The 133,717-nt window shown below is 38.9% G+C and overlaps 3 protein-coding genes and 1 non-coding gene across 5 annotated transcripts; all 4 read right to left on the reverse strand.

Annotated features, from left to right (window-relative positions):
- Positions 1-7,724: 7,724 nt before the first annotated feature.
- LOC110928997 lies at positions 7,725-10,984 on the reverse strand. Its single transcript, XM_022172086.2, has 3 exons — positions 10,683-10,984; positions 8,922-9,135; positions 7,725-8,204 (listed from the first exon to the last, which is right to left on the reverse strand). Exons 1-3 carry the CDS (start codon positions 10,791-10,793, stop codon positions 7,828-7,830), a joined length of 702 nt encoding a protein of 233 aa, XP_022027778.1. The 5' UTR covers positions 10,794-10,984; the 3' UTR covers positions 7,725-7,827.
- An 11,476-nt stretch (positions 10,985-22,460) lies between these two features.
- Positions 22,461-28,894, reverse strand: LOC110928995. Of its 2 annotated transcripts, XM_022172084.2 has the most exons (10): positions 28,374-28,889; positions 27,720-27,811; positions 27,260-27,362; positions 26,053-26,303; positions 24,679-24,810; positions 24,465-24,590; positions 23,641-23,769; positions 23,375-23,544; positions 23,028-23,181; positions 22,461-22,952 (listed from the first exon to the last, which is right to left on the reverse strand). In XM_022172084.2, the coding sequence occupies exons 1-10, from the start codon at positions 28,588-28,590 to the stop codon at positions 22,734-22,736; spliced, it is 1,593 nt and encodes a 530-aa protein (XP_022027776.1). In that variant the 5' UTR covers positions 28,591-28,889; the 3' UTR covers positions 22,461-22,733. The 2 variants fall into 2 exon arrangements, with proteins under 2 accessions (XP_022027776.1, XP_022027777.1); XM_022172085.2 differs by lacking the exon at positions 23,641-23,769 and having other exon boundaries at positions 28,374-28,894.
- A 4,480-nt stretch (positions 28,895-33,374) lies between these two features.
- On the reverse strand, positions 33,375-59,912 carry LOC110931471. Its single transcript, XM_022174864.1, has 3 exons — positions 58,790-59,912; positions 58,203-58,663; positions 33,375-33,437 (listed from the first exon to the last, which is right to left on the reverse strand). Exons 1-3 carry the CDS (start codon positions 59,910-59,912, stop codon positions 33,375-33,377), a joined length of 1,647 nt encoding a protein of 548 aa, XP_022030556.1.
- Positions 59,913-102,332: 42,420 nt separating this feature from the next.
- On the reverse strand, positions 102,333-102,439 carry LOC118490972. The gene has a single exon (XR_004890197.1). It is a non-coding gene; the product is annotated as a small nucleolar RNA R71 (small nucleolar RNA).
- Between the last annotated feature and the right edge of the window lie 31,278 nt (positions 102,440-133,717).

A 133,717-nucleotide genomic window follows, 5' to 3' on the forward strand; every position in this document is an offset into this window, starting at 1 on the left:
TAGGTTGGTTCGGGTTGGGGTTGTTCGGGTTGGGGTTGTTTGGGTTGAATGGATTCATGATTGTATAAAAAAGATGGAGAGTTTTTTATAAAAGTGGATGAGAATGGGAGAAGTATTGAGAAAATGGTATAAAAATGGATGAGATGAGGGGTATTTATTTAAAGTTAAAAAGTTTTTTTTTTATTAAATAAGATAGCCGTTACAACGTCGAGTGGGAGCCAAAAGGGACAAGCCGGGCCGAGGGGGCGGTGTGGGGGACCGGCGCCGGGCCAGGCCAGGCCTAAGCCGGCCCCCATACCGTCTGGTCTAAATAACATCTACTTAAGATAACTAAAATGCAAATGTCTTATTCAACTGCATGATTAATCTCAAGTGTTAATCTTTGGTTAAGTTAGCTTTCTTTATATAAAGCGGGACTCCAACCTCAATGCACTTAAAGGTAAAATAACACATGTAGGCACCCAAGCATACCAAAAGGAGCTTCTTTTCACTTGGAGTTGGCTAGCCTTTCTTGAAGTATTTTTCGAGCCTTTAACACCATTTAAGCAATTCTAGCCATGAGGAACATAGAAACCAGAACAAGAAATCTTACAAAATAATCAAAGATTGTTCAGATATCGGTTGTAGTTTTGAAGATCAGACGGTTGAGTCACATCATATTAAGATACTAATGATCTTATCAGAATTTCTTTGCTATAAGTTATGGTGATTCCGTACCCGACGATCCACATGCCTAGCGCAACAAGAGATATATAAGCAAACTGGCTCATTGGATTTCTTCATTTTCCTCATTTGGTTTAATACGTGCACAATGTACACCAAAAGAAGAAAAACCCTGAAATACCCTTGAAAGATTTTATGCAAGACTACATCTTTGTCATCACGTCTGTCATGAATAACTTTGAAACATGATGGTAGGATTCTTCATAGACTTTATTTGGCTTTTCGATCAAGAAAAGATTTATTGACATATTAACGACATCACGGTCATAATCATCATCGAAATGGCAATCATATGTTCTAAATAGAGATCCTACTGACAGAACCTCTACCCTAACAAAAGTCTCCGAGCTTGTAAACGTCTCAATCTGTAAATCCTGATGGTTGGGATACTGAATAAATGATTTCCAAATATAAGTCATATACTTAGGTTCTTGAATTCTTTCTATAAATTCATTGGCTAAATCATATGACAGTTCTTTCGATGTCACACAGTTCATGTCAAACAGTTCTTGTTTGATGTGCAGGATTGTAGTATGCACAATTCATGATATCTATAATTAAAGTTTGTATTATTAGGTGGTAGTGCAGGATTGTAGTATACACAAACATGGTTGCAAAAGTCGCTAGGCGCTGCCTAGTCGGTCGACCGGGGAGTTGAGAGTACTCGGCCTAGGCGGAGTGTTCTCGGGGAGTACTCGGACATGTTAAATTATAAAGAAATTGGTTTTTGGAAATTATATATATGTTGAATAACATAAATTTACTAATATCTAGAACAAAATACGTGAAATAATTTTTTAATATGATAGGCATAGAAATTATGTTTTATTATTCTTTTAAGTCAAACTCGGCCCGAGTTGACCTACTAGATACGATTTTGGCCGATGTTGACTGTGTTTGACCGATTTCGAGTAATTAGGCGGAATCAAAGAAAGTCGTCTCGACAGCCTACCTTGTACTGACTACTCGAGGAGTACTCAGCCTTGGAAACCTTGTTTTACAACCATGTACACAATTGATAAGGATTGTGTTCAGTTTTGGTAAGTCCACAGTGGTAGTGCAGGTTTAAGATCCCTTGATTTTGAGTAGTGCAGGTTTAGAATCACTTGTTCATGGTGGTGGTCATGGCACAATCTGTTTGACATATTAAACTCAAAGCAGGTTTAGGCACAATCGGTTTGTTCATGATGGTGGTCACGGCACGATCGGTTTGACATAGGTTTGTTCATGTTGGAGGTGGAGACACCATCGGTTTGACATATTAAAGAAAAAAATTGAAATTATGTTAAGTTTGTTGACTAATTAAAGTCAAACTGGGTGTTTTTAATTTCCATTTTGGAGGGAGTTGCATATAGTGATAGTGTAGAAACCACTCGGTGGCGTATTACAATTTGTCTTTTCACATAGGTTTTAGATAGCTAACAATAGTGTTGTGGCAGGGTGTGATGGATTAGCCACCTCAGGGTTTCATCTAACAAAAAGTGAAAGATAAGGTTTCGTCAAGCAGAGCCAAACCATAGGGTGGGGCAACTTGCACTTTACTCTTTAAAAAATTAATATAGTTTTAGTCGTAACTTAAAAATAGTTGGGTATCTTATGTTAAAATTTATAAATCGTAAGATAAAGCGACATCTTCTTTATAATTTAAACATAATTGTTTTATATACTTTGTTAAATTTTTATAAATTTGTAATTTTAGGGTTATTTTGCAGAAGTATAAAAAGCAAGTTAAACAGGCCGTGTACATGTTAACTCACGAATACTCGAGTACAGGTTTCAAATGTTTGAAACGATTTTCCAGTACATGTTCATTTTTTGAGTTCGTCCGGCCTACCTACGAACACAACTCGCCTCTAATTCATATATGAGGCGTGCTTTGACAGATGTATAAGAGATCACTGTATTACATGAATATGTAAGAAATTTTTACTTCAATGGTTTGTCCATCGTCTTGATTCGTTACCCTTCCAATCTTAGACCGTGTGGTATGGGGCGTGGGTTGGGGGAAAACGTCCAAGTAGAGGGGGCAATCTTGACCCAAAGCCTTTCAAATGGGTCAGTTTGGGTTGCTTTTAAAATTTTATGGGTTGGTTTGGGTAAGATATTTTAACTAAATGGGTCACAATGGGTCACTTGAAATTCCATCTTGTAGTTTTCGGGTCAAAACGGGTCGACAACATTAAAGAATTGGGTCAATGTGGGTTAGTGTCTTAAAGAAACGCGGTAGGTTTAGGGTCGGAATGGGTTTCGAGCCGGCACAAGTATCTGCACGAGACGGGTTACGGCACGAAACGGATTATGGATCGGAACGGGTTCAGTTAAAATTGAGTTTCGGGCCAAGACGGGTTTCGGCATGACACAGGTTTTAGATCAGAACGGGGCCGGTTCGGGTCGGTTTCGGGCCGACACGGGTCTCTGCATGGGACGGGTTTCGGATCGCAACGAGTTTTGGGCCGACACGAGTTTTCGCACGGGTTTCGACGCGAACTGTTTCGACGCATACCGTTTCGACGCGTACCGTTTCGACGCTTACCGTTTCGACGCGTACCGTTTCGACCCGTACCGTTTCGACCCTTACCGTTTCGACGCGAACCGTTTCGACCCGTACCGTTTCGACCCGTACCGTTTCGACCCGAACCGTTTCGACGCGTACCTTTTCGACCCGAACCGTTTCGACTTTCGACGCGTACCGTTTCGACCCGTACCGTTTCGACCCCTACCGTTTCGACGCGTACCGTTTCGACGCGTACCGTTTCGACCCGTACCGTTTCGACCCGTACCGTTTCGACCCGTACCGTTTCGACGCGTACCGTTTCGACGCGTACCGTTTCGACCCGTACCGTTTCGACCCCAACCGTTTCGACGCGTACCGTTTCGACGCGAACCGTTTCGACGCGAACCGTTTCGACGCGAACCGTTTCGACGCGTACCGTTTCGACGCGTACCCTTTCGACGCGTACTGTTTCGACGCGTACCGTTTCGACGCGTACCGTTTCGACGCGTACCGTTTCGACGCGTACCGTTTCGACCCGAACCGTTTCGACGCGTATCGTTTCGACCCGTACTGTTACGGATCAGTTTTGTTCGAATTGTTTTGAGTCTGCACAGTTGGATGAATCAGTTCAACGAGCCTGCACAGATCTGATACAGAATTTGCATAAGTTTGAATTAAATCTGATTGCGGATTCGCATGGTTTGACAAGTCACATTATTCCAAGATCTACATAGACATGATTCGCACTGATTGTTTTTGAAACGAAGGCACGGATAAATCGTTGATAGTCTGCGCAAATATGTGACATTTCACACGAATCAGAAACATCAGCTGCTGAACAGAACCTTCATTCGCCGAAATTTGTCGTTTTGCGCAGAATCCAGTCATTTACACTGCATTTTCACTTGCAGAATCAACAGTTTTCCGCAGAATCTGTTCGACGGATCCGTTTCGCTGATTATTTGTTCAAGGTTTGTTTGATCGAAAACAGCGATAAGGGATTGAAACTGGTTGTTTGTTTGATCGAAATCAGCCGCTGCAGAAATCGTTGACTGCAGATCTGTTGTTGTTGTTCAGTCCATACGCTATTATTTGAAATCAGTCCGTAGTGCACAGATCTGAGTTTCGCGTATTATGCATCAAGTGATAAAACAGGTTGTTTGCGGCTAATTATTTGCTGAAACAAGTGTGAAAACATTTCTAAAAAAAAGACCCGACCCGACCCGAAACCCGTTCTGACCCGACCCGACCCGACCCGAAACCCGTTCTGACCCGGGCCCGTTCTGACCCGGACCCGTTTCGACCCGAACCAAATCAACCCTTTTTTATAATTGACCCGTTTTGACCCGAACCCGTTTTGACCCGAACCCGTTTTGACCCATGACCCGACCCGTTTGCCAGGTCTACGTCCAAGGCACCACCCCGGGTGGGCTTGGGTTGGGGCATGGCCCCTTGGGGCTTGGGTTTCAAGCCGGACGTGGGGCGGGGGACCAAGGTGACATGGCGGTTTGTGAATGGCCAAAAGAAAAGATCCGTTGGGCTAGCCGTTGGCCAACGGCTATATTTAAAAAAAAATTATTTTTTCTTCCATTTTTTCACTATAAAACTCACATTTTAGTTCCATTTTTTACCACATTCAACCACATCTTCTATACATCTTCAATTCTCCTACTACAAAACGAAAAAATGCATCCTTACAACCGTCCTTTTGACCCGAGCAACCCGTATGGATTCCAAGAAAATAATACTAGCCCACCACCCACTCGTCCAATAGCTCGTTCATTTTTCATACACTCTCCTATGCCCGATATTGCGGGTTATGCATCGTATATCGGGAATCGTTTATTTACTAACTTCCCAAACACCGAAGATTCAATACCTACCCCGTTTTCCCAATCGCCCATCAACCTTTCACCAACCTCCATCGACCTTTCACAAAACGAATCCGTTCCCGAAACTCAACCACCCAAAGAGGGTCCTTCCGCATCGAAACCCATCAAAAAAAGAAGTCATAAGAAAAAAACCGAGGAGGATAAAGTAGTTGAAACCGCCAAACGAAAACAACAAAAATGGGTCTATGCTGAAGAAGTTGCATTGGCGAGGGCTTGGTGTGAACAATCTCAACATTCAACTTTAGGTATTCTTAACCTTACTTTATATTAATGGAATGATTATTTTTTATATGAGTTTGTAATATATTAATATTTTTTTATTAAAATAGGAAATTCGCAACATCGAACCGCCCTGTGGGAATCGGTTAGTAGGAAATTCCATGAAGAAATGGGTAAGGAGACTTATCGTGAAAACGATAGCTTATCCTCAAAGTGGAGCGAGATAAGCTCCCAACTTACAAAATTTAGTGAGTTTTTAAATAAAGCAAAGCAAAATCCTAAAAGCGGTGAAACCGAAGCCGATGTTTTGACAAATGCAGTGGTCGCATTCAAATCAAATATGAAGACCGACTTCCGTTTCATGCATTGTTGGGAGATTTGTAAATTTCATCCAAAGTGGGCGAATATCCCCATTGGTAGCGAAACTAACTCGTCTTCCAAAAGGTCAAGGGCCTCGTCCCAAGCCCAATCTGATGCACGAGATCAAGAGTTTGAGGACCTTTTGGATGATTCGCCAAGCCCAAACCGGCCCGAGCATGGAAGAAATGCCTCAAGAAGGCGTGCTCAAAAACAAACGGCATCGCCTTTAGCTGGGAGTTCTGGCTCGCGTAGGGGAATATACAGCGACCAGTTGGATGACATTTCATGCAAGTTGGATACATTTAACGTATTCCAACAACAAAGGGCCGAAATACGAAGGAACAAAGAAGCTAGAGATGCCCTGAAACAAAGACGGGATGATTTGAAAATTCTATCCCAGCCGGTTGATCACCTAGAGGGTGACGAGTTAGAAATAGTCTTGGCGTTGAGAGAAGAGATAAAAAGCAAATATAAAAGTTAGGATTTTTTTTTGTAATTTTCTTTATTTAAAAATATTTAAAAAATTAAATTTGTGTTTTAAATAATATTGGGTCTGCCCGCCCAGCGGGTCAGCCCAGCCGGCCAGCCCACAAGCCCACCAAACCCACGTCCCAAACCCCCGCCCCGGTCATACCGTGTTCAATGTGGGTTTGACCATGTCTGCCACCCCATTCCACGTGTCAACCAATGCCCAACCCAAGCCCCACCATACCCACGGCCTTAAAAGAAAACTTAAACAAAGTCTATAAAAAAAAGATGCACTTTTACGGCAACTTATGATATTTTAATTAGTTCATTCATACAAATTTATAGGTTCCTCTTTTATCTCTCATATGTACATGGAGGCAACTTCAGTACACCCACCATTTTCAAGTAAACCACCATAATGATTTTGTGGAAAAAGAAAGTGGGATAGAGGGTTTGTGAAGTAGAAGATACTTAATTCAATTGATTATATAAAGTCTATAAGAGCATGTGTAATGGGCTGCATGCCGCGCCCTTTTCTCCAATAACTCCCTCATAGCGCCCGGAACACCATTACGCGCGGGGGGGGGGGGGGGGGGTTATGGGGTATATTTTTTGTCCTCGTGCGATGATTATAACGGCATGATGATCCCTTCCCCACTCAACACACATATACATACATATATATAAAGCCCTATACATGTATAACCCCACTACACACTCAAATTATATAAAGCCCCTCTCTTACGCGTTTCGCCACTTGTCGCATAACACCCACCCAGGGGCGTAATGACTACGGATGGCCTAATGAACAACCAAATCCATCATGGGGTTATGTTTGTGTTTGTTTGTAAAAACAGTTGTTTATGGGGTATATTTTTTGTCCTCGTGCGATGATTATAACGGCGTGATGATCCCTTCCCCACTCAACACACATATACATACATATATATAAAGCCCTATACATGTATAACCCCACTACACACTCAAGTTATATAAAGCCCCTCTCTTACGCGTTTCGCCACTTGTCGCATAACGCCCACCCAGGGGCGTAATGACTACGGATGGCCTAAGGCCATCCGTAGTCATAAAGCCCCTTGTGGGGCGTTATGCGACACGTGTCGTGCCACGTCACACGGGGGCTTTATGGGGCGTTATATCACTAGAGCCCGTAGTCATAAAGCCCCTACCCATCATTACCTATTTAATAATTTTCAATTTTATTAATTAATATAAAAAAGCATGCTTGTTTGTGATTGGTCCATTTTTCAAAATCATCCCCCCATCAAGCGCTATACATATCGCGCCAGCCACCATTTTCAAACTCATAAAGCCCCTCTGTAATGGTGTTTGGGCGTTATAGGGGCTTTATAGGGGCTTTATGGCGTTATATGGAGCCCCATTACACACACTCTAATGAATAACCAAATCCATCATGGGGTTATTGTTTTGACTTTACATTTTAGCCCCAAATCATGCAAGATTTCAGTTCCTAATAATTTGTAACCAGTTTTAACCACATGCTTGCAGAATCTAGAGTTCATTCTTAATGAATAACACGAGACCCGAAATCAAGCAATTGAGAAGATGATTTTGCTTCTTGAAACCAAGAATGTTCACAATTTCTTCAAATGTTATATAATATGTACAATCTAAACTCTAGAACAAAACAATCTAAACACCAGTACCTGACCAAGCAACTGGTGCTGACAAACTATGAGCGGCCTGTGGAATCATGCAATGTTGTTGCCACTGGTTCGCCCCTTCAACACCGCTCACTGAACCAAGCCCGTTGATGTGAATTCGTTGCGAGTTATTAACATCTTCAACATCCATGGCCATGGCTTCCATGTCATCAGCATCCATCATCTCTGATACTTCTTCTGTACGAGGAATCTCCGCCTCTGCCATTGATTGGTGTTGTGAATGCATAGGCACCCATGGTACAACAGCTAGACTTCCATTGTTTTGATCATCACTGTTCTCCTGTTTTTCTTTTATGGCATTCAAGTACTCAAGTGGGTGCGATCGATTCGACCAGAAGACTGGATCTGTACACAGTTAAAGAAGATAAAATCATCATTCATCACTCGAATGTAAGAGGCATTTAAGGTGCAGGATGAGAGCTTAACGCGCACAAGGCGTTGCTATCAGTACAACCAAAAGCTGCGTGCCGGATCTCTATTACATATCAGCAATTTTATCAAGTAAACTATTCATAGTTTTTTCATCGAGTAAAATGCCATTTTCGTCCTTGAAGTTTGGTCAGTTTTGCGACTTTTGTCCAAAAGTTTGTTTTTCCACATCTGGATCCAAAAGATTTGAAATCTTGCCATTTTCATCCGGCTCGTTAACTCCATCTTTTTTCTCCGCTAAGTCAGGGGTATTTTCGTCCTTTTTGTTAACTTAAAGGGCAATTCAGTTTTATTCACTTCATGTAAAAAGACCGAATACTCCTGAAAGGACCGAATTTTCCTTTAAGTTAACAAAAAGACGGAAATAGCCCTGACTTAACAGAGAAAAAATGGAAGGAGTTAATGAGCCTGATGAAAATGGCAAGATTTCAACCTTTTGGATCCAGATGCAAAAAAACAAACCTCTGGATGAAAGTCGCAAAACTGGCCAAACCTCCGGGACGAAAATGGCATTTTCTAGCGACCCTAACTTTGACCAAATTTGACCCAGATGCATTGGCCTCAAGGCACCAAGGCGTTTTCCTGATTGTGCTTTTTTAATACCAAGTGTAAGATATGGAGTTATGAACTTACTTTTAAACCCAGAAAGGAAGTCTGAATTAACCGAAATGGTGAATGGGGATCGCGTTTGCAATAACGGGGCGGGATCATAGAGAACAATTGCCCTCTCTTCATTCACAGGGAGAATACCACTCAGATCATCGATTGTTTGAGAGGGTTCTGGTTGTCCAAATGCAACTGGATTTGCCATCTCTTCTTCCTCGATTATTTGGGGTAACTCAGCATCCTAACAACATGTTTGGATTCTGTTTATTTTAGTTACAAATTTGGAGCTAGAAAGAGTTTGAAGATGAAAATTTTCCGTTAAAATAAATATCTAATTGACGTATCAATCCTTAGTTTAAAAAAGCGCGCTTTAAGCTCGCTTAAAGCGTTAAGCGCTGAAGCGTTTGGCAAAACACTTTATTTGGCCTGAAGCGTCAAAACACGTGAAGCGTTTTGAGGCGAGCTTTAAGGGCGAAGCGGCCATGGTTTGAGGCGACGCTTCAGCGTAGGTTTTAGGTTTAAATGTTGTTTCAACATTTAAAAAAAAAACAGTTTTAGGTTTAAACGATGTTTCAACATTTAAAAAAAACGAACAGGCAAAAAACAGCCTCCCGCGGGCCCGGGTTTTCGGAGTTGCATTCGTGTCCGCAGGACGCGCGGGCACGAGTTCAGCCAAATTCCAGTTCACACACCCAAAACTTCCAACATATAAGTCCTAAACTTTTGCACTATTAGCTACATGATCTTATTGAGTGATGTTGATGGAGATGAATACGTACTTGATTATGATGATTATTGACTAAAGACTGTTTTTATGTTTATGTTTTAAGTGTGTTTCGACTTTAATTTATGTTTTAACTATGTTTTTTTATGTCTTAAGTGTGTTTTTAATCATGTTTTTTTGTTTATTATTGATTAACAAGTAGAATATGTCATATTGATGTGTATAATATTTTCTTTATTTTTTTTTATTTTGAGCGCTTCGAATACGTGAAGCTCTCGCTTCGCACTTGGAGCTTCGCTTAAAGCTTTTGGAACCAAAACGCTTCGGAGCGCCTCGCGCTTTTTTAAACCAAGTATCAATCAAAGATAAACAGTCAAAGCAAACAAAGTCTGTAACAGGATTGAACTAATTATTCGGGAGATGCGTATTGTTGTGGATAATCGTCTCATCTTCAGGCTGTTCGTCTAGTGAAAGGAACATTTTTTTTTTCTGATTAAATCATGCAACATGAACTAATTTGACGAATTGTTGAACAAAACAATCGAGAAATCACTACAAAAACTCCCAATCTAAAATTCTAGGTTTCGCACACACAATCCAAGATCTATGAGAAATTTAACATTAAATTAAAGATCTAGCAATCGAGCTTTAAATTATACAAAATAATGCTGATTAAAGTTACATATGAATAGCTTTTCGCATCCCCCGACAATCACAATCACAATCACAATCTCACACACACATATGCTAAACAGGATATGATTATTATTGTAGAAGGTTGATCATCTTCAGGCTGTTCGTGTGATGATCAGAGACATTTTTTTAATTAAAGTCATGTTACATGAACAGAACATCTCAGAAATCACTCATAAAAACTTCCAATCGAAAATTCTAGGTTTAACTTAGACAATCAATTTTCATTCAAAATTCAACATTAAATTAAAGATCTACCAATGGAGCTTTAGATTATCCTAAACGTTACAAATAATGCTGAAGATCGAACAATCGAGCCTTCTAAAACCGAAAATATGCAAAATAAGACACATATACAAGTGCGTACGTACCAGACGGCGCATTTTAGTGGGCGGAGAAGAGAGCGAGAAGTCAGAGAAATCATGGTTAACTTCTTCCAGATCTTTCCGCTTTAAATTCGCGGGAAAATAGCATTCTTCCATGGTGGATGAATTTAACGGCAATCGTGATCTGAATTCGCAAGGAATCGAATTTGCGATGACACGAACGCAATCTGTGTAGTGTTTGATTCGAAGATTTATTGGTGGAAGTAATTAGGGTTTGCGAGTGTGGTAGGAGACTGTGGATCACTCTAGATGACTCCGGAAGCCGGGTACTACTGTTATCATTGGCACTGATGTATTTGTTAGATTAGTCGCACACGTCCCTTGCTATTCACACACGCGGAGCGTTTTGGTGTAAAGTCAACAGACAACGACGGAGCCTTTATCTTTTTCTGTTGGCCAAAGTGAGGCGTTTAGGTCTGACTGTTTGTTTTTGGAGGAAAAAGTAGGGCTGTAAACGAGCCGAGTCGAGCTGAGAACTCGATTCGAGCTGGCTTGGCTCGAGCTCGAATTTTAAATCGAGCTGAGATTTGAGGCTCGAGCTCGACTCGATTAGAATTCGAGCTAGCTCGGCTCGATTCGATCTAGCTCGAACTAACAAAGAACCGCAAAATGTACTACTTAAAAAACTCTTAAAAATGAATTTTTTTCATAAACTAAAGATCATAGTTGCCATTTAATTTAACCATTTGGCTAAATATGCAAGTATAAATAATTAATTCACTTTGTGCATTGTCTTTACCTTCTTTTATAGGGGAGATATTCCCTTAGTTTTTGTTTTCTAAACGATGTGAGACAAAAAAATGAAGGATGTTACCTTATCGAGTCGGCTCACGAGCCGAGTCAGGCCAATTCTGAGCCGAGCTTTCTTCGAGCTTTTTTCAAGAGAGTTTCGAGCGAGCTGCGAGCCACGAGTTTTTTAAACAACCCTAGGAAAAAGTGAGGTTTTGGTGGAAAAATGGGGTGTTGGTTTGTTGTTTGGTTGTGTTTTTTGTTGAAAAGTTATATATTTTTGTTTTATTTTATAAAACATATATAATTTAAAGTTGATTTATAACGGTCGTTTAACGTGAATGTATCAGTTATAGTTAATTTGTAACTGTGACAACCCTCACAATTACAGGTATCCGTACAATTGATTAATATTAAATTGGTGCTTAATGACTGTGCTTGATTACAGTGCTTGATTACAACTGACAAATTAAACTACTTTATGATTCTTGCATCATACATACATGTGCATCACCTTTCCTACGGTCACTCCATTTATTACATACAACCTTTAGTGACAAACTTGATGCACAAAGCACAGTTAGCACAGTGAGCGGGTAATTCAGAAACATGCTGACAATGCCAGCACATAGACAGACAATGTTTTTGAGGCCAATATGAGCCAGAGACAGGATACTACACTAGTATGGAGTGTAGGGAAGTAAGGATCATATAAGTGCGACACTAGGTGATAGTTTAGGTGTCGGACAGTGCCTAAAACCTACTTAAAATGCAAAATTCTACATCTATCAACAAAATTCAGCATTCTAATATGCTAGCCACTTGCAGAAGTATGGCAAAATGGTCCTGTATGCTTTCCTAAGTGTCGGGAATTAAAAGGGTCACTAAAAGTTACATAAAGGACACTTTACGACATTACTTAGCGCTTTAACGGAACGGTATCAAACCGAACAACCGGACATTACCCGGAACACAAAAATATTGTTAAAAACATTGTTACACTTTTTCTGAGCTAGTCATGGTCCCCGAATACTTAAACACACTACTTATTACATGACACACACTAAACATTAGAGTTTACATCAACCACCCTACTATTAACCATCATACCCCCTAAATATTACACAACCCCCCCCCCCTCCCCATGAAAATGACGGCACACATGGCCCCCTCTCAAACTTACGGCTCCCCATGTGGCCACCTCAAAGAATTCATTAAGTCCCCATGCAATTTAACCTTGGGATTGTGTGAAGATCATGCATGTACTTACACTCACTAACTCTTACACTTAACAACCCTATCTAATCACTTTTTTACCATTCAAATATTACATTTAACCCCCTTTTTGGCTGAATTTTCGGCTCAAGCATGGCCCACAACAAGATTACTTCAATTTTTTTTCAAATCTATCCATAATCTATCTTTGGAATTGATGTGATCTTGCTTGTACTTGGGAAGACAAGGAAACCATTGGATATTAGATCAAAGTTGGTTATAAGAAACTCACCTCCTACACATCACCACAACCAAACATCTCTCTCTCCCTCCAAACAAAGCTTCGGCCGAACACCCTTGTCACCACCATCAATTTTCGATTTTTGTTCAAAGTGTTCCAAGCTCACTACAAGGTGCACAAAGGTGAATCACGGAGTGTGGAGCTCACGGATCATCAAGGACCTCCCTCGTGTGCTTTTATCCACCCGTTTTCTCTAGTGTTTCTTCCCTATCTTAAAAGCTAGTAGTAAGCTTCTTGATCCTCATTTACTTCATATTTATGGTGGTTAATAGTTATGTTATGATGAAAATACAAGAACACTAAAAGATCATAAAACCTAAGTCTTACATAAAGCTAACATAATGTTGAAACAAGATGAACTCTTGATAAAATAAAGTCGTTTTGATGTTGTTGTTGTTTATTTGATGATTGCTAATAATAGGATGTTTAACATCATGGTTGAACTTGTTAAAGTAAGATTAAAAACTTAAGTTAACAAGTTCGGAGGTGATTAGTGATCTACATAAAAGAATCACCTCCATGTTTCAACATAAACTTGGTAACAAAGTGAGTTCTTGAAAAATAAATGAACTAAGTGAGTAGATGGCCGTATGGACCCGAGGTCTACAAATGATTTTTCTAGACAAACCAAGTTAAAAGACGGGTTTTTGAAAAGTCATGATTTTTACACTATTTTTGGAAGAAATAAGTATATGAATACTAGTAAGACATGAAAACGTTGTAGATTGATATTTTTGTAAAATAAGTTCACAAGTTTTGAACATCTAAAATCCCGAGAGCGAGATTTTAACAAAAATAAACACACTTTGGAGGGTAATTAAACTCACTAAACACCCCACTAAGTTACTACGCGTTTTTATGAAAAACCAAGTTTATGTTGTTATGTAAAGTGCATTGTTTTTGCACTTGACTAGTATAATGTTGTTTGGTAACTTGTTGTTTATTGATTGAATGATTTCCGAAAAGAAAATGATATGCTAATAAGCATGGACATCTCCATTTACAAAGGAAACTCTGGCGAAATTTTCTAAAATTTCAACACTTAGAAAATATTTTCTAAACAAGTGTTACAAATATATTTTTAACCTTGTTTTTTTTTTCGAAATAAACTTCGCCATAGGATTTGTTACAAAAATACGTCGTATCGGAGGTTGATTTTATAAATAAAAATGGATAAATACATATTTAGAATATATATTTTCTACTAAGACACTTGTGTGAATATTTGTATATTTTGTGAACTAGTTATATTATTTTAGGGTAAAATAATATAACTTAACAAATACCATGGAAATTACAACTCCAAAATAATACCAAAAATATCAAGGAATAAAATATTATTTCGGAAACCAAAGAAGTAAAAATATATTATTTTTGGAAAAAAAATACATATATTTTGGGAATAAGTTATTTTGGACAAATAATTAAATATATTTTTCCTAAATGGGACTTAAAGCATATTTTTCGAAACTACAAATATACATGTATAAATACCCCCATCCTTGGGAAGGAAAATACGGAAGTTAAAATACTTGAGAAGTATGGATACAAAATAGTTGCCTAACTATTATTCCTAAAAACAAAATTTAAGTTAAAATAATTATTATTATTTTAACAAGAAGTTACAACTTGGAATAATATCAAAGTAACGTAACTCAAACCCGTAAATACAAAAGCAAGGCACAGCCCGTTCGTCTAATAGACAATAGTACGTTGTAGGTTGTCGCGTAGCGGACCAAGTTTGAGTTGACGATACGATTCAGGAGACGCACTACTGTGAGTTCATGTCCCCCTTTTCTCTTAACTGTTTTCAGTTTTATACTTCGGGGGTGAAATACATGTTACAATTATTACAGACATTTTTATACATGGTATGGTTAGCTTAAGGAGGGTTTTACTACGCGATCATGTGAGTGGTGGGCATGACACTTAAGGCCATTAATCCTCATTGTAGGACCAAGGGACATGAGTGATAGATCTATTTGGGTGTAGCGAGCCCACATCCGTGAGGCCGGGGCGGCCCATAGTGGTGACTATGTCTTCATACCGGAGACAAATTTGCTAGGTTTGAGTCTTCCTGCACCAATTTCACACATACCATTGGCTTTGCAACCCATTGGTGATCAGTTTTTCCTTAATTGCTACATACCAGGGATTTTCATACATACAGACATACTTTGAAGGTTTATACATACTCACATACATATGAACTCGCTCAACTTTTTGTTGATTTTTCAAACTACATGTATTTCAGGGAACTGATCGGATCTGGCAAGTGTCTGCATATGTGTCAAGCTGCGTACTACATAAAGATGTCATCCAGGGTAGTAGGTTTAGGAGGTGTAACCCTTGCCTGGACGGGTTACATGTCTTTAAACCACGTTTTTATTTTAAGTCTTTTGCTGAGTCTTATGAACTCTTTTCAAACAAGTATGTTATGGTCTGTAACTCTATTTGGTATCGATGTTTTAAAACAATGATGTTGTAGTATTTTTAACTTAATGAATGGATGAACATCTAGTGTTTTTATCATATAGCATTGTTATGATTGTTGCTATGGTATTAAGAAGTCACACCAAATAAACCCACGCTTCCGCAAAAGCCAGGGTGTGACAGTATCAGTCGTTTATAAGATACGTTTCATTATGTCATTGTTTTTATAAATGTTAACCGATTTTATTTTGTTATATTACACGAACATGTTTTAATCAAAACAACGTACAATAAGTTGCGAAGTATGAAATAAACGCAAACAATCGAAACAAAAATCGTGTAAATAAAAGATCTACCACATAAATATATATAAAATCAGTTTGTATATACAAAACATAAGTGCAACTAAATATCTAATACAAAATAAAAACTAAAGCTACTTATCCTCTGGCGGTGGGGACGGTGACAGTGGATGGGGCGGCAATCCCAAATGATCCACGATCTACATGAGCGTTTGTATGATCCACGTCTGTTGTCGGTCAGCACTTCGGAGGCGCCGATCGAAGTCCCGAGTCACCGCCTGCGCAGCATGAGGCAGGTCTGCAATGACGTGTTGTGGGTACTGCGGCAGGTGCGGAGGTGACGGTGGTGGTGGGATCTCGTCATTAACGACGTGATCAGCCGGAGGCTCTCAACCCGTCTTCCTTACGTCGTAGCTCGAAAGCACATGGCAAACCACAACTTGTAAAAAGCAGGCAACTGACGTGATGTCGTGGTCACAGTCAAATTTAATCCAATTACTACTAATAGCTAGTGGTAAGTGGGTATCGAACACAGGGGGTTTGTGGAATATGTGTTATTTACAAGTTTCTCATAAGTTAACTAAAATTAAACTAATTGCAATGAAAGTAAATTCAAGAGTTGGATTGGTTGATTGAGTTTTAAAACTAACACTAATAATCTAATTGCAAAATGAGAATTTGGTTTGTAAACAATTTAGAGACAAATGACCATCTTCAATTTCCGGTTTGCTTTGACATTTATGCTATCATTCACTAGAAAGAACTACATAGACATAGTTCATGTGCGATTACTTGTTGTGATAAAAAGGAACTAAGTACTCAGATTCCTAGAATGTGAGGTTGTTACCCAATGACCAATCAATCATTACCCAATCCTAATTCTACCCATGATATCTCGATTGCCGACGGCACCAAGAACGTATGGTTTCAAATTAGATTAACATAATCATCAACAATTTACAAGCAAATAAACACACACCATAATAAACAAAACATAGATTAAGTTTATCATTCTAGAAATACGAAATCAAAGCATAAAGTCTAATATAAACCTTCAACCAAAGATAGTCATCAAGAGTTTAGCCACTCATGGCTTGAATAAACATCATCAACAAAGTCTTAATGTTCAAAAGCAAATTCAACATAAAACCAATGATTAAGATTTCAAATTAGATTAACATAATCATCAACAATTTACAAGCAAATAAACACACACCATAATAAACAAAACATAGATTAAGTTTATCATTCTAGAAATACGAAATCAAAGCATAAAGTCTAATACAAACCTTCAACCAAAGATAGTCATCAAGAGTTTAGCCACTCATGGCTTGAATAAACATCATCAACAAAGTCTTAATGTTCAAAAGCAAATTCAACATAAAACCAATGATTAACCAAATGTCTTCAAGCACCAAAGTTCACCAAAATTCGTCTCCAAGTGATAGATAACCGAAAATGCATGATTAGAGAACATAAAAACCCCCATCAAAGCTCCAATAAATGCATGAGTTACACAAGTGCTTCATTCGGCGCCGTAAGCTACGCCACCTGCCGTAGCTTACGGCGGTCAGTGGTCAAATGACGGTCAACATGGCGTCGTAGCCTACGGCTGGCACCGTAGGTTACAGTGGCCATTATTTCATTACGACACGGAGGAACTGGGCTACGGTGGGCTAAGTTGGCCAAAATTATGGCCATAACCTACGGTAAGGACCGTAGGCTACGACGCCTGCTAGAATAATCTCTCTTGTTTTCTTGTTCAATCTCTCATGGTCCAAACTTGTTTTCACCTCTTGTAACTTCCATCCAAGCTTCATAAAACCCGCTTTTTATGATCTCTATCACCTGCAAGACTAAACAACTAGTAGTTACCAAGTTCAAACAATTAACCGTGTAAAGCGTGAGATACGTGTATATTTAGACCGTTTAAGGGTTGTCCTACGGACCACCCGTCAGCAATCAGAACTGGTAAAAAGATGGTAACCACAAGTTGCACCATAGGCTCTCAACCCGGCTTCCTTACGTCGTAGCTCAAAATTCATAAGCTCAATAGCATATATTGAAACCTTTCGAAGTACATTTGCAAGCATAGGGTGCACCTTGTGGTGGTTCATTACTTTTCTAAGGCTTGTTTCAAAACCTCTTTTAATCTCCGTATATTGTTTATCAACAGTATGATCAACAAACCCCACAAGTTTAACCAACGTGTTGCGATGACTTGGAAGGTGACTTTTTAGCAATGTGTGCATGCCCTGAACACTTTTTGGTTGTAGTCTGGTGAAAGTTAAGTGTCTTGTAAGTCCATGCAGCTACAAACTTTTTATGGTACGGATCCAACCATGATTTCTTCGTATACTCAAAAACCTCTAAAAATATAACCATAACTTGTTATGTATGTATGTGTGCGTGCGTGCGTGCGTGCGTATGTATGTATGTATGTATGTATGTATGTATGTATGTATGTATGTATGTATGTATGTATGTATGTATGTATGTATGTATGTATGTATGTATGTATGTATGTATGTATGTATGTATGTATGTATGTATGTATGTATGTATGTATGTATGTATGTATGTATGTATGTATGTATGTATGTATGTATGTATGTATGTATGTATGTATGTATGTATGTATGTATGTATGTATGTATGTATGTATGTATGTATGTATGTATGTATGTATGTATGTATGTATGTATGTATGTATGTATGTATGTATGTATGTATGTATGTATGTATGTATGTATGTATGTATGTATGTATGTATGTATGTATGTATGTATGTATGTATGTATGTATGTATGTATGTAAAAAAGTATTTAAATAATTATGTAAGAAATACTCACGTCCACAACCAACTTCTTTCAGTTGTGCTTCAATGTTTTCCAAATTATACCTGTATATTTCCTCTGTGTAAGACTCACACAATGTCGAAAATGAACGAAGAAATTCTTTCCACTCCTTCTCAGTGAGTTTCTCCTTGCTGTTCTTATTGATATTTTGATGAATATGGAACCGACAAAGATACTTGTTCACTTTTAGAAAAACTTGTTCACAAGCGTTCATTAGCGCCAAGTCCCTGGTTGTTAGGATGAGACACGGCTCCATACAGTCCACCAACATAGACTTGATCCTCTTCAACACCCATATGTAGTTTTCTGGCTTCTCTGCAGAAATTAACGCATGAGCAACCGAAAATGAATGGTTTGTCGAAGTCATACCTACGACCTGCACAAACGGAAGATTGTACAAGTATGTTTTATAGGTGGCGTCAATCTTGAGCACATGCGAGAACGCACACCACATAGTAAATGAAAGTTTGTGGACAAAGAAGATATCTTCAACTGCGTTTGTGGTCTCATTTTCGCGCATGTAATAGATGAAATCTTTTTCAACAAGAAGGTTTTCGAGTTGTTGCATTGGAGATTCTCCGACCCTCTTTCCGACATTGATCTTCTGAACATCATTGTGTACATCTTTCGGAATAATTTTTTTATCCGGGTTCTTTTTCGTCAACGTACGCCAGATGCTACGGTTTGGAATATCTTGCTCTGCCAGCTACTCAATCAGTCTTTTATCCTCCGAAGAAAGCTATCCCGCATATGCGTGACCCTCCAAGTTTTCAATAGGAGTGGTTGTGCCTCGCGTTCGTCACCTTTATCTTCTAAAACTTCCCTTTGCTTCCGTAAACCCTATCAACTCAAACAGGCAACCTATTTTCTTGCTACATGTTTTCCCGTCTTCTGTACATAATCCACCAACTCATAACGTGAAGAAAAGGTCCGGTTTGTATCAAAAAAAATGTAATTGGGTAAGAGCATTCCTCATCCTGCTCACCACCCTCTCACTGGTCGGGATAGTCTTGCTGTACATAGCTCCGCTCACCACCGTAACTGTGGTCGGGATAGTTTTTTTGTACATAGCTCTGCTCACCACCGTAACCGTGGTCGGGATAGTTTGGCTGACCGTACGGATATTCAGCCTGAGGATATGGTTCATTACGTGTGTGCAGGTGTGTATATAAATTTTAGATATATTTTAAGTACTTTTTACTCGTGAATCAAGCTTTAAATTTATAAAACACGATATAATACTATCACTCTACACACGTTAGGGCAAGTGCACCCATCGCGGGTGTAGTATAGCGATGGCAAGATACCGAGGTCGTCCAAGGACACACAAGCTTTTAGTACCGGCTTATCGTTAACGCCTAATCTAACCAAATTTTGATAAAAAGTTTTGAAAATTAAAACAAAGATAAACTAGAAAATAAAAATAAAAATAAAAGGAAAGCAAATAGACAAGAAGGAATCACTTGGTTCCAACTCCTCTTTTATGTATCCTTTGAAGATTTCCGCACTTTGGGCATTTTAAGAGATTATCTTAGTTATATTAGTAGGCCTCTCTTGTGAAGGCGACGTTACCCTCAACCTAGTGGTTTGAGTCAGCAAGGATACAACCCCACTAGGTCGAAATATTGAAAGATAATTAAGTAAGTTATTAATGCAAAATGTGGTGGGCCCCCTTCCAGGCAGCGATCACCCTCAACCCGTTGGTCTGAGTCAGCAAGGATAAAGTCCTCGCGGGGTTGGTTTAAAGTTTTAATAGTAGTTTATAAATAAGGGGTTCAAACAGTTTCTTACTCTCAGTCGGGCCAGTCATTCCGGCCAATCCATGGAGTAGTACTAAACTTGAACCAACACTGAACGAGACATAGAATTACCCAACCATCCTTTTAACCCCCTTCCAAGTAGTTAACACACTTTATATAGACGGTGAAAACATGAATATGTGAATCAACGACATATAAAGAATTGCTAAATAAATTCGCCTTTAATATAAAAAACTAGTTATTAAAGTCATTAATACATACCCAATTAAAAAGTTGCCAAAGGTTGGAAATCATAAAAGAAAATACATAAAAGATATGTCTTCACCAAGTGATATAAGAATTTAGCCAAGCATGACATTTGTTTGACAAAGATTCTTACTATCAATCTTTGATCCCGAGACTACACACACTCTAAAATATAGAAAATGGATGATGGTGGTGGATGTTGGTGTTGTAGTGGTGGTGGTGTGGTGGCAAGTGAGAGAGAAGTGGTTTACCAAGGGATGGTTTGAAGTGGAACAAAGCACTTCTATTTATAGCTGAAATCAGAAGCTCCACTACGGCCCGTGCCGGCCTGGCACGGCCCCGCGGTCATTTCTCTCTCTCTCTTTCTCATTAAATGCTTGTCAAATCTTGTACTAACACGGCCTCGTGTGTCAGCACGACCCATGGCCAAAGTACTTGTTGTACTATTGCAGATTCTGAAAATCTTTGAGTTGACCACGCCCCGTGTTGTCTTAACACGACCCCGTGTTGGCTGTCAGTTTTTTCCTTTGCTGTTGTCTTTTCTTTTGCACAACATCCACCTTTGGACACGGCGCGTGTCAAGTCTTCTGTTCTTGCTATTTTGTGGTTTGGATGTGAATTGGGGCTTGGCGAGTTACGTCAATTCCTCCTTTTCTATAATTATGTTGGTTTTTGCTATCTTTTATGCTTCTTTTGCACATTTAAACTCTTTTGATCCTGAAAATTAAAAGGAACAGAAAACCAAGTTTTTTCCAACATTAGTATGGAAAAGGTTGATTTTACGCCATATTTGATATAGTTTATATGTTATATTTTAAGCCCATCAATAAGCAAATAAATCCTACACACGTTTCAAACTACCAATATAGTAAGTTTGCATGAAATTTTAAGAATTGGATGATATACATAGAAAATATTTATCCTTAGATGGATATGTTAGTGTAGGGTAAGGTTATTGTAAAAAAGGTTAAAAGTGTGAGAAATGTGAGAAATATTGTGGAGATGACATGTGTCCTAAATCTAAATTAATTCAAAAGAGTAAACAAGTAATTTTATCATTAATTCAATTAATTAAAAACTTCCCATAACCGCCACCTTAATTATAGGAACTGGATTTTTTTTAAAAAATCTCTATAAACACCATTCAGTAAGTATATAACACCATTCAGCAATGATATAACACCATTCAGCAACTATATAACACATTCAGCAACTATATAACACCCCAATAAGTATATAACACCATTCATGGACTAAACATCTGATCGAAACATATTTTTTTTCTCTATATAAGTATAGCAATATGGTACTTATATTAAAGATAAAAAAACGCTCGTTATTATGGTGTAATTTAAAAAAAAAAGTTACGTATAAAAAGTTATTGACGTTTAAAAAAGACGGGGGGAAGTTATGCATTAATCTTGGTTTCTTAATTTAAAAATGTTAAATTTACCTAACTTACTAATCAAACGTCATATAGACTAACCCTAACTTACTAATCAAGACATTGTCATATTACAATCATAATGTAATTAGAAAATTAATCTAAGTTTAACCAACATGTCAACTTAGACCCTCCATATCTACCTAACACGTAAATATAGTCCTCCCTTATCCACCTACACGTGAATATGGTCCAATTATTTCCAACAAAGCTTGCATCCGATATGTGGTGGCTGATGGTTAATGTTAGGATGTCCTTAGAACGTCGTAGTTGTAGTTGTATAGGTTATTTTTGGGCCCTTGCAAGTCCGGTTAAAAATTTCGACACCATGAGGTCCGGTCAATACTCACTTCACTTGTAGTAGTTTCGGGCTATAACGGTTCAAACATCAGTGGATACTTAGAAACTCATCGCGCCTAGACATATTTGGCTTACGTTATCATCGATCATACATCATCAACAACCCTAATAAGGCTACTTCGAAACGCTTGATGCTCATTATTTGTAAAAGTGTTATAGTACATCCATATTGTGTGCACTTAACCCTACAATTTAAAAACAAACAATTCATATATTCCTTTAGTTTACACTTTACAAAAAGCTAAACTCATTTAGATCCCCAAAGCCCAAACCACAGTATGATAAACTAGACAACGGTGGAACCAATTTAAACAAACCGGCTCTTTTTCTAACCCATGTTGGCTCACTAGACTCACTTATCATGAACGGTGAACCCATGCTGATGTCACTATGCTCGTGTCAGCAACTCGTAGACATTACTATTGTTATCCCCAGAAACACGTTTTAGCATTTCAAAGCTTTTTCGACTCCCTAAAAACTCTATACGTTTGATCTCTGCATAACCATGTTCTGCAGCTTCTTTGCTTGCGTAAACTGATCTTAGCTTATCAGCATGCCTTGAGTCAGTATGAATGGCTAACTCGATCTCCATCTTCGACATGTTTTCCTGTACCGTTAACGAAGTTCATGTGTTAACATTAAGAGCGTGATAATCTTTCAAGAAAAACGTTTAATAATTTACCTGGTAAAATGCATGTATGTGATCTAACAGTTGCAAACATGTGAACCCTGTGTCGCTAAAATACGTCCTTGAACTGGGGCCCATCTCTGAGAACCGGTCCACCGGAAACAGAATAGTGAGGAAATGGTTCTTGAAAACCAACTCATTCTTCTCGCTGAACAATTAAGAAACTAGTTATAGCTAAAAAAGGATCATAAAATGGAATTCGTTGCAATATGATAATAACGGTAATAAATATGGCGCATAAGCATGTATATAAGATAGTAACGGTAATAAATATGGTTTCTACTTAACTTTAAATATGTTTATTTAAAATATAAAAAAGTCTAGAAAAGGTGAAAAATTACGCGTCTGAAAGTGGTCTCGAGGAGTTGACAAACGAAGCATCAGATTCTTTCACATCTTCATTTGTGTCGATGAAAATGTCAGTGTAGATAGCAGCATTTGATGACGGGTCAGAGATTGACCAGCAGATTGAATCAAGAAGTGTGCTTGGGGTTAATGGTTTTACTGGTGCCTGTGATTATAATCAAATTTATATTAAGAATTATTATTTGATACACAAACGTAAAGTACTGAAGCAATCTGTGCCAAGATTTCATTTGAATAGTACCTGCATGCGACGCCCCCGACGATTTCTAACCCCATTTTTGGCAAGGTTTACTATATTTTGATTTTCTTCATAGTTAGAATTGATTCCGAGACTTTGTGGTTCTTGAGAAGAAATGGTCCGACAAATATCCTTAAATTTTAGAAAGAAAAAATTGAATGTTATATTTAAGTTTCTAACCATTTAACATTTTCTTGAAATCATGTTGGACACAAGAACCTAACCACAAAACGAATTTTCTAAGGTTCACACTGACACGACCCGTTTAACTCGAAAAAGAATTCTTAAGTTACAAAATTACGACTAAAGACGCTACCTATATAAAATAGTTACATTTAAACTATAAAACCTCATGCTCATTTATCTTTTATCTTTTAAGTTTTATCTGATTAATTAAGGTCATGACATAAAACCTTTTTATAACAATATATATATATAAAAAAAAAAAAAATCAGCTCTTAACCCAGGTAGACCCAAACATGACTCATTTATCTAAACTAGTGGGTTACCACCTGAGCTCCGCAGCGGTTCAAAACGTAGATAATAATAAGCAAATCGCGGGAGTTAAACGTTTTTTGATGTTTTAGTTAAGGGGGTAAACATGTCATTATGTTAGTTGAGGGGTTAAAGTTGTTTATTATTAAAGTTGAGACCTTAAAGTTGTTTTAGTTAAGAGGCTAAACATGTCATTACCAAGTTGAGGGGCTAAACATGTCCTTATTAAAGTTGAGGGGCTAAACATCTCTATAAACTAACAAAAAGAAGATGCGACGATTCTTTTTATAAAGCAAATCAACTTCAATTAAAATACTTCACTATGATATTACCTTTTGATGATGAGCAGCCCCTTGAACATTATCAAGCATCATACCGATCTGACGTGCCAGGTCAGCAGACAAATGAACAAGCCTCTGAGGCCTAGTCTCCTTCACGGTCTTGAGAACCCATAGGGGCTGAGGTAACAAATTAAATTAGAGGTTTAATTGAATATAGCATTAAATAAATCAAATTATACAAATAAATCTTTGAAGCGTAACTTACGGTAACAAGATAATTGGAGTGACCGAGATATTTTTGAACGGAAGACTCTTCGCATACAACGTGACTAGGATTGTGACCTGGCAACCATTGGTCCACTAATGAACATCCTTGTCCAAAAGCCGCCTCAACAACCTACTGGAACCAAATTTCATACATATAAGTTAAACCCATTTTATATTAATTAATCCACATTTTTCAAAAAGAAATAAATTCTTGTCTTTAAATTGCTTAAATAATTAACATTTTACATTTTTCAAACACTTATATGTATATTATTATTATAACTACAAACAGCAAAAGGCCATCCAAACACTATGTTTCGTAGCTCGTTTTATTGCAATATTTTAGCATAAAAAATGACGCTAAATGTGGATAACGAGTTCGGATAATACCGTTACCGGTTTGATGTTATTTGGTATGAATCACTTAAGTTCGCCACGACACCAAATGAAAAAAAAATCATATTTTATTAGAACGTAGATAAAATAAAAAAGTCACAATGGTATATTCGGAATTTTCTAAAACAATATTGATAGCAGCGGGTTCGGGTCATTCAAAACGGATGGGCCAATGACCATGGGTTACGGTTGAAGCAAAATGGAGCCCCATTAGGAAGAACCCCACGTTAACATGTTTAAAGGCTTCAACCGTTTTCTAATATTTTATTTCTTTTTCATGCATTTTATTTCTTTTCATGCAGTTAGTTTAGTTTATTTCCATTACCTTTAATTTAGGATCGTGGGTTGTTAGTTTTTTTTTTTCTTTTCCTATGTATTTCGTAAAGCACGAGATGGACATCAGTGAGTTTTAGAATGATTTTTCTTGTGTTAGTTATCTCATGTTTGTGGGTTAATTAATTCGTCTATGCTAGCTCAACCGTGGCGCGTTGGGTGGTGAACTTAGACACGATTCTCTAACCGTAGTGGTGTATCTGTATCTTCGGTTAGACATCGCAGCCCTACCGTTTCGTTTGGTGGTGAATCTGTATCCAAACGAGCCGTAGAACTAGCTTTTTTTTTTTACCGGTTGATTTGAACCGGTGATTCGGGGTCATATTCCTATCAAATATACTATATTATTAAAATTGGGAAAATAATAAATATCGTCACTTTATCTAAAAAAGCTAAATCATGAGGTAATTTTGATGACATGTATATTTATGCCTCAGTCACTCGTACATTACTATTTACAACTCAATTGTGATGAAAATGGTTTGAGCTAGTAAATATTATATAGTATCTCAAAATTGTTTAAGGTGGTAAATATTATTTAATATATAATAGTACAAACAAATTGATTTACTATTCACCCTATCTTGTATATAGTAAATATATAGTAAATGTCTAAAAACACACTTTTATATGTCAACAGTACCTTATTTTGCAGCTCAGCTGAAACTTCTGGGTCAACATAAATGGATTGACCCGAAAAGAGTGAACCTCTTCTTTTAAGCTCTTCTTCTGATGAGAATAATCTCGGTTTCTCAACGACGCTCGATTGTCTAGCATTTTCAAGCATGGCAACAGGAAGACAAGAATTCCCACTAGTGAACATGTTAATATCATCCTTCGGCGTATGATTTTCTCCGAGACTTCTTACAACATAAAGAGCTTCATTCAATCTCACTGACCAAAATAATAATTAATAAATTAATTTAAACGACACTACCTCAAACCATTTTGAGATACTATAATATAAAGGTGGCAATTTAACCAATTTATATGAAAGAAAAGGTCAATTCAGGTTGTATACTTATATAAAAAAGGTAAAAAGTAAACGGGTCAAGTGGGTTGGATAGGGTAAACAGATTAAAACCCACGACAAGACATGTATATTTTATAGAGTAAAGTGCACGGTTGGTCCTTGTGGTTTAACAAAATTTTGATTTGGTCTATAGATTTCCAAAAGTACGCAGATGGTCCCTTTGGTTTGCACTTTGTAACGTATTTAGTCCTTAGCTTGGACATACTAAAACCTTTGGTTTTGTTGGCTAGGGACTAAATGCGTTACTAAGTGCAGACCATCGGAACATCGGTGTACTTTTGGAAAGCTAGAGACCAAATCCAAAATTTTGGTAAAGCCCAGGGACCATCTGTGTACTTTGTTTTCTTGCATTAATACATTTATTATTTAAAAAATCAAAAAATGAAGAAAAAGTGTTGGCATCTTGACTATGCAGTTAATATCGGTGATATATCGGTCCCTTAGTAAAATATCGGTGTCAAATATCGGTCAAAATATCGGTACTGATATTATCGGCGATATTGACCGATATTTGACCAATATAACCGATATATCACCGATATTTGACCAAGATATCACCGATATAACCGATATATCGCCGATATTTGACCGATATAACTGATATATCACTGAAATTAAAATTACCGGTATCCCACCGATATCTCACCGAGATAACCTATATTTCAAATATCGGTCCTTGACCGATATCCGATATTTTACCGCATTAACTGCATAGCATCTTGACAAGAAGCTATATTGACCCACAACCCATTCCACCCCACCCGGCTATTTGCCACCTCAAATTTATCGTCAAACTTTGAAAGCTGCAAAATTTTACCGTTTCTTCTAACACTGTCCACAAACCATCCAAGTGTAACAATAAAGAGACCGTTTGTGGCTCCATGCTTCAACGCATGCTCAAACTTTCGTCCACCAGAGCTGTAGATTAGCATTAAGTAATCCACAATAATACGTTTAAAAAGGAAAAGGAGATACACTTTGACTTTATAAGTCAAACTTCGAGAAAAGAGATAATTTTAACACTTTATAAGACGTACAAAAGTATTTTAACATTATTTCTATTAAGTCTGTAACAAAGGACCGACAAAATTTGAATTTAGAATGCAAAAGGTTTGAAAAGTAGAAAGATGCAAATTAGAGGAGAAATGTTTGACCATAATTGCAAAGGAGGTGATAGAATAGAACTCTCTTTAATGCAACTACAAAAGTCGATTGGAATCACATGATAAAAAGCAAAATGATTCATATGAAGATGACAAATGAAACAAAAAGGATATCTGGACCACCAAATGGGTACAACGAGGATGCAAATGCGGACTGTATTGACCACCCAATCTCTCTGTTGCATCCATCACTTGTTTTCTTGCTTCTGTAAACCGACATATAAGGCAAATTATATAATGTAAGTTAATCATATGATCAAGATTTGTTCTAGTTTATAATCGAAGATCCGTCTTTCTGCTCCAAATCATTAATGCATTGTGACTATTTTGACTTGGTACAATTTATAATCAAAGACACTTCTTTCTGATCGTTAACGCATTTTGACTATTGTAGTCAAAAGGGTAGATTGTAAGATACTTCTTTCTGTTCCACATCAATGATGCATTTTAACCATTTTGACTTCTTTCCAAATCATTCATGCATTTTGACTATTGTGGTCAAACTAGTACATTGTAAGATTTGACATTTATACAAATTTCTGCTAGTTTAAGACAAAAAAAAGAAAGAAATATGCCAAATTATATGCAAATGATTGTCAATACCCAAACAGCAATAGCTAAAACTTGAAAAAAAATATATATGTATATCACAAATTGTTCAAAAATTCTGAAAAAATAAAACAAAGCAAAAGGCATTGCACATTTGAACACAGAAAACAATCAAACAAGCAATTGACATATAACCAAAAAACAAGAACATCAAGATACCTTTTGATAATCCAGTAACACAAACAATAAGCCCATAAAATGGGGATTTTAATGATGATGAACGGAGATTAGAAACCGAAGAAGTTGCAGGTGACATAGAAGGATTTGAAGATTGAACCCCTCTGAATGAAGAACTACCCAATTTACAAGTAATATCCACAAGTAATCTTGAATGAGATTTCTTGAAAACACCCTTTACACCTTCATTCCCAACCATCTGATCACTCTGACCCACCAGGATTTTGGGGAAATTGATTCAAGAAATTTATATATTCGATATGGGTTTTTGAATTTGAGTGAAATATCAAAAGGGGTTTGGGATCTAAACACAAATTTAAGAAAAAGATTGAATCTTGAAATGGGCTTTATGGGGAGATTGAAGGGTTTGAGACTGAGAGGGTAGAATGAGGGGATTTGAAATGGGTGAGAAAGATTTTGTGAAATTTGTGAGAGTTTGTAGAACAAAGTGGCAACAAGATGAATTTCAAGTGGCTTTTTTGTCTGCTTCTTTTGAATAAAGAAATAATATTGGGGTGTTCAAGATTTGGGTAAGTTAGGTTTTCTAGTTTTCAAATCACACAATTTCTCTTTGTTTTATGAAATGTCGCTCTCTCAAAGTTTCAAATTTTGTATTTTGTATTTATGACCTTTAAATAATGATACCATGATATATGATATGAAGTTGATAGGTGTATTAGGCTACTCGGTACGGAGTCGTCCCCATACCGTCTTGGTCCGGTGACGGAGGGAACACCGTGCCTCCCCCACTCAAGTCCCGTCCTCAACGGCTGTAAGCCAACATTCTCGACGTGCACAAAAGACAAAAAATGTGGGGACCATTCTGGCATACGACCGTTTGAAAAAAAAAAATTAATTTCAGAATTTATATTAATTAAATAACGGTCATAATTCAAAAAAAACCTCAATTCACTTCCATTTTTATAAATACTCACCTCTTTAACCATTTTTTTCATAACTTTTCACCCTCTACCACTAGGGCTGTCCAAACTGCTCGACGATCGAAGATCGCTCGACGATCGCTCGAAAAATGCTCGAAAAATGATCGTTCGATTCCTGCTCAGTTTGTAAATGAGCCGATCGGATCGGTTCGATTCAAATTCAATCCGAGCATGAGCAAAGCTCCGCTCGCTCGTCGATTGCTCGGTTTCGCTCGAATTATTTTTTATTAATAATTAATATATATATATATATATATATATTATTTTTATAGATTAAAAACCCAAAAAATATAATAGCCCAAAAAATTTAAAAGCCCAAATAATATTAGCACAAGTTAATATTTAGTATACAAATCTAACCCTAAATCTATTTCCTAAAAGGCTAAAACAGAATTCAGTCGCCGCTCTCAACTGCTCAAGTGTCTCGACTCTCACTCTCCCTCTCCGACTCAATTCATCGGACAATCATCGGCTCAAGTGTCTCCTAAAGGTTAGTCGCTCCTGTTTCAGTTTAAATATCTGTGTTCATTCTTCAATAATCGTTAAATATCTGTTTCTGTTTCTGCAACATACCTGCAACATATCATTAAATATCTGTATCTGTTCATTCTTCAATAATCGTTAAATATATGTTTCTGTTCGCTCCAGTCTTCATTCGTCGCCTCGTCGGACTTGTTTCAGGCTTCAATCTGTATGTTTTTTTGTTAATTAATCGTTAAAGATTGCATCTTCTGTTTGGTAACATACATACACAGATTGTATGTATGTTTTAGTGGCGTTTGTTTGTAGAATGTAGATCTTAATCTACAAAGAGTTAAATATGCTTCTGTTAACCATATTGTTTCTTTATGTTAAATTGTTAATTGTTAAATCGTTTCTGTTTGAGTTCAATTCACATACAGTATGTTTCTGTTATAATTGTGTTAACCATTGTTTCTGTTATAACTGTGTCAACGATTGTTTATGTTATGTTTCGTTTCTGTTTTGGTAGGATGTCTTCTTACAAAGAATCAAACGAGAATTCGGCTGCTCATGTTGATCTGACTGATGAAGATGAACAAGCTTAAAAAGAAGTTTATGGTTTTGAACTAAATGACAATTTGTATTCGCACTTTATTTTGTGTTGCTTTTGTATTCGCACTTTATTTTGTGTTTCTTATGTATTCGCACTTTATTTTGTGTTGCTTTTGTATTCGCACTTTAAGTTAGAATTTGTTTTTGTTGAACGAAGCCTAATTATTCAATCGAGCGAAAACGATCCGCTCGCTTTTTTTAGGATTGATAAAAACCGAGCGAAACCGAGCCGATCGATTCAAATTCAATCCGAGCATGAGCATCACTTTTGCGATCGGTTTTACAAATTTGATCCGCTCGGATCGGATCGGTTGTAATTCAATCCAAGCATGAGCAGACCCTCGATCGGATCGGATCGGATCGTGATATGATATGAAGTTGATAGGTGTATTAGGCTACTCGGTACGGAGTCGTCCCCATACCGTCTTGGTCCGGTGACGGAGGGAACACCGTGCCTCCCCCACTCAAGTCCCGTCCTCAACGGCTGTAAGCCAACATTCTCGACGTGCACAAAAGACAAAAAATGTGGGGACCATTCTGGCATACGACCGTTTGAAAAAAAAAATTAATTTCAGAATTTATATTAATTAAATAACGGTCATAATTCAAAAAAAACCTCAATTCACTTCCATTTTTATAAATACTCACCTCTTTAACCATTTTTTTCATAACTTTTCACCCTCTACCACCCCATCTCTCTCACATTTTATTACCACTCTTCCCTTTTTATAAAAACTCATCATATTTTATACCATTTTTTACCCGCTACCACCCCATCTCTCGCTAAAAAATTATCATGGCTTCACCCATTTCTTCCATTTCTTCAATTTCTTCTATGTCTTCATCGTCTTCGTCTGCGTGGTATTCATCATCTTCGGAAGAGGATGGTATTATGCACAACATGATTATGAACGCGGCTCAGGTCTTCATGGCGGCTGATGAAGGGTCGTCCCAACGGCTAACTAGACGAGCAAAATATAACCGAGACCAAGAAGGTATTTTACTTTTTTTTCCTTATGTTTTATATAGATTTGAAAATGTATTTTATAATTAATTTCATTTATGTTTCGTTTTAAATTTATAGCCGGCCAAGATAAACTAGTAGCCGATTATTTTGCCGACGAACCCGTGTACCCAGCCAAGATTTTTCGACGTCGGTTTCGCATGAGTCGCCCACTGTTTTTACGTATTGCAGGTACAGGTCCAGATACAAGCTTTACGGTTTCAGGGGTGGAATACAGGCGAGGTTACTACCTAGCCGATGGGATATACCCAACGTACTCGACAATCGTTAAAACTATTCCGCACCCGACAGACGACAAAAGAAAAAAGTTTGCAAAGTTTCAAGAGGGTGCTAGAAAAGATATTGAACGGGCTTTTGGTGTTCTACAAAAAAAAGGGCACATAATTGAACATCCAGCACGTTCGCAAACACCAAAGAGGTTACGACACATTATGTATGCTTGTATCATCCTTCATAACATGATCATTGAAGACAAAGGTAGAGTGATATGCGAGTACGACGAAAACGCGTCTACTGGAAATTCTGTTCCAGTTAGTGGGGAACAACAAGATTTGAACATGTTCGCTCTACGTAACGAGTACACACATCATAACCTACAAGCGGATTTGGTGGAGTACATTTGGAACAACGCTCAAAACGAACCCGGCCACGACATGGAAGACGAAGACTAGTAGCTTATTTTAATATATTAGGATATTTTTAAGTTTATTTTTTTTAACTTTATTTTTTTTAAGTTTATGTTTTTTTTAAATTTATTTTTTTTAAGTTTAATTTTTTTTAAGTTTATGTAATGTTTTTTTAATATTAATGAAAATATTTTGTTACTTTATTTGGTAAATGTTAGAAAAAAGTTGAAGATTAAAAAAAATAAAAAAACATAAAAGTGGTGGAGGACTATGACTAGGACCATCCTCTCATGCCCTCTAGTTTTGGAGGATAATCCATCCTTGGGAGGACTATGACGTGTCGCTTACGTGGCGGATCATCCTCCAAGGATGGACCATCACCATGCCCACTAGCCTTAAGATTTTTTTATTTTTATACTTCATGTTTTAGGATAAAAGTTTTAGTTATATGTTAAAGAATAAGAATACATTCTGGTCAGGGTGTGTATGAAACCGAAAAAATTAATTCATCCTCAAAATAACCGAATCCAAACAAAAACTAATGGTTTGGTTTTGTATTTTCTGAAAACCGGATTTTATGGTTTGGTTTCGGTTTTATAATTTTATTTTAATTAAAAAAAAAACAAACCGAGTCGAATAATCGGAAAACAATTTTATATTATACGTTTGTTATTAAACTTATATATTATAATTTTGTTTTGTTTTTTAAGAGTTAAATGTCATTTTAGTCCCTGTGGTTTGGGCCATGTTTTCTAGTTTAGTCCAAATGTTTCATTTTTCGCCTATGGGTCCAAAAAGGTTTCATATTTGTCATTTTAGTCTACTGGGTTAACTTCGTCCATTTTTTTTAATGAGAAGGGCAATTCAGTCATTTCATATGTAATTCTGTTAACTAGAAGGGCAATTTGGCCAATAAAATTATCGAATTGCCCTTCTCGTTAACAGAAATAATGGATGAAGTTAAACCAGTGGACTAAAATGACAACGGTGAAACCATTTTGGAACCATAGGCGAAAAATGAAACATTTGGACTAAACTGGCAAAATGACCAAAACCACAGGGACTAAAATGGCATTTAACTCTTTTTTTAATGTTAAGTAATTAATAAAAAGTTGAAAATGTTGTAGCTGTCACACCCCAACCGATGGCAGAAACATCGGAGTGTGACACTAAGCGTTCAGATTGCTCATGAGTTTCCATAACACTAAAAGTTTCACTATAGATTAAATCAAGTTTCAACATAGAATTTTCTCAAACATCAACCACAACGGAAGTATCAAAATACATCACATAAATCATTGTTTAAAATTCTAGAATTTTAACTATGTGCGTTTCTAAGCATCATTCCTAGCTTGATTTCTTGATTCAGCATCCTATCAGCCTGCAACATATATTAAAATACAATCAGTACAAAAACGTACTGGCGAGTATACAAGTTTGAGAATATAGCATAATAGATTAAAAAGACTCATATCCGTCATGTAAATGATAAAAATAGTTTCAACCATGCTAGTGTTTGCAGTCCAAGTGATAGCCCAAGTGTCCCGATGCTTTAACCACTTTCCCAAGAATCAAGGAAAGCAAATAGAATCCTCCCAACAATACCCCCGAGAATAATGGAGAGATGCATCTTCCTATAGCGCTACTATTGTTAAGGCGGAACTACACATAGGGATTAAACGTTCACATAGCATAAAGAATCAAGAATCACAAGTATCAAGTTTTACATTCACATTAGATAGACTTTATCAAGTTTCAAGTTTCATAGAATACATGTTGTATCCCAAAAGTTGAAACGAAAAGGGATCGAGTATACTCACAATGATTGCTTAACAGTAAAACTGTTATTTGATCAAAGGCAGCTCTTTTAAGGCGGAACTACACACAGGGATTAAACGTTCACATAGCATAAAGAATCAAGAATCACAAGTATCAAGTTTTACATTCACATTGGATAGAGTTTAGAATCAAAAATATCAAGTTTCAAGTTTCATAGAATACATGTTGTATCCCAAAAGTTGAAACGAAAAGGGATCGAGTATACTCACAATGATTGCTTAACAGTAAAACTGTTATTTGATCAAATGGAGCTCTTTTAGGATTAGCTTGATTAGAGTACAATAGATAAGCGTCGGACTAGATAACAAGAATTGTGCAAAGTGACGGATCAGTCACCTGATCGGATGGCCATCCGGACGGATGGTCATCCGGTCGGATGACTTATATGAGTGGAACGGACTGTCATCCGATTGGATGGTCATCCGTACGGATGGCCATTCGATCGAATGGTCATTCGATCCAAGGTGTGTTTCCAAAATGATTAACTTTTATACCAAGTGTTCAAACCAAGTCACTCGATCGAATGGTCATCCGATCGGATGGCCGTTCGGTCGAATGACCCTTCGTGAGTAAGATTTAAAGTTCAAAGTTTCTGATTCAAAAATAGTTCCAAGTGTTGAAGGTTGTGAGGCATGTGTCACTTTGATCGGATGGTCGTTCGATCGGATGGCAGTCCGATCGGATTGCCATTCGATTTACATGACCTTGTTCCTTTTGCAACCTTGTAAAGTTTCAAAGTTTCGAGTTTGACGGTGACGGCATGGTACGTATTGAGACAACGGTAGACACATCAATGTTCAGCCTGTCTGATCGGATGGGAATCACCCCGTCCGTTCAGGTGTCTGTTCTTGAAGGTGTTTATGTCGGAATCCGTACTCCGGCCATCTTCTTCGGCAATAATCCATTTCCAAGCCGACTCCAGACTAAACATCAAGTCTACAACCTGTTCAGGCTCGGATTCCGCCGTTTAAAGTAGAAAGTTTTAGAAGGATGAAGGAAACATGGGTTTTAGCTGAAAAAGTCTAGATTTAGTAAAGATTCGGTGTAAAAACACATGAAATTCCTTAGATCTGAGCTAGATCTTGACTGAAATGACATCACACAACTGCTTGTATAAACCGCCATGATGATGTCATCCTCAAGAGCCCAAATCCTAGGGATTTCACGATGAAAAGTGTGATTTCAAAGAAGAATCATGTAGAGAATATTGTATAGATCAAAGTTGTAAAACATAGCGAAATCGCCGGGAAATGGAAGAAATGTGCTTGAAAGTGAGAGAGCGTGCGTCTGGTCGAAGGAGGCTGTTACATCAGTGAAGAATGATGTGACATGTCCTATTTATAGTGCAAATGAGGAGTTAAGGCGGTGTGGCAACGGATCGGATGGCAGTTCGATCGAACGGCCCTCCGATCAGATGGTCATCCGATCGGATTGCCATTCGGTCAATCCAATCCTTTCCACTTTCCCGTCTTTGGTTCGTTTTACGAGTTAGATTAAGCGTTGCATTGCGTATTATTGTATAACAGTATCACATAACTAGATTATATCGTTAACACAAGAGTTTCCAAGTTTCCGCCAGTGACAAGTCTCCAGTCTCTCGTTCAACCAAGTCTCCAGTTTCACGAGTCTCAAGAGTCAAGCACCAAGTATCAAGAATCAAGAATCTAGTTTCCAAGTATCAAGTATCAAGAATCAAGCTTCAAGAATCAAGTATCAAGTCTCAAGAATCAAGTTTCAAGAATCTAGAATCAAGTATCATAGCATTAAGTTTCGAGAATCAAGTTTCTAGAATTAAGCACCAAGAATCTAGTATTAAGAATCAAGTTTCAAGAATCTAGCTTCATAGAATTAAGTATCAAGTATCAATAAGATTCAAGTATCATAGCTTAAAGATTCACAAGTGTCAAAAGTGTCAAGACTCACATAGTATAAGGGCTAAAATTCACAATAGCTAAAAGTTCAGGGACGCAGGCGTTACCGTCTCCCCTTCTTTAGGAGATTTCGTCCCCGAAATCTAAGAGGAAGACTGCGCGAAGAGCTGCGGATACTTGGTCTTCATTTCACTCTCGAGTTCCCAAGTGAATTCGGCGCCACGCTTTCCTTCCCATCAGACCTTGACGATGGAAATTTTGCTGCGCCTCAATCGCTTGACGCCTCGATCCATGATTTCGACCGGTTTCTCCACGAAGTGTAAAGCTTTATTTATTTGCAAGTCTTCGAGGAGAACCTGCAGTTCCTCGTCGGCTAGGCATTTACGTAGATTAGATACGTGGAACACTGGATGCACATTGTTTAGTTCTGATGTCAGGTCGAGTCGGTACGTCACCTTGCCAATCCTTTCGAGTATCGTGAAAGGACCCACATAGCGAGGAGCGAGCTTTCCCTTCTTACCAAAACGAACCACTCCCTTCCAGGGAGATACCTTGAGAAGAACCCGATCACCAACATCAAATTCCAAAGGCTTGCGCCTTTTATCAGCATAGCTCTTTTGTCTGCTCCTAGCCTTGATCAAGTTATCACGGATCTGAAGAATCTTATCCGTTGTCTCTTGAATGATTTCAGGGCCAGTAAGTTGTTTGTCACCAACCTCATGCCAGCTGAGAGGAGATCGACTGTCACACCCCGATTTCCACGTGTCTCACCGGTGGGCCCGGTGGGGGATTACCGTGACGTAGTCGGCAACAACATAGTCAAACCACACAATATATGAATGCACAACGGAAGCATAAAGATAATTATATTTCAACCATTGTTTGTAATATCAAATGTATTACGAATAGTCGAAAGGTATCCACAGGGGATCAAATAAAAATATAAGTATTGTTCAACAGACGTAGGCATCTTAAGCTTGCGAGACTCTTTATGATGCTAAAGAGAATATCCAGTCAATTACGCATAGTACCTGCATTTAGTCTTTTTTGGGAAAATACGTCAGTTTACACTAGTAAATACATTCAACCGACACTTTTGTAAAATGTTTATTAAAATTGATTTGAATGCACAAGGCACAAACTCTTTTATAACTTGGGAGAATTATTTAAATTTATAATATTGTGAACGAATTACATGTTCCTTATGCGTTCAGTAGCCCGGATCAAGTCCGGGTTAAAGATCAATCACATCGACTATTTATGCATTGACGAGTGTACGCCTACACTCCGCGCTTAGGTCGTGGCCATTTCATAAAATGATGCCAGGGATATCCGGGTCATGGTCATTAACCCCCCCCCCAAAGGCTTTTAAGTAACAAGACTGTTTAAATGAGCCGATCAAATTTATTCAATCACCCACTCAATCGGTGGAGAATTTGATGCCCGATCAAGCGGTATGCTATATACCGTAGCCCAAGCCCGTATAACGGAAAATAAGTTAAAAGTATTTACCTTTGCAAGTATAAATCCTTAATCGAAATAAATTGCAGATAGCTTTTACTGGTCTCCTATTCTAGAACGAAGGTTTAATATAACCTATTAGAATCCTAACGGGTCTTTTAATTTAGCCGTAGCTTAGACCGGTCAGTTTCAAGGATAGATACGGTTTAATCGCGTGAAAGGCGAAAACCGAGAATGGAATGTGATTTTGGACCCAACAAGTTTGTAGACTTGTTTTATATGGGTATAATAACCACACTCTGGATTTTGGGGTCAAAACAATATGGTTTGACCCGTTTCGGCTAGTTTATGTAAACTAGTTACATAAGCCGAACCGTGCGCGTAAAAGGCGCAACGGGTAACCGTAAGAGTCCTACACTGGTTTCCTAAGTCAATATACTTTAAAGAGGTTGTGGTATCAGTAGGATACCTTCCATAATGCCCGTAACGAGTTTAAATCCATTTTATGCCCCGTAGGGGTATTTCGGTCTTTTTTAAAGATTATAAAAGAGGTTTCTGAGTTCTACAGGAAATCTGAGTTTCCCGAACAGTTTATAAGGCCTAAATTACTTTATTTATTATTTAAAATCAGTGGCAACTGGAATCGGGTCAAAAGACCTTGTAGAACTCAAGTTATGGCCGAAAAGGGTATATTCGGTATTTACCAAACCGTTGCCATAACCGCAGGTTATGAGCAGGTTAAAAAATAATTAAAAATCTTTAAAAATCCCAAAATATTATTTTACATCAGTGTGTAAAAGGTTTGGTGTCGAAATCTGGGTTTAGATAGGCGTTATGCTAATTGCGCTATTTAATTACAAAGTTTCCGTAATTTGCGCTATTTAGCATAACTCCTATTCTGGACCTCGGATTGACGTGAAATTTTAGGGACATGCTTAGAAATCAGTAACTAAGGTTATGGTTCTTTCACATGTCCGAAATTCTTGTTTTATTTTAAAAAGGGCGTTACGGTCAACTTTTAAGCATTTAACGGAAAGGTGTAAAAGACTCGGACAAACAACGAACCGGTCACAGAGGGTTATACCATCATGTAACCTAGTCCTAAGAGAGTCCTAAGGCATATCTAAATCATACTTTAACGGGTCAGAACTGAAGTCAATGCAAAAGTCAAAGCTTTGCGACTTTCGGCTCTGAACCGGGTCAAAACAGTAAATGGTCGGATCAAACAAGCTTAGACTAGTTAATATACTTATTATCATGTTTTATGAGTGTTTAAACAGGTTACATATCATCTACATTACAGATTATGCATGAAATTGCAAAATAGCATTTCTGTTGACTTTTTCTAAGCACATTTGACTCGACATTTGGACATGTTAGAGTGGGAATCAGAGGGTGCCCTTTTAGGGGTTTAAAGCCCACACGATTACCAACATATAACTACCTTTGACTCGACAAACCACTTGACCATTTGTGATTTATCGTAAAGTCAATCGTTAGTTACGACGGATTGACTTTTAAGCTAAACTATGCATAAACTAAGCCACAAAAGGGTAGGCATACTTACAGAAGCTTGGTGCACGACTAGGGATGATAGAAGAATGCTTTAGAGCTCCAGAGATGAACTAGAATGCAGGTTTGAGGTGTGTTTAACATTGGTGCAATGCATTGGCTTTTATAGTGAATTTCCATGCTCAAGATCATTACAACTCACTCTACAATGGTTCATGGATGATCAGCAGGTGTCCTATAGTGCTAGGGGACATGTAGAGGGCGCCCATGCTTCAATTAATGCACACAAGATCGTTCACAAGCTCAAACATTGAATCTGTCCAAGAATTCTGCATCTGGGACTCGTACGCGGCCCGCATTAGGATTCAAGCAACTCGGACGCGGGCCGCATGAATCCTAAAGTCAGTAAATGAATCCTCAACTGGCGCGCGGCCCGCATTAGCTCAACCATATCCTTAACGCGGCCCGCCTGAGGGTTGATTTCCAAGATTTTCAAATCTTTTGTAATGATTAACCTGACCTTTCGGTTTCGAAGGGGTAACTTTGCGATTTGGCCCTCGATTATTTATAATTAAGGGCCTCGTGACTTTTACCCGCATTGTTAAGCCCCCGGTGAGTTTAATTACTATCCGAAAAGCCTTAACTTTTATTGTTGACGCTTTTAACCCCTTGCATACGAATTTGATCATAACATTCTCGTTTTAAGACGGAACTTCGCGAAATTTATATCGTATATTCTAGTGAGCGTATTTTACTGTTACAAAGCCTCGGGGTTCGTCAAAGGGTCACTCAGAGGTATAAATTAAACATGTTGGCACAATTAACCCCTGCAGCTTGTAATCTCTCACTTTCTTCCGCGTTTCGCTCCGTACGATCCATGATTTATGCGTTTGAAGGTACGAGCATCGTTTAGGGTTACTATACAGTATATTTACCCCTCGTTGACATTTTTAACCCTCAAATTTTCATACTTTCAAGGTTTGTCAACTTTAGTCCTTTATTTAGTATTTAATACCACGTGTAAACTCATGACACGTGTCAACACATTATTGGACACAAAATTTCGAGGTGTTACATCCTCACCCCCTTAAAATAAATCTCGACCCGAGATTTACTGAAATAAATAAGGGTATTTTTCTTTCATCGTGGATTCAACCTCCCACGTGAATTCGGGACCTCTACGGGCATCCCATTTGACCTTAACAATAGGTACATGCTTCCTTCGAAGCTTCTTTACCTGTCGGTCTTCAATCGACAAAGGTTTTTCCACAAATTTTAAGCTCTTATCTATATGCACATCTGTATGTGGTATTACCAGTGCTTCATCAGCGAAGCACTTCTTTAGATTGCAGATGTGGAACACATTGTGAATTCCATTGAGCTCCTCCGGTAAGTTTATCTTATAGGCAACTGACCCGACACGTTCGATAACCTCGAAAGGTCCTATGTATCTCGGGCTTAGTTTGCCTTTCTTACCGAAACGCATCACCCCCTTCCAGGGTGATACTTTAAGTAACACTTTTTCACCTACTTCGAAGTGAAAATCTTTATGCTTTGGATCTGCGTAACTCTTCTGCCTATCTCGGGCAGCTTTGAGACGGTCTCGAATCTGGACAATCTTGTCCGTCGTTTCGAAGACTATCTCTGGTCCTGATAATTGGACATCTCCAATTTCCGCCCAACAAACAGACGATCTACACTTTCTACCGTATAATGCCTCGAAGGGCGCAACCTTAATGCTGGTATGGTAGCTATTGTTGTAGGAGAATTCGATTAATGGTAGGTTCTTATCCCAACTACCACCCAAATCGATAGCACATGCACGTAGCATGTCCTCCAATGTCTGAATAGTACGCTCACTCTGACCGTCTGTCTGAGGATGGTAAGCCATACTAAAGTTCAAACGTGTGCCCAAAGATTGCTGGAAGCTTTTCCAGAAATGAGACGTGTATCTAGTATCTCGGTCAGAGATAATAGACACAGGTATGCCATGTAAGGCTACAATCTTGTCAACGTATAATTGGGCTAACATGTCGGAGCTATAAGTCTCCTTGATGGGTAAGAAATGTGCTGACTTAGTCAGTCTATCAACTATAACCCATATTGTATCATTTCCTTTCCTCGTATTGGGTAACTTGGTAATAAAATCCATAGTTACACATTCCCACTTCCATTCTGGAAGTTCAGGCTGTTGTAGCAAGCCTGACGGCTTTTGATGCTCAGCTTTGACTTGCGCACAAGTCAAGCATTTGGCTACATAAGCGGCTACAGACTTTTTCAAGCCTATCCACCAATAATTTGCCTTTAGATCCTGATACATCTTATTAGCTCCAGGGTGAACAAAATATTTGGAACTATGGGCTTCCTGGAGGATAGCATCTCGTAGTCCTCCATAAATTGGAACCCATATTCGTCCATTTAATCGTAAAATTCCGTCCTTGCTAAGAGTTAACTGCTCCTCAGTTACTCCTAGCTTTTCTTTAGGATAGTTAACTTCCAACACAGCTTCTCTCTGTGCAGCTAACAACCTTTCAATCAAATTATTCTTTACTTCGATGCTTTTGGCATTGATTCGGATGGGTTTCACCCTTTTTTTTCGACTCAAGGCATCAGCGACTACATTCGCCTTGCCGGGATGATATCTGATTTCACAATCATAATCATTTAAAGTCTCCATCCAACGGCGTTGCCTCATGTTTAGCTCCTTCTGATTAAACAGATGTTGAAGGCTCTTATGATCAGAATAGATCACAAACTTGATACCATACAGATAATGCCTCCACAGTTTTAAAGCGAACAAAACGGCACCCAGCTCCAAGTCATGGGTGGTGTAATTCTTCTCATGCACCTTTAACTGTCTTGAAGCATAGGCAATAACTTTGCATTTCTGCATCAGTACGCATCCCATGCCAGTGTGTGATGCATCGCAGTAAACTACGAACTCTTCGGTACCTTCAGGCAATGTCAGTACAGGAGCGTTGCTCAACTTTTGATTCAGAACATCAAAGGACTCTTGCTGCTTAGGGCCCCAAACGAACTTTACTTTCTTCTTGGTCAAGGAAGTTAAGGGCGCAGCAATCCTTGAAAAATTTTCAATGAATCGCCTGTAGTATCCTGCTAACCCCAGGAAACTACGAATCTCTGTAGGCGTCTTTGGCTCTTGCCAATTCATGACAGCTTCTGTAACACCCCCAAAATACCACCTGCGGAAACCCCACGAGGCGTGTTACACATCAGAGTCTGAGCCACCAATCACATTGAACCAACGATAAATATTTAAATAAAACATGTCATTAATTGCCAAGATTAAATGTCAAACATAATATCAATTCACAAGAGTTATATAGCGGAAGCATATGATAAGTCGTTTAGCAAATGTTTCATAATCAAACTCAAAACCAATGTATCAATTATTAGTAATCCAATAGCTTCGATCCATGACCACTCCAGCACTCCCAGATAGCAAGTCCATGTTCCAAGGTTAACGACCTACAAGCATGCAAACAAGTGTGTCAGACTACGCTGGTGAGTTCAAGGTTTTGTTAACGTGACATGTTACCAGATGTATGTTAATGCGATTCAATGTTGCGTTACGATGCTGCTCATGTTAGATACCCTAGGGAGTGTGCCCATGTGTATCCGGGGAGTGGGTACCCCTTAACGACCGATTGCTATGTTGCCTTCGTTAGATACCCTAGGGAGTGTGCCCATATGTATCCGAGGAGTGTGCCTCTAACAACCATAGCCATACCCAGATAATTAGTTCACGCCCGTCCTTACGGCCCGGTGTGAGGTTTCCCACCTAATAGCGCTATCAACTAATTACCCCCATTGCCCTCCAGGCAATCCGATGATAGATTCCATGTTCAATACCCAAAACCGATTAAGTTGTTTACCCAAAGTTTCCCTTCCAAATGTTTACCAGTTGTCCCAAACCACCGGGACGCATGCTTGAGAAAATGCAATGAACTCACCTGGGATTGCTCGGCAGGTTATACCGAGGTTACTTGAATTAAGAATGGTCAATCACGTCCTAACACGTTTATCATACAAGTCAGGTTCGGTTCACGTAAAGCACGTATGGTTACATAGAGTTAACAAGTTGCAAGCATACATAGTTCATGGCACATACACAATTGTCAAATATATCATCACTGATTTATGCGGTTCATAAGAATGGGCTCGCACAAGTCTTAGCAGCCTTGTGCGAGTCACTCGTTGAGGCCCAATGATGCTCGGCCCAAATAGCTAAGATTGTCCAACAGATATTCCCGGCCCAATCACTAAACAGGTAAGTCAAACTTGTGCGGTTCATACACCTTGTGCGACGGACAAGGCTTGTGCGATTAGGGAGCTTGTGCGGTCGACTAGCTTATACGTTTGGGCTCTTGTGCGATCGGATAAGTCCAGCCCACTAAGAGTGTCCGGCCCAACAGTTAACATTATTTCAACTTGTGCGATCCAAAGGATCTTGTGCGAGTGGGCCGCCTTGTTCGATCAGAAGGCTTGTGTGATTGGGGCTCTTGTGCGATCAGAGCCCCTTGTGCGAGTGATCTTAAATTATCCGAAATATATGGCAATCAGTTACAATATTAATCGGTTTCCAATTTTCCCCAGCAATCAATTAACAAGTTTTCAAGCATTTATTCAGCATATCATCGATTAAACAAGGAACTTATTAATCGATTTGCAAGAACCCTAATCATAATCAATCATGAGCAATAACAATATAACATCTATCACAACTAATCACTCGGCTCTTGATCCTTTATTTTCTAGCATGCCACCTAACAATAACAACATCCGATCGATTCCAGATCCTCACGCATGATTATTCACCACTATAATTCGTATCACATCCGAATACATGAACATTATCATTCAATCTATATGTGAGCCGATTAACAAGAACATAGCATACGGTTTCTTATAAAAATCACGTCTACAATTCTAACCATAATATCAAAACACAAATCATAACACCTTGTAACAAAACATAATTCACTAACCGATTGAGAGGGAACGAAATCAAAGAGAGCTTCGAGGGATGGGGAGGGTCGCCGGCTTCTAGAGAAAAGTGTTAGGGTTTGTGTGTGTTGTGCTTTGGTAACAATTGTGAGGTGGTTACAATAACCTAATGCTAATCAAACAACATGATGGGCCGAACCCAACATGGCTGCCCATTCAGTTCATGTGGAGTCCATAAGGACTTGTGCGAGCGGCCCACATGGACTTGTACAATCGGGTAAGACTTGTGCAATTGATTCAATTAATATGCATACCATATAACAAAATCATGCATTCATTCAATTAGAATAATTCCCTTAAACACGTAACGTTACACAAAAGTAGGTTCGAATTACGAGTTGTCACAGTATCCCCAACTAAAAGAAATTTCGTCCCGAAATTTGGTAAGCACTCACTAACGTAAGCTATATTGTTCACTAGTTTTCCTGGGGTGTCACATCATCTCCCACTTGAATGGGAATTTCGTCCCGAAATTCACTAGTTGCCTCAACACTAAGTTTGCTAGGTTCTGCCTGATCTGTGGGGAACAAATGTGGGTACTTAAGTTTCATCTGGTCCTCGCGTTCCCACGTGAACTCTGGACCACGTCTTGAGTTCCAACGAACTCTCACAATTGGTATGCGGCTGTGCTTACGAACTTTAACTTCCCGATCCATAATTTCAATTGGTTCTTCGACAAATTGCAATTTGTCGTCTATCTTCAGCTCCTGAAATGGTACTACTAGTGTTTCATCAACCAAACACTTCTTTAGCTGCGATACGTGAAACACATCATGGACATTACCCAACTCAGCAGGTAATTCCAACCTGTAAGCCACCTTTCCAATTCGTTCCAGGATTTTGAACGGTCCCACATAACGAGGGTTTAGTTTGCCGCGTTTCCCAAAATGCACCACACCCTTCCAGGGTGAAACCTTTAACATAACGCGGTCATTAACTTCAAATTCCAGCGGTTTACTACGCTTGTCAGCGTAGCTTTTCTGACGGTCGCGAGCTGCGGCCATACGGTTTCGGATCTGCATAATGCTTTCTGATGCCTCGAGAACAAACTCAGGGCCTGTGATCTGGCTATCACCCACCTCATGCCAACAGAGAGGTGAACGACATTTTCGTCCGTACAGTGCTTCGAACGGAGCTGCCTTAATACTTGAATGGTAGCTGTTGTTGTAGGAGAATTCTATCAACGGTAGGTGCTTCTCCCATCCTTTTCCAAAGTCGAGTACGCATGCCCGAAGCATATCTTCAAGTGTTTGGATGGTGCGCTCGCTTTGACCATCCGTCTGCGGGTGATAGGCGGTACTCATGTCGAGTTGGGAACCGAACGACTTATGCATTGACTGCCATAACTCTGAAGTGAAACGCGGATCCCGGTCTCAAATGATAGAAGTTGGCACCCCATGCCTAGAAACCACTTCCTTAAGGTAGATTGCTGCCAATTGAGAAAACTTGTCTGTTTCCTTGATTGCTAAGAAGTGTGCTGACTTCGTGAGGCGATCAACAATCACCCAAATGGTATCGTTCCCAGCCTGAGTTCTTGGTAGTCCTGTCACGAAATCCATGGCGATCTGTTCCCACTTCCAGGTGGGTATCTCCGGTTGCTGCAGCAGACCTGAGGGCTTTTGATGTTCTGCTTTGACTTTAGCACAAGTCAAACATTTGCTGACGTAGGTTGCTATATGAGCCTTCATGCTGGGCCACCAGTAAGTAGTTTTCAAGTCGTGGTACATCTTATCTGATCCAGGATGTACAGAGTAACGTGATTTATGTGCCTCTTCCATTACAAGTTCCCGTAAGTTGCCAAAGAATGGGACCCAAATGCGTCCAGTTACGTAGTAAGCACCGTCTCCCTTTCGTTCTAGTCGTTGCCTCGAGCCACGTAAAGCTTCAGCTCGAACGTTCTCTGGTTTCAACGCTTCTAACTGAGCGTCTCGTATCTGGGAAGGGAGATTGGTCTGGATCGTGAGTTGCAATGCTCGCACACGCCTAGGTGCATTATCCTTTCTGCTGAGGGCGTCAGCTACAACGTTCGCCTTGCCCGGATGATACTTGATGGCACATTCATAATCGTTCAATAATTCCACCCATCGTCGCTGTCGCATATTCAATTCTTTCTGGTCGAAGATGTGCTGGAGACTCCTATGGTCGGTGTAGATGGTGCATTTGGTACCGTACAGATAGTGCTTCCAAATCTTCAATGCAAATACCACCGCTCCTAACTCCAAGTCGTGTGTCGTGTAGTTCTTCTCGTGCACCTTTAGCTGACGAGAAGCATAAGCTATCACCTTCTCGCGTTGCATCAACACGCAGCCGAGACCCTGAATCGAAGCATCACAATAAACCACAAAATCTTCGGTACCCTCTGGTAATGACAAGATGGGTGCACTGCAAAGTTTTTGTTTTAACAACTGGAAGGCCTCTTCCTGCTTCGTTCCCCAAGAGTACGCCGTGTTCTTCTGTGTCAGCGAGGTGAGAGGCTGTGCGATTTTCGAGAAGTCTCTAATAAACCTTCGATAATATCCTGCGAGACCAAGAAATTGTCGCACCTCAGACGGAGTCTTTGGTGCCGCCCAATTCTTAACTGCATCTACTTTTGCAGGATCCACGTGTATCCCTTTTTCGTTAACAACATGGCCCAGGAAATGTACTTCTCGAATCCAAAAGTCGCACTTAGAAAATTTCGCATACAACTGTTCCCTTCTCAAAAGTTCCAAGATGAGACGTAGGTGACGCTCGTGATCTTCTTTGTTCTTGGAATAGACTAAGATGTCGTCGATAAACACTATAACAAACTCGTCGAGATATGGCTTACATACGCGGTTCATGAGATCCATGAAGACCGCTGGTGCATTCGTTAATCCAAACGGCATGACCAAGAACTCGTAGTGTCCGTAGCGCGTTCGAAAAGCAGTCTTGGGAACATCCTCTTCTCTAACCCTTACCTGGTGGTAACCCGACCTTAAGTCGATCTTTGAGTAGAAGCTTGACCCTTGCAGCTGGTCAAACAAGTCGTCGATGCGTGGTAATGGATATCGATTCTTAATGGTCACCTTGTTGAGCTCTCGATAGTCGATACACATACGGAATGACCCGTCTTTCATCTTTCCGAACAGAACTGGGGCTCCCCAAGGCGACGAACTGGGTCGAATGAAACCCCTATCCAACAACTCCTGTAGTTGATTGGACAACTCCTGTAACTCTCCAGGTGCTAGCCGGTAAGGGGCTCGAGCAATTGGAGCCGCTCCCAGCGCAAGATCAATCTGAAATTCTACTTGACGGTGAGGAGGTAGCCCTGGTAGCTCCTCTGGGAACACATCAGCGAATTCTCGCACCACTGGTAGATCCTCGATCTTACTCTCTTCAGACTGAGCGTTGGTAACTAACGCTAATAGTGCAGGATACCCCTTTTGTAGATACTGCTGTGCACGCATGGCCGTGATAATCCCAACCATCGTCCCACTACGATGCCCTTGAACTAACAGTGACTCCCCATCAGGGAGAGGAATACGCACAATTTTCTCCTTACACAAAATTTCTGCTTGGTGCTTAGACAACCAATCCATGCCTACCACTATGTCAAAACTACCGAGCGTAACGGGAAGGAGGTCAATGTCAAACACTTGACCCACGAGATCTAGTTTACATCCAAAAAGGACATTCGAGGCTTCTATCATTTTACCATCTGCTAGTTCTACTACTTGTTTAACTTCTAAAGGTGTTGGGGTTATCCCTAATCGTCGACTAAACTCTAGGGACACATAACTCCAATCGACACCCGAATCAAATAATACAGAAGCAATACGATTGTTAACAGGAAACGTACCAGTTACAACGTTGCCGTCATTCCTGGCATCCCCTGCTCCAAGCTGAAACACTCTGCCCCGAGCACCATTACCCCCGTTGTTGCCGTTGTTGTTGTTTCCAGCATTGTTGTTATTCGGGCGGTTGTTGTCGTTAGCGTTCTGGTTTAACTGAGGGCAATTCCGCTTAAAGTGACCCTCATCACCACACTAATAGCACCCCTTCCTGAAACCCTGGTCCTGCTGGGGTGGTTGTCCCTGTTGTCTCTGATTCTGCTGGTTTTGTGGCTGCTGGTGTTTAGGCTGTGGGGCCCTACAATCCCTGGCCTCATGGCCCGCCTTACCACACCTGTTACACATCCGACTACACGCCCCGAAATGATGGTAGCCACACTTGTTACATCGTGGCTTCTTCCCTGCATACGAACCCTGGCTGTGGCCACTTCCCTGGCCTTGATTGACAGAAGACGACTGGCTGATGCTGCGGTTGTTGTTGTTGTCTGGCCTTTTCTGAGTATGACCAGCACTGGATGCTTTGTCGTAGTCGCTCCACTTCCGTTTGTTATCATTAGCAGATGTAGTAGGAGTGGGTGCCGCAGCAGCAGTGGCTGAAATGCGAGGGGGTAACGAATTGCTCTCAACCTCTTGGTCCACAATCTTATGAGTCAGACGAACAATCTATGTTAAATCATTGAGATGGGCTGCAGTGACCAGACTCTTCACACGCGGAGGCAACCCTTTGATGAATAACTCAATCCTCCGAGACATAGGCCGAGACAAGTTCGGGCACATGTTGGCCAGTTCATACGATCGCTTCACATACGCTTCGACTTCAGATCCAACCATCTTCAAGTCGTAGTATTCGTTTTCCAACTTCTGGACCTCATCCCGAGGACAGTACTCCTCCCTGATCAGTTCTTTAAAGTCTTCCCAGGTTGTGGCATTTGCTGCCTCGATGCCCAACAACTGTACCTGGGCGTTCCACCATGTTAGGGCACCATCTGCCAAGGTACCCGCAGCATATTTCACCCTGTCCCCAACGGGACAGTTACAGATAGCAAACACAGACTCTGCTTTCGCGAACCATCTCAGAAGTCCCACAGCCCCTTCAGTTCCGGTGAAGGTCTGTGGCTTACAGTCCATGGACATTTTGAATGTACAAGCAGGTTGGTTGGGTTGGGGTTGCGCTTGCTGACCAGCTTGATAGGCTGCTAAAGCCTCAGCCACGCGGGTATTGATTAGGTCAGTCAACTCAGCCTGAGTCATGGTGATGTTGCCACGTCTGTGTCCTCGTCCACTCATGTTTCTATAGTTGGGAATAAACCGATTTAGAAATCGAAACGAGATAGGAGTCAAGTATCATACTGATATTCACGTACTACTAAGTTCACACATAGTAAGGCAGAACCCTTCTCACGCTCGATAAGCCTCACTGGGACTTGCATGCACCCCGCATTATTATTAAGTGTGCACCCATAATAATAAGGCAATTTGCATGCTTATCTCAGTGCCTCTTAGCTTGCGCTCGAAGTTTCCCCCATTCAAACAACACAACAGATGGCATCACATGTCTATGATTCACATGAGTCGGAGAGTAGTGTCACACTATCAAGTCACTATGGTGTTTAATGTTTCATTTCATATATGTTGTGAGTGTGTGTGACTGCTAAGCAAGTAATGTATAAAGTGAGAGAGAGACGAACCTTGCAATCTGGAGCTGAGTGTCATGATCGATCTTCGAAGTTGTTTGGTTATAGTCTGGTTTTATAAAACGTTTTAAAACCTAGTTCACTATAACCAGTGGCTCTGATACCAAACTGTAACACCCCCAAAATACCACCTGCGGAAACCCCACGAGGCGTGTTACACATCAGAGTCTGAGCCACCAATCACATTGAACCAACGATAAATATTTAAATAAAACATATCATTAATTGCCAAGATTAAATGTCAAACATAATATCAATTCACAAGAGTTATATAGCGGAAGCATATGATAAGTCGTTTAGCAAATGTTTCATAATCAAACTCAAAACCAATGTATCAATTATTAGTAATCCAATAGCTTCGATCCATGACCACTCCAGCACTCCCAGATAGCAAGTCCATGTTCCAAGGTTAACGACCTACAAGCATGCAAACAAGTGTGTCAGACTACGCTGGTGAGTTCAAGGTTTTGTTAACGTGACATGTTACCAGATGTATGTTAATGCGATTCAATGTTGCGTTACGATGCTGCTCATGTTAGATACCCTAGGGAGTGTGCCCATGTGTATCCGGGGAGTGGGTACCCCTTAACGACCGATTGCTATGTTGCCTTCGTTAGATACCCTAGGGAGTGTGCCCATATGTATCCGAGGAGTGTGTCTCTAACAACCATAGCCATACCCAGATAATTAGTTCACGCCCATCCTTACGGCCCGGTGTGAGGTTTCCCACCTAATAGCGCTATCAACTAATTACCCCCATTGCCCTCCAGGCAATCCGATGATAGATTCCATGTTCAATACCCAAAACCGATTAAGTTGTTTACCCAAAGTTTCCCTTCCAAATGTTTACCAGTTGTCCCAAACCACCGGGACGCATGCTTGAGAAAATGCAATGAACTCACCTGGGATTGCTCGGCAGGTTATACCGAGGTTACTTGAATTAAGAATGGTCAATCACGTCCTAACACGTTTATCATACAAGTCAGGTTCGGTTCACGTAAAGCACGTATGGTTATATAGAGTTAACAAGTTGTAAGCATACATAGTTCATGGCACATACACAATTGTCAAATATATCATCACTGATTTATGCGGTTCATAAGAATGGGCTCGCACAAGTCTTAGCAGCCTTGTGCGAGTCACTCGTTGAGGCCCAATGATGCTCGGCCCAAATAGCTAAGATTGTCCAACAGATATTCCCGGCCCAATCACTAAACAGGTAAGTCAAACTTGTGCGGTTCATACACCTTGTGCGACGGACAAGGCTTGTGCGATTAGGGAGCTTGTGCGGTCGACTAGCTTATACGTTTGGGCTCTTGTGCGATCGGATAAGTCCAGCCCACTAAGAGTGTCCGGCCCAACAGTTAACATTATTTCAACTTGTGCGATCCAAAGGATCTTGTGCGAGTGGGCCGCCTTGTTCGATCAGAAGGCTTGTGTGATTGGGGCTCTTGTGCGATCAGAGCCCCTTGTGCGAGTGATCTTAAATTATCTGAAATATATGGCAATCAGTTACAATATTAATCGGTTTCCAATTTTCCCCAGCAATCAATTAACAAGTTTTCAAGCATTTATTCAGCATATCATCGATTAAACAAGGAACTTATTAATCGATTTGCAAGAACCCTAATCATAATCAATCATGAGCAATAACAATATAACATCTATCACAACTAATCACTCGGCTCTTGATCCTTTATTTTCTAGCATGCCACCTAACAATAACAACATCCGATCGATTCCAGATCCTCACGCATGATTATTCACCACTATAATTCGTATCACATCCGAATACATGAACATTATCATTCAATCTATATGTGAGCCGATTAACAAGAACATAGCATACGGTTTCTTATAAAAATCACGTCTACAATTCTAACCATAATATCAAAACACAAATCATAACACCTTGTAACAAAACATAATTCACTAACCGATTGAGAGGGAACGAAATCAAAGAGAGCTTCGAGGGATGGGGAGGGTCGCCGGCTTCTAGAGAAAAGTGTTAGGGTTTGTGTGTGTTGTGCTTTGGTAACAATTGTGAGGTGGTTACAATAACCTAATGCTAATCAAACAACATGATGGGCCGAACCCAACATGGCTGCCCATTCGGTTCATGTGGAGTCCATAAGGACTTGTGCGAGCGGCCCACATGGACTTGTGCAATCGGGTAAGACTTGTGCAATTGATTCAATTAATATGCATACCATATATCAAAATCATGCATTCATTCAATTAGAATAATTCCCTTAAACACGTAACGTTACACAAAAGTAGGTTCGAATTACGAGTTGTCACAGCTTCTACTTTAGCGGGATCCACTAGGATACCACGCTCGCTGACAACATGTCCTAGGAATTGGACTTCTCGAAGCCAGAATTCGCACTTAGAGAATTTGGCATAGAGTTTCTCATGATGCAGGAGTTTGAGAATACAGCGAAGGTGTTTCTCATGGTCAGCTCGGTTCTTCGAGTAGATAAGAATATCGTCGATGAAAACGATGACGAGTTTATCTAAGTACGGCTTGCAAATACGATTCATGAGATCCATGAACGCAGCCGGTGCATTAGTGAGCCCAAAAGGCATCACTAGGAACTCATAGTGACCATAACAAGTCCTAAATGCGGTTTTATGTACGTCTTCATCTCTGACTTTCAGTTGATGGTGCCCTGACCTCAAGTCAATCTTCGAGAAATAACTTGCCCCTTGTAACTGATTGAACAAATCGTCGATCCTCGGCCTGCAACATATATTAAAATACAATCAGTACAAAAACGTACTGGCGAGTATACAAGTTTAAGAATATAGCATAATAGATTAAAAAGACTCATATCCGTCATGTAAATGATAAAAATAGTTTCAGCCATGCTAGTGTTCGCAGTCCAAGTGATAGCCTAAGTGTCCCGATGCTTTAACCACTTTCCCAAGAATCAAGGAAAGCAAATAGAATCCTCCCAACAATACCCCCGAGAATAATGGAGAGATGCATCTTCCTATAGCGCTACTATTGTTAAGGCGGAACTACACACAGGGATTAAACGTTCACATAGCATAAAGAGTCAAGAATCAAGAATCACAAGTATCAAGTTTTACAATCACATTAGATAGACTTTAGATTCAAAAGTATCAAGTTTCAAGTTTCATAGAATACATGTTGTATCCCAAAAGTTGAAACGAAAAGGGATCGAGTATACTCACAGTGATTGCTTAACAGTAAAACTGTTATTTGATCAAAGGCAGCTCTTTTAAGGCGGAACTACACACAGGGATTAAACGTTCACATAGCATAAAGAATCAAGAATCAAGAATCACAAGTATCAAGTTTTACATTCACATTGGATAGAGTTTAGAATCAAAAGTATCAAGTTTCAAGTTTCATAGAATACATGTTGTATCCCAAAAGTTGAAACGAAAAGGGATCGAGTATACTCACAGTGATTGCTTAACAGTAAAACTGTTATTTGATCAAAGGGAGCTCTTTAAGGATTAGCTTGATTAGAGTACAATAGATAAGCGTCGGACTAGATAATAAGAATTGTGCAAAGTGACGGATCAGTCATCTGATCGGATGGCCATCCGGACGGATGGTCATCCGGTCGGATGACTTATATGAGTGGAACGGACCGTCATCCGATTGGATGGTCATCCGTACGGATGGCCATTCGATCGACTGGTCATTCGATCCAAGGTGTGTTTCCAAAATGATTAACTTTTATACCAAGTGTTCAAACCAAGTCACTCGATCGAATGGTCATCCGATCGAATGGCCGTTCGGTCGAATGACCCTTCATGAGTAAGATTCAAAGTTCAAAGTTTCTGATTCAAAAATAGTTCCAAGTGTTGAAGGTTGTGAGGCATGTGTCACTTTGATCGGATGGTCGTTCGATCGGATGGCAGTCCGATCGGATTGCCATTCGATTGACATGACCTTGTTCCTTTTGCAACCTTGTAAAGTTTCAAAGTTTCGAGTTTGATGGTGACGGCATGGTACGTATTGAGACAATGGTAGACACATCAATGTTCAGCCTGTCTGATCGGATGGGAATCACCCCGTCCGTTCAGGTGTCTGTTCTTGAAGGTGTTTATGTCGGAATCCGTACTCCGGCCATCTTCTCCGACGATAATCCATTTCCAAGCCGACTCCAGACTAATCATCAAGTCTACAACTCGTTCAGGCTCAGATTCCGTGTAACACCCGTCTAATTACTACTTGATTTCAATAAAATTTAATCGATTTAAACAAAAAGGTGTCTAATTAAAACATAATTTCCATAGACAAAGTTTAAAACTAGTTAACCCTTAGTCAACTAACAACTTAGATCAAACATTCATAAGATGTTTAACGAGAGTTTACAATGCAAAACATTGTTTATCAAAGTTAACATAACGCGGAAGCTCAAAAGTGAGTGTTCGGTTCTTCAACATCTAGCTTGACCGTCATCCGTAATATCCCATCGTCACCTAGGGTTAAAACCACTGAAAAACAATAGTTTCTACAGTGAATTTAATCTTACAATCGAGTTCTAGCATCACAACATGAAAACAAAACAATTTTTCTAAAGTTAACCTGCCGCGTGTCGCGGAGGGATCAAGAGATCCTGTCGCGTGGCGCGGGGAACACAGTTTTCCAGCAGGTTCAGTGCTGAATCCTAAACTTGCTGCCAGCTCCGGAAATCCAAGTTTTTAGCTTCATTTGACCATAACTTTTGACTCGTAAGTCCGTTTTAAGTGATTTTTCTTCCTATATGTTTGTAAATTCATTACCGACATAACCATTACAAATTTGACACCTAAAATTTAATTTACGGACCGAAAGACCATATGTCACTATGTAGTTATTCGACCCATTCTAACCTTACACACTTTATTACCATTTAGCTAATAAACCTATGGCGCCTTATGCCCGACATCCGGGGCTTATTGTCACCCGCATTTCTTACCAATTTCATGGTTTAATGCCCTTGTGCTTATTATCGCCATTATCGACTACTAGAATGTTTAAAACTACCATTTTCACAACTAATAAACCCGTTGGCTCATCTTGTGGAACCATCCACTTATGATGACTACCAATTGGTTCATTTACTATACTAAGTCTAATTATTCACATCCATCCATAATAAATATAAATTCAACGCAGATTTAGATTCAACAATAAGATTTACGAAACTTATCAACAACTCGTTTAATGTAACCAATAAAGTTACGTACCTTAGTGTACGCCTTTCAACCGCAAATCACCACCGGCTTGTCCACTCGACGTTCCGGTATCCTTTCCTATAGAGTTCAATTCAAGACATGTTTAGAACTCTCTTCAAACCTTACATCGCATAATACATCGAAACATCATAATTATGCGTTTAATCTTTAAATTTCCATTTTAAGCATTCTTTGAGGCATTTTCACAAACACCTTAAGAGCATATTTTTCACATGATTATATGACAAGTTTCTAGCTTATCATTTAGCCCCAATTTCACCTAAATCAACATTTTACATAAGTGTTAGCTTCTAGATTTCTGAAATCACTTCCAAATTGTCAAATTACACAAGATTAACACCCAATATCCTAGTGTTCATCAATTAACACATAACCCATTAATCACCTACAATGGTGATCATAGTTTCCACTAAAATTTTACATGATTTCAGCTTGTGCTCGTTTAGGGTTTGTCCCTAAACACTATAGTTGTTCTTAAATCATCACAACATATTCATGCAACCCTAATTTCAGATTTTTCCCAATTTCATGAGAATTTCAAATTAAGAGTTTTCACTAAATTTTACATACCTTGTAATCCTCTTGCGATGAGGATCACGATTCTAAGCTCGGATTTTCGTTTGGACCAGATTTGTACCTCCAATTTAAGAGTTTTAGTAGAATTCTAGGGTTTTTGAAAGTGGGGTGTCGCCCCTTGTTGTTCTGAACGACCAGACACCTCCTTGTGGGGTGTTTGGTGTGTTTTATTAGATTAATTAAAATAAAGTTTCGATTTTTACAACTTAGGTCCCTCCATTTTGATCAACATTTAATTTAGTTGCTTTTAACCCTAATATAGGTTATTTCTAAACTTGTAGCTAACTAGGTCAAAATTCCTAGTTAGTAAATCCTCATTTATTTATACTTTATAATTCTAATATAAAGTTTTATATTTTCGGGGTGTTACAAGTCCACCCCCCTTAAAAAGGGTTTCGTCCCCGAAACCGAAGTACGTACCAAATAATGTAGGGTGGAGACGTCGCATTTCCTCTTCGGATTCCCACGTAGTGTCTGAACCTTTCCTATGCTCCCATTTGATTTTGACTTGATCGATTTGTTTATTTCGTAAGTGTTTGACCTTCCGATCTAAAATCTCCACCGGTCTCACCGCATAATTTAGGCTATTATCCACTTCGATATCATCGTAATGGATATAAGCCGTTTCGTCCGCTAGGCAGTTTCGCAATTGCGACACGTGAAGCGTGCCATGTATTCCATTCAACTCTTCCGGTAGTTCCAGGCGGTAAGCTACCTTGCCGACCCGTTCGACGATTTTAAATGGCCCAATAAACCTCAGGCTTAGCTTTCCCCTTTTTCTAAATCTGATAACGCCCTTCCATGGGGAAACCTTTAGCATCACCATATCACCCAACTGAAACTCAATCGGTCTTCGTCTTTTGTCGGCATAAGACTTTTGTCTATCTTGAGCCGCTTTCAAATGGGCCCGCACCACCTCGATTTTCTCATTAGTGCTTCGGATCATATCCGTAGGTGCTAGTCCTCGTGGGCCCACTTCTCCCCAACATACCGGAGTTCGACACTTTCTACCATACAACATCTCATACGGGGCCATCTTAATGCTTACGTGATAGCTATTGTTATACGAAAATTCGACTAAGGGTAGATAAACATCCCAACTACCTCCGAAGTCGATAATGCAGGCCCGTAGCATATCCTCCAACGTTTGGATTGTTCTTTCGCTCTGCCCATCCGTTTGCGGATGGTAAGCGGTGCTAATAAACAGCTTGATTCCCATCTGTTCTTGGAATTCACGCCAGAATTTTGAAGTAAACCGAGTATCTCGGTCCGATACGATGGATATCGGTACCCCATGACGTGCTATGATTTCATTGGTATACACTTCCGACATCTTCTCGGATGTATAGGTCTCACGTATCGGAACAAAGTGAGCACTTTTCGTCAATCTGTCTACAACTACCCATATAGCATCGAACCCACGGTTAGTTTTGGGCAATTTGGTCAACAAATCCATGGTGATTTGTTCCCACTTCCAAACTGGGATGTCCAACGGTTGCAGCTTACCGTATGGCTTCTGGTGCTCTGCTTTAACTTGCAAGCAGGTCAAACACTTCTCCACATATTTCACAATATCTCTTTTCATCCCGGGCCACCAATAGTTTTGTTTTAAATCATTATACATCTTGGTCGCCCCCGGATGGATTGAATATCGGGATTTATGGGCTTCATTAAGTAGAAGCGTCTTTACCCCACAAGTATTTGGAACCCATATCCTTCGGGATCGAGTCTTCAACCCGTCATTCCTATTCGACAAATCTTTCAACTGACCGATTATTCTTTCCTTCTTCCAATTCTCCTCTTTTACTGCTTCTATTTGCGCCTCTCGAACACGTTCTAGTATACCCGAGGTCACCACGAGCTGCATCGACCTTACTCGTATTGGGACATAGTCCGCTTTTCTGCTCAGAGCGTCCGCTACCACATTTGCCTTTCCGGGGTGGTAATGTATTTCACGGTTGAAATCTTTTACCGTTTCTAACCATCACCTTTGTCGCATATTTAACTCCTTCTGATCGAAGAAGTATTTTAAGCTTTTGTGATCGGTGTATATGGTGCACTTTACCCCGTATAGGCAGTGCCTCCATATCTTTAAGGCAAATACCACTGCAGCCAATTCAAGATCATGCGTGGGATATTTCTTCTCGTGTATCTTCAATCGTCTCGAGGCATAAGCTATAACTTTGCCCCATTGCATCAAAACGCATCCGAGCCCTAACAGTGAAGCATCCGAATAAACCACCATGTCTTCGACTCCGTCCGGCAATGTTAGTACCGGAGCTTGAGTTAACTTTTCTTTTAGCGTTTGAAACGCTTTTTCTTGATCGACACCCCAAATGAACTTCTCTTTCTTTTGGGTTAGCTTTGTTAGCGGTGACGCAATCTTGGAGAAATCTTGAATGAATCTCCTATAGTATCCTGCAAGCCCCAAAAAGCTTCTAATTTTCGATGGGTTCTTCGGAGGATTCCATTTTGACATGGCCTCGATCTTTGACGGATCCACCAATACTCCGTCGGCACTTATGATATGGCCGAGAAATTGCACTTCTCGTAACCAAAAGGCACACTTAGAGAATTTCGCATACAACTTCTCTCGTCTAAGTGTCTCTAACACCTCTTGCAAGTGGTGTGCGTGTTCAGCTTCACTATTTGAATACACCAAAATATCATCGATAAATACAATGACCGACTTATCCAACATTGGCTTGCAAACCCGGTTCATGAGGTCCATGAAAGCCGCGGGTGCATTTGTTAGCCCGAATGACATCACGAGGAATTCGTAATGTCCGTATCTTGTGCGGAAAGCCGTCTTCGGCACATCTTCTTCTTTGACCTTTAGTTGGTGATACCCAGATCTAAGGTCAATTTTCGAAAACCAGTTCGCACCTTGTAATTGGTCGAATAAATCATCTATCCTCGGGAGCGGATATCGGTTCTTTACCGTGAGTTTGTTTAACTCCCGGTAATCGATACACATGCGCATGCTCCCGTCTTTCTTTCTCACGAACAATACCGGTGCGCCCCAAGGAGACACACTCGGCCTTATAAATCCTTTGTCAAGCAGATCTTGAATTTGGGACATCAACTCTTGTAATTCCGACGGCGCGAGTCGGTACGGTGCTTTAGCTACGGGTTTTGCGCCCGGAATCAGCTCGATCCCGAACTCCACCTCCCGCTCGGGCGGCATTCCCGGTAAATCATCCAGAAATACATCTTCAAAATCACGCACTACGGGTTCGTCTCCAATTCTTAGTAATTCTTTCCCGGGCTCATTCGCGTATATCATGAAGCCCTTGCATCCTCGCTTCATAAGCTTGTGAGCTTTCAACATCGAGCACACTATGGGGTTGCCCCCTTTTTCGCCATAAATGGTGACGTGTTTCCCGCTCGGAGATGTTAGTTTTATCTCCTTACGGAAACACACGACTTTTGCATGGTGCTGGGCTAGCCGATCCATCCCAACGACTACTTGAAATTCCCCCATTGACATCCGGATTAGGTCTATCAAGTATTCTTCATCGTCGATGCTTAATTTGCAGCCTCGACAAACATCGCAAACTATAAAACTTTTGTTGTCCCCTATTTCAACTTCTAAGGGCACAGGTAATTTCGTCAAAACAAATGAAGGATGTCGAATAAATCCATGCGAAATGAAGGATTTATTCGCACCCGTATCAAACAATACACGTGCTGGAATTGAGTTAATTGTGAATATACCTGAAACCACATCGGGTTCTGTCTTCGCTTCAGCCGCGGTAAGTTGGAAGGATCTCGCCTTCGCTTTGGGAGCTTCTGTTGGAGATTCTTTAGCATCTCTCTTTCCAACTAAGTCCGGACATTCGGACTTTTTGTGGCCGGGTTGATAACATTTGTAACAAACAGAGACTTTTCCCGGGCATAGCGAGGCCGTGTGCCCCGTCTTATTGCATATGGGGCATGGCTTGTCTTTGAACCGACACTCCCCTTTGTGCCCCTTCCCGCACACTTTACAACTTGGCGACCCACCCTTAGTATCCACCTTCTTTCCCGACTCTCCCGTTCGGGCTTTCTTTGTAGGGCTTGGATTCACATCATGTGCCCTTCGCTCACCTCTTTCGACTTGCTTCTTCAACTCAATTTCCCGTTCCTGTGCAACGTTAATGATTTCGGTAAGGGTCTCGTATTTTGAAGGAGTCATAAACTCCCTATATTCAGCACTTAACATGTTGTAATAATAATATATCTTCTGCTCTTCAGTGGTGAGTAGCTCGTCACAAAACCTCAACTTATCCATGAAGATGCTCGTGATCTTGTCAATTGATTCCCTCCTTTGTCTTAACTGGATAAATTCCTCTTTGATCCTGTTGATAACTGCCTTGGGGCTATGGTGTTTAAGGAACGGCACCTTAAACTCATCCCAAGTCATAACCCTTGCCGCTTCGGCTCCGATCTCTCTCTTCTTATTGTCCCACCAATCCTTGGCTTGATTTCTCAATTGGCCAGTTCCGTAAGCAACAAAGTCACCCACGTCACAGTGGGTTCGTTCAAACACTCCTTCGACATCACTCAACCATCTTTGGCAAATTATTGGGTCGACTTCCCCGTTATAGATTGGCGGTTTACACGCCATGAATTCTTTGTATGAGCACCCTTTACGTTCTCCAGTTTTGTCTTTCATAAGGTTGACAGTATCCTCCAACCTTTTAACTCGCTCTTCAACAAGCGACAATACCGTGCTTTGAATCTTGTCTATAAACCCGGATAGACTACCTTCCATTGCCTTCCCTACTTCTTCGGCAATTATTTCTTTCATTTGTTCGGTGCTTGTTTGCACCGGATTATCATCGTTTCCATCAGACATCTTGAAACTGAAATGTTTACATTTAAACATTAAACATTTCATTTATAGCATTACTTTATTTGTTTTTTGGTTTAGCCAAGTTCTCAACTTGCTTTAACCGTTCATATTTAATGCACTTTCCGGGTTTGAGTGTGTTAACACGCTCTTCCCATGCATAACAATTCGTTTCTCATTCCTTACATAAGACATAGTCTACTAACATAGTAAGTAAATTCTTACCGGACGATCGATCAAGCTTGAACCGAACACTTTGTTGACAACCTTAAGCTCTGATTACCAACTTGTAACACCCGTCTAATTACTACTTGAATTCAATAAAATTTAATCGATTTAAACAAAAAGGTGTCTAATTAAAACATAATTTCCATAGACAAAGTTTAAAACTAGTTAACCCTTAGTCAACTAACAACTAAGATCAAACATTCATAAGATATTTAACGAGAGTTTACAATGCAAAACATTGTTTATCAAAGTTAACATAACGCGGAAGCTCAAAAGTGAGTGTTCGGTTCTTCAACATCTAGCTTGACCGTCATCCGTAATATCCCATCGTCACCTAGGGTTAAAACCACTGAAAAACGTTAGTTTCTACAGTGAATTTAATCTTACAATCGAGTTCTAGCATCACAACATGAAAACAAAACAATTTTTCAAAAGTTAACCTGCCGCGTGTCGCGGAGGGATCAAGAGATCCTGTCGCGTGGCGCGGGGAACACAGTTTTCCAGCAGGTTCAGTGCTGAATCCTGCACTTGCTGCCAGCTCCGGAAATCCAAGTTTTTAGCTTCATTTGACCATAACTTTTGACTCGTAAGTCCGTTTTAAGTGATTTTTCTTCCTATATGTCTGTAAATTCATTACTGACATAACCATTACAAATTTGACACCTAAAATTTAATTTACAGACCGAAAGACCATATGTCACTATGTAGTTATTCGACCCATTATAACCTTACACACTTTATTATCATTTAGCTAATAAACCTATGGCGCCTTATGCCCAACATCCGGGGCTTCTTGTCACCCGCATTTCTTACCAATTTCATGGTTTAATGCCCTTGTGCTTATTATCGCCATTATCGACTACTAGAATGTTTAAAACTACCATTTTCACAACTAATAAACCCGTTGGCTCATCTTGTGGAACCATCCACTTATGATGACTACCAATTGGTTCGTTTACTATACTAAGTCTAATTATTCACATCCATCCATAATAAATATAAATTCAACGCAGATTTAGATTCAACAATAAGATTTACGAAACTTATCAACAACTCGTTTAATGTAACCAATAAAGTTACGTACCTTAGTGTACGCCCTTCAACCGCAAATCACCACCGGCTTGTCCACTCGACGTTCCGGTATCCTTTCCTATAGAGTTCAATTCAAGACATGTTTAGAACTCTCTTCAAACCTTACATCGCATAATACACCGAAACATCATAATTATGCGTTTAATCTTTAAATTTCCATTTTAAGCCTTCTTTTAGGCATTTTCACAAACACCTTAAGAGCATATTTTTCACATGATTATATGACAAGTTTCTAGCTTATCATTTAACCCCAATTTCACCTAAATCAACATTTTACATGAGTGTTAGCTTCTAGATTTCTGAAATCACTTCCAAATTGTCAAATTACACAAGATTAACACCCAATATCCTAGTGTTCATCAATTAACACATAACCCATTAATCACCTACAATGGTGATCATAGTTTCCACTAAAATTTTACATGATTTCAGCTTATGCTCGTTTAGGGTTTGTCCCTAAACACTATAGTTGTTCTTAAATCATCACAACATATTCATGCAACCCTAATTTCAGATTTTTCCCAATTTCATGAGAATTTCAAATTAAGAGTTTTCACTAAATTTTACATACCTTGTAATCCTCTTGCGATGAGGATCACGATTCTAAGCTCGGATTTTCGTTTGGACCAGATTTGCACCTCCAATTTAAGAGTTTTAGTAGAATTCTAATGTTTTTGAAAGTGGGGTGTCGCCCCTTGTTGTTCTGAACGACCAGATACTTCCTTGTGGGGTGTTTGGTGTGTTTTATTCGATTAATTAAAATAAAGTTTCGATTTTTACAACTTAGGTCCCTCCATTTTGATCAACATTTAATTTAGTTGCTTTTAACCCTAATATAGGTTATTTCTAAACTTGTAGCTAACTAGGTCAAAATTCCTAGTTAGTAAATCCTCATTTATTTATACTTTATAATTCTAATATAAAGTTTTATATTTTCGAGGTGTTACATTCCGCCGTTTAAAATAGAAAGTTTTAGAAGGATGAAGGAAACATGGGTTTTAGCTGAAAAAGTCTAGAATTAGTAAAGATTCGGTGTAAAAACAGATGAAATTCCTTAGATCTGAGCTAGATCTTGACTGGAATGACATCACACAACTGCTTGTATAAACCGCCATGATGACGTCATCCTCAAGAGCCCAAATCCTTGGGATTTCACGATGAAAAGTGTGATTTCAAAGAAGAATCATGTAGAGAATATTGTATAGATTAAAGTTGTAAAACATAGCGAAATCGCCGGGAAATGGAAGAAATGTGCTTGAAAGTGAGAGAGCGTGCGTCTGGTCGAAGGAGGCTGTCACATCAGTGAAGAATGATGTGACATGTCCTATTTATAGTGCAAATGAGGAGTTAAGGCGGTGTGGCAACGGATCGGATGGCAGTTCGATCGAACGGCCCTCCGATCGGATGGTCATCCAATCGGATTGCCATTCGGTCAATCCAATCCTTTCCACTTTTCCGTCTTTGGTTCGTTTTGCGAGTTAGATTAAGCGTTGCATTGCGTATTATTGTGTAACAGTATCACATAACTAGATTATATCGTTAACACAAGAGTTTCCAAGTTTCCGCCAGTGACAAGTCTCCAGTCTCTTGTTCAACCAAGTCTCCAGTTTCACGAGTCTCAAGAGTCAAGCACCAAGTATCAAGTATCAAGTATCAAGAATCAAGAATCTAGTTTCCAAGTATCAAGTATCAAGAATCAAGTATCAAGTCTCAAGAATCAAGTTTCAAGAATCTAGAATCAAGTATCATAGCATTAAGTTTCGAGAATCAAGTTTCTAGAATTAAGCACCAAGAATCTAGTATTAAGAATCAAGTTTCAAGAATCTAGCTTCATAGAATTAAGTATCAAGTATCAATAAGATTCAAGTATCATAGCTTAAAGATTCACAAGTGTCAAAAGTGTCAAGAGTCACATAGTATAAGGGCTAAAATTCACAATAGCTAAAAGTTCAGGGACGCAGGCGTTACAGTCTCCCCTTCTTTAGGAGATTTCGTCCCCGAAATCTAAGAGGAAGACTGCGCGAAGAGCTGCGGATACTTGGTCTTCATTTCACTCTCTAGTTCCCAAGTGAATTCGGCGCCACGCTTTCCTTCCCATCGGACCTTGATGATGGAAATTTTGCTGCGCCTCAATCGCTTGACGCCTCGATCCATGATTTCGACCGGTTTCTCCACGAAGTGTAAAGCTTTATTTATTTGCAAGTCTTCGAGGAGAACCTGCAGTTCCTCGTCGGCTAGGCATTTACGTAGATTAGATACGTGGAACACTGGATGCACATTGTTTAGTTCTAATGTCAGGTCGAGTCGGTATGCCACCTTGCCAATCCTTTCGAGTATCGTGAAAGGACCCATATAGCGAGGAGCGAGCTTTCCCTTCTTACCAAAACGAACCACTCTCTTCCAGGGAGATACCTTGAGAAGAAGCCGATCACCAACATCAAATTCCAAAGGCTTGCGCCTTTTATCAGCATAGCTCTTTTGTCTGCTCCTAGCCTTGATCAAGTTATCACGGATCTGAAGAATCTTATCCGTTGTCTCTTGAATGATTTCAGGGCCAGTAAGTTGTTTGTCACCAACCTCATGCCAGCTGAGAGGAGATCGACTGTCACACCCCGATTTCCACGTGTCTCACCGGTGGGCCCGGTGGGGGATTACCGTGACGTAGTCGGCAACAATATAGTCAAACCACACAATATATGAATGCACAGCGGAAGCATAAAGATAATTATATTTCAACCATTGTTTGTAATATCAAATGTATTACGAATAGTCGAAAGGTATCCACAGGGGATCAAATAAAAATATAAGTATTGTTCAACAGACGTAGGCATCTTAAGCTTGCGAGACTCTTTATGATGCTAAGGAGAATATCCAGCCAATTACGCATAGTACCTGCATTTAGTCTTTTTTGGGAAAATACGTTAGTTTACACTGGTAAATACATTCAACCAACACTTTTGTAAAATGTTTATTAAAATTGATTTGAATGCACAAGGCACAAACTCTTTTATAACTTGGGAGAATTATTTAAATTTATAATCTTGTGAACGAATTACATGTTCCTTATGCGTTCAGTAGCCCGGATCAAGTCCGGGTTAAAGATCAATTGCACTGACGAGTGTACGCCTACACTCCGCGCTTAGGTCGTGGCCATTTCATAAAATGATGCCAGGGATATCCGGGACATGGTCATTAACCCCCACAAAGGCTTTTAAGTAACAAGACTGTTTAAACGAGCCGATCAAATTTATTCAATTACCCACTCAATCGGTGGAGAATTTGATGCCCGATCAAGCGGTATGCTATATACCGTAGCCCAAGCCCGTATAACGGAAAATAAGTTAAAAGTATTTACCTTTGCAAGTATAAATCCTTAATCGAAATAAATTGCAGATAGCTTTTACTGGTCTCCTATTCTGGAACGAAGGTTTAATATAACCTATTAGAATCCTAACGGGTCTTTTAATTTAGCCGTAGCTTAGACCGGTCAGTTTCAAGGATAGATACGTTTTAATCGCGTGAAAGGCGAAAACCGAGAATGGAATGTGATTTTGGACCCAACAAGTTTGTAGACTTGTTTTATATGGGTATAATAACCACACTCTGGATTTTGGGGTCAAAACAATATGCTTTGACCCGTTTCGGCTAGTTTATGTAAACTAGTTACATAAGCCGAACCGTGCGCGCAAAAGGCGCAACGGGTAACCGTAAGAGTCCTACACTGGTTTCCTAAGTCAATATACTTTAAAGAGGGTGTGGTATCAGTAGGATACCTTCCATAATGCCCGTAACGAGTTTAAATCCATTTTATGCCTCGTAGGGGTATTTCGGTCTTTTTTAAAGATTATAAAAGAGGTTTCTGAGTTCTACAGGAAATCTGAGTTTCCCGAACAGTTTATAAGGCCTAAATTACTTTATTTATTATTTAAAATCAGTGGCAACTGGAATCGGGTCAAAAGACCTTGTAGAACTCAAGTTATGGCCGAAAAGGGTATATTCGGTATTTACCGAACCGTTGCCATAACCGTAGGTTATGAGCAGGTTAAAAAATAATTAAAAATCTTTAAAAATCCCAAAATATTATTTTACATCAGTGTGTAAAAGGTTTGGTGTCAAAATCTGGGTTTAGATAGGCGTTATGCTAATTGCGCTATTTAATTACAAATTTTCCGTAATTTGCGCTATTTAGCATAACTCCTATTCTGGACCTCGGATTGACGTGAAATTTTAGGGACATGCTTAGAAATCAGTAACTAAGGTTATGGTTCTTTCACATGTCCGAAATTCTCGTTTTATTTTAAAAAGGGCGTTACGGTCAACTTTTAAGCATTTAATGGAAAGGTGTAAAAGACTCGGACAAACAACGAACCGGTCACAGAGGGTTATACCATCATGTAACCTGGTCCTAAGAGAGTCCTAAGGCATATCTAAATCATACTTTAACGGGTCAGAACTGAAGTCAATGCAAAAGTCAAAGCTTTGCGACTTTCGGCTCCGAACCGGGTCAAAACAGTAAATGGTCGGATCAAACAAGCTTAGACTAGTTAATATACTTATTATCATGTTTTATGAGTGTTTAAACAGGTTACATATCATCTACATTACAGATTATGCATGAAATTGCAAAATAGCATTTCTGTTGACTTTTTCTAAGCACGTTTGACTCGACATTTGGACATGTTAGAGTGGGAATAAGAGGGTGCCCTTTTAGGGGTTTAAAGCCCACATGATTACCAACATATAACTACCTTTGATTCGACAAACCACTGGACCATTTGTGATTTATCGTAAAGTCAATCGTTAGTTACGACGGATTGACTTTTAAGCTAAACTATGCATAAACTAAGCCACAAAAGGGTAGGCATACTTACAGAAGCTTGGTGCACGACTAGGGATGATAGAAGAATGCTTTAGAGCTCCAGAGATGAACTAGAATGCAGGTTTGAGGTGTGTTTAACATTGGTGCAATGCATTGGCTTTTATAGTGAATTTCCATGCTCAAGATCATTACAACTCACTCTACAATGGTTCATAGATGATCAGCAGGTGTCCTATAGTGCTAGCGGACATGTAGAGGGCGCCCATGCTTCAATTAATGCACACAAGATCGTTCACAAGCTCAAACATTGAATCTGTCCAAGAATTCTGCATCTGGGACTCGTACGCGGCCCGCATTAGGATTCAAGCAACTCGGACGCGGGCTGCATGAATCCTAAAGTCAGTAAACGAATCCTCAACTGGCGCGCGCCCCCCTTTAGCTCAACCATATCCTTAACGCGGCCCGCCTGAGGGTTGATTTCCAAGATTTTCAAATCTTTTGTAATGATTAACCTGACCTTTCGGTTTCGAAGGGGTAACTTTGCGATTTGGCCCTCGATTATTTATAATTAAGGGCCTCGTGACTTTTACCCGCATTGTTAAGCCCCCGGTTAGTTTAATTACTATCCGAAAAGCCTTAACTTTTATTGTTGACGCTTTTAACCCCTTGCATACGAATTTGATCATAACATTCTCATTTTAAAACGGAACTTCGCGAAATTTATATCGTATATTCTAGTGAGCGTATTTTACTGTTACAAAGCCTCGGGTTCGTCAAAGGGTCACTCAGAGGTATAAATTAAACATGTTGGCACAATTAACCCCTGCAGCTTGTAATCTCTCACCTTCTTCCGCGTTTCGCTCCGTACGATCCATGATTTATTCGTTTGAAGGTACGAGCATCGCTTAGGGTTACTATACAGTATATTTACCCCTCGTTGACATTTTTAACCCTCGAATTTTCATACTTTCAAGGTTTGTCAACTTTAGTCCTTTATTTAGTATTTAATACCACGTGTAAACTCATGACACGTGTCAACACATTATTGGACACAAAATTTCGAGGTGTTACATCGACACTTGCGACCATACAAGGCTTCGAAAGGAGCCATCTGAATACTAGAATGATAGCTGTTGTTGTACGAGAACTCAATCAATGGTAAATGTACATCCCAGTTACCACCAAGTCGATGACACAAGAACGAAGCATATCCTCTAGGGTTTGAATAGTATGTTCGGTCTGTACATCCGTTTGAGGATGAAAGGCCGTGCTAAGATTCAAATGAGAACCCATAGCGGACTGAAAGGTTTGCCAAAGACGTGAAGTAAAACGACCATCACGGTCAAAGATTATGTCAAGAGGTATGCCATGATGGCATATAATCTCAACGGTATAGATTCGAGCCAGGTACTCCACTTTATAATCTTCGTGAATAGGAAGAAAGTGGGCTGATTTGGTCAAACGGTCAATGATCACCCAAATACTGTCGTGACCGGTAGGTGTACGGGGTAGTTTGGTAATAAAGTCCATAGCAATGCTATCCCATTTCCAAACAGGGATTTCGGGTTGTTCTAAGAGTCCTGAAGGACGTTGATGTTCAGCCTTAACCTTCGTGCAAGTAAGGCATTTCGAGACGTAGGCAGCAATATCCTTCTTCAAACCAGGCCACCAATAAGTCATACGCAAGTCATGGTACATCTTATCGGCACCTGGATGAATAAAGTATCGGGATTTGTGAGCCTCATTCATAATGAGCTCACGGAGATTATCGCGATCTAGCACCCAGATGCGATCGAGATAGTTTGAAGTCCATCAGATTTAGTTTTGAGTTGATCCACAGTAGCACCACGTACTTCAATAAATAGACTACCTTCATTAGCTGACAAATACTGAGATTCATGAATGCAAGCATGGAGATCACTAGGGATGTGATAACAACGAATAGTATTTACATGAGCCTTACGACTAAGGGCGTCGGCCACTACATTCGCCTTGCCAGGATGGTAGCGAATTTCGTAGTCGTAGTTGTTAAGCAATTCCACCCAACGTCTCTATCGCATGTTCAGTTCTTTTTGGTTAAAGATATGTTGAAGGCTCTTATGGTCAGTGAAAACCACACACTTAGTACCATACAGGTAGTGTCGCCAAATCTTTACAAACACAACTGCACCAAGCTCCAGATCGTGAGTAGTATAGTTTTTCTCATGTATCTTAAGTTGACGAGAGGCATAAGCAATAACCTTGTCCCGCTGCATAGGCACACAGCCCAAGCCATGGTTCGAGGCATCACAGTATACCACGAAGTCGTCATTCCCATCCGGGAGGGTTAGAACAGGAGCGTTACACAAAAGGGTCTTAAGAGTCTGAAAAGATTCCTCTTGCTCAGGATCCCAAGCAAAAGGTCTCTCTTTCTGAGCCAGCGAAGTGAGAGGAACGACGATCTTAGAAAAGTCCGAGATAAATCGGCGGTAATAACCCGCCAATCCTAGGAAGGAACGAATTTGATGAGTCCATAATGAACTCAGAAACAATTTGTACGGTTTGTAAAACTTGAATTTGAAGTCTACGTTTTTAAACAATGTTGTTATGATTTAAACTTATTTAATGGATGACAAATCTATGGTCTTATCATGTAGTGGTTGTTATGATTGAATGCAATGATATTAAGAAAGTCACACCATAATCACACTTCCGCAAAAGTCAGGGTGTGACAGCTTGGTGTCAGAGCTTCGATCGTAGCGAACTAGGATTCTTTCTCGAGTCTAGACTACGATCATTAAGGCTCTCACGAAAACGTTTTTATGAACATGTTTTCATTGCATACACGAAACGCCCAGATCTAGGAAACAAACATTTTTACAAATAAAAGACACAAAATACATTTCAAAGAATTCGGTTATAATTTAGTCCGAGAGACTGGGGAGTTAGTCTGAGAGACTAGCTGGGTAATTCAGTCTGAGAGACTGGGGAGTTAGTCTGAGAGACTAGCTGGGTAATTCAGTTTGAGAGACTGGGAAGTTAGTCTGAGAGACTAGCTGGGGCAGTCTGAGAGAGTGGGTAGTTCAGATTGAGAAACTGGGAGGTTCAGTCTGAGAGACTGGGTAGTTCAGTCTGAGAGATTGGGTAGTTAGTCTGAGAGACTAGTTGGGACAGTTTGGGAAACTGGGTAGTTCAGTCTGAGAGACTGGGTAGTTAGTCTGAGAGACTAGTTGGGACAGTTTGGGAAACTGGGGAGTTCAGTATGAGAGACTGGGTGGTTCAGTCTTAGAGACTGGGTGTTTCAGTCTGAGAGACTGGGTGGTTCAGTCTTGGAGACTGGGTGTTTCAGTCTGAGAGACTGGGTGGTTCAGTCTTAGAGACTAGGTGTTTTAGTCTGAGAGACTAGGTGGTTCAGTCTGAGAGGCTGGGTGGTTTAGTCTGGGAGACTGGTTGGTTTAGTCTGGGAGACTGGGTGGTTAGTCTGGGAGACTAGGAAGGATAGAAAATTTCATGAAAAATAATGTGAATACATGATTACATGATGAATTATCTTTGCTTGCAATACACTAAGTTTTAGTGATTACTATGGATATGCTTGTTATGTACCGACACACATGTCACCTTCTTTAGAGAGCGAGTTGTCAGACGTTGACGACCCTATGGCCACCGCCACAAATAATGAGATTGCACCTGCGCCGGAGATATTTACGTCAGACACTAAGAGTGATCCTGATATGCTGACCAAGGGCAAGGAAGACTTCCAACCGTCCGCGCTACTAGACATTGGTAACGATTTACCCTTGCTGATGGATTCCCCGACAAGGATCTTAAGTCATCCTCGTTTCAATCCATGACCACCTCATCATTGGTCATCCCGATAGTGGGCACACCATGACTCCGATCCTCGATGATGCGCCTCCTGTGGACATTCTTCCGGAAGGTTGGCTACTCGACGAGTAGTTGATGATGACGTTGACATGTTTATTGATGGTCCTCCTGATGACACCCATGATGATGGAAAGTTAGACGAGAACGTTGTTACTAATTTCACTTCTTGAGACCCTTGTTATCAAGCTATCCTCTGATCCTAGTATACATTCGATTTCAGACTCCTTTGAGTCTGTGACGTCTGCAGTCTTATAGAAGACCGGATTGTAGCTTTTTACTACTAACTCAGACAACGACGCCGCTATGACTGCTGCACCATCACTTGCTTGAGATGCCACACCTTTACATGACCAGAGCCTGCTCCTGAGCCAGCTCCAGTTCCTTTTGGGTCAGCTTGATGTTGCACCTGCTGATCCTGTGCCCTTGCTTGATCATGACCCTGTTTCTTTTGGTCTACCAGGCACTGTGCCCCTTACACCTGACCCAGTACCTGCACCGATGATCTCCTTATTGGTTGAGACGTTTGCACCCGCTGATATTGCTCCTATGGAGACTGGCGTCCATTGCACCGACATGCCTAACAGGACATACCCGCACCCCGGGAAGGCACTCCAGGTCAGCACCCGCATAACGATCCCTTAGCTACAGCAGCATTTTCCCCGACCTCACAGGCCGCACCGCCTGCTACTTTCACCTCTACACCGTTGGACGAGCCATTTCGATGGTTCCTATAATACACTATACTGATATTAGACCCTTACATCATGGAGGCTACACACGGGATGAATTGCTCCTATAGCATCAGCTATAGTTTGAGGATATGAGTCCCAGAATGTTGGAGCTTGAGCTGACACCACGTCCTCCACCCTGTCTATTGCCAGTATACCTTGATCCTCCACATTTATCAAAGATTCCTTTTACGCTCTCACCTGCTGCTATTACACCTTTTCCCCCAGGTTTATGATGCTCGTTTCTTTACTATCGAGCGGCAAATCAGTTAATTACTTCGATGTATATATACAAGCTCGAGGGGGGAGTTCACGCATGTTAGCAGATTACTTTTCTTTCCTCCTCCACCTCAGTCACCAGTATAGTTGGTTTCTGGATTATGCGGATTGCATTACAATTGGGTAAAGAACACTAATGATAAGCCGAAATTGTGGAGACTTTTGAAGACCACTTCTGACTACGTAATTTTGATACACTGATATCCTTATTGGACAAGGGTAGGATGACCCTGTGTCCCTTTTGATGTGATACGTTTTGTAAGACAATGCAATTGTGGTTGGATAATAATGAGAGCCCAATCATCATTAAACATGCAACAATAGTTTATGGCCAATAACCAAGGAATACTCAGTCGCTATGTCTTCGATAAGCATGTGGTTGATCTATAAGTGTGTGCTATAATTATAATGCTACGTGCTTGCTTGCTATGCTCTCATTAAACATAATTCCCAAATTACTTGGTTATGCTATGATTATGCTATTGCTCGATTGGTTGATATGATAATCTATTATGTGTATGTACATATGACCTCTAAACAACTATATGCACTCCCTGAACAAATAAGTCCTGACCTAACCGATCTCCTTCTTAGAAGATGTCGATACAAGGGAACGTCGATACCAACAACACTCTGCCGATGACAATGGCAGAACTACAAGAGCGCATCTCACAGGCCATTGCACAGCACGAGGCCCTTCGCTCCGAACGCGGCGGAGGTACCCTAGGAAATAACCCACCCAACGGCTGCACCTACATGCAGTTCTTGAGCTACAAACCTCGAGACTTCGACGACACTGGGGGTGCCATAGCTTTTGTGCGTTGGGTTGAGAAGACGGATTATGTTTTGCGATTAAGTAAATGCGCCCCAGAACATCAGGTCACGTACATAGCTGGACTATTTCTAGATGGGGCTCTGTCATGGTGGAACCTTCAGGTTCAGACAATGGGCAAGACTGCTATGTATGCTTTGACGTGGGATGAACTGAAAGAACTGATGCGTAAGAGATATTGCTCAAGGGCGGAAGTCCAGAAGTTGGAGACTGAACTGTGGAACTTGAAAATGGAAGGTTCCAAGATAACTGAGTATGTACAGAGATTTCATGATTTATCACAAGTTGCTTCGTGTCTGGTGGAACCAGAGTTTAAGAGAATCGAACGCTTCATTGGGGGATTGGCACCTCAGATTCTAAGCCTGGTGACAACATCGAAACCCTCGACGATCACCGATGCTATCGACTTAAGTGTGGCGCTCACTGAAGAAGCGGGTAGACTAGGGAAATTTTCCACTTCGGAAGAGAAAGAGGAGACTCCTGTAGAGCCATCTGGAGATAACAAGAGAAAGTTCGCAAACTTCAAAAAGGGTACTCGGGTGAATAGCAAGAACAAGGCCAAAAAGGGAAAAGACTACATAGGTATCCCACCTAAGTGCGACAACTGTCTACGTTACCATGTCGGGCGATGTAAATATGGAAAATGTGATAACTGTGGCAAGAGGGGGCATCTAAGGAGACTTGTAAGCAAGGTACTGAACCTAGAAATGGAGGCCAAGATGGTAGCGAGAATTACGGAGGAAACAATGACAACGACAATTATCAAGGTAGGACGAGTGACAAACAAAAGCGTGCTCAAGATTGTCTTAACTATGGGAGCAAAAAGCATTTCAGAAAATACTGCCCTAAGAAGAACCAGGCACAAGGATGAAAACTCAATAGCGGAGCTAAGGAAGCACGTCAGAATCCAAACAACGTTATCCATACGTTCCATATTAGTCAACATTATGCATCTGTGCTACTTGATATTATTATTACAAATTTCAGCTTCAGAGTTTGAGAGTTTACTTGGTTTAGTAGCAAGTAAGTTAGATAACCCGTACTAGCTAAAGGGAAACTTCGACGACATATTTGGAATGGAGTAGCTGTCAAGCAATCGAGCGGAGATTGTTATCCGCATCCCGATGACGAACGACGAAACGATCGTGACTCATGAAGCAGGATATGCCTCTACAAATTACTAGTTGCTTGAAGGCACGAAAGTTATTGCGTGAAGGATGTGTTGTTTTCTTGGCTCATGTCGTGGACAAGGGAGCCGAAGAACCAAAACTCGAAGATATCCCTGTGATAAGGAAATATCTTGAAGTCTTCCCCGAAGACTTGCCAGAATTATCTCCTCGACGACAAGTCGAATTTCGCATCAAGTACATTTCCAGGCGCCGCACCTGCAGTCAATGCACCTTAACGACTTACACCTTCGAAGATGCAAGGATTGTCAGTGTAGCTTCAGTAGTTGATAGAGAAGGAAGTTATCAGACCAAGTTTCCCGTGTTGGGTAACCTCAGTTCTGCTCGTCAAGAGGAAGGACGATAGTTTCCATACGAGCATCAACTACCAGGAGCCGAACGAGCTAACCAACAAGAGTCGATAACTCTTGCCGAGGATTAACAAATTATTTATTTAACTAACTATGAGGATCCAATTACTATCTCACAACTGATTGATGATCGAGTGTCATTAGCTGCGAATTCAGGAAGAAAGTATACCGGAGAAATTGTGGGACAATAACTTGTTATAAACATGCACAAAAAAATTGTGTCTCTTACACAATGCACAAAAGAGTTTTACACGAAATACGAAACTTTGAGAACTTAGAAAACATATACTTAGGACCTTTGGGAACCCAGGTCCAAACTCGTAAAGGTTGTTGCTTAAGAACCACACCTGTTAACTCAAACAAACCCCATCATCCTGACATATATGCTATTTCAGTTGACCAAACAGAAAGTACTCAAAGTTCCTTTGTTGCAATCTTCACTTTTGCTTCTAGCAGTAGATGTTTGCATCTCTACTCCCCTTAATGGTAGTTTCATCGCATTAATTTTCTTCGCTGAGAGCGAACAAACATTTGCTTCGATACTTGGTCGTTTCGTCATTTTAGCAATTACTCATTGTTTCATTGCTTGGAAACTTATATGTTACACATGCACCATTTGCTACGAATGTGGTTTCGTTTCGAATAAACGCTCCATTGAAATTCAAATATTATTTTGCTAAAGCTAACTATTGGTTTATGATTCGAGTAACCTACATTATTGTAATTGTTGGCTCCTTTGCTATCAAGTCAACACACTTTCTTGAAACTTCATAACTTTCAAGCTGCATTCATGGTTTATCTTTTTAACCATGCCAAGATTCCTTTGTCGATACATACGTTTATTGTCGGGTTATATAGAAACCAATTTCAATTGCTTGAACTTGTCCATTTCGCATATTCAATTTAAGACGCCATATGATGTATTGAGAGCATCATATTCAAACATTTTTGCAAAGGTTCTCTTGTTTCGAGTCGTAGTAGACTTGATTGGTCTACGACTCTACTAAATCGTTTATTGGTTTCAACACCTTGCGGTGATACTTTCACAAAATTAAAGCTTGCGCTAATTTGGTTTCGCACCTCATACACGGATCTAATTGTTTATTTATCGACTTGTTCTAAATTCGTTCTGCTTATCACGATTAAAGCGGTCCTAACACAGTTGTGTGTTAACACAATGGTGCATAGATTCATTTCATATCACAATGTACCTCCTAACGATTCTTTCATTGTCAATCGAATGCCTTGCGATACTTAATACTTTTTCATCTTCGATCAAAAACAGTGGCTCTTTGATGTTCCATATCTAATTGGAAACCCTACGACATTGTGTGAATCAAATCTTCAGATTATCTCAGTACACTTTCATTTGATTTCAAACACGGTGAACTTTTTCAGTCACCACTATTATTGAATTATATCATTACGACACCTTGTGGTGTCATTACAAACTTGTAGCTTGTGCTAATCATGGTCAACCATTTCACACAAAGCTACACATACTTTTGTTTGACTTGTCATTTAAACATTCCTAACGCAACTACGAATTTAGACAATGTTACACCAGATTCGCTTGTATTTCACTCGGTGTATTTTCGCAATCTAAGAATGTCAACACACTAATCCTTACAATTTAATTATTCGAAAGCTGACAGATCATTTTCATATTCAAATTGTTGATTTTTTGATCATATAGCGGATGCTATGGTTCGGGAAAACTCATTTGCATATTGTGACCGATTGTTTGAGATTCCATTGGTCGAGACTCCTTTGTTACACCCCTGTTAACTGAGTTACACTAGATTACACATTTATACATCCCGTATCCTTTGACATCAAATGCTAGAACACATACCTTTTAACCACTGGGTTCTTGTTGTTAAGATACATTCTTGGATGAACCTGATGTGAATAAGATTTGATTCGGTTTTACGGTTATCTACCTCAATACTATTTATATACACACACGCATAATGTAACCCTAAGGAGTTAAGGTAGTACAAATTTCGAGGACGAAATTTTCTTAACAGGGGGAGAATGTGACAACTGTCAAATTTGCATGCATGCGTACAATTATTAAATGACGATTAGTGCTTAATGATTGTGCTGATTTACAATTTTTAACCGGAATTGCTTTCTGATTACTGCATTATACTTACATGTGCATCACATACTGCAAATGACACATCATTGACTGCATGCAAACATATTGACATAAATGATGCACAAAGCACAGTTAGCGGATAACCCAGAAAAATGTTGACGAAGTTCAGTACATAGACCGACAGTGTTTTGAGAACCAGTATGGGCCAGAAACCAAGTACTACATTAGTATGGTGTATAGGGAAGTAAGGACCACAAAACTGCTTTTCTAGGAAATAATTTAAGTGTCGGAAAGTGCCTAAAACTTACCTAAAGTGCAGAATTCTGCAGAAAATTCAGCAAATCATCATTTAAATACATTAATATTATACAGAAACATGACTAAATGGTCCTAAATGCTTTCCTAAGTGCCGGGACTTACAAGTGTCACAAAAGGGTACATAACGAACACTAAACGGTATAGTTTAGAACTTTAACGAACCAGTACCTAACCGAACAATCGGACACTACCCGAAACACTAAAATTTTACTAGAAGCATTGTTTTAATGTTTCCGAGCTAGTTATGAGCCCCGAACACCCTAACACACTATATAACACCATATTTAACTCAAGCATTAAACATACACTTGAAATCCTACTAGATTCTCTAACTTATCTTCACCACCCAACTATACCCCCTCCCTTTGGATTTATGGTTATGGTGGTGGCCCACCATCAAGATCTTTACTTGATCTTGCAAGATATTATTGGATTTTATTTGATTTATTAGAAGATATGCCTTGTACTAGATAACATAAAATCTATGAAGATCTTGGATAATAGATTATATAAGATCAAGACCCATCATCATCTTCATCACCATTCACCAACTTCCTCTTCTCATCTCTCTCCCTCCATGCTCACGGCACAACATCCTCATCCCACCCCCACCATTTTCATTCCACTAACAAGCAATTTAAGGTGATATTAAGGTGTAAGAAGATAAGTTAGGAAGCTTGGAGCTTTCGGAAGTTGAAGGACCTTCACCGTTTGCTTTTATCCACTTCATTTCTACACTTGATCATCCCTAGCCTTGAGCTAGTAGTAAGATCTTCTACTCTTCATTTTACATCTATTTTAAGTGGTTAAAAGATGATACAAGATGATTATCATGAAGAACACTATGAAACATGAACATAAGCTTGAAATTATAAGAAAACTTAAAGGAATCATGTGTTTAGTGTTGTTGTGATATTTGATGAATGATTGTTTGTGTAAATAATATAGATCATTATATGATCTTGCTAGATCATGATTAAAAACATAATCTAGCAAGATGAGAGGACGAAAATGTTAGAGATTTATAAATCATCCTCATGATAGACATGAACTTGAAAAGATATAGTGTTTTCTTGAAGAATAATAATCAAAGTGGGTTAATAATCATATAGATCTAAAATTTATGAATGGTTTTCCAAAAAGAACCAAACTTGAAATATGAGTTTTAGTAGATCTTGGTTCTTACATAAACAAACCCTATTTTTAATGGTTAAACAAGTGTAGAAACACTTGTGTAACAAGAAGGTTACATAAAGAAACATTTTTAGAAAATGTGTTTTGAAGTTGTAAACATCCAACTTCTTCAAGGATAAAGTTTTTAAAGAAGTAAACACACTTTAAAGGGTAACTAAACCTACTAAACACTTTACCAAGTTACTACAAGATTTTATGAAAATTCAAGTTCGTGATTGTTATATAAATTGCACTTGGTAAGTGTTGATTGAATTGTTGAGTGTTTGGGATGATTTCTACAAAAGAAAATGATATGCTTGAAAGCATGGAAACCTCCATTTTTAGGGGAAGCTATGGCAAAATTTTCTAAAAATATAAACACTTAGAAGAATATTTTCTAACAAATATTTATAGGTGTATTTTAACTATGGTTTTCAATATAAACTTTGCCATAATTTTTTGTTACAAAAATACAAGTATTGGAGGTTGATTTTTGTAAATAAAAATGGATAAATATGTATTTAGAATATATATTTACATTAAAGACATGATGTGTGTGAATATTTGTATGCTTTGTGTAGTAGTTATATTATTTTAGGATTAAAATAATATAACTTGACAAATACCAAGAAATTGCAATCCAAAATATTACCAAAAATCCCATGGAATAAATATACAAGTTACACACACAATATTGTGAAACCGAACGATAAAATGTAACTTACAAAATATTCCGGAAAATACCGCTATAAATGTATTTTTGGTAAACATTATTTTGGAAACGAAAGAAATGAAAATATGATTTTATTACAAAGTGTATCATATTTTCGACACGGAGAAAATATATTATTTTGGAAGTAAAAATATATTTTCTTAGTATATTTAGAAGATATATGATTTTTGGGAAAAATATATATATTTTCTTGAAATACATTATTTTGGACAAAATAAGTTTATATATATTTTCTAAGTGAAACTTGAAAATATATTGTTTTGGGAATATATCGGCATACTTTTATTTGAAATAATACACCGGAATACGACGCCAATACATGGCAAGTTATACAAATAGAAGAATACGAAAACACATGTATGAGATACCCCCATCCTTGGGAAGGAAATACGAATACAAATACTTGAGAAGTATTGTTACAAAATATTGTTTAACGATTATTCCAAAATCAAAATATAATTCTTTTTTTTAAGTTGAACAAACTCAATACGATTACAAACTAATGGCGGGTAGACGAGCAACAAGCTGCGCCGCTACCCCTTTCTGAATAGCAAACCCTACCATGCTAAACACAAAATTCTGCCCATTAACATGTGCGGTGTTACTGCTTACCACCTGTTGAACCCGTTTAAGGAACCGCACCACGTCAGGGGCGAGAGCGCCAAATGTATCGAAGCGCCAAATATAATTTAAAGTTAAAATATTAATTATTTTAACAAATAGTTATATGCTTGGAATAATAATGACGGCGCTTTAAAACGTAACTCAAAGGCACTAATTAATACCAAGTCAAGGCACGACCTGTCCGTCTAATAGACCGTAGTATACATGTAGGTAGTCGTGCGTTCTAGAGGAAGCTTTAAGTTACATCGGATACGAGGAACGCAAAACTGTGAGTTCATGTCCCCCTTTTCTTTAAACTGTTTTGTTTATTTACTTCGGGGGTGAAATACATGTTACAAAAGGATTACTTACAATACAATTGGTATGGTCAGCCTAGGAAAGAACCATAGATCATGTGAATGGGTAGGCGTATACTTAGGACCATCAATCCTCTTGTAGGACCGAGGGGCATGAGTGATAGATCTATTTGGGTGTAACGAGCCCCATCCATGAGTCCGCCGAATGGGCCATGTGGTGACTATGTCTTACAGCCAGAAGCCCGATACAAAGTCTGCTAGGTTTGAGTCTTCCTGCACTATGTCACGTATATTAATGTATTAGCTACACATTAATTGATCTGTTTCCTTGTTGCTTTCATACCGGGACTTATAAACTTTCATACATACTTACAACGATTTCAAAAGTTTATACATACACTCAAATGAACACATGAACTCGCTCAACTTTTGTTGATGTTTTCAAACTACATGTATTTCAGGGAATTTGTAAGTGGATCTGGCGGGCGTTGGAAGTTTTTATGTCGCGTTAGAAATAAACATGTCATCTATGGTCTTTGAGTTTGGTCAATGTGTCTTATTCCTGGACGAGACACGTCTTCCAAACCTTGGTATAATTCGATATCTTGAGTCCATAATGAACTCAGAAACAATTTGTACGGTTTGTAAAACTTGAATTTGAAGTCTACGTTTTTAAACAATGTTGTTATGATTTAAACTTATTTAATGGATGACAAATCTATGGTCTTATCATGTAGTGGTTGTTATGATTGAATGCAATGATATTAAGAAAGTCACACCATAATCACGCTTCCGCAAAAGTCAGGGTGTGACATAGATTGCCAAACGTATTTAGTTTAATAGAATACATGTTACACCCCAAAAGTCTAAAGTAAAAAAAGGGATCGAGTATACTTACAGTGATTGTTTAACAATCGCAACTATTATTGGATCAAAGGGAGCTCTTTTAAGGATTAGCCTGATTAGATTACAATAGGGTAAGAGCCGGGCAGGATAACGAGATTGCACAAAGTGCTGAAACAGTCATCGGGTCGAAGGGCTGTCCGATCGGACGGCTATCCGATCGGGTGGCCGGTCGTTCGGGTGGCATAAGTGTTGTAGGGGAAAGACGGCTGTCCGATCGGATGGCCATCCGATCGGGTCGCCTTTCGAGTGAGGTCCATAAGTAATGAGACTAGGGTGGCTAACCGATCGGACGGTAATCCGATCGGATTGCCACTTGATCCTTAGTGTAGACAAACTGGACGTTCCAATCGGGCGGCTGCTCGATCGGACGGCTGTCCGATCGGGCTGCCGATCGATCAAACTTCCAAGTCTTGAAAGGTTATCAAAGTGTTTATAGGATTTCAAACAAGTGTCACCTGATAGGGTGGTTGTCCGATCGGACGACTGTCCGAGCGGGTTGCCGCTCGATCGGGCGACCCTTGTTCCTGTTTTACCAAATTTTGTAAAATTTCTAAGTTTATAGTTTAACGGTGACGGCACGACACGTATTGTGACAACAGTAAACTCGTTAGCACAAGGCCGTCCTGATCGGGTGGGAATCACCCCTGTTCAATCAGTCGTCTGTCCTTAACGAACATATGTCAGAATCCGTCTCATGCTCGTCTTCTCCGGTAGAACTTAGATCCAAGCCAACTTTAGACTATGCATCAAGTCCACAGCCTGTTTAGATCCGGTTTCTACCGAATTATGGCAAAAGTTGAAGAAAAGATGAAAAATAACCCAAATTCTATATGAAAGTATAGATTTAGCTTAGATTTGATGCAAAAACGCCTGAAATACCTTAGATCAGAGCTAGATCTTGCTTGGAATGACATTACATGTCAGTTTGTACAAACCACCATGATGACATCACCCTTAAGAGCTCATATCTGAGAGATTTCACGGTGAAAAGTGAGATTTCAAGTGAGAATCACGTAGGGAATGATGTGTAGAGTAAGAAAGTACAAGAATCTAGCTTGAAACGTACCGAAATCGATGAGAAAATGAAGAAATAAGGAGATAGAAGGTCTTGGTCGAGCAGAGCTGTCACATCACTGAAAAGGTGATGTGACAGGCCTATTTATAGGTGAAGGAGTAGAGAAGAAAAGGGGTGGTTTGGTTCGGACGGCAGTCCGATCGGACGGCTGTCCGATCAGATGGTCATCCGATAGGGTGACAATCCGATCGGATGGTAGTCCGGTCGGATGGCCACTCTGGCCAACCCAACCTTTCCGTATTCTAGTTCTTGATTGTTTTCGCGAGTTAGATTTAGCGTTGCGTATTGTTTGAGTAATAGAATAACTAGATTATGGCCTACATATCAAAAGTTTACAAGATTAATAGATTCCGCCTGTGACAAGGCTCCAGTCTCTCGTTCAACCAAGAATCAAGTTTTGCGAGTCTAAGGAGTCAAGCAACAAATAGATTTAGGCATTCCAACATAGATTTAGACATTCCAATATAGGTTTAGTCATTTCAAGCACAAAGAGTTAGACATTCCAAGTATATAGACAGTTAGGCAACCCCTATATATAGACATTCCTCATTAAGGCATTTCAACATTAGGCATTCCAAATAGACATTCAAATCATATAGAATTAGGCATTCTGAATAGACATTCAACTTATATAGAATTAGGCATTTCCAAACGTACACTTAGACACTCCAAGAAAATAGACAATTCACATAGACTAGGGCTAAAATAGACCATAGTAAACTTCAGGGACTAGTCTTGACAAGATCCTAAAGTTCAGGGATGCTGGGCGTTACACTTTCTGCATGTACGCATGTATTCAATGAAATTGACTATTGACGATAATAAAGTGTGCCTTGTGAATGAAGTATAATGCAGGAATAGCAAAGAAGTCTCACCGTGGATTGTATGATCACATGGAAAGCCGAAATGTAAAGAGTTAACGGAACGAAAAGTAAACGTGAATAAATCTTGTATGTTTATGATGCGTACTAATGTTATGAATTTTATGTGGTGAGCGCAGGTAATACGAGAGGTACGAGGATCATCAAGGGATAGAGATCAAGGACCGAGTCACATGAAGGATTGTACGGGGTTGTCTGAGAATGTAACTTGTTATACATAAGTTATGTTTTATTCTATAAATGAGTTAGATTCATGTGTTCAATATAAAAGAGTTGTTTTAAAAATGAACTTTCAAGTAAGGCATAAGGTTTATAATGAAAGAAATTTTATGGCACGAATTTTCCGTTGTGACTTTTTGTCAAATACGAACTAGGGTCTTACAAGTTGGTATCAGAGCCATGGTTTGAGTGAAATTAAGTATGAGGAGATAAATACCTGAACTCAAACCTGTGTGCTCTTGTGACAAGGAACCCGTACAATCCGAGACTCGATCATGATCTGAAGGTAGAAGTAAAGGTAAGTATGTGCTCAAGTATATGTTTGAAGAAAACTAACAGTATGTTATGTGTAAGGTAAACTTAATTGCTTGAAAGGGATGATCCGTGAATGCGGTCTAGGACCGGCATCAAGGCATGTAATAAGACAAATTGGCCTAGGTACGTAAATTTAACACATGGGCGCATGTAATGGTATAATCTAACAAGTGAAATAAAACTTTAAATGAAACATAATGATGAAATGGTAAGGAAGTTTTGAAAATGTTACACGTGCCGAAACTTAATTCTTTAGACATATGGTGTCGATTACACGAAGACACGAAACTAGTATGTGGATTGTGTACCTGGCCAGTACACAAGAAGCATATGACGTTCGTGAGACCGTGATAATTGTTACAGGTATGTCCGTTAGAATTAGGTAGTAGGTGGACGTGAGGGTGAAAAGAAATGTAAGACTTTCAGAAATGAAAGTATGAATGATATGTTTGAATCCGCGAAACGGATTCGAAACATGAAAGAAGTGAAAGTATGAATGATATGTCAGAATCCGCGAGACGGACTCGAAACACGAAAGAAATGAAAGTATGAATGATATGTTAGAATCCGCGAGACGGATTCGAAACATGAAAGGAATGAAAGTATGAATCATAGGTTAGAAACCGCGTGACGGGTTCGAAACATAATGAATGATAAGAATGAAAAGATTCGAATGTGTAGACAATTACAGATTAAGCAATTAAACATTCCTTAAAAAGCGAATATTATCCAAGTTATGTCTTAAACATATATATATTTATATACACAAATATGTTTGTATGCAAGAATGGTTAAAAAGACGAATGAGTCATGCGGGTCAAATAGAAACCGCTATTTGAACTCGATATATTTAATGTTTTGATTTGTAAGTTTTATACTTGTAGGCGAGCATAATGTTTGGCACGCAAACTTATATTTTGACGAAAGGAAGAAGTTTTGAACAAGATATGTGTTAAATGTGTTAGTAATCGACTCTTAGGAGTCAGAATGAATGACGGGCTACGACCCGGACAATGATTTAAGTATGAACAAGAAGGGTAAGTTTGTTAACAATACCGAAATGATGTAATGAATGTTTTTGCAAGTAAGCATGAATGGAAAGAAGTACGAACGTGTGCCTCAATACTTATACGATAATTAAGAAATGTCAGTTTAGCCTTGAAAAGTCAAATGAAGGTTGACAAAATAAGTAACTAGAATGAAAGAATTTCGTGTGAGAAATGAAATGTGCTAACTGCTAAATTTGTTGATGATAATGTTAGAACCCTTGATGTGATGAAACCAATCTGGTGGAAGGATGTGTACGGTTGGAAGCACATTACATGGATGAATGAAATCTAGCCTGGTACGGCTAGTACTCGTGAAGAATGTGGACAGATCTGAATTATGGATCGCTGAAATATGGAAGGAAATCGAGGTAAGTAAAATGCTTTAATTTATGTCAGATAACTATGAATTAGTAAATTGAAAACATCCTACAAAATGAATAATGGCATGAGTATGGTATAGTATGGAATGTTTAATTTTTAATAGTTGACATAAGAAGAAAACTATGACATTAAGAAGTGAATCTTAAAGGTTTTAAGTGAAAATTTCAAGAATTGGTTAAACTCTCGTATAATGAATTTGCGTGACACGTGAGCTTATGCAAATTAAATGGTGTATGATATGAGAGGAATAGTAATACAGAATGTGATTTTAAAGGATGAGATGAAGGTGTTAGAACTGTTATAAACGAATCATATGAAAGTAAGCATTATTGTAAGTTTAAATAGATATGTATATTGACCTGTTACTAACGGGTCGAGGAAATAAGAAGGTTAGGTGAAAGTATCCCCTGGAAAGTATAGACTTGCTAAGAAGTTAATTGTATGAATAAATATGAATTGAGATAAGATGGTTACTTATAATTATGATGCAACTATGAAGTCAAACATAGATGTGTATGTGTAAATGAAAATGAGAAAGGTTTCGGGGATGAAACCTTATTTAAGGGGGGTAGACTTGTAACACCCCAAAAACGGGCTTGGTAATTTAGAACCCGGTTAAGATAAAGGAATGGGTAAAGTACCATTAGTAGTAAAAGTGAACCCATAAATAAAATAACTAGGAATAAACTAGCCTAGTGGTGTCATGTATATAAGTAATAAGATGATGAGTTTTTAGTCCCGTATGCAATCAAAATGAAATTTGAGGGACCAAAACCGTTAAGATGGAAAGATGGGTTTTATTTATGAAAGTTAACACACACAAAACACACACTTCGTGTGTGTTCTAGATCGAGCAGGAGCTCCATGAGCTCAAGAAACCCTAAGCATGAAGAATTATCAAACTGAAGGGTGAATCGAGGTCTATATTCATGAATAAACACGGATTAATGATCACCTTCACAAGGGGATCGCAAGGTATGTCTTAAAAGTTAGATTAGTGATTATGCACGAAGTGGGTTATGTTGTGAATCGCGAATTTGTATGAAATTGAATATGAGTATGTGTTAGAATCATCATTTGGAACATGGATAATGCATGGTTTGGGTTAATTTGATGTTTATATGTGAAACCCATTAGTTATGGTAATGATGACAACTTGAATGATCATCCATGTCCAAATCTTGCTTGATATTGATGAATTATGATATGTATGGTAGATTCTTGTTAGAGGAATTGAAAGGAATGAGATACTAGTATGTTTGATGTTTATGTATGAATGATGCATGTTGATTAGAAGGAGGAATTTGATGAATTATGTATGAGATTAGGAGATTGTGCATGAATTAGTTGTACTTTATGTTTAGAAGGTAGTACATACACCAAGGGTATGATGAAATTAGAGATAATTGAGTTTAGATCACTAGTAAGTAATTAACAATGTAGTTATGAAGTGGGTTTTGTATAATATGATGAAAATGATGATATGTTATTGTTAATGATGTTTGAAATCACATACGTGTGTAAATGTTTAATGGATTTCGGCTAGGATTTGATAGGTTAGCATGTTTTAAGTTCGAATGATAATTTCGATATAAGACGCATGTGATGGAAGGGTCGTGATGAATGGTAAATAAGCTAACTATCTTGCGAATGATATATAATAGTTTGACGCTAGACAAGCCATGTGGAAGCTTGGGAAAGAAGCGGGTCAAACGGGACTAATGCGCACGAGAAGCATATTCGGATGCAAGGTAAGTAAAGCTTACACCCCTTTTGTAGGATATTTATTCATTGTATAAATTAAGAGTATGATAAGTTATTATATGAAGAATGATGTTTCGGCAAGTTTCGATACGGGTCGGAACATGTGTCCGTGATAAGAAACTAAGTTGTGGGTGAAAGGGGGTACAAAGGGTATTATGGTAATTTTGATTACGAGCTAACGATAGAATACAGTACATGGATGGGATAATGAATAATTACCATCCCATAAGGATGAAACGGTCTTTTAGACCAAACCGGTCAAATGTTGAAGATATCACCATTTGACGATGTCGACTAATGATTTTATTGTCAAGTATTATGAATTCACAGAGTGAATAGCGAAAGGATTTGCGTTGTTATTAACTAGCAACTTAGTGGATGAAGTATTAAAACGGGTCATAGCTTTGACTCGAGCAAGGTATGTGTGATTAGAGTTATAGTTAAGTAGTAGGATTGGTTAAATATGCAATGAGGTCCTTTGTTGTAAAGGATGGAGCAAAGTGGACAAAAACGCCCTTGATAGGTATATCGGGCAAACGACCTTAAAAGTCATTTGGAAACAAGCTATTCGATTAGAGTAATGCTTTGGTCAAGTTTAAAAGCGAAGAGTATGGTTTTGTATGTCATAGACCATTTAATGCGTAAATACTCATAAGGGTCAAAATAAGCTTTTGAGCGGAAATGTGTTAAGAGGATGCAAGACATCCAAGAATTTAATCCTTTATGATAAACAACGTTGAAATTATTGTAACACCTCGAAATTTTGTGTCCAATAATGTGTTAACACATGTCATGAGTTTACACGTGGCATTAAATATTAAATAAAGGACTAAAGTTGACAAACCTTGAAAGTATGTAAATTCGAGGGTTATAAATGTCAACAAAGGGTAAATATACTGTATAGTAACCCTAGATGATGCTCGTACCTTCAAACGAATAAATCATGGATCGTACGGAGCGAAACGCGGGAGGAAGTGAGAGATTACAAGCTACAGGGGTTAATTATGTCAACATGTTTAATTTATACCTCTGAGTGACCCTTTGACGAACCCAAGGCATTGTAACAGTAAAATACACTCACTAGAATATACTATATAAATTTCGCGAAGTTCCGTTTTAAAACGAGAAAGTTATGATCAAATTCGTACGAGAGGGGTTAAAAGCGTCAACAATAAAAGTTAAGGCTTTTCGGATAGTAATTAAACTAACCGGGACTTAACAATGCGGGTAAAAGTCACGAGGTCCTTCATTGTAAATAATCGAGGGCCAAATCGCAAAGTTACCCCTTCGAAACCGAAAGGTCAAGTTAATCATTACGAAAGATTTGAAAATCTTGAAATTCAGGCCTCAGGCGGCCCGCGTGAGTGAAACAAGCAAGTTAATGCGGGCCGCGAGCCACCTGTGGATACGTTTCCTGACATGAAGATTCAGGCGGCCCGCGTGCATGTAGCCTGAATCTAATGCGGGCCGCATACGAGTCCCAGATGCAGAATTCTTGGACAGACTTGCTGTTTCCCCTAGCACCCAGGGCCACCTGCTGAACATCCATGATCCCTTGTAGGTTGATGTGTAATGATCTTAAGTCCAAATTTTCACTATAAAAGGCACTACATTGCACCAAAGTGAAACACACCTCAAATCTGCTCTCTTGACCATCTCTGGAGCTCTCAAGCACTTTTCTAACATCCTTAGTCGTGCACCAAGCTTCTGTAAGTTGCCTAACCCTTTGGTGGTTTAGTTTTTGCTTAGTTTAGCTTAAAAGTCAATCTGCCGTAGTTAACGATTGACTTTGCGATAAATCACGAATGGTCCAGTGGTTTGTCGAATCAAAGATAGTTATATGTTGGTAATCATGTGGGCTTTAAACCCCTAAAAGGGCACCCTCTGATTCCCACTTTAACTAGTCCAAATGTCGAGTCAAACGTGCTTAGAAAAAGTCAACAGAAATGCTATTTTGCGATTTCTTGCATAATCAGTAATGTAGATGATATGTAACCTGTTTAAACACTCATAAAACATGATAATAAGTATATTAACTAGTCTAAGCTTGTTTGATCCGACCATTTATTGTTTTGACCCGGTTCGGAGCCGAAAGTCGCAAAAGCTTTGACTTTTGCTTTGACTTCAGTTCTGACCCGTTAAAGTATGATATAGATATGCCTTAGGACTCTCTTAGGACCAGGTTACATGATGGTATAACCCTCTGTGACCGGTTCGTTGTTTGTCCGAGTCTTTTACACATTTCCGTTAAATGCTTAAAAGTTGACCGTAACGCCCTTTTTGATTAAAACGAGAATTTCAGACATGTGAAAGAGTCATAACCTTAGTTACTGATTTCTAAGCATGTCCCTAAAATTTCACGTCAATCCGAGGTCCAGAATAGGAGTTATGCTAAATAGCGCAAATTACGGAAACTTTAGTAATTTAGTAGCGCAATTAGCATAACGCCTATCTAAACCCGGATTTCGACACCAAACCTTTTACTCACTGATGTAAAATAATATTTTGGGATTTTTAAAGATTTTTAATTATTTTTAACCTGCTCATAACCTGCGGTTATGGCAACGGTTCGGTAAATACCGAATATACCCTTTTCGGCCATAACTTGAGTTCTACAAGGTCTTTTGACCCGATTCCAGTTGCTACTGATTTTAAATAATAAATAAAGTATTTTAGACTTTATAAACTGTTCAGGAAACTTAGATTTCCTGTAGAACTCAGAAACCTCTTTTGTAATCTTTAAAAAGACCGAAATACCCATACGGGGCATAATATGAACTTAAACTCGTTACGGGCATTATGGAAGGTATCCTACTGATACCACAACCTATTTAAAGCATATTGACTTAGGAAAACAGTGTAGGACTCTTACAGTTACCCGTTGCGCCTTTTGCGCGCACGGTTCGGCTTATGTAACTAGTTTACATAAATTAGCCGAAACGGGTCAAACCATATTGTTTTGACCCCAAAATCCAGAGTATGATTAATATACCCATATAAAACAAGTCTTCAAACTTGTTGGGTCAAAATCACACTCCATTCATGGTTTTCGCCTTTCACGCGATTAAACCGTAACTATCCTTCGAAACTGACCGGTCTAAGCTATGGCTAAATTAAAGACCCGTTAGGATTCTAATAGGTTAATTTAAACCTTCGTTCCAGATTAGGGGACCAGTAAAAGCTATCTGCAATTTATTTCAATTAAGGAATTATACTTGCAAAGGTAAATACTTTTAACTTATTTTCCGTTATACGGGCTTGGGTTACGGTATTTAAAATACCGCTTGGTCGGGCAATTGACCCCAACTCATTAGTAGTTGGGTATTATCAATGTGACCCGTTTAAAAATTTGTTTTGTTGGCTTTACGCCTTTGGTGGCTTAATGACCATGTCCCGGATATCCTTGGCAGCATTTTACGAAATGGCCACGACCCTGACATCCGGGTGTAGGCGTACACCCGGCATTATGTCCATGACTATAAAGGTATAGCCGTTGGTTTCCCCCACGGTTTTATACTATGTGGTGTGTCTATTAAACTTTAACCCGGCACGACCCGGGCGACCGAACGCATAGTAAACATGTAATTCTTTACAAGATTTAATTATAAATTATCCCAAGTTATAAAGAGTTTGTGCCTTGTGCATTTAAACCAATTTTATTAAACATTTTACAAAAGTGTCAGTTGAATGTATTTACCAGTGTAAACTGACGTATTTTCCCAAAAGACTAAATGCAGGTACTATGCGTAATTGGCTGGGATTTCTCCTTAGCATCATTAGAAGTCTCGCAAGCTTAAGATGCCTGAAGTCTGTTGAACAATACTTTATTATTATTATTGATCCCCTGTGGATTTTATTTCAACAATGGTGATACTTTGATACTACACTTAACGTTGAAATATATATTTATCTTTATGCTTCCGCTGTGCATTCATATAATTGTGTGGTTTGACTATATTGTTGCCAACTACGTCACGATAATCCCCCACCGGGCCCACCGGTGAGACACGTGGAAATCGGGGTGTGACAATTATAAGGTTCATGAGGAATCGAGGTCAAATAATCAGTTTATTTTGATAAATGCATGAACGGGTCAAAACCTTGTAAAAATGAATATAAGATGTATGTATGTTGGTGTGTATGTAGGTAGTAGGTGTATGTACATGTATACAAGTGGTTATGTGAGAACGTATGCATATGTATGAGTATATATGAAAGTATGTACGCATGTATTCAATGAAATTGAGTATTGACGATAATAATAGCGTGCCTTGTGAATGAAGTGTAACGCAGGAATAGCAAAGAAGTCTCACCGCGGACTGTATGATCAGATGGAAAGCCGGAATGTAAAGAGTTAACGGAACGAAAAGTAAACATGAATAAATCTTGTATGTTTATGATGCGTACTAATGTTATGAATTTTATGTGGTGAGCGCAGGTAATACGAGAGGTACGAGGATCATCAAGGGATAGAGATCAAGGACCGAGTCACATGAAGGATTGTACGGGGTTGTCTGTGTCACACCCTGGCTTTGCGGAAGCGTGGGTTTATTTGGTGTGACTTCTTAATACCATAGCAACAATCATAACAATGCTATATGATAAAAACATGAAATATTCACCCGTTAATAGAGTTTAGAAAAACACCATATTATACTTGTCTTAAAACATCAATCACAAAATAAGTTACAAACCTTGACTTGATTTAATGAGTTAGTAAAAACTTAGCAAAAGACGTTAAACAATACTACGTTTAGAGATATGTAACCCGTCCAGGAAGAGGTTACACCTTCTAAACCCTGGATGACTTCTTTATTCAAACGCAGCTTGAAAATATGTGCATATCGTGCCAGATCCGTTAGTTCCCTGAAATACATGTAGTTTGAAAAGTCAACATAAAGTTGAGCGAGTTCATATGTAAGTGAGTATGTATAAATCTTTGTAGAAATGTCTGTATGTATGAAAATCCCTGGTATGTAGCAATTAAGGAAAAAGAGATCACCATTGGGTTGCAAAGCCAATGATATGTGTGAAGTGATGTAGGAAGACTCAAACCTAGCGGATTTATGCGTCGGGCACTTAGTCACCACCTGGTTCACTCAGCGGACTCAGGAGTGGGGCTCGCTACACCCAAATAGATCTATCACTAATGTCCCTCGGTCCTACGACGAGGATTAATGGCCTCTAGTTTCCGCTTACCCACTCACATGATCTAAGTAGTAACCCTCCTTAAGCTAACCATACCATGTATAAAAGTATCCGTAATCATAGTAACATGTATTTCACCCCCGAAGTATAAAAACTGAAAACAGTTAAGAGAAAAGGGGGGGGGGACATGAACTCACAGTATTGCGTCTTCGTACTTGTAACCCAAATCTCCGCGGCAAACACGACTACCTACAATGGTCTAAAGCCTATTAGACGAACGGGTCGTGCCTTGTCTTAGTATGTATGTTTTTGAGTTACGATTCTGGTATTATTCCAAGTTATAATAATTGTATTTAGTTTTGGAATACTTGTTCATGCAGTGCTTCTGTATTAATACTTTTCAAGTATTCGTATTTGTATATCTTGGCACGTAATGGCGCTGTATTTCGGTGTATGGTTCTTAAATAAAGATACGTTAATATATTCCCAACATATGTATATTTCCAAAACCATATATTTCAAGTCTCACTTAAATATATAAATAAACCTTATTGTGTTTAATCATGTATCGTTCCAGAAAATATATATTTTTCTCAAAAATTATACATCTTCTAAATATACTAGGAAAACATATTTATATCTCCCACTTGGAAAATATGTTCAACTCATTTGTCCAAAAATAACGTATTTCCAAAATATATGTATTTTTCCCAAAAATAACATATTTTTAATTCTACAGTTTCCAAAATAATATTTTACCAAAATATACGTATATGTTATAATTCCGAAAAATATATTTTTAAGTCTCACTTGAAAAATATATTTTGATCACTGGTCTAAAATATTTTAATTCCAAAATATACATATTTTTCCCAAAAATATTATATTTTACATCATACAATTTTCCAAAATAATACTTTATCAAAATACACATTTAAGAGTATTTTCTGAAAATACGCAAGTTACATTTTAGAGTTCGCGTTGTAAAAACAATACCGATGTAACTTAAGTATTTATTTGTGAGGGCGTTGGTATTATTTTGGAGTCGTATTTTCATGATATTTCCAAGTAATATTATTTTTACCCTAAAAATAATATATCTCTAATTCACAAAATATTCACGTAAGCACACAAGCGTTTTATAATGAAATATATATTCTCAATATATATTTAACAAGTTTTCATTTACGAAAATCCACCTCCGACACTTGGTTATTTTGTAACAAAATTTATGGCGAAGTTTGTATATGAAACACAGGTTATAAGATATACTAGTAACACTTGTTTAGAAAAATATTTTCTAAGTATTGGAATTTTAGAAAAATTCGCCAGAGTTTTCTTTGTAAATGGAGGCATCCACGCTTACTAGCGTATCATTTTCTTTAATGTATAACACGTTGGATCGCTTTCAAATAACCAACCCGACATTTAGGCATGCAAAATACTACTTATATCGATTCAGTTTTAATACACAAAACTGGGCTGTTTTTTGGTATTTTAATAAAATAGTTATCTTATTCCAAAAATTCCCAAATTTTTACAGAATGTCTTATACGATCCAAGTATTATTGTGTAAAAGTATCAGGGTCTAGCTCATTACCAATATTTTATAAAAATTCATTTTCCGGACTGAAGTCAGATTCATCTTTTTCTGACCGCAGTCCACGGAATAATTCATCTAAAATTTATCGTAAGTCCGTTTGACGTAATTCTAGTTGGAGGATCACGGCGACAACAGTGACCATCTACAATATAAATTTTATGATCTATCCCTACACAGGATTCAAGTTATGTCTGAAAACAGGACGCCTATTTTCAGCAGCAAAAATGCAGCTCTAGCTGCTGTTACAAAATGGCACTTTAAAAATAGTAAACGAAGTCCAAAAATTATGATTACGGTGCCATTAGAACCGTATTTCATAATGACACGTTGTAGACTCAAGAAAATCAGTTTTTCATTAAGTTATGGCCTATTTATAGTCAGTTAAATTCGGCTGAAAATGCAAATCAGCAAGCTGTTTATAGGTTAATTGTTACTAGAACGCACACATACGATCGCCATACTTTCTAATACGTTTAACATCAGACCATAAGTTGTTTACAACAGGTTTTTGTTCATTTAATTCAGATTTACCATGTATTATCACCTTTCATCTCATGACCTTTGTGTAAAGCTTTTATGTTCATGTGTTAAGTTATGATCTTTAGGGTTCTTGTAATTTCACCATTCTTTCCACTATTAACCACCAAGAATATGAACAAGATGAAGATCTAAGGCACTTACTACTAGCACAAGGCTAGGGGAGTTTCAAAGCGTAAAAGTGGTGGATAAAAGAAAACGAGAGCGGTCCTTGAGCTTCCGAGCACTCCAAGCTTGCTTGTATGATCTCTTGCACCCTTGGGTATGTATAGAATGCTTGAAGGAGCACTTGAAGGTGATGATATGGTGGTGGTATGGTGGCAGCCGAAATGGGTGTAGAGAGAAGGAGAGAGAGCTTGAGTTTGGGTGTTTAGTGATATGTGGAAGATCAAGACCCTTGTGTTTACTTATAGACCAAATTCACCATTTGACCATTGTATATAATGTCATCTAGATACTAGACAAAGTTAAATAAAATAATCAAAATGTGGGGAGTGTGTCCCCACTCCCAACCGTTCGAACTAGGGGGGGGGGTTATGGTTGGATTTCAAATGGATAGTTAGTGTCTAGATAAGTTTAGTTAGGATTTTAAGTAGGTTATTAGTGTGTAGTGTAATATAAAGGGTGTTAGGGTGTTCGGGGACCCTAACTAGCTCAGAAAAGTATAAGCAATGTTTTTGACAATATTTTTATGTTTCGGGTAAAGTCCGGTTGTTCGGTTGGATATTGATCCGTTAAAGTGTCAAGTAAAGCTTTAAAGTATCTTTTATAGTGTTTTTAGTGACACAATAATTTCCCAACACCTTGGAAAGTGTCTAGTATTATTTTACCAAGTTTTTGCACTTTACTAGTTATGTTAAATGCTGAATTTTTGTATAAAGTGCAGAATTTTGCAGTGAAAGTACGTTTTAGCCACTTCCTGGCACCATAACTATCACCTAGTGACGTAGTTTTACAATCCTCTCCTCCCTACACTCCCTACTAGTGTAGTAATCTATTCCCGGCTCATACTGGCCTCAGAGACAATGTCTGTCTAGTGCTGGCAATGTCAGCATGTTTACTGGGTTATCCGCTCAGTGTGCTAACTGTACTTTGTGCATCAAGTTAGTCACTAAAGTTTGTATATAATAAATGGAGTGACAGTATGAAGGTGATGCATGTGTATGTATGTAACAGAAATCAGTAAGCAGTTAAATCAATAGTTGTAATCAGCACAGTCATTAAGTACAAATTAAATATAAATTAATTGTACGGATACCTGTAATTTTTAGGGTTGTCACATTCTCCCCCCGTTAAGAAAATTTCATCGTCGAAATTTGTACTACCTTAACCCCTTATGGTTTCGTCACACGTGTATGTTTAAGAATAATATCGAGGTAGATAATCATCAAACCGAATCAAACCTTACTCACATTTGGTGAGTCCAAGAATATATAACAACCCGAATCCTAGGGTTAAAAGGTGTGTGCTTTTAGCATTTGTTGTCAAAGGTACAAGTCGTATTTGACGTATAGTCTAGTGTGATCCAGCTAGCAGGGGTTTCACAAAAAGAGGAGATCTGACTAATAAGACTCTCAAACAGTCGATCACAATATGCAAGCGAGTTTTCACGAAACATAGCATCCGCTATATGAATTCAAAATCAACAACTCAAATGAAATAGTAAAATGATCTGTCAACTCCCGAGCAGATGAATGGTAAAGTTTAGTGTGTTGAAAATTTTGAATTGCGAGAATATGCCGAGTGAAAAACAAGCGAATCCGGTGTATCCTTGCCTTAATTAGTAGTTGCATCAGAAATGTTTGAATGATGAGTCAAACAAAAGTATATGTAGTCCTGTGTGAAACGGTTGACCATGATTAGCACAAGCTACAAGTTCGTAATGACACCACAAGGTGTCGCAATGACATAATTCCATAATAGCGGTGACTGAACAAGTTCACCGTGTTTGAGATTAGATGAAAGTGTGCCGAAACAAGCCTGAAGAATTGATTTTCACAATGTCATAAAGTTTTTCAGTTGAATATGGAACATCAAAGAGTCGTTGTTTTTAATCGAAGTGAGAAAGCAATAAGTGCCGCAAGGCATTCGATGGATTACAAAAGAATCGTTAGGAGGTACACTGTGATATGAAGTGAATTTGTGTACCTTTGCCTCAACACGCAAGTGTGTCGAGAGCGATTTAATTGTGATAAACAAAACTGATTTAGGGCAAGTTGTCAAATAATCAATTAAATCCGTGTACGAAGTGAGTAACCAAATAAGCGCAAGCTTCAATTTTGTGAAAGTATCCCCACAAGGTGTCGCGACCAACAAATGGTTTAGTGAAGTCGTAGACCAACAAGTCTACTACGACTCGGGACAAAAGAATCTTTGCCAAATGATTTGAATATGATGCTCTCAATTCATCATATGATGTCTGAAACTGGACATGCGAAGTGGATAAGTTCAAGCAATCGAACTTAATCTCAGTGTAGCCCGGCAATAAACATATGTATCAACAAGGAAATATCGGCATGGTAACAAAATAAACCATGAATGTAATTTGTAATAAAAGGAGTTTCAAGAGAGTGTGTTGACTTGATAGCAAAAGAGCCAATAATTTCAATAACGTAGGTTACTCGAATCTCAAACCAGTGATTAGATTTAGCAACGTAATATTTGAACTTTAAATGAAGCGCTTATTCGAAATGAAACCGCATGCGTAGCAAAAGGTGCATGGGTTATATATAAGTTTTCAAGTGATGAAGCAATGTGTTTCTACCAAAAGGGAGAAGTGACCAAGTATACGAAGCAAACGTGTGTTCGCTCTCAGCGAAGGAAATCAACGTGATGCAACTACTTTGAGGGGAGTAGAAATGCAAATATCTACTCGTTAGAAGTAAAAGTGAAGACTTCAACGGAAGAAAATTTAAGTACTTTCGGTTTTGTTAACTGCAATGACAAGTTTGTCAAGTTAATGATGTTTGATTGAGTTGACAGATATGGTTCCTAAGTAAAACCCTTACGAGTTTGGTCCTGGGTTCCCAAAGGCCCTAGATATAAGTTTTCTAGATTCTCCAGATTTCGTATCCCGTGTGGATCCGGTTTGTACATTGTGTAGGAAACACCATTCATGTGCACGTTTAAAACAAGTCATTGTCCCACAATTTCGCCCTGGTATACTTTCTTCCTGAATTTCACCGCTAACGACGCTCGATCGTCGACCAGTCATGTAGTAGTAGTTGGGTCCTCATAGTTAGTTATGTAAGAGTGATGTGTGTAAAATGCAACATATAAATTACATCAAATGAGGCATAAAACTAACCCTTTTTAAGTACTAATGTTGGAAAAAGAGTGTTTTTGTCTTCCTTTTGTATTTTCAGGATTAAATGAGCTCAAATTAACAAAAGAAGCAAAAAGACAGCTAAATCTAACATAAATACAAGAAAAGGAACATAAGTGGATTGCCCAACCCCTCAACAGCATCCTCCCAAGCAAAACAGAAAAGGCAGAAGACTGAACACGCCCCGTGCTCAGCCAGCACGGGGTCGTGCCCAAGAAGCAGCAGAAAAGACAAACCTATAGAAGCTTCTATTGCCCACCACGGGGCCGTGCCCAGCGAACACGGGGGCATGGCGAAAGTACTGCAGGCGCATTAATTGTAATTGCGAATTACAATTAATGAGGAGAGAGACTGTCAGACAGGCACGGGGCCGTGCCCAACGGAGACGGGGCCGTGCCCAGGCTTCTAGTCAGCCTATAAATAGGAGTGCTTGGTTTCATTGCAACTCATCCCTTGGCACACCACCTCTCTCACACTTCATCCACCACCCACCACCATCACAACACCATCATCCACTACCATCATCCATTGTCCATCATAGAGTGTGTGAGTCGTCTCGGGATCCAAGATTGATCGTAAGAGTTCTTGACAATCAAGGCCATGTTTGCCTAAGTCTCTTACATCACTTGGTGAAGACAAGTGTTTAGTATAATACTTTTTATTTTTAATCTTTTGCACTTTTTATTTGGTTTTGTATTAATGACTTTAATAACTAGTTGCTTATGTTGAAGGTGATTCTTCCTTATCGTTTGTCCGTGGTGTCTTGGCATTATTTTACTGTCTATATAAAATAAAAGATTTTCACCATTCATATCTCCACGGTCTATATGGAGGTATGTTGGCTACCTGGTCGGGGGTTAAGGGAACGGTTTAGTAAGAGTCTTGCCCTTGTTCAGAATTTAGAGGTCCTGCAAGGGACCTGGGTCAAATTTAGTAGGATCTCCTTCAATGCCCATAGGTATTGGATGGCGGGGATCCAAACTCTTTGACCCCCTCATAAGTTAACTACTATTAATACTATAACCCGGCTATTTAGGACTGTATCCCTGCTGACTCAGACTACTTAGTCGAGGGTAACGTCACCTCCAAAAGAGAGGCCTACCATAATTTGCATTAATAACTTAATTCATTATCTTTCAATAATCCGACCCTTTAGGATTGTATCCTTGCTGACTCAAACTACTGGGTTGAGGGTAACGTCGCCTTCAAAAGAGGGGCCTACTACAATAACTAAGATAATCTCTTAAACAAGTGCAAAAGTGCGAAAATAATCAAAGGTTATACTAATACACGAGTCGGATCCAAGTGATTCATCTTGTCTATCTGTTTTTATTTTATTTTTTATTTTTCAGCATTTAGTTAGTTTCATTTTTCTTAGTTTAAAAATCTTTTCTAACATTTTGATTTGGTTAGACGTTAAGGATAAACCGGTATTAAAAGCTCTTGTGTCATTGGACGACCTCGGTATCTTACCAACACTATACTACGTCCACGATGGGTGCACTTGCCCATATGTGTGTTTAGTGTTAGTAAATATCGTGTTTTATAAATTTAAAACTTGGCTAAAAGTGTAAAAATGGCTTAAAATATACATCTAAAATATACATCTAAAATATAACACACTTCACGCACATCAAAGAGGTTCGTTAACCCTTAGTAAGAGTCTCCGACTCTCGTGCGTTAGCTCGTTCGGCTCCTGGTAATTGATGTTTATTTGAAAATCATCATCCTTCTTTTTGACGAGCAGAAATGGGGTTACCCAAAAGGGACATCTTGGTCTGTTATCTTCCTTCTCTATCCACTGCTAAAACTTCACTATCAATCCTTGCATTTTCGAAGGTGTAAGTCGCTCAGGGTGCATTGACTACAGGCGCGACGCCTGGAATCAAATCGATGCCGAAATTCGACTTGTCGTTGAGGAGATAATTTTGGCTAGTCTTCGAGGAAGACTCCAGGATATTCTCTGATCACGGGGGTATCTTCGAGTTTTAGTTCTTCGGTTCCTCCTGTCCCCGACATGAGCCAAGAAAACAACACATCCTTTCCGCAACAACTTTCGTGCCCTCAAGCAATTCGTGATCTGTAGAGGCGTATCCTGCTTTGTGAGTCGAGATCGTTCCTTCATTCGTCATTGGGATGCGAACATCAATCTTTGCTCGATCGCTTGGCCACTAATCCATCCCAATTACCACGTTGAAGCTTCCCAACTCAACTGGCAATGGATCTAGCGTAAACTTACGCTCTCCGGGTTCTATCTTGCCGATTCCACTCACTTCGTTGGCTTCCACTAGCTTCCCTAAGCTAGTTCTAATGGGTTCTGGAATATCTACTTACTCGCTACTTAAACCAATTATACTCTCGAACTCTAGAGGTGCGAATCGTAAAATTTGCAACAGTATTTGGCAATACAGATGCATAACATTGAGTAATTCAAGATGTACCGATATCCATGCTTGAATCTCTGGCGTGTTTCCCTAGCTCCGGTGGGGAGCTTTCATCCTTGTGCCTGATTGTTTTTAGGGCAATATTTTCTGAAATGCTTTTTGCTTCCACAGTTAAAACAACCTCGAGCACGTTTCTGTTTATCACTCATTCTGCCTTGACAATTGTCATTGTCGTTGTCCGCTTCGTAATTCTCACTACCGTCTTGGCCCCCATTACCACGTTCAGTATCTTGCCAACAAGTTTCTTTAAGATGCCCCCTCTTTCCACAGTTAGCGCATTTTCCATATCTACATCACCTGACATGATAACGTAAACAATTGTCACACTTAGGTAGGATACCCATGTAGTCTTTTCCTTTTTTGGCCTTCTTCTTGCTACTCCCCCGAGTAACCATCTTGAAATTTGCGAGCTTTCTCTTGTTATCCCCAGATGCCTCTATAGCAGTCTCCTTTTTCTCCTCCGCAGTGGAAAATTCTCCTCGTCTAACTGCTTCTTCCGTGAGTGCCATGCTTATGTTGATAGCCTCGGTGATCGTTGAAGGTTTAGATGTTGTTACCAGGCTTAGAATCTGAGGTGCTAATCCCCTTATGAACTGTTCAATTCTCTTAAACTCTGGTCCCCCCAGGAGTAAAGCAACTTGTGATAATTCGTTAAATCTCTGCACATACTCCGCTATCTTTGGTCCTTCCATTTTCAAGTTCCACAGTTCTGTTTCCAACTTCTGGACTTCTGCCCTCGAGCAACATCTCTTACGCATCAAATCTTCCAGTTCGTCCCATGTCATAGCATACGCAGCGGTCTCGCCCATTGTCCGAACTTGATGGTTCCACCATGACAGAGCCTCATCCACCAATAGTCCAGCTATATACGTGACTTGATGTTCGGGGTCACATTTGCTCAACCGTAAAACATAATTCGTCTTTTCAACCCAGCACATGAAGGCTAAGGCACCCCCAGTGCCGTCGAACTTTCGAGGTTTGTGGTCCAAGAACTGCTTGTAGGTGCAGCCTGCGATGTAAGCAACATTATTCGCGTAAGGCCTTAGCAAGGCACTCGTGGAAATGTCCAAACATTTTGTAATGTGTCTTAAAGGACCAGACATTACCGTTGGGGGGGTTATTTCCTGAGGCACCTCCGCTGCAATCGGAGCGACGGGCCTCGTACCGTGCGATGGCTTGTAAGAGGCGCTCTTGAATTTCCGCCTCTGTTGTAGGTAGAGGGTGGTTGATATCGGTGTTCCCTTGAGTCGACATCCTCCTAGAAGAAAGTCGGTTAGGTCAGGTCTTGTGAAGGACGCGAGCACACAAGTCTCTATTCAACAAATAAGACCTCAGAGGTGTATTACATATATGCATATACACAGTCGTTATAAAATTTAATCACATATTATCATAAGTATTGCACAACTTAGTAAATAGGAATGCAGCAAGTAAGCATGTAGCATAATAGATATAGAACGAATATGTAGATCAACAGTGTGCTTTCGTGGGGACATAGCGACGGAGTTTTTCGTTAATCATTAGTCATAAGTATTGTCGCGTTTTTAAAGATGATCGGGCTTTCATTATCCTTCGGCCACAATCACTGTGTCCTACAAAATGCATCACATCAGAAGGGACACAGGGTCACCCTACCCTTGTCCAACAAGTATATTAGTGCATCAAAATTACGTAGTCAGAAGTGGTCCTCAAAAGTCTCCGCAATCCCAGCTTATCATTAGAGTCTTTACCCAAGCGTAATGCAATCCGCATATTCCAGAAACCAACTATACTGGTGACTGAGGTGGAGGAAGGAAAAGTAAACTGTCGACATGCTTGAATTCCTCCGCGAGCTTGTATATACCTCAAAGTAGTCAACTGATTTGCCGCTCGATGGTAAAAGGAACGAGCATCAACAGAAAACCTGGGAAAGGCATTATAGCAGCAGGTGAGAGCATCAAAAGGAATCTTGGTGAATGCGGGGGATCAAAGTATACATACTATAGACAGCGCGGAGAACGTGGTGTTAGCTCAAGCTCCAAAACTCTGCGACTTGTATCCTTAAACTGTAGCTGATGTTACAGGAGCACTCATCCGGTGTACAGCCTCCATAATGAGAGGGATGGCAAGGGTCTAAAATCAGTACAGCGTATTATAGGATCCATCAAAGTGGCTCGTCCGGCGTTGTAGAGGTGAATGTAGCAAATGGTGTGACCTGTGCAGTTGGGAATATGCTGTTGTAGCAGATGAATCGTTATGCGGGCGCTGGCCTGAAGTACCTTCCCGGGGTGCGGTTATATTCTGAAAGAAAGCTATAGGCACCTTGGCGCAATGGAAGTCGGTCTTCATAGGGAAAAGGAGCAATGTCAGCGGTTGCGGGTGTAAAAACAAACATTTCAACAAATGAGGAGATTGTCCGATGCAGGTAGATATAAGGGATGTAATGTCTGGCAGACCAAAAAGAAACAGGATCGTGATCACGCAAAGGTGTAGGTTCAGCAGGCGCAACATCAAGCTGACCCAAAAGGTGTAGAAGCTAGCTGAAGAGCAGGCTCTAGGTCGTGTAACAGTGTGGTGTCTCGAGCAGGTGATAGAGTAGCAGCCATGTCATCGTCGTCTTGTGTTAGTAGTAAAATGCTGTAATCTAGCTGTTTGTAAGGTTGCAGGTATCACAGACTCAAAGGAGTCTGAATGCATGCTAGAATCAGAGGATGGCTTGTCAACGAGGGTAACGTCACCTCCAAAAGAGGGGCCTACCATAATTTGCATTAATAACTTAATTCATTATCTTTCAATAATCCGACCCTTTAGGATTGTATCCTTGCTGACTCAAACTACTGGGTTGAGGGTAACGTCGCCTTCAAAAGAGGGGCCTACTACAATAACTAAGATAATCTCTTAAACAAGTGCAAAAGTGCGAAAATAATCAAAGGTTATACTAATACACGAGTCGGATCCAAGTGATTCATCTTGTCTATCTGTTTTTATTTTATTTTTTATTTTTCAGCATTTAGTTAGTTTCATTTTTCTTAGTTTAAAAATCTTTTCTAACATTTTGATTTGGTTAGACGTTGAGGATAAACCGGTATTAAAAGCTATTGTGTCCTTGGACGACCTCGGTATCTTACCAACACTATACTACGTCCACGATGGGTGCACTTGCCCATATGTGTGTTTAGTGTTAGTAAATATCGTGTTTTATAAATTTAAAACTTGGCTAAAAGTGTAAAAAGGGCTTAAAATATACATCTAAAATATAACACACATCACGCACATCAAGTTTTTGGCGCCGTTGCCGGGGACACAAGGATTTTAAGAAAGTTATGAATCAACGGCCTAATCATATTTTTTATTTTTTTTTTAATTTTTTAGGATTTTCTTAGTTTTTCAGCTTCTGCAGAGCTCAGCACGGGCCGTGTCTGGTCGGACACGGGCCGTGCCCAGCATTGTTACTGGCAGTTTTTAGTTTTCCAAGTTACAGAAGGCTGAGCACGGGGTCGTGTCGGTGCAACACGGGGCCGTGTCCAACTCTCCAGTAATTGGGATCTGGAAAACAATCACTGTAACTCCGACCACGGGCCGTGTTCACTGAGCACGGGGCCGTGGTGAACCTTCTGACCAGCATTCTTTTCTGTTTTTATTGCAGGACTTGGAACCAGACGCCACCCCTACGTAGTGTATGAGCTCCAGTTCTAATAAGGACATAAAAGAACCTCTAGAAGAACCCGAACGCTTTCTCAGAAAAAGACTAAAAGCCAAACACCAAGAGAAAGTTTCGGGGAATCCACTTCTAATGGCGGACCAACGTACCCTCATGGATTATCTACGACCCACCGTAGGTAATCTCGGCGCCGCTATCAATGCATCGAATGTTGAAGCCAATAACTTCGAACTTCGGCCGCATTTGATACAGATGCTTCAAAACTCCGCAACCTTTCATGGGCTTGCGGACGAGGATCCCCATCTGCATATTACTAATTTCTTAGAAATATGTGATACTTTTCGGATCAATGGAGCATCAAATGACGCCATCCGCCTTCGAATGTTTCCTTTCTCACTTAAAGACCAGCAAAAGCTTGGCTTAACGCCCTCCCAGCTGGATCGGTAAACACCTGGGATGAACTAGCCCAAAAATTTCTATATAAGTATTTCCCTCCCGCTAAAACGGCTAAATTAATGACTGAAATTAATACATATTCACAAGAGGACGGGGAATCCTTATATGAAACTTGGGAAAGGTTCAAGGAGCTATTGCGAAAGTGTCCACATCCTGGCCTTGCGATATGGCAACAAGTATCCACTTTCTATAATGGGTTGTTGCCACACACAAGGCAGACACTTGACTCTAGCTCCGGGGGACTTTTAGGTAATCACCGCCCACATGAAATATATAATCAAATTGAGGAAATTGCTCAAACCAATTTTCAGTGGCACACTCCCCGAGGCAATAAATCTATTGCCCCGGGCGCCCATAAGGTTGATGAAAGCACTTCTTTACAAGCCCAAATCGAGGCCCTTTCTTCAAAAATAAAAAAATTGGAAATGACAAAAACAGTCTCGGTTATGGCTTGTGAAGGGTGTGGTGGGCCACATGAAAATTGGAGTTGTATGAAAGAAACAGACGATCAACAAGAGTCGGTAAACTACATTGATAATAGACCTAGGCCGTCGGGTCCTCCAACGGGCACCTACAACCAAGGATGGCAAAATCACCCTAACCTTGGTTGGAGAGAACCCGGCAATAGTAGTAACCAACAAAACTAACGAACAAACTTTCAACAACCAAGAAACGAGTCACAAAATTTCCCTCAACAACAAGGTGGACGAGAAAGGCTTGAAGATACTATATCTCGCCTCATCTCCGACACTGAAAAGAAAAACTCGGAAAGGTTTCTACAATTAGAATCAAATTTTAGAAATCAACAAGCTAGTATTCAAAACATAGAAAAACAATTAAGTCAACTAGCCCAAAATTTTTCCGAGAGACCACAAGGCGCATTACCAAGCAATACCGAAACAAACCCAAAAGCGCAAGTTCATCTCATCACATTACGAAGCCGCACCGTGGGGCCTACGGAAGTGCCACCGCCTACAGAGGAGACTATACCGCCGCCTCTACAAGAGAAGGGTTCCCCTCCATCACCAGAACCTACCAAGGCTCCTCGAGTTCCGTACCCCGGTAGGTTAATCCGTCAAAAGACCAATGAGCAATTCGCAGAATTCGAAAGTCTACTAAAACAATTGCATGTCAATATTCCTTTTATTGATGTCCTAACCCAAATGCCCAAATACTCCAAGTTCATGAGGGACTTCCTCACTCATAAAAGGAAAATTGAAACTTTGCAATTAGTTAACTTAGGCGAAGAATGCTCTGCCCTCGTACTCAACAAACTCCCCCAAAAGAAAATCGATCCCGGAAGCTTCACGATTCCTTGCTCGATCGGGGACTCCCCCGTTCGTAATGCACTAGCCGACCTTGGGGCTAGCATTAACCTCATGCCCTCATCAATGTTCAAAAGACTCGGCCTAGGAACAACGAGTCCTACAAAAATGAGCATACAACTTGCTGATCGATCCGTCAAATTCCCGCAAGGTGTCATCGAAAATATCCTAGTAAAGGTAAACAAATTTGTCTACCCGGCCGAGTTTGTCATACTCGATACGGAAGAAGACACCGAAGTCCCCCTCATACTAGGGAGACCATTTCTCGCCACCGCACAAGCAGTGGTAGACATGAATGACGGAACGCTCACCTTAAGGTACGGGGATGATGAAGTAAAGTTCGGGGCTGGGAAGAGAATAGAGGACGAGGACCCGGTCAACTACATGAAGGTTATTGATTCGAGTTTGGATGCTGCTCTCCGACGGTGCAACATGGGATGCCAAACATCCCACTCAGAAAATATATAACCTCACATGGGGTCTAGCCAAGGACCCTTATAAACGTGGCGCACCACGGAGGCATTCCGCGGAACTATCCTTAGTTTAGTTTAATCTTTAGTTTTAATTTGCAGGAATAAGACACACTCATGGTGGTAAAGGATGACAAGGGAAACGAGAAACATGGCCCTGTGCACAAGAACAAGGCTATCCGACATCAATTTCTCCATTACAGTAGGTTCAGCACGGGCCGTGCCCAGCCCATACGACCCCGTGCTGAACACCCTGCAGGAAAACGCCCAGTTCAGGTAACTGGACACGGGCCGTGTTCACCAGACACGCCCCCCATGTCCAGGCTTCTGTTTCTTTTCTTTAATTATCGTTACTGGCACCTGAACACGGGGCCGTGCCCGGTCCCCACGGGGCCGTGTCCAGACTGCCAGTAACATAAATTTTTGCTTTTAACACCATGTTACACATTCAATCAACCTAAAAATTTATTTTTGGGACACATTGAGGACAATGTGTAATTTAAGTGTGGGGGGGGGATGCTAAAACCTTGAATTTTGCAAGTCCTAATAATAAGCCTTACACAAAACTCTATTGGAACCGCTAATCACCCCAAATTTTTTCAAAAACTTTCATTTTTTTACTTGTCTAAAGTTTAAGTTGGGAATTCTAAGACTAAAAAGGTTATATTTTTACAAATTTACAACCGATAGCGTCGTGATAAAAAGAACCAACATAAGAAAATTATGAAACGGCATGACAAGCTTAGTTAAAATTCGATTATATATACTTGATCACATAGAAAAAACCCATTCCCACAAAAGTGAGTTTTGAGCCTTTATTGAGCATACAAATATACATCTTTACGCTAAATGCTCATTTTTCGTTTCTTGTGTAAATAGCCGCTTGGTTCTTATGACTCTAGAACCTGCCACGACAATTCATTCCCGGTCCTTACCAACTTAAACCCAAGTAAGTAAATGATGGAGGCATTAGGACTAACCCCTTTTTCTTTCAAAACCATTATTTTTATTTTTCTTTTCACCTTCCCAAAAACTCCCCCTAGTTAACCCCTTTGAGCCTAAACATTTTCATTTCTTACCCCAAAAACCCTTTTTACCCACCAAAAAACCTTTTTTATTTTTACCCTTTATTTTAGTAACAAGCTCGGTTTTCATGTGACTAAAAAAAAATTGAAATGAAGTTAGAAATAAACAAACAAAGCTCCTAAAACTAAAAGCTTGTTTGAAGAACTACTTCATTAAGAATAAAAAGTCACTAAAACAAAATGTTTTACGAAAACCGACACTTTTTACGTCTTTCGCCCTTTACTAACCACTAACCCAACTACCCACCTTTAGCCCAAGCCTTTACCCAAAAAGTCCTCTTGATATTTACAAAGTTAAAAAGTTAAAAAGGAGGAGGATTGATTGCTTGGCAAGCCTATGGTAGGAATAAGTTCCATGCCGCTCTCGAGTGATTCACTGAAAAAAATACACCTTTGGCCGAGTGTGAGTGATTTCTCCCGTGAGGTATGTGAACTTGTATATAAATGGAATTTTAAAAAGGCATGCTATGCCCAAATAAGTAATTTCTCTTATGAAACGTTCTAAATAAATCATAACGAATAGGATTGTAAATAAATAAAAATAAAACCCAATAAAGATCTTGGATTCCCGACACTCTATGACAAGCCAAAACCTTCTCTTCTACCCATTCCATTTGGGAGTGTAAGCCACATATTAAAGAGTTTTGCTTGAGGACAAGCAAAAATTCAAGTGTGGGGATATTTGATGTGTGTAAAATGCAACATATAAATTACATCAAATGAGGCATAAAACTAACCCTTTTTAAGTACTAATGTTGGAAAAAGAGTGTTTTTGTCTTCCTTTTGTATTTTCAGGATTAAATGAGCTCAAATTAACAAAAGAAGCAAAAAGACAGCTAAATCTAACATAAATACAAGAAAAGGAACATAAGTGGATTGCCCGACCCCTCAACAGCATCCTCCCAAACAAAACAGAGAAGGCGGAAGAATGAACACGCCCCGTGCTCAGCCAGCACGGGGCCGTGCCCAAGAAGCAGCAGAAAAGACAAACCTATAGAAGCTTCTATTGCCCACCACGGGGCCGTGCCCAGCGAACACGGGGGCGTGGCGAAAGTACTGCAGGCGCATTAATTGTAATTGCGAATTAGAATTAATGAGGAGAGAGACTGTCAGACAGGCACGGGGCCGTGCCCAGCGGACACGGGGCCGTGCCCAGGCTTCTGTTCAGCCTATAAATAGGAGTGCTTGGTTTCATTGCAACTCATCCCTTGGCACACCACCTCTCTCACACTTCATCCACCACCCACCACCATCACAACACCATCATCCACCACCATCATCCATTGTCCATCATAGAGTGTGTGAGTCGTCTCAGGATCCAAGATTGATCGTAAGAGTTCTTGACAATCAAGGCCATGTTTGCCTAAGTCTCTTACATCACTTGGTGAAGACAAGTGTTTAGTATAATACTTTTTATTTTTAATCTTTTGCACTTTTTATTTGGTTTTGTATTAATGACTTTAATAACTAGTTGCTTATGTTGAAGGTGATTCTTCCTTATCGTTTGTCCGTGGTGTCTTGGCATTATTTTAGTGTCTATATAAAATAAAAGATTTTCACCATTCATATCTCCACAGTCTATATGGAGGTATGTTGGCTACCTGGTCGGGGGTTAAGGGAACGGTTTGGTAAGGGTCTTACCCTTGTTCAGAATTTAGAGGTCCTGCAAGGGACCTGGGTCAAATTTAGTAGGATCTCCTTCAATGCCCATAGGTATTGGATGGCGGGGATCCAAACTCTTTGACTCCCTCATAAGTTAACTACTATTAATACTATAACCCGGCTATTTAGGACTGTATCCCTGCTGACTCAGACTACTTAGTCGAGGGTAACGTCACCTCCAAAGGAGAGGCCTACCATAATTTGCATTAATAACTTAATTCATTATCTTTCAATAATCCGACCCTTTAGGATTGTATCCTTGCTGACTCAAACTACTGGGTTGAGGGTAACGTCGCCTTCAAAAGAGGGGCCTACTACAATAACTAAGATAATCTCTTAAACAAGTGCAAAAGTGCGAAAATAATCAAAGGTTATACTAATACACAAGTCGGATCCAAGTGATTCATCTTGTCTATCTGTTTTTATTTTATTTTTTATTTTTCAGCATTTAGTTAGTTTCATTTTTCTTAGTTTAAAAATCTTTTCTAACATTTTGATTTGGTTAGACGTTGAGGATAAACCGGTATTAAAAGCTCTTGTGTCCTTGGACGACCTCGGTATCTTACCAACACTATACTACGTCCACGATGGGTGCACTTGCCCATATGTGTGTTTAGTGTTAGTAAATATTGTGTTTTATAAATTTAAAACTTGGCTAAAAGTGTAAAAAGGGCTTAAAATATACATCTAAAATATAACACACTTCACGCACATCAAAGAGGTTCGTTAACCCTTAGTAAGAGTCTCCGACTCTCGTGCGTTAGCTCGTTCGGCTCCTGGTAGTTGATGTTTATTTGAAAATCATCATCCTTCTTTTTGACGAGCAGAAATGGGGTTACCCAAAAGGGACATCTTGGTCTGTTATCTTCCTTCTATATCCACTGCTAAAACTTCACTATCAATCCTTGCATTTTCGAAGGTGTAAGTCGCTCAGGGTGCATTGACTACAGGCGCGACGCCTGGAATCAAATCGATGCCGAAATTCGACTTGTCGTTGAGGAGATAATTTTGGCTAGTCTTCGAGGAAGACTCCAGGATATTCTCTGATCACGGGGGTATCTTCGAGTTTTAGTTCTTCGGTTCCTCCTGTCCCCGACATGAGCGAAGAAAACAACACATCCTTTCCGCAACAACTTTCGTGCTCAAGCAATTCGTGATCTGTAGAGGCGTATCCTGCTTTGTGAGTCGAGATCGTTCCTTCATTCGTCATTGGGATGCGAACATCAATCTTTGCTCGATCGCTTGGCCACTAATCCATCCCAATTACCACGTTGAAGCTTCCCAACTCAACTGGCAATGGATCTAGCGTAAACTTACGCTCTCCGGGTTCTATCTTGCCGATTCCACTCACTTCGTTGGCTTCCACTAGCTTCCCTAAGCTAGTTCTAATGGGTTCTGGAATATCTACTTACTCGCTACTTAAACCAATTATACTCTCGAACTCTAGAGGTGCGAATCGTAAAATTTGCAACAGTATTTGGCAATACAGATGCATAACATTGAGTAATTCAAGATGTACCGATATCCATGCTTGAATCCCTGGCGTGTTTCCCTAGCTCCGGTGGGGAGCTTTCATCCTTGTGCCTGATTGTTTTTAGGGCAATATTTTCTGAAATGCTTTTTGCTTCCACAGTTAAAACAACCTCGAGCACGTTTCTGTTTATCACTCATTCTGCCTTGATAATTGTCATTGTCGTTGTCCCCTTTGTAATTATCACTACCATCTTGGCCCCCATTACCATGTTCAGTATCTTGCCAACAAGTTTCTTAAAGATGCCCCCTCTTTCCAAAGTTAGCGCATTTTCCATATCTACATCACCTGACATGATAACGTAAACAATTGTCGCACTTAGGTAGGATACCCATGTAGTCTTTTCCTTTTTTGGCCTTCTTCTTGCTACTCCCCTGAGTAACCATCTTGAAATTTGCGAGCTTTCTCTTGTTATCCCCAGATGCCTCTATAGCAATCTCCTTTTTCTACTCCGCAGTGGAAAATTCTCCTCATCTAACTGCTTCTTCCGTGAGTGCCATGCTTATGTTGATAGCCTCGGTGATCGTTGAAGGTTTAGATGTTGTTACCAGACTTAGAATCTGAGGTGCTAATCCCTTTATGAACTGTTCAATTCTCTTAAACTCTGGTCCCCCTAGGAGTAAAGCAACTTGTGATAATTCGTTAAATCTCTGCACATACTCCGCTATCTTTGGTCCTTCCATTTTCAAGTTCCACAGTTCTGTTTCCAACTTCTGGACTTCTGCCCTTGAGCAACATCTCTTACGCATCAGATCTTCCAGTTCGTCCCATGTCATAGCATACGCAGCGGTCTCGCCCATTGTCCGAACTTGATGGTTCCACCATGACAGAGCCTCATCCACCAATAGTCCAGCTATATACGTGACTTGATATTCGGGGTCACATTTGCTCAACCGTAAAACAGAATTCGTCTTTTCAACCCAGCACACGAAGGCTAAGGCACCCCCAGTGCCGTCGAACTCTCGAGGTTTATGGTCCAAGAACTGCTTGTAGGTGCAGCCTGCGATGTAAGCAACATTATTCGTGTAAGGCCTTAGCAAGGCACTTGTGGAAATGTCCAAACGTTTTGTAATGTGTCTTAAAGGACCAGACATTACCGTTGGGGGGGGTTATTTCTTGAGGCACCTCCGCTGCAATCGGAGCGACGAGCCTCGTACCGTGCGATGGCTTGTAAGAGGCGCTCTTGAATTTCCACCTCTGTTGTAGGTAGAGGGTGGTTGATATCGGTGTTCCCTTGAGTCGACATCCTCCTAGAAGAAAGTCGGTTAGGTCAGGTCTTGTGAAGGACGCGAGCACACAAGTCTCTATTCAACGAATAAGACCTCAGAGGTGTATTACATATATGCATATACGCAGTCGTTATAACATTTAATCACATATTATCATAAGTATTGCACAACTTAGTTAATAGGAATGTAGCAAGTAAGCATGTAGCATAATAGTTATAGCACGAATATGTAGATCAACAGCGTGCTTTCGTGGGGACATAGCGACGGAGTTTTTCGTTAATCATTAGTCATAACTATTGTCACGTTTTTAAAGATGATCGGGCTTTCATTATCCTCCGGCCACAATCACTGTGTCTTACAAAATGCATCACATCAGAAGGGACACAGGGTCACCCTACCCTTGTCCAACAAGTATATTAGTGCATCAAAATTACATAGTCAGAAGTGGTCCTCAAAAGTCTCCGCAATCCCAGCTTATCATTAGAGTCTTTACCCAAGCGTAATGCAATCCGCATAATCCAGAAACCAACTATACTGGTGACTGAGGTAGAGGAAGGAAAAGTAAACTGTCGACATGCTTGAATTCCTCCGCGAGCTTGTATATACCTCGAAGTAGTCAACTGATTTGCCGCTCGATGGTAAAAGGAACGAGCATCAACAGAAAACCTGGGAAAGGCATTATAGCAGCAGGTGAGAGCGTCAAAAGGAATCTTGGTGAATGCAGGGGATCAAAGTATACATACTATAGACAACGCGGAGAACGTGGTGTTAGCTCAAGCTCCAAAACTCTGCGACTTGTATCCTTAAACTGTAGCTGATGTTACAGGAGCACTCATCCGGTGTACAGCCTCCATAATGAGAGGGATGGCAAGGGTCTAAAATCAGTACAGCGTATTATAGGATCCATCAAAGTGGCTCGTCCGGCGTTGTAGAGGTGAATGTAGCAAATGGTGTGACCTGTGCAGTTGGGAATATGCTGTTGTAGCAGATGAATCGTTATGCGGGCGCTGGCCTGAAGTACCTTCCCGGGGTGCGGTTATATTCTGAAAGAAAGCTATAGGCACCTTGGCGCAATGGAAGTCGGTCTTCATAGGGTAAAGGAGCAATGTCAGCGGTTGCGGGTGTAAAAACAAACATTTCAACAAATGAGGAGATTGCCCGATGCAGGTAGATATAAGGGGTGTAATGTCTGGCAGACCAAAAAGAAACAGGATCGTGATCACGCAAAGGTGTAGGTTCAGCAGGCGCAACATCAAGCTGACCCAAAAGGTGTAGAACCTAGCTGAAGAGCAGGCTCTAGGTCGTGTAACAGTGTGGTGTCTCAAGCAGGTGATAGAGCAGCAGCCATGTCATCGTCGTCTTGTGTTAGTAGTAAAATGCTGTAATCCAGCTGTTTGTAAGGTTCCAGGTATCACAGACTCAAAGGAGTCTGAATGCATGCTAGAATCAGATGATGGCTTGTTAACAGGGGTCTTAAGAAGTGAAATTAGTAACAGTGTTCTCGTCAAATTTTCTATCGTTATGGGCGTCGGCAGGAGGACCATCGATATGCATGCCAACGTGGTCATATATTGTTTGTTGAGTAGCCATCCTTCAGTAGGAATGTCCACAGGAGGCGCATCATCGAGGATTGGAGCCTTGGTGTGTCCATCATCGGGATGACCAGTGATGGAGTGGTCATGGATTGAAACAAAAGTGACAGAAAGATTCTTGTCAGAGAAACCATCGGCAGAGATGAAGTATCACCAAAGTCTGGTAGCGCGGACCGTTAGAAGTCGTCCTCTTCATTAGCATATCAGGATCACTCCCAGTATCTGACGTGATTGTCTCTGGCGCAGATGTAGTCTCATTATCATTGGCGGTGGTCGTAGGGTTATCAATGTCTGATAACTCGTTCTCTAATTAGAGTGACATGTGTGCCGGTGCGTAGCATGTATATTCATAGTAATTACTAACAATTGGTGTATGCGAACAACTACCACATATGCACGTACATCAACCTTAAATCAAATAAGCATGTAAGTCTCAATTATTATAAGCAAGTAATCATCCTAGTCTTCCCCAGACTATCCTCCCAGCCTCTCAGACTGATCTTCCTAGTCTCTCAGACTATCCTCCCAGCCTCTCAGACTGAACTTCCTAGTCTCTCAGACTATCCTCCCAGCCTCTCAGACTGATCCTCCTAGTCTCTCAGACTATCCTCCCAGCCTCTCAGATTGATCCTCCTAGTCTCTCAGACTATCCTCCCAGTCACTAAGACTGGATCCCTGGTCTCCCTGACCAACCTCCCAGTCACTAAGACTGAATCCCTGGTCTCCCTGACCAACCTCCCAGTCACTAGGACTGAATCCCTGGTCTCCCTAACCAACCTCCCAGTCACTAAGACTGAATCCCTGGTCTCCCTGACCAACCTCCCAGTCACTAAGACTGAACAATAAACATGAACTTTAGAAAGTGTATTCGTGCCTTTTGTTTGTAAAAAATGTTTTGTACCCTGGATCTGGACGTTTAGTGTATGCATTGTAAAAACGTTTTGAAAATATTTTCGTAAGAGCCCTAATGATCGTAGTTTAGACTCAAGAGAGAATCCTAGTTCACTACGACCGAAGCTCTGATACCAAGCTGTCACACCCTGGCTTTGCGGAAGCGTGGGTTTATTTGGTGTGACTTCTTAATACCATAGCAACAATCATAACAATGCTATATGATAAAAACATGAGATATTCACCCGTTAATAGAGTTTAGAAAAACACCATATTATACTTGTCTTAAAACAATAATCACAAAATAAGTTACAAACCTTGACTTGATTTAATGAGTTTGTAAAAACTTAGTAAAAGACGTTAAACAATACTAGGTTTAGAGATATGTAACCCGTCCAGGAAGAGGTTACACCTTCTAAACCCTGGATGACTTCTTTATTCAAACGCAGCTTGAAAATATGTGCATACCGTGCCAGATCCGTTAGTTCCCTGAAATACATGTAGTTTGAAAAGTCAACATAAAGTTGAGCGAGTTCATGTGTAAGTGAGTATGTACAAATCTTTGTAGAAATGTCTGTATGTATGAAAATCCCTGGTATGTAGCAATTAAGGAAAAAGAGATCACCATTGGGTTGCAAAGCCAATGATATGTGTGAAGTGATGTAGGAAGACTCAAACCTAGCGGATTTATGCGTCGGGCACTTAGTCACCACCTGGTTCACTCAGCGGACTCAGGAGTGGGGCTCGCTACACCCAAATAGATCTATCACTAATGTCCCTCGGTCCTACGATGAGGATTAATGGCCTCTAGTTTCCGCCTACCCACTCACATGATCTAAGTAGTAACCCTCCTTAAGCTAACCATACCATGTATAAAAGTATCCGTAATCATAGTAACATGTATTTCACCCCCGAAGTATAAAAACTGAAAACAGTTAAGAGAAAAGGGGGGGACATGAACTCACAGTATTGCGTCTTCGTACTTGTAACCCAAATCTCCGCGGCAAACACGACTACCTACAATGGTCTAAAGCCTATTAGACGAACGGGTCGTGCCTTGTCTTAGTATGTATGTTTTTGAGTTACGATTCTGGTATTATTCCAAGTTATAATAATTGTATTTAGTTTTGGAATAATCGTTTATGCAGTGCTTCTGTATTAATACTTTTCAAGTATTCGTATTTGTATATCTTGGCACGTAATGGCGTTGTATTTTGGTGTATGGTACTTAAATAAAGATACGTTAATATATTCCCAACATATGTATATTTCCAAAACCATATATTTCAAGTCTCACTTAAATATATAAATAAACCTTATTGTGTTTAATCATGTATCGTTCCAGAAAATATATATTTTTCTCAAAAATTATATATCTTCTAAATATACTAGGAAAACATATTTTTATCTCCCACTTGGAAAATATGTTCAACTCATTTGTCCAAAAATAACGTATTTTCAAAATATATGTATTTTCCCAAAAATAACATATTTTTATTTCTACAGTTTCCAAAATAATATTTTACCAAAATATACGTATACGTTATAATTCCGAAAAATATATTTTTAAGTCTCACTTGAAAAATATATTTTGATCACTGGTCTAAAATATTTTAATTCCAAAATATACATATTTTCCCAAAAATATTAGATTTTACCTCATACAATTTTCCAAAATAATACTTTATCAAAATACACATTTAAGAGTATTTTCCGAAAATACACACGTTACATTTTAGAGTTCGTGTTGTAAAAACAATACCGATGTAACTTAAGTATTTATTTGTGAGGGCGTTGGTATTATTTTGGAGTCGTATTTTCATGATATTTCCAAGTAATATTATTTTTACCCTAAAAATAATATATCTCTAATTCACAAAATATTCACGTAAGCACACAAGCGTTTTATAATGAAATATATATTCTCAATATATATTTAACAAGTTTTCATTTACGAAAATCCACCTCCGACACTTGGTTATTTTGTAACAAAATTTATGGCGAAGTTTGTATATGAAACACAAGTTATAAGATATACTAGTAACACTTGTTTAGAAAAATATTTTCTAAGTATTGGAATTTTAGAAAAATTCGCCAGAGTTTGCTTTGTAAATGGAGGCGTCCACGCTTACTAGCGTATCATTTTCTTTAACGTATAACACGTTAGATAGGTTTCAAATAACCAACCCGACATTTAGGCATGCAAAATACTACTTATATCGATTCAGTTTTAATACACAAAACTGGGTTGTTTTCGGGTATTTTAATAAAATAGTTATCTTATTCCAAAAATTCCCAAATTTTTACAGAGTGTCTTATACGATCCAAATATTATTGTGTAAAAGTATTGGGCTCTAGTTCATTACCAATATTTTATAAAAATTCATTTTCCGGACTGAAGTCAGATTCATCTTTTTCTGACCGCAGTCCACGGAATAATTCATCTAAAATTTATCGTAAGTCCGTTTGACGTAATTCTAGTTGGAGGATCACGGCGACAACAGTGACCATCTACATTATAAATTTTATGATCTATCCCTACACAGGATTTAAGTTATGACTGAAAACAGGACGCCTATTTTCAGCAGCAAAAATGCAGCTCTAGCTGCTGTTACAAAATGGCACTTTAAAAATAGTAAACGAGGTCCAAAAATTATGATTCCAGTGCCATTAGAACCGTATTTCATAATGACACGTTGTAGACTCAAGAAACTCAGTTTTTCGTTAACTTATGACCTGTTTACAGTCAGTTAAAGTCGGCTGAAAATGCAAATCAGCAAGCTGTTTATAGGTTAATTGTTACTAGAACGCACACATACGATCGCCATACTTTCTAATACGTTTAACATCAGACCATAAGTTGTTTACAGCAGGTTTTTGTTCATTTAATTCAGATTTACCATGTATTATCACCTTTCATCTCATGACCTTTGTGTAAAGCTTTTATGTTCATGTGTTAAGTTATGATCTTTAGGGTTCTTGTAATTTCACCATTCTTTCCACTATTAACCACCAAGAATATGAACAAGATGAAGATCTAAGGCACTTACTACTAGCACAAGGCTAGGGGAGTTTCAAAGCGTGGTGGATAAAAGAAAACGAGAGCGGTCCTTGAGCTTCCGAGCACTCCAAGCTTGCTTGTATGATCTCTTGCACCCTTGGGTATGTATAGAATGCTTGAAGGGGCACTTGAAGGTGATGATATGGTGGTCGTATGGTGGCAGCCGAAATGGGTGTAGAGAGAAGGAGAGAGAGCTTGAGTTTGGGTGTTTAGGGATATGTGGAAGATCAAGACCCTTGTGTTTACTTATAGACCAAATTCACCATTTGTCCATTGTATATAATGTCATCTAGATACTAGATGTAGGAACCGTTCGTGTAATAATAAATAAAATAAACAAATGTTATTAAAATGATTACAATATAGAAAGCTGAAAAATCAAAATACTATTACAACTGAAATAAACAAATACAAGAAAGGAGTAGAAGCAGAATTGACTGAGGCACGTGTTAAACACGCTTCCCTTAAAACAAATTCCGAGTCTCCCAGGAGTACTCGTTTTGTTTCCCAGGGTACAACAGCCGGAGCAGTAGAACTGTCGGAGTTCGCCTACAACCCGATGTCTACCTTGAAAGCTGCAAGAAGAAAGGGATCAGAAAACTCTAGAGAGAAAGTTGAATCTGCTGTTGTGTTGCTGGGTTTTCATAGTGTTCTCTACAGCAAGGTATGGAGCTGTATTTATACAGCTCCCGATTTGAAACAGCCAAAAACGAATTAAATGAGAGGTTTAAATTGCATTAAACGTCTTCAATGCAATTTAATACGTCATTTAATTCTCAGTCAAAGCTTATTAACTCGTCAGTTACGAAGCTGGACTGAAACTGCACTGTCATTCAATGCTGGAAGCTTCTGCGCGCGCGTGCGCGCGCAAGTCACCCTGGTGCGCGCGCGCCCAGGTCTGCATGCCCATGCGCGGTGCGTCCTCTTGGCTCAAGTCCATGCGCGCATGCGTCACGTCACCTATGAGCCTATACGAGTGCGCCACACAGTCACGCCGTATTGGCTCACTCTAGTGCGCCACGCACGACACAGCAGGACCCATGCACCATGCGTGCTACCGCACGCCTCCGTGCCATGTGTACTCGCGCGCACATGCGCATGACTGCCACGTCATGCGCCGCATCACCTACCACTTGGTCCTTGTAACCCTTGTGCTCCACCACGCGCACGCGGTCAAAAATACAAAGGCAGTCGCGGCGATGCGAGCGTGCGAAGTGCAAAGTGCGCCATCAAAGCGCCACATTGCGCCTCATCGCCCACGCCACGCGCGCGCGCGCGAGCGTGTGCGAGTGCGAGTGCCTTCGCGAGGACACTAGTGTGTGCTTCCATGAAACAATAAGGATGGAGAGTTCCACCTTAAATACCCATTTAAGTTCCATCTCTCCTCCGATGTGGGACAAGGTGCTACTTTCCCTTTTGTTTCAGCATTCAATGTTTCAAACACCCAACTTTGAGCATCGATATCTCATTCATCTTAGCTCGGTTTTGGACGTGGTTTAGTTCGTTGCGAAGCTCTTCCAACATAGAACACAAACCCACAAATAAATACATAAAACCCGCTCATTTTATTATATTTATTTCTGGTCTAAAATAGGAAAAAATCATTTTCCTATATTTGTGAAAAATGCTATTTTCACCTATTTTTCCAACAATCCCCCATATGAAAAATGCTATTTTCATCAAATTTCCAACAATCCCCCACATGTATGGAAATGGATCTTTTCCTTACACTTTTCAACGATAAACTTCGACAGTTGAGTATTGCAAGATAGGTAGGTTGAAGCCTTTGAACCTTCTTTTGTGAAGCGTACTTAGCTTACTAGCGGTGTGTAGACGCGATGTCCTTGAACATAACCCCATTTGTGTAAACGACAATACACTTCACACAATACTCTCCCTGGTTTGGCCAACTCCTCATTGTCGTGTCCTATTATAGTCCTGGAACACTAGCCTGGTTCTGCGAGAGCTCTAGGATTTGCGCACCCCACAAATCCATTTGAAGCGACCCCATTTCTCTCTAACATAGGTGATTCCCATGAATCATTAAAAGCATCATGGTTATTTGATTTCCCGAAATCATTAACCTTAATATGCTTATCCTCACTTCAATGTCACTGTTTGGAATGGACTAGGAAGTATATTTAACTCCCTTTCAGTTTTGGGGTACTCCCCCACAGTGACTCCGTTTTGGTAATATGATTAAGTTGTCCTATTGAACTTAGATCTTGGGATCTCCAGTCAACTAAGTTAGGTTTCCATCATATTCCCATTTACCACGGGCTTTAGTCCCATTCCTCTTGACGACGTTTCTACTAACTCTCTGCTTAAGCCTTTTGTAAACGGGTCCGCAATGTTATCCGCTGATCTCACATAATCAATTGTGATAACACCCGTTGAGAGTAGTTGTCGTATCGTGTTATGTCTACGTCGCATATGCCTTGATCTGCCATTGTACATCAAGCTTTGAGCTCTACCAATCGCTGATTGGCTATCACAATGTACACATATGGCTGGCAAAGGCTTTGGCCATCTTGGAATATCTTCCACGAATTGACGTAGCCATTTCGCCTCCTCGCCTGACTTATCCAAGGCGATAAATTCAGATTCCATTGTGGATCTCGCTATGACCGTTTGCTTAGAAGACTTCCAAGCAATAGCAGCTCCTCCAAGTGTAAACACATAACCACTTTTTGATTTGGAATCTTTATTATCCGATATCCAGTTTGCATCAGTGTATCCTTCGATCACTGCTGGTTGTCGGGTATAATGCAGTCCATAGTCTCTTGTGTATCTTATGTATCTAAGCACCCTCGTGATAGCCTTCCAATGATCCGCGCACGGATTGCTGGTGTATCTACTTAGCCTACTCACCGCGTAAGCCAAGTCGGGTTTAGTACATGTCATTAGATACATTAGACTGCCAATAATTCTTGAATACTCTAACTGAGCAACTCCATCTCCTTTATTCTTCTTGAGATGTTGGGAGGTATCAAATAGAGTTCGAGCTACACTCGTATCTCCCGAGTTGAATTTTTCAAGAATTTTATCCACATAGTGAGATTGACTTAACACAAGACCATCTTGGGTTCTTATGATCTTTACTCCAAAAATCACATCCGCTAAACCCATGTCTTTCATGTCAAATCTTGCTTTCAACATGCTTTTAGTATCTTTGATAATTTTATCATTACTCCCAATGATAAGCATATCGTCTACATAAAGGCATAAGATCACATAACCTTCATTTGTGTCTTTGAAATAAACACATTTGTCGCACTCATTTATTTTGAAACCATTGTCAATCATGACATGATCAAACTTTTGGTGCCATTGTTTTGGTGCTTGCTTCAAGCCATACAAAGACTTGACGAGTTTACATATTTACCCTCTTGACCTGGGGCGGAGAAACCTTCAGGTTGCTCCATGTAAATTTCTTCTTCTAAATCACCATTTAGAAATGCGGTTTTAACGTCCATTTGGTGAACTTCCAAATTTCTTAAAGCCGCTATAGCAAGAACCAATCTAATCGAGGTTATGCGCGTCACAGGCGAGTAGGTATCAAAGTAATCTAGACCTTCCTTTTGTCTAAATCCTTTAATCACCAACCTAGCCTTATATTTATCAATACTTCCATCAGTTTTCATCTTCCTTTTGAATATCCAACGATATCCAAGTGGTTTGCAACCAGGTGGAAGATCTACTAACTCCCAAGTATGATTTTGCAATATAGAATCTATTTCATTCCTTATTGCTTCTTTCCATTGAGGTCCTTCTGAAGAGGAAACCGCTTCGCGATATGTATTGGGCTCGCCCTCAACCATATAGCTAACAAAGTCTGGACCGAAGGATTTTTCAACCCTTGGCCTTTTACTTCGCCTACGATCACTTTCTTCAACCTCAGGTCGTTCATGTGTCTTATCATGAACTACCTCATCAACTGGTGTAGATGAGCTTTCACCTACTTCAAAATTAGGTGTTGATGACGTTGCATGTGTTTGTCTTCTCAAAGGAAACACATTTTCAAAGTAAGACACAACGTTAGGATTCACCTCCATGATAGTGTTTACGTGTACATCAGGATTCTTGGACTCATGTACAAGAAAGCGATGTGCACTACTTTGATGTGCATACCCAATGAATATGCAATCAACAATTTTGGGTCCTATCCTAAGAGCCTTAGGAGGTGGTACAATCACCTTTGCTAGGCACCCCCACACTTTCAAGTATTTGTATGAAGGCTTCTTCCTTTTCCATAACTCATATGGAGTTTCGTCTCTCTTTTTGAGTGGTATCTTGTTCAAAAGATAATTAGCCGAGAGAATGGCTTCCCCCCACATTTCCTGGCTCACCCCAGAACTTATCAACATGGCGTTCATCATTTCTTTCAATGTGCGGTTCTTTTGTTCCGCCACGCCATTTGATTGTGGAGAATAAGGAGGTGTACACTCATGTATAATGCCACTTTTTGCGCACAAATCGGCAAAAGGTGCAACATATTCGCCTCCTCGGTCGCTTCGCAAAGCTTTTATCTTCTTTTGAAGTTGATTCTCAACTTCATTTTTATACAAGATAAATTTTCTTATTGCTTCATCTTTACTTTTTAGTAAATATACATAGCAATATTTAGTACTATCATCAATAAACGTGATGAAGTACTTATTTCCACCTCTTGTGGGTACCGCTTTTAAATCACAAATATCAGTGTGAATTAAATCAAGGGGTTCGGTTATTCGTTCAACCGATTTTGATGATGATCTTGTAAGTTTGGATTCAACGCATGTTTCACATTTATAGTGTGAATCAATATGGAATGTTGGTATACAATTTAAATTGATTAAACGGCGTATTGAATTAAAATTTACGTGACCTAATCTACCATGCCATTTATTCGAATCAGAAAACTCAAGCATATAAGTAGAAGTAGTAGCAATTTTATTCATGTTTTTCTTGACTGCCATTACATTCAACTTAAACATTCCATTTTGGGCATAGCCCTTGCCTACATACATTCCTCGTTTAGTTAGTACAAATTGATCGCTCTCAAAAACTAAACGAAATCCAAACTTATTAAGCAACCAACCCGAGACTAGGCTCTTGCGCAAGTCTGGGACATATAACACGTTGCTTAGAGTGAGCTCCTTCCCTGAAGTCCACTTCAAAATCACTGTTCCTTCACCCTTGATGTCCGCGGTGGCTGCATTTCCCATGTACAGCTTCTCATCTCCCGCAAGCTCCTTGAAGGTGGTAAACATGCTCCTGTCTGGGCATACATGACGGGTTGCTCCCGTATCAACCCACCATCCTTTTGGAGTGTTGGTCACAGCATTGACCTCATCTAACATTGCGGTTTTGTCGGAAATCATTGCCACCAAAGGCATTCCGTCTTCATCCACCATGTGCGCACGCTCACGCTTTGGTTTCTTGCATTGGTTAGCCCGATGCCCCGGCTCGTCACAGTTGTAACAAATCCCTTGGAACATCTGAGGTTTCTTTTTCACAACCCCTTTCTTCGGTCCAAGGTTGCTAGCCTTTGCTTTCCCTTTGTCTTTTTTCCCTTTGCCCTTCGCGCCCTTAGAGGATTGCCCATGCTCAACTAAATTTGCGCTAGCACTAGTCTGCGCAAGGCTGCCTTTTAGGTCAATTATATTGTCCTCTTCAATCTGAAGACGAACAATAAGGTCCTCTATAGTCATCTCCTTTCGTTTGTGTTTAAGATAATTCTTAAAATAAACCCAACTAGGAGGTAACTTTTCAATCATCGCTGCCACTTGGAATGTCTCGCTAAGTGTCATGCCTTCCGCAGAGATGTCGTGAAGTATAATCTGGAATTCTTGGACTTGATTCATAACTGTTTTAGAATCAACCATTTTGAAATCCAAAAAACGGGCTACCACAAATTTCTTTGTGCCAGCATCCTCTGTTTTGTACTTCTTGTCTAAGGCATCCCAAAGGTCTTTGGAAGTCTTGACGTTGTAGTACACATTATACAACGCATCCGATAGCCCGTTTAACACATAGCCTCGACAAATAAAATCCGAGTGCTTCCAAGCCTCTACCGCGCTCAGAGCCTGAGCGCTGGTCTCCCCTTCCGCAGGTTGGGGAGCGGATTCAGTTAAGAACCTCGCAAGGTTCATGGTGGTCAGGTAGAAGAACATCTTCTGCTGCCACCTCCTAAAGTGTAGACCCGAGAACTTCTCGGGTCGTTCAGCGTGATTAGCCACTGTGGACGCTCCCACAGTGGTGGCGTTAAGGGGGTTCCCGTCACAACATTCGTGTTGTTAACGTTGACGTTTTCGTTCGACATGCTGAAAAATTAAAATTTTAAAGTTTAGTAAAAAATTCTGATTTACGCAAAAACCAGAAGTAAACTATTAAATTTTAATTTTACCACAAATTTACTGTTTAGGCTTCTAAGTCCAACTTTGAAGACCAAAAACCAGAAAATTCTTAATATTTAAAACTTCTGACTGGCTTCTAAGTCCAACTTTGAAGACCAAAAACCAGAAAATTCTTAATATTTAAAACTTACTGACTGGCTTCTAAGTCCAACTTTGAAGACCAAGGCAGAAAGTTTATTACCAATTTTAGGACAAAAACTGAAATGTAACCAATTGTTTTCAACCAAAGTCGCTCCTTTGAAGAAGAAAACAAAAAAAAAAACTGTTTTTAAAACACAAACTGAGTGAAAACAAAACTAGTTTGAATCACAAACAGAATGGTTTTGATTACACGAATGGTTTTTAAAAATTTGTTTTAAGATTGTAGGAACCCTTCGCGTAATAATAAATAAAATAAACAAATGTTATTAAAATGATTACAATACAGAAAGCTGAAAAATCAAAATACTATTACAACAGAAATAAACAAATACAAGAAATGAGTAGAAGCAGAATTGACTGAGGCACGTGTTCAACACGCTTCCCTTAAAACAAATTCCGAGTCTCCCAGGAGTACTCGTTTTGTTTCCCAGGGTACAACAGCCGGAGCAGTAGAACTGCCGGAGTTCGCCTACAACCCGATGTCTACCTTGAAAGCTGCAAGAAGAAAGGGATCAGAAAACTCTAGAGAGAAAGTTGAATCTGCTGTTGTGTTGCTGGGTTTTCGTAGTGTTCTCTACAGCAAGGTATGGAGCTGTATTTATACAGCTCCCGATTTGAAACAGCCAAAAACGAATTAAATGAGAGGTTTAAATTGCATTAAACGTCTTCAATGCAATTTAATACGTCATTTAATTCTCAGTCAAAGCTTATTAACTCATTAGTTACGAAGCTGGACTGAAACTGCACTGTTATTCAATGATGGAAGCTTCTGCGCGCGCGTGCGCGCGCAAGTCACCCTGGTGCGCGCGCGCCCAAGTCTGCATGCCCATACGCGGTGCGTCCTCTTGGCTCACTGCCATGCGCGCATGCGCCACGTCACCATGCGCGGTGCGTCCTCTTGGCTCAAGTCCATGCGCGCGTGCGCCACGTCACCTGTGAGCCTATACGAGTGCGCCACACAGTCGCGCCGTATTGGCTCACTCTAGTGCGCCGCGCACGACACAGCAGGACCCATGCACCATGCGCGCTACCGCATGCCTCCATGCCATGTGCGCCATCAAAGCGCCACATTGCGCCTCATCGCCCACGCCACGCGCGCGCGCGCGAGCGAGCGTGTGCAAGTGCGAGTTAGGGTGCTCCGCACCCTTCGCGAGGACACTAGTGTGTGCTTCCATGAAACAATAAGGATGGAGAGTTCCACCTTAAATACCCATTTAAGTTCCATATCTCCTCCGATGTGGGACAAGGTGCTACTTTCCCTTCTGTTTCAGCATTCAATGTTTCAAACACCCAACTTTGAGCATCGATATCTCATTCATCTTAGCTCGGTTTTGGACGTGGTTTAGTTCGTTGTGAAGCTCTTCCAACATAGAACACAAACCCACAAATAAATACATAAAACCCGCTCATTTTATTATATTTATTTCTAGTCCAAAATAGGAAAAAATCATTTTCCTATATTTGTGAAAAATGCTATTTTCACCTATTTTTCCAACACTATACAAAGTTAAATAAAATAATCAAAAATGTGGGGAGTGTGTCCCCACTCCCAACCGTTCGAACTAGGGGGGGGGGTTATGGTTGGATTTCAAATGGATAGTTAGTGTCTAGATAAGTTTAGTTAGGATTTTAAGTAGGTTATTAGTGTGTAGTGTAATATAAAGGGTGTTAGGGGACCCTAACTTGCTCAGAAAAGTATAAGCAATGTTTTTGGCAATATTTTTATGTTCCGGGTAAAGTCCGGTTGTTCGGTTGGATATTGATCCGTTAAAGTGTCAAGTAAAGCTTTAAAGCATCTTTTATAGTGTTTTTAGTGACACAATAATTTCCCAACACCTTGGAAAGTGTCTAGTATTATTTTACCAAGTTTTTGCACTTTACTAGTTATGTTAAATGCTGAATTTTTGTATAAAGTGCAGAATTTTGCAGTGAAAGTATGTTTTAGGCACTTCCCGGCATCATAACTATCACCTAGTGACGCAGTTTTACAATCCTCTCCTCCCTACACTCCCTACTAGTGTAGTAATCTATTCCCGGCTCATACTGCCCTCAGAGACAATGTCTGTCTAGTGCTGGCAATGTCAGCATGTTTACTGGGTTATCCGCTCAGTGTGCTAACTGTGCTTTGTGCATCAAGTTTGTCACTAAAGTTTGTATATAATAAATGGAGTGACAGTGTATGTAACAGAAATCAGTAAGCAGTTAAATCAACAGTTGTAATCAGCACAGTCATTAAGTACAAATTAAATATAAATTAATTGTACGGATACCTGTAATTTTTAGGGTTGTCACAGTCTGAGGATGTAACTTGTTATACATAAGTTATGTTTTATTCTATAAATGAGTTAGATTGATGTATTCAATATAAAAGAGTTGTTTTAAAAATGAACTTTCAAGTAAGGCAGAAGGTTTATAATGAAAGAAATTTTATGGCACGAATTTTCCGCTGCGACTTTTTGTCAAATACGAACTAGGGTCTTACACAAAAATATCAAGAAGGACTAGAGAATTCTTAGGGAAATATCCAAGATATTTTCCTTAATCTTTCTAGATTACTCCATGTAAATATCCAAGATATTTTATAGAATTATCTAGACAAGATCTAGATTGCTTAGCAACTAGTATAAATAGGTGATGTTGGCTCATTTGCTAATCACCTCCAAACTTGTACTCAAAGCATCCTTTGTAAAGAGTTCTCAAGCAATACAAGTGTTCTCTTTGTTCACTATCTTTGTTCCCTTTTTGTTTCAAGTCATAAAGAATCGAGTTGCTAGTCGGTTTGAAGACTGATCTTAGCATGGTGACTAAGAGCCGCACGTGAGTTGAAGGACTAACTCCGTGACTTTACGCTCTTATTTTATCTTTATTAGCAGACGATGAACTTTCTAGAGTAGAGTCTTGGAATAAAACTATGTCGCAGTTGTACCAATCTGGTGACCGTTGGACTGCTATAAAATGTCTCCTGGACATGAATCTGTCGAATGTAAAGATTTACAAAGTGACATTCATTATGTCTCTTGCTACAGTGGTGCAAATTGGAAATCTAAAATTGGGTGAACAGATCCATGGGATGACTATAAAATCAGGTTTTGATATCAATATTAATGTTTTCAGTTGTCTTATTAACATGTACTTGAAGATGGATTGCTTACGATTGGTGAAAATAGTATTCTTTAACATGAATAAAACTGATTTGTTTCATGGAAGTCGATGATAAGCGGTTATGTACAAAGTGGTTTGGTGCAAGAATCTTTGGGCTGGTTTGTAAATACGTTACATGCAACAAAAACTGGATTTGATGGTGACACTTTTGTTTCCACATCACTTCTTGTTTCTTATTCTAGGAATGGAAGATTAGAACAAGCAGAGTCCTTTTTTAAAAATGTTTGATGAAATCCTGTCTCCGTATGAGGTTTCATGGACTTGTATGATCTCAGGATGTGTAGAAAACGGAGACGAAAACCACACTCTTGTAATATACCATAACACGAGGCGATCAGGCGTATTTCCTAATGAGTACACCTTTGCTACCCTAATTAAAGCATGTTCATACTCAACTGAATTAGAACAAGGAAGGCAGATTCATGCTAATGCAATCAACTGAATTAGAAAAAAAGGAGCCATCATTATATCACAAGACATAGCAACAATCTGATAAGGAGCCATCATTATATCACAAGACACAGCAACAATCTGATACAAATATTTGTAAAATCAGTTAACACCTTTATACACATACAGTTATCACCATCCATGATACGTTTCATGACAAAAACAATATCTGAACACACACTACCTATCTCGTGCTGTGTAACCTAGATGATCATCATCGTACGGAGCCAACAACATGATGGCTGATGTGCTTGCCAAGCCTCCTGTGTTGGTGTTTAGTAGCCAAACCCAGCCTCAACACGTCATGAACCTCGATCACTTGTATTCTTCTCTGTCTCTTGGTCTTTTCTGCTTCCTTATAATGTTCATGTATCTTTCTCTTTGTGGCTTCAAGTTTCTCTTCAACACTTTTCTTGTCCAAACTCATTACCGGAACAACCGATTTTGTCGGCTTCATTGTTTCAACGGAAGAAGAAGGCTTCCGATAATCCACAGCCATTGAATGTTTCTCCAAGACAACCATTTTCAACTGTTTATTTTGCTGTAACTCTTTAGGGTTTCTCTTTGTAACGTTAAACTTTGTTAGCACCACTGGCGGTTGATATTTCTTGTTTGATTCTTTTTCTTGAACAACAGACGCATTAACGACCACCCACTCATCGACCATACGTCTCCATGATCGGAAGAGCATCCTTGCGGTCCGCCTAACTTCTTTCGATTCGTTTTTCATAAGGCTGCTAACACTCGTTACGATCATCGATGCCTCAGGAACCTTCATAGATGATACCATTTGTTTAAGCTTCAATAGCAAGTCACACAACACCCCTTCAGTTTTGTATCCACTGTTATTAAGGATGCCTTTCATCCTTAAAACCTCTGAAATCTTTCTTGTTTCGTCCTCTGTTTCACTAATATCATCAAGAATGCGTTTCACTCTTAAAAACTCCTAACACCCATTGTTTCAATGATGAAACTTATGGAGATAAAAACTGCATGAAAAAGAAGTAATGTGTACGGAGATATGAAAAGGGGTAGGCTAAATGCACTCCCTTTTTTTACTTTTTATACTCCCTTTCCTTAAAAAATCAATTTAAAACTTTACAAATTCCACCCTTACTAAATTCTTATAATTGATCTTAATCTGTGTTATAATTATAATTGATCCTACACGTTGCTCGTTGCCTGGTTCTTCTTTTTTTACTTGCTTTTGTATTATCTTCCAAAATCTAACATAACAGGTACTCAATTTCATCTTTTTATCTGATCTTAGTTTTACACTTTCAACTTTATATTATTACCATCGATACCCAAATCATATACAGGTTACAATTTATTTGGATATTGTTAGTTTCTTGATTTTTTGCGTCATATTCAAGTGGGGCTTGTTATTTTTCTCATGAGTTTTACTTCCATTAGGTTGCTGTCGTTAAAAAAAATTAGGTTGTTGATATCTGGTTGCTCAGAATGGTCAATGACAACAAATCTAAAATTTAGGTTGAATTGTTGTTTGATATATTTAAAAAAAAAAAAACTATCGATTATAATGAGAAGATGAACATGGGATTATTCAGTTTCTTTTAAGCTAAAGCAAAACTATAATTTGTTATTCGTTTTTTTTCTCATAAACTATCAGTTTTGTATAAACGATAAAAGTTTTAGATTTGAGATAATAAATAATAATAGGGAGGATTTTAGGTGAAAACTTGAATTGTTTAAAAATTTAAAGTAGGTGTTTTTTAAAGAAATAACAAAATAAAAGGTTTGATTGTATTTATTTAGCAACACCCATATGAAAAATAGTGTGTATGGAGATAGATTTATAAATCACAATCGTGTTAGACCTTGCTTAATTTTCGGTTGGGTCATTAATTATTAATTTAAAATAAGATCTTACTAAAGGATACAGATCTATACTTATAATAAAAGAAACCAATTTTGTGACACTTGTCATCATATTAGACCATTTCTTATGGATAATTATAATTTTAATTTAATCTCTTCTAATTTAATCTCTTATAATTTTATTTAGTTTAATTATGACTTTTATATTTATCCATTTACTTCAAATTCAAACTTAATTATCTAATTTGATATTAGAGTAAATTATGATTTTGGCCCATGATTTTCTCGCCTCATTTATTTATCTAATTTGATATCAGAGTAAATTACGATTTTGGCCCATGTGGTTATATCACTTTTACCCTTTTAGCCCAAAATTTTTTTTTTAACATCTGAGCCTTTCAACGTCTTTTTTTCTAACCCTTTTAGACCCCAACATCTTTTTTTTATTTTATGATTTTCTCGCCTCATTTCCAAACTTATCTTATATTAATTAAATAAAGGAAAATTGGTTTTTAATAAACCAACCTGTGTCCCGTTAGTAAATAATAATCTTACCTACGTAATTGGTATACAATAATCCTACCTATCAACATGTTGGTACTCAATGAACTTCCGTTAATTTTCTTAACTGAAGTTAGTTTTTAAGTTTTATTTATTACACAAACAGTCCCTGTAGTTGTAATTTACTAGTTTTAACTATTTTAAAACTAGTAAATTACAGTCCCTTGAGGTTTTTTTGTTTTATAAAATAGTTAAAACTAGTAAATTACAACTACAGGGATTTTTTGTGTAATAAATAAAACTTAAAAATTAACTTCAGTTAAAAAAATTAACGGAAGTTCATTGAGTACCAACATGTTGATAGGTAGGATTATTGTATACCAATTACGTAGGTAAGATTATTATTTACCAACGGGACAAAGGTTAGTTTATTAAAAATCAATTTTCCTTAAATAAATAAATGAATAATGAACTAATATTAAATTTCATACTACTTTAAATTTTGAATACCATTTTTCTATTTTTCTAATAAAATATGATTCTAAAATTTAAATTGTTAATTTAAGATATTTTTAAATAAAACAAATTATTTATCATGAAAACCAAACTTTGTATTAATATATGAAATATTTTTATTTCATATAAATCGATTTTTCAGAATTGGTACCAACATTTTATCACTCAAATAGATATTGATTTGCTTCTTGAATAATATATCTTCTTTTCAAGAACCATCTTCACAATCACCATATCCATCGCGTATCGAGTATTATCCATTAGTATATTGAAAGATATGACTTTTTTATTATTGGTATATAAAATTAGATTTATTAAATCTGTGTAATACACGTGGTTTTTTATAGATATACATTTTTTATTATTTACTATACAAAATTACATTTATTTGACCCGTGTAATAGATGAGGTTTTTTAAGATAGAGTTAATTACATAGTTAGTCCCTGTGGTTTGCAAAAAATAACATGCTTAGGTACTAATAGTTTAAAATCACATTCTAAGGTATTAACTTTTCATTTTGTAACGTTTGGAGGTATTAACATTATTTTTAGGTTTAAAATCACATTCTATTAATACCTAAGTATGTTATTTTGTGCAAACCACAAGGACTATCTATGTTAATACCCTAGAAGTTAATACCTCCAAACGTTACAAAATGAAAAGTTAATACCCTAGAAGGTAATTTTAAACTATTAGTACCTAAGTATGTTATTTTGTGCAAACCACAGGGACTAACTATGTAATTAACTCTTTAAGATATAACTTTTTATTATTTGATATATAAAATCAGATTTATTCAATTCGTACAATACACGGGGTTTTTTTAAGGATATATATTTTTTATTATTTAGTAACGGAAATTACATTTATTCAACCTGTGTAATACACATATTTTTAAAGATGTAACTTTTTATTATTTGGTATATAAAATTACATTTATTTAACCCGTGTAATACATGAGGTTTCTTAAAGATCTATTATTTTATTATTTGGTAAACAATATTACATTTACTCAACTCGTGTAAAACAAACGGTTCTAAAGATATAACTTTTTTATTTGGTATATAAAATTATATTTATTCAACCCGTACAATATGGTTCTTATAGATATAACTTTTTATTATTTAATATAAAAAATTATATTTATTTAACCCGTGCAATAAAAGAGGTTTTTAAAGATACATTGTTTTATTATTTACAGTATATAAAATTCATTTATTCGACCCGTATAATACACGGTATTATAACCTATTATATTATATTTTATTTACTTTTATCCTTGTTGTAGTTAATATATGATGTCAAATAATATTTTGTTACTCATTAATTTAATAAGAAAAAAAACTAATTATTTTATTACTTTACCAATTATTTTTTCACTTTTTGTAAAATCATGTATAACGAATTCATCTATACTATATAATAAAAGAAACCAATTTTGGGACACTTGTCATCATATTAGGCCATGTATCTTATGGATAATTAATTATTATTTAGTTTAATTAATCTCTTTTAATTAATTATAGATAACCCTTCTATTAAATATATATTATTTAGTTTAATTTCTTATAGATAATTATTATTTAATTTAATTGTAATTAAATCTCTTCTAAAAAAATCATAATTATTTATTAACGATGTGTGTTTATAACAGAATACAGTATTATGAAATTGCATCATTTGTGAGTTGGATGGCTCATGGCTCCATTATTTGAACTTGTATGGCATTTTAATGTTTAACAAAGGAGATATCGTAGTATTTAACTCAACCAAAGAGTCTACACAAGCAAACATGTAAAAAGTATACTGAAACGATCACAATTTTCGAACCTTAAACCACAATTAACTAGGTTCTTAATTTGTTTGTCATATTATTATAACTAAATATATAACCTGATTGTTATTACTAACCACCTATAGTGTTCGTTTATTTTTTAAAAATTAGAGATTAAATTCAAAATTTTGATAAATCACAGGGATCATCCATATACTTTACTTAACATATTTTTCATAATTTATTACTATCTAACTCTAAATATATATAAAACAAAATGTTGCAATACGTCGCTAAAATCAAGCTAAAAATCTAATAATTATATAAATATTTTTTGGATTCAAATTATTTTCGGTAATGTGCGAATTATAATTGTAACTTTTTATTTCTCATTAAATATAATGTAATACGTAAATACAATAATAAGTAATATAGTATATTTATTTTTGTATCATTTTCAAAGATTAGATGTTTCTTTGATGAATTTTATAATAGTAACATACATCATCTTTATATTAACTCATTTATGTCAATTTGGTATATAAACATCTCCATCTTTGGTTTGCATTTACAAGAAATATTTATTATATAGTTTAAATTGTTCAACCCGTGTGTTACACGGGGAACTAACCTAGTAGTCCTATAAATGAATGAATCGGACTTTAATTAACCGTTTGACTAGAAAATAAAAGCAAATTATTTTAAATTCAGTTTTGTCAATAATTATTAATTTAATAAGGTCCCTTTAAAGATATTGATATATTCTATAGTAATTAGTTTTTCTTTAGTTAAATAAATCAAATAATACTTTTATTAATAATTTTTTATTTATTGTTATCCGTGCCACCGTGCGGATGTTTATCAAGCGGTGTTCTTTTTAACCGATAATCGAAAACCGAACCTGACCCGAGGTGACCCAACCCGAGGAACTAGCTTAACCGATTAACCCGAACCCGATATAGTTAATTGGGTCGGTTATTGGATAATACTTTCACCACGGAAAACTAGAAGAACCTGACCCGAACAACCCGATAACCAAAGAACTAACAGGATGAACACTCCTAGTCTACATGTTATGCTACATCAGTTAGTATTTTGTTATTTATTCTCATATCATTTTGAAATTTTATTGTTACAAGAGTGATATGTATATAAAATTACAGTATACAATCACGTTAAATAATGATTGGAATACTTGTAGATACTTTCTCTCTACACAAATTATTTTTCCTGTTTTTTTAATTTGGATTTTAATTAATAAAATAAAAGTTATTTTGCGCATCATTCACGTAGTTAATTTCATTAGTAATTCATCGTTGATAGTGGCAGCCAATCGTTTTTCTAATCTGAATCTTGATCTTTTTAATATGTAAATCTTTTAAAAAGAATAATAACAAAGTGATTGAAACATTATATATGCAACAAATGAGGTTTAATCTTATGTTAAGTGTCAATACAACGTGTGTTAACCTATAGTTCGAACCAGAACTGACTGAAGAACATGAATAATGATTTAAGCCTTAAGTACAACCTTGTTTATAGTATACTATTTGGGTGTTAAAAGTTAACCTACCATTAAACCCAAACCCGAGATAGTTAATTGGGTTGGTTATTTGATGACATTTTCATCACTGAAAACCCGAACAACCTGACCTGAATAACCCGATAACCGAAGAATTAACCCGATGAACACCCCTATTTATCATACATGATTCAAATAATACTTTTATTAATAATGGTTTTTTTTCTTGTTATCTGTGTGGATTTTTAACGTACGTTAAATTATATTTTGCTACTACTAGAAATAAAAGCGATCATTTTGTTTAAAAAAACAAATTCTATTCTATACAATTTTAGAGGAGAAAGTCGGTGGGTTTTCCCACCGGCTTGCCTCTTGCCCCCTCTATTTTTATGATATTGCAGTTTTAGCCCCTTCATTTTGTAACCTTTAAAATTTTATAAAATAGCAAATTTAGTCTTTAAATCTTCTACTTTGAATTTTCAAAACCACAACCTCATCTTTCAAACTTTGTCAGCACCAACCCTCTTAGCTCTTACATAGTTACACACCAACCTCTTCTTTTACATTTCCACCAACACCCCTTATCTTTTACACATTTTCGCCACCACCCGTATACTTTTACACTTTGTCTTTTTTAGAATTTGCTTTTTTACCCCTTGTACTATTACTCTATTTTTACTCCGGTCCAACTTTAAAAAAATTGCAATTGTAACCCCTAGATTACAACTCCTACTTTTGCAAATGCCAATGCATTGTGTTTTACAAAATGTCTTAGGCATTGCGTTTTACACTTTGTGTCTACCTTTGTGTTTTACACTTTTATGTAATTGTTTCTATACGCACTGCGTTTTATGAATCGTGTTTTGTCTTTCTATATGTTTCCACCCGTCAAAAGACAAAGTCGGTGGAAACCACACCGGCTTTACCTCCCCATCCCCCATACTTTCACGATGTTGCAATTTTAGCTCCTTAACTTTGGTACCTTCAAAGTTTCATAAAATGGCAAATTTAGTCCCTAAACTATTACTCCATTTTACAAATAGTTTGCTTTTGACACCCCAACTTTGTGGTAGTTTCCTTTTCAGCTCCAACTTTGTTATAGTTTCCTTCTTACCCCAAAACTTTATCAAATTTTATCTTTACCCTTTTCTAGCCCTTAAGTTTAGGAAATACAATTTTTAACACTTAACTTTTTATTAACTTTGTAAATGCAACTTTGACCCCTCTAGAGTTTTTGGCTTGGCGATATAAATTCGAGTTAGTCGGGTCGTGTATAATACGTTATGATTGTACGATATAAATTTGATTTACGTTACGCTTTAATCCAATCGCAATGCAACTATAGGATACATTGACTTCATTTGGATACGTCAAAACGTGCGTTTTCATATGGTTAACACATCACATAACACTTGTACTAAACAGTTCGATATTTGTAAAGTACCCGCGCCGCAACACGCACGGGTCTTATTACTAGTTATTTCTTATTACTTTACTAATTATTTCATCACTCCATATTGTTTCATCATATAGGCATGTAATGAATCAAACGTTTTGTGAATCATTAGATATATTGTTTAATTATTTATTAGGCGAATCGGAAATAAATAATCCCAACTAACTCAATTTGGCCGATAATAATTACAAATCAGTTATTGGCCGATAATAATCTGAACTGGTCAAAATTTTTTTGTAAAATAGTCCGCCGTTAAAATAGTTTAACGGGGTTAAGTTTTTTTTTTCTGAATTACAAACCGATGTTTCAGGTCTTTTGATCAGAATGAGGATACGAGTCGATTGATGTAAAACTTACCTCGATCAGATGGATAACTAAAGGTTCAAGTAAAATATTAAGAGAAGCTCAATCACGTGTATAAGTCCAACTCATAATAGCTAAAGGTTCAAGTAACATATAAAAAGTTACATAGCCTAAAATCCTATAGTCCGGTTCAATTTTCACCGACCAATTTCGAGTATAAACCATAAACCAAACCATTTGATACTATTCTAGTGGCGGACCCAGGAATTTTTTCCTGAGGGTGCGGAATATTTTCAAAGATTTTAGGCCCCTATCTATATAAAAATATAGGTTCATAGCGGGTCGGGTCGGGTCAGATCATGTAAGACAAAAGAACATCAAACTAAAATTTATAAATCATCAAAACCACATCAAACGTCATTACAAATTACAAACGTATTTAAAATTGTGCCCTACAGTTTTTTTTGAAATATATCCAAAATATCATCTAAAGATACTAAACACGCCAAAAGTTCATTACATTCTT

Source organism: Helianthus annuus, chromosome 3, assembly GCF_002127325.2.
Source record: "Helianthus annuus cultivar XRQ/B chromosome 3, HanXRQr2.0-SUNRISE, whole genome shotgun sequence".
NCBI lineage: Eukaryota > Viridiplantae > Streptophyta > Magnoliopsida > Asterales > Asteraceae > Helianthus > Helianthus annuus.

Excerpts from the sequence above, each read along its gene's own strand:
- LOC110928997 (XM_022172086.2), bottom strand. The coding sequence starts at position 10,793 with ATGGAAGAATGCTATTTTCCCGCGAATTTAAAGCGGAAAGATCTGGAA. Across the intron at positions 9,136-10,682 it reads CCACTAAAATGCGCCGTCTG|GATGCTGAGTTACCCCAAAT; the intron begins GTACGTACGCAC and ends ACATGTTGTTAG. Across the intron at positions 8,205-8,921 it reads CTTCCTTTCTGGGTTTAAAA|ATCCAGTCTTCTGGTCGAAT; the intron begins GTAAGTTCATAA and ends AACTGTGTACAG.
- LOC110928995 (XM_022172084.2), bottom strand. The coding sequence starts at position 28,590 with ATGGTTGGGAATGAAGGTGTAAAGGGTGTTTTCAAGAAATCTCATTCA. Across the intron at positions 23,182-23,374 it reads TCGAGACCACTTTCAGACGC|CGAGAAGAATGAGTTGGTTT; the intron begins GTAATTTTTCAC and ends TTAATTGTTCAG. Across the intron at positions 22,953-23,027 it reads ACATACATGCATTTTACCAG|GAAAACATGTCGAAGATGGA; the intron begins GTAAATTATTAA and ends TTAACGGTACAG.
- LOC110931471 (XM_022174864.1), bottom strand. The coding sequence starts at position 59,912 with ATGTCTGATGGAAACGATGATAATCCGGTGCAAACAAGCACCGAACAA. Across the intron at positions 58,664-58,789 it reads AGAACCCGATGTGGTTTCAG|AAGTTGAAATAGGGGACAAC; the intron begins GTATATTCACAA and ends CTGTGCCCTTAG. Across the intron at positions 33,438-58,202 it reads TGATTCCGGGCGCAAAACCC|GCTGATAGGATGCTGAATCA; the intron begins GTAGCTAAAGCA and ends TATATGTTGCAG.